Genomic DNA, 104,495 nt, shown 5'->3' with positions numbered 1-104,495 from the left:
CCGTCAGTCACTTCCCCCTTGATACAAGCAGCGAGAGGGCTGCAGTCCTCAGACCAGAAATAGGATATAAGGAATTTTCAGGAAATGAAGTTCAGCTTTTTAATTCTTTTTTTTTAAAAATGTGCTTCAAAGAGAGAAAAGGAAAGAGGCACACACAGCCGGGCTATGAACCCTCTGGGGAGCTCAGCAACCCAACCACTTGCACCTTTAGAAAAACATTTTCTTTTGACGTGCTCTCCATGCATCTGCTCAAGCATTAGCAGAAGGATGAACTGCAGTAAGCAGAGACTGATGTTGACGACATTATGTTTATAGCCTGGATCCCAAAACTTCTTGCCCCATACAGGTTAAAGGACATTCTGGAGACTGGAAAAAATTAGTAACTGCTCTTCGGTTCAACAGTATTATGAAGAACTACCGTTTATTACAATGACAATTGTAATAAGTACATATGTTCTAATAAACACAAATACAACAAAAATGACAATTCCCCCATTTGTGGTGATTCTTGGAAATACTCATTTCGGAATATACATATTTTTATAAACCAGACCTTATTCGTAACCGATTTGAAACGGGAAAGTGTTGGCCCGCAGGTTGCGGTACTTTCACTTCATCACCAGGTAGGTCATGAGGTCAATGCTGGAGGCAGGGCTGGGAAACCTTCAGCCCGCAGGGTCCAGAAACTCTTCTGCTGAGCAGGGGGAGCAATCAAGGAAGTGGAAATACCTGTTCTAGTGCTTAACAGTATTTTATATATTGTCTGTGGTGCAACACAACAGCAGGGATCTCACATTTAACTAAGAGCCACTTAGCTGCAAAAGATTGATTAGGAACAGAAAACTGCGCATGCTGGGTGTTGATTAATTGAAAATGTTTCTATGGAAGCATAAGCTGGGAACTTATGCTTTATGAGCCCACAAAGGTCTAAGATGATTTAGCTGTTCAGTAGGCTTTGGAGTTTTTCAGTAACTGCTGATTGGGGTGGGACTTCCATGTACCTGTTAAATCAGCATAACAATTTAGAATTAAGAAAATCAAGTGAGAGACCAAGAATACCAACCAAGCATTAAATATTCAGAGAGACTACAATGCGCAGTTTTATGAGGAAAATAAGGAATGCTTTATATACTTCAAGATACCTCTGTTTATAAAACACTATCATTTAGAACAGGGTGATAGGACCGCACTGGAAGGGAACGCTCTCACTGCAGACATCTCCGGGGCAGACATGGTTCTGCGCCGTGCCAGCCTCACCAGAGGAAGGTCAACCAAGCACAGAACTGGCTCTGTGCCCCTCGGTCAGCTGGTCTCCCTCTGATGTGTGCTCTCTCTCCAAAAGGACTCCTCACTGCCTCTCTGTGCTTCGGAAGCAGCCTCAACACCCATGAGGTGTCCACCACCCACTCAAAGGGAGTTTGGTGGGGGTTCAAGGCTAGTGCTGTTGCTGGTTTTCTCCTCATGCCTTGCACTAGTGAGGAAATGTCTGTCTTCCATACTTGTACAGCTGGGGCAGCAGAAGGGGGAAGGATAGTGAAAAAAAATGGCTGGCCTACATTGTCCTCTTCTAAGGGGTGGAAAGACAAGTATGATGGCAGAGATCATGTTCTGCAGCTACACTTGTGTCAAGATTTCTCTCCTCCATCAGCACTGAGCTCTGCGGAGGCAGAGCTGCAGCTGGAGGCTGGGACTGGATTCCTCAGGAAGGAAGAAAAGCTGGGAAATGTCTATTGACTAGTCAGGAATCTGGGAGGGTTTTCAAAAAAACTTAAGTGGATGTCTGTTCCTCCAGAAATGAGCCAAAAAACATACCATGCAGCTTTCTAACAAGTTTTCTAACACAGGGGTTAAAATCTCTCCTAGTGAAACAGATGCTCTGCCCTCCATTTTGTGAAGGCAGGAAAGGAATAAACGTGAGCAACACGAGCATTTTCCTCCACAACACACCTCATCATTATGGCTTGAGTATGACTTCCACTGTATCCCTTTATTCCAATTGTTCAATCAAATTTATGCCCCAAGGCAGATGTACTAGAAAACGCGAAAGCACCACAAAGTGAGAGACACAGCTAGTGGTACGGTACTTCTTGCCACACAAAATGCCAATATAAATATGTTAGAACAAGTTACAAGTGTATCATACTTAAGACAAAAAAGAAAAAAATAAATATATATATTTTTTTAAAGAGCAGAACAAATCTCAAGCAGCCAAGTGGTGAAGTTGCAGTGATGTACAGTAGGTGATGTAGCCCTACAACCTCTTGGGAAGATACACTGAAAGAAGACGTCTGCAAATGCATCTTGGCAAAGTATGGGTACAGAATGCAGTGGTTGGCTGGCACTCACTATGGTACATAAATGTTAATGGCAGACTGGGAGTGAACTGATTTCAAGTTTGAGGCCGCACATGTTCCATTCTCCAGAATAAAGTTCTCACACAAAACGAAAATTGTCAGAGACGCTGGGTGAGTCAGTACTCCTCCTGCTGCTGGGGCTGTTCATGGACTTGCTCTTCACCTTCATGCTCTTCTGTGTGGCTCTCCTGCAGGGAGAAAAATACCCCAAAACATTCTTCAGCAGAAAGCATTCCTCATGTACTCCTGCCCCATGGTGCTCGCCACAGCCTAAAGCTTAACTTCTAATTTTCATGCATGTAAGTACAAAATGAGCTGTTACCTGAGAAAAGCAGCATCCTGTAATACTACAATAAAATGTATTTACTTTGCTTTTAATCAACGCATACGCAGTACTGATACTTCCCCAGAAAAGGTGTCAGTTTTCAACATCACTGAGTGTTAACTGCTCCAGTAAGTGAGCATTTTGAACAGCTAGACAGTGAGATGCTCAACAGTGAGATGCTGTATCACAGCATCCTGATGTCCTCCCATTTTCAGTTTGTCCAAGGATTTCTGAACCTGTGTGCTGTAGTTTTCACACAATCTTCACTCTAGATTTATATCAGTAAATGGACAAGACACTTTTGATATCACCTGCTTTAAAAATTAGACTCAGCCTCCTTTTTGAGGTCAGATATACTACCTTCCCCAAATAATAAATCCATGCTAACATAGACCAGAGTTCAAAGGTTATCAAAACAGTGATTTTTTAGCAGTATCCAGAAAATAGAACCAAAGACTTGCAAACACATTTTATTTGAAAAAAACCTGAGTCCAGTATTCACTGATTTATAGAGCTACTGTTAAAAGCACTAATGACTAATGAACACTTCCCTTTTGCAAACAGTTATTATGCACAGTATTTTCCAGAGCTGTCTCTCTGAATATATATTCTCGTTGGGAGAAGAATCTCTGACCGAAGGGAAGGCTGGATCCTCACTGCAGATGATATCAATTTCAAACTATTTCCAATTTAGAGACAACAGACCTGGTATCTTGAGTTGGCCTGGATGTATCAGAGCTCAAAAAGTCTGGCTGACTCTTAGAGCACTACTTCTGTATTCCCATTAGGTACAGCTGCATTTACAGCTTTCCTCTCAAGTGGCTTCCATCTTTCCAGAGCACGGTTCACTGAAAAGATTCCCCACATCTACTCTCTGCCCTGCATTAGCAGAGCTCCGCTGTAGGCAGCTCCAAAGGAAAACACTTTTCCAAGACACTGAGCTGCCATTCAAAACACAGCATTGCTGATGCAGTACCTCGGCAGAACTAGCCTGGCTCCCGGCAATTTTCATTAGAAATGAACGGTTTGAACAACAAACTTTAGCCATTTGATACTGCTAAGTTTTAAAATTTGAGGCCAAAATTAAAAGAAAAGCGAGGGCCATGATTTGAGTTTTCCCAGAATAGTTCAGAGAAGCTTATGCAATGAGAAAATTCCCTTCTGGCAATAAAATATTCGTATTTCTAAAGGTCAAGAACAGGAGAATAAGGTTCCTAATGTTTGCTGATACAATGGAAATATTCAGCTGTTTACCACATACAGAAACAGTCAAATTTCAATTGAAAACAAGCTTTCTATCACTCAGGTAGTATTTTCAGGTAGAAGCCACACATGTCAGTCAGGACAACTGCAGTTTAGCACCTTATGGCCCCTTGGAGGGAATGATGCCCTTACTACACACGGTAGGTACCTCATGTCAAAACAGCTTTTTGCATAGTACCTAAAAAATCACAACTTCCATGATGGGCTGCAAGGATGCAAGACTTGAAGAGAACAGGAGTTTCACAGAGGGAAAGCTGGCAGCTGTGAGAACATGACCCTGCCTGACGGGGTAAGAAAACTGAAGCTTGTTTGGCTGCAGTGAGCTACCTTCCCTTAACCCCATCTATCCTGGCATTATGTGTTTGAGGTGACCTGCTCTGGAATGCACCTGTTCCAGACGCTCTGTGTATGCAGGATTTTGAGATACACGTATTAGAAAGCCCACTCACGCAGACTTTATAGGTCACATACATACTATCTTTTAATGCATATAATAGGAAAAGCCTCTAACCACAGGGAGTTGCTTGGGAACCTACTCTGCAGCTCTGAACAAAAGTGGTGGCTTCTCTCTTGCCAGGCTTACCTTTGATGGAAATGGTAAATCTTACATGACTACCTCAGAAGTTCCGAGACTTGGACACGTGCTTCTCAGAACATACAGCTTGTATAAACACATGAAATGGGAAAGACAAGAGTCACTATGCCCAATTACCTTGGAACTGTGGAATCTCCTTGAATAGCATCCCCTAATAAGGAAAGCAATGGAAGATCTATTTAGAGCATTTATTTCTGGCTTGGATCACACGACCATAGTCATCTCTGTCTCCCACAACGAGAGGTGCTCTCTTTTGACCCTTTGATCCACCTGCCTCAAACTACTCAGGTGTGCCTGTAGACTGAAGAGCTAGACTTTATGAAAACCAGCTACTGGTGGGGTGGGTTCCTTTCACAAAAGCAGCAGCAGATGCGGTAGCTGCCACAGCAGAAAGATACAAAACCAACTACATTTCAAGCAATTGCTTTGGAACACTGATGGATCAAATGTCAGCAATTCACCCACCTTCTACATGAGCTGAACCAGAACAGCCTATATAGGAAAGCAAAAGCTTTCCTGCATTTTTGCTTTACGCCAAGACCTACATGGCTCCCAGTTTCATGATGAGACATATAGCCTCTTCCAGTTCATCCATCTGAAGCTCTCCTGCTGTAAGGCCATACGACCAAATGCTTTACATACTATCCAAGGTCTCAATGCTGTCATAGCATGACTGGTAGGGGCCACATCTCCCCACCACCCAAATATATCCTTTTTTAACCACCATTCTCTGTCAACTTTGATGGTTTTGATGAAGAAGCAGGATTACAAATGATCAATTTGTAATTAAAAGTTACAAAGGATTAGAGACTGATCAGCCAAACGTTAAATGACACTAGCAGATACAATATCCCTCTTCCATAAACACACATAATGAAGTTTAAAACAGAACTATAACAGGGGAAAAAAAAGGAAGCCTCTGAAGACAAGGAAACCAAATTGATTGATCTTTGTTCTTGTAGGAGGATTAAATTAAGCTTAACAGAAAATTAAGTATAAAGAGAGACTTGTCCCTTCTGAATAAGAACAGTTGGTATGAAAAAGAGGACACGATCTCTGTGTCGTGTCGAATGCGGTAGAAGCCTTTCAAATTACAGCTAGGAAGGAAGAGTTTGAGATTGCTATCAAGCAGTTATTGGAAGGATGAACTGAAAACAAATTTAAGTTAGTCACAATATTCAAGCACATGGCTTTGGTCAGGGATCACTTGTGCAGTATGTGTAAGCTACATTTCTGTGCATTCCCTTCCTGAAGAAAAGCCTCTTGGCCACAGTATCATTTATAAATGTCACAAATCCTGAAAATTAATGTAATCCTTTTTTTCCACTTTGCCTCTGTATACTTGAGACACTCTGAAACAGAGATTAAAAAAAAAATCTAAGCTGGATTTACGATGAACTCATTAGCAAGAAACTAGGAATTCTGGAGTTTGACTGTGGTTTGGGAACTGGGGCTATTTCCCATCTGGGGACTGGGAAAGCCAAACTGCTGTTACTGAGGGATTAACCTGCAAAATGCTGTGATATAGAATTTAACTTGTGAAAAATTTGTTACAAAGAGAGAAAAAAACAAAACTGACGGGCAAAGCAGCGCAATGAGACAGCAAAGTCTGAAAACAAAAAGTAGGCAGGATCTGTACCAGCAAGAGAACCACAGTCTTTGGTTTAGTGCTAACGCATTGGGGTCTTTCCTCAGCAAATTACAGTCCATCTACTAAGCTGAGGAGGAAATGCACTCCAGAAGATGAGAAGATCAAGTCTCACACTAAAAGGTACCAGAAAATTGCGTGGGGAGTGGCCTCTGTATTCTTCTCTGGGGGAGTAGCACTCTCCTGCTGAAGTGACATCCCAGGCCTACAACTGCAAAGACATTATAGATAAAGGTGCGGTCATTGTATGTAGTTCTTGCTCAGGCACAGATGATGCTTTCAACAGAGAAAGGCTTGAAGGAAGGAAGCAGATAAAACACTGGGATGTGGACTGAAGCAGAATCTTTTGTAATGTGTTTTGTCAGTAAGGAAAACTGAAGGAAGAAAATCAACAAATGCATTCCTTGGCACGGAATCACTTGTTATTTAAGCCAACAAACAGACAGATGTGGTAGGGGTATGGGGAGAAGAGGGATTTTTCTGGCTTTGCTTTATAAATAAATCACTGTTCTTGAATCCAGAAGACATTTTCTCTGACCGCTCTATATATGTAACTCTTTTAGCTTGTTATCACTTGCCTGGCAAATTTGTCTTATTGTTTATTCCTGTGAAAATAATGGTTTCCTCCTCCTTTTCCTCTCTAGCACTTGCCCCACACCATTGAACAAATCCGCTTTTCCCTGTCACTTCTCATCTGAGCAGTGGCCCCTGTCAGCTGCAAGCTCCTGTCCCTCTTGCACATAACTTTCATTTATGCTCTACTAGTCTTTTTTAGAAGAGCATGTGAGTTTGTAGCTCCTTCAGCACTACTCTTGATATAAAATTTTAAGTCAGCTGCCTACTACTGCAACAGCTTTCTGGGAACAGATACAAGACAGCCTACAGTACCACAGTGCTGCCGAGAGATTAAGTTGATGCTTATACTCTCTGGAGCCAAAGCCATCATCCGCTAGAGACTGAAGGGTCAATTGTCAGTACAGTGCATACAGGGATTTAGTTAACATGAATGGGAGTAGTTCAGCTAAATCTTCACTGAATCATTATCCCTGAATGTATCTGAGGAATTTAACCAGCACCCTTTGCAGTTTCTTGCTTTGTTCAGTGTCTACAGTGCTAAGTCTAAGATGCAATGAGATTCTTGCTTAATCTTGCAGACAATACATTGCTGAAATTTTGGCAATAGAGGATTATTGGGTTTGCACAAGGAAGAATTTTGCCTATAGCAACAGGATAAAAAAATGTTGGAGAGCATTATCTCTGCAGATATAATTATGTATTTGGCAACCTGCACCGTACATATTGCAACACTGCCACATGGGCTAGAGAAGGTTCACAGCTGCAGACACTGAACAGCACCTCTGTCAGAATTTGTGATTTTTGACACATTGAAGAACATGAGTAAAAGACTTTATGCAGAAAGGCGGAAATCGAAAAAACAAAACTAAGGCTCAGAACCATATGAAATCAATTTAGAGTTGTGACACACACCCTCTCCTTTCAGATCAGCTTCAGCAAACCTACAATACAAAACCTACACTGAAGTAGTGAAAAGCAACCAGTCTCCTGAATATCTTCCCTGAGGTGAAAAGTCTGTTGTTTGCAAATGCAAACTTCCTTTTTCGGGGAGGAGGCGTCAAAATCCTAGCTGCTACAATTCTGCTGACCTAAATATAGGGAATGAACCGATACTGTGACAATAAATTTTTATGAAATTAAGCTGTTGTGTCTAAATAAAAGACATTAAGCTTGAACTTACGTGTTCTTCTGATGCGTAAAGGACTTCCATTAGCCGATTGACAAGGTCGTTATTCTCTCCCCCATGTTCTTGGCAGAGAAGTTCAATCTCCCTTAATTTGCCAAAGTAGAAATCCCTTTCCTTCTCTACGCCTTCAAGTGCAAGTTTTAATGAATGTACCTGCATATAAACCAAGACGATGCATGAGTTGAGGTGCACTACAGACAAAACAACTCAGTCTAAAATTATGCATGCTAAACAATCTTAAATACACATTCAATTTCATAGCTGAAAATGAATTCAACTTTTTTTTCTGAAGTGCTAGATTGAACCTTACACAAGAGAGAATAGTAAATCAGGCTCCTCCACTACACCTCTTGGATACATCTTAAACTTGATCCTTAAAGGTCAATTTTCTCAGTGCTGTTACACTGAAACCCAAAGCAGTTGTTCAGAAATCAGCGCTACTTAAGACTTGTCTTCTAACAAAGCTGCCAGAAGTGTCATGTAATGTTAACAAAAATTTCAGCTCAGTACTTGGACTATTTTGCCTGGATTAATGTACAGTTGTTGGGAAATCTACAATATCTCCTTGCCTAAAAATACACAGATCTAGCAGAAAAGCTCACAAAGGGAACTGGTCTAGTTAGGAAATTAAAAGGTCCTCTAGATGCAAATGTGAGTGTTGCTGTGTTGTTTTTTCACCTCTCCTTTTCTGCTTCCCCACTTACCACACTGTTATAGACCTGTGTTTCAGCACTCTGATGCCATGACCGGCTGCATCATGGACTTTCTACTCTGACTGATGTACTGTTTCTATCAACAAATTCTCTCAAATGCCAAGTATCTCTCTTTGCAACTTTGTTCACAAGAGTCTTCAAGCTATACTGTCAGCCAGTATTTCACCACTACTGTAAATCATTTATGGGTAACATAGCTGTTAATGATTAGGCTTTGTATAACTCATGACAGATGTTGCAATATATTTTTATATATACATATATATTCAAAAAGTAACAATTTAGTGGGAGCATAGCAGATAAACTACTGTCCAATGGAGTATACACAATCAGGATAACATGTGTAAGTGGCTCTCAAATTCGGAGGACAGCAGTGTAACAACTGACAAATAATCACAGATGAAGCTGTCTACAGTAAACACACTGACTTCAATCATAGCCAAATTAGCATCCACGTTTTAAGGCCTGCAATTATACAAATTATTTTCTAAATAAAGCATGCTAAATAAATTAAATCATATCAGACTACATTTCAGTGAACTGATACAATTTAATAGAATGTTCTGTGTTGCCAGTTCTACTGCAAGCTACTTCATTTCCTTCACTAGTAAAAATATCAGCAGAGTTCAAATAATGCTTAGACAGCCTAAATCCTCTCGGTTCATAACTGCTGAGCTAGTGATGCCTTCTTCTGACCTTCTTCTGATTGCACTCTCAAAGGTGTCAGACAGCAGAACTAACCTGTTACCAGTGCAGGATCTCAGCATCTCATTCACGTACTAACCCATCTCTGACCAACTGCCTGAGTGTGACACCCAAGTCTTCCCTTGACAGTTTTAATCTGTGATCGACACAATGACCAGTCACCTTAAAATTAACTATTTATTCATGAAAGTAGGAATAGCAAAATGGAACAAGAGTTTACAATATTTTGGTCCTTAGATGAAGACCTCGCATTTAAGATGTGTCTTTTGGATCTGCAGCAGCATATTCCTTGAGAGCAATGCCTGCATCCAGACAGAACAAGAACATAACTGCTTCCAGATCTCTTGCTCTGTGCTTGCTAGAGCTTGGGAAAACAATGAACTTCAGCTGAAACATTGGCAGCTAATGGCTCAGACCATCTCCCCTTCTGACCTGTTTTACTATGAAGGCATTCTCCTGTTTTCATTCTATCACATTCACTCCGTTTTAAGAAACAGAATCATTGAACTATGCATATATGCACATAGTTAATTAACTACAGTATACAGTAAACATTGATATAACCAAGCCAGATATGCTTTTCTTCAGTTACATATCAACTACCTGTCTGCGACACATTAATTTGTTTTTCTTCAGATACTTAGCACATTCACATCCTACTTTTTCCTTCTGTGAACATGCCAAAAAGCTGATCCTGCATGAGGAACAGTGCATGTTAACTCCCACGCTCTGTTTCTGGATGAGTTTCATCAATCCAGTTAATGGGTGCGAAGGCAGCAGTTCTTACTAACTGGTCTTTTCTCTGATGGCACTTATTTGCAGTATGAATACTCACAGGACTGCAGAACCACGTTGGAGATTAAGCACATACTGTAGACATGTAGCCAAGATGGTGCTGTTTTCAGAAACTATGCATGTACTAGCATACAGTTAACAGTTCCTGGGACCATTCTCCGTATGTAAAGGTCCCTTCTCCATATGTAATGGTCCCTGGTCTGTGTTGTTTCCTCAGCTGCTCTCAGAAACTCTTTGGGAGAGTGTTAGTTGGCACAGACCAAAACCAGAATCACAGAATCACCTAGGTTGGAAAAGACCTTGAAGATCATCCAGTCCAACCATTAACCTAACACTGACAGTTCCCAACTATACCATATCCCTCAGCGCTATGTCAACCTGACTCTTAAACACCTCCAGGGATGGGGACTCCACCACCTCCCTGGGCAGCCCATTCCAACGCCTAACAACCCGTTCTGGAAAGAAATGCTTCCTAATATCCAGTCTAAACCTTCCCTGGCGCAACTTGAGGCCATTACCTCTTGTCCTATCACTTGTTACTTGGTTAAAGAGACTCATCCCCAGTTGTCTGCAACCTCCTTTCAGGTAGTTGTAGAGGGCAATGAGGTCTCCCCTCATCCTCCTCTTCTCCAGACTAAACAACCCCAGTTCCCTCAGCCGCTCCTCGTACAACATGTGCTCCAGACCCTTCACCAGCTTCGTTGCCCTTCTTTGGACACGCTTGAGCAATTCAATGTCCTTTTTGTAGTGAGGGGCTCAAAACTGAACACAGTAATCAAGGTGTGGCCTCACCAGGGCCAAGTACAGGGGTAAGATCACTTCCCTGTCCATAGGGAACACAGCAGGGACCACTTTAGTATTTTAATGCTATGGGTAATCAAGTTCCAGTGCACAGTGACATTCCTTGGAAGTGTTCACTTTATTAGCACAGGCAAAGGCAATAGCGAAAACCATTTTAAGAGAAACTTTAAGATTGTTGGGAGCCATTAAACTAGCAAACGTTATGGATGGCTTACGATTATTGCAAATACCTCATTAAGCTACCCTATAGTAAAATATAGTGTATGGACAGCCCTGCTACTTAAAATATTCCACTACAAATTGTATGGAAGTTCAGATGTTTCAATCTCCCTTAGCTGCCATCCATGAAAGGGCTGAAAAAAAAGTCTGTTATGGTCATATAGGAATTTGATATCCAGACACCATTCAACATTTCTTACTCATAATCAAGACAGTAACTGCATAAAAGTGGCTGCTGCCCTCGTGTCCCTGGTTGCTGGAGAGTGGTAAAAAACGGTCAGTTTGGCTCTTCCAGCATGTTCAGGCTGAGGGTCAGAAAAACCTGGCTCAGAGCTGTTTGCAGCATAGCTTTTTTGGCTCGTATTATATGCCCAGTGTGCACAAGTAACCATTAGTGGGAAATGAGATACCAAATGCTGCCAGCCTTAAAAAAAAAAAACTTTCCAGACCATTCTAGCTAGAAGAGGTCTCTTATAAACTAGCTATTAAAACACCAGCTTTCCAAATCCTCAAAATTTCTTCTCTTTGGTGATGGGGGAAATCATCAGTTTTCCCTCAGGCTTATTTGTATATAAAGCTTAAGGTTTTCACACATGGAAAGTGCTAGGAATACATTAGCAGTGGATGTGATAGCGACTGCCTATTTTAGTAGAGATCAAATATTTTTATGTTGCTCAGATCCCAACCAACTCTTCCTCCTGAAGCAAACACATTCTGACTTCCGAGTACAACTGTCATGGTTGCATTAAGCCAATGTTTGAACTCCACTCTTACACTGATTTAAAAAAAAAAAAAAAGATTACATGACAAATATATACACCCACTTCTTGTGCAACATTTTAAAACTTTTCTGTTACAGCAACAATCAGAAGCCCATTTGGAAGGCTGGTGGACCCTGCTGTGCACTCTGCTGCTCAGAATTGTACCTTGAATCTGCAGTACAGCGTGTTTGGGATGTGGCTGTCCATCCACCACCTTTTAAGTGCATAACAGTAATCAAGAGTTTGCAAAAGTGCCCCAAACTGAAATATTTGTTGTTCAAGTCAATGAAAGTCTGAAACTGAAATGCCCTTAATTGTGGAAAATTTAACTTGATCCAGAATAATGACTTCTTCCTGAATGCAGCTGCCAGGGAAACTCAGGCTCTAAAATATGAGGTTTTTCCTTTCCATTTTCTCTCATCCAGGACAAATACAAGGATTAGGCCTCACTTATACTAGTGGCATTTACACCATTCTGACAGGACAGTCTTGAGCCAGATGCAGCTATTTATTCATGTTCAGTGCAGACACTCTTGCATGTCCAGGAATGACAAAGTGGTATAAAGCTCCATAGCATCAATGAAAATTAAGCCCTTTCCTTCCCTAACATTAAAGAAATTCTGAAACTTTATTAATTATATTGCAGAACATTATCTGTAATATAATTAAGTATTCTGAAAAAGGTAGATCACATTTTTACATGAAAAATTCATATTACCTTCTTAATGCCTTTCTTCCAGAAGGCAGAGTGCAATGAGCTAGTCTCAGTTCAGTTGCAAATCTCTAACACCTTGGTATTACAGACAGGCTTGCTTTCTCCACAACACCACATTAAAATTTATTTAAAATTTGTAATACACAAGAGCAAAAACACTATTGGGATTTTTCCTATCCGAGTGAAATAAAAGATACGTTTAAAAATCTGATAAAATTATCATACTTAGCAAGACTTATCTGTCATTCTTAAGATCACCTTTTAAAAATACTGGCAAACACCAGTCATCTCTGTCAGATGTTATTTTTAACAATAAATCACTTTCTTCTTCCCAGTTGAGCTATTGCAGTCTTTTGTCCCTTCATAATTCTGGACAGCATCATTCAACAGAGGGCAATATTAGATTTCATGCCCTCCTGTGACAATGAATGCATCTAATTTTATGCCTAAAGCAAATTTACCTGTTCACTGAGCTGTATGACTTGAGTTTCCAAATCTTTATCTGATTTGGATGCTGAGCTGCTTGGTGCGGCTTTTTTTGCTGAAGATGGGCGAGAAGGCGTTGATCCTGGTTTAGAAGCTGGACTGGATTTAGCAGCACCTGAAAAGTACAATAAATAATAATTGAGATTCATCCCCATGATAAATACATTCCTATTAACTTGGTACTGAAACAAAAGTATTTGTTTTACAGAGAGTCATTTTCTCTTGTCACTTCAAGGTGACAGTGGAGGAAGTTCCAGTGCTGCTATACCTTGGGAAAGGAAAAACCACATTTCCTAGCAGTTTGAGTTTGCTACTGAGAGTGAGGTCACTCCAAAACTAAAATAAACTAACATCAAAATAAGAATATAAAGTTCCCTTAGCTGTCAGCAGCTTTCAGCTTTGAAAAATATGCCATTAACAGACCATTCCCCCAGTCCAGTATTTAGTGTACAGATCTATCTTCAATTTCCCCGGAGAAAGACTGACTTGAAATAAACTCAGCTAAACTGCCTCTGTGCTTTCCTCATTTTCAAATATAAACCATCCTCAAGACAAGGGCATTGAAATTCAGACAGAGCATGCAGAATTAAAATCCACTGGTGAACTCACAGTTACCATAGTGACCAAGAGATAAATTTTGATCTGCTTAGGTTTTGCTATTTGTTTTTAATTACTTGCACTGCAAATCTTCCAGAATACAGAGCAAGACCAGCAAAGCCAGCAAGTAACAAGCATGCACAGGCACCACACCTGTGGCACACAAATGCCCAAGCAGAGGAGCATTTCCGTGAACGGGTTCACAGTACTTTCATATGAACCTCACAGCCAGCTCATCACACCTTGCCCTGCCTCTCCATTTTTCCTCTCCTTGTTGCTGGTTGTCTGATTTAGTCACTCAGCCCCGGTACACAAGTGCCTGGCTCACAGCTGTCCACCTTGCCTGGGCTCCCACCGGCACTGTACTCTGACTCGTATAGCCTCTTCCTTATTCCTGCCAACTAGAAATAAATTTCAGATGCAATGGACATACATCTGCTACAAGAATCACTTTAGTTAAGAAGACAGAACAGAAACTCAGCTCTCTGACCTATTTATTTGATTTATCAAGCAGGCATGTGAATCAGAAGTCCTGCTTTGCAGCACCCACGTTTACCACTGTTTCTTACAAAGAGCAAAACAGCTGTCCAGACACGCTGATGGGCTCCACGGCCATCCTCCTCCATCAAATGCTGTTGGCTCTGAAGTCTAGGCCACACAGGGTGAGGGAGAGAGCCTGAATCCAGCAAGCACCCAGCTCGAGCTCTGAGCTTGTGGTCACCACTTCTGGAGGAATATGCCCCAGCTTTCTCAGCAACCACCTCCCACCCCACACCTCACCAGCTGCTCCTCCATTAGATTATTTGAGTTATGGCACACTAGAAATTGCTTTAAGTTGTCATTTCCACAATGTATCCCCAATGTCAAACAACACTTTAATAAAGCAGTTAATTGTAAAATCAATGTTTTACAAAGGCATTACTAGGAAGAAATCACAAGAAGGAAGGGAATGGCAGGAGGGGGAGAAAGATGACTTGTGAGGCTGCCCATATGACCAAACCCTGGAGCTCACATGGTCTCATGACCCAGAAACTGTGTACAGTGGTCCCTTGGAGGAGCTGAAAAGTGATGGGAAAGGAGAGCAGCAATGGGTTATTTAATCAAGCTTGCTTAATCTTTCCTTTTTCTTTAGAAATTGGTGTCTCCAATAGCTTCCATGTCTAATTGCATACACAAACTCACCTCCAGCAGATTTCAGATACAGTACACAGACTTGCTCAAGTTGGGAAAATTCAATGTTGTGTACGTGCCTGAAATTAAACTTCTTTTCACATCATAGTTCAATCAGCAAAGAATAAATAATTTGTGGAAAAACATTAAAAATGCCAAGATCTTTTGCTGCTATTTCTTTCTTTAGGCAATTTTATAAACTTTAGCATCCTGCCTTCAAGACTTTCAAGGTTCAGTCCATATTTTGACTAACTAAAAATCAGCTACTTCAGAGGAGGATTGTTAAGATGGTCTCAAAACCAGGAAAATCATTTTCAGATGGATTAGTAGGTAAACAGAAGAAAACTGGTGTCAAAACATGCAAGATAACACACACATGAAATAATGACTTTGCCTATAGCATTCTAGTTGGGTCTCAAGTTATTTAATGAATACTTGTATCACATGCAACTGCAATAGTTACCTACACAACATTAAAAAGAATATACATGTATACTAAACCAAGGTATCAACATTTATTTCTTTTTGTATTCTACACCTGCAAGACACAGTTCAGGATATCAACTGAAAATTAAATGCTATAAAACAAGCCATGGACCTTCAGATGTGAAGCCCTTGGCTGGTCAATGCAGCTCCCTCCTCTACCAACTACCCTTCTTCCTACTCGAAGGCAGCACTGGAATTTCCCTAGGCAGCAAACACCTGCATACAAGCATAGGAGAAGCTCTTCAGCTTTTCTAGGGCAGCATCCCCCAGCCCATCAGCTCTTCTTCACCATTTCTCCTGTGGGTCATGGTGCAAGACCTAAGCAAGGCACGCTGTGCAGCCACGGCACATTGCTCCCTTTCACGCTCAATAGCCCTGCAAAGCCAGCTAGTTCTTTGTAGACAGGGGTACTGACCACAGAAAGCCAAATCATTAAGTATACACCTCTCTTTAACCTGCAGAGAGAGTTAAAGATGGAGCAGGCACAAACATTTAATCCCCAGGTATTCCCTCTAATTTGCAGCTGAGGCGCCCTCCCAGAGCGTGCTGAGCGAGCCCACATCACCACTCTCTGAGGACAGAGAGGGCTGGATAGAACCAATACACCACATTATATTCTGCCCTCCTTTGAAAACAACAGAGTCTTTTGAATTTCTACAGCAAAGTGTTACTAAGCTTTATAAAGTTCAAACAAATCAGAAGAAATCGACTTTTGCTCTGCAGCTCAGGATCAGCTCTTAAATGAACACGATATTCCAATGTCAGAAACATAGATAAAAAACAGCAAAATAACCTGAGCATTTCAAACAGTACCAGCGACAGCTGGGTAGAACTTAATTGCAACAGAGAATGCCTAGAGATTTCTAATTTAAAGTTTCCTGGAAAAAAAAAGCTTTACTTCACATTTATTCTGAAACATCAGTTTTAGAATCAGCTCAGAGGTAAGCCTCCCATTCTAACAGCAGCTTAATTTCATAAAAGAATTAAAGGATGCTGGTTGGTAGAGTAGTGCAAAGTACTTGAGACAGCCAGATATCTAAATAGTGATGAAAGATCTTGATAGACTTAATGACTTTGCTATTAAGCACCACAGTGGCTTTGATGCCATTAGTGCAATTGGGGAATAATTGCTCAGAGGGGCTATATAAGCCAAGCATCTTAAATTCTGTCCAACATCATACCTTCTATGAAAATATTTATATATAACCCACTTACATACTCTGAGAAAGCGTAAAATTTTATACAAATTTTTTCTATAAAAAATATCTGATAACCAGCTCTTTTCACAGACCACTGAGAGAACTGCCTTGTAATCAGCACCATATATGTTACCCATTATCAATTCCTTTTCAAGCTGATGCTCAAGTTAATGTTCAAAAAGAAGTGCAGAGACCTGCCCCTGGAGAGGAACAGTCCCATGCCCCAGAACATGCTGGCAGCCAACAGTCTGGAAAGCAGAGTGGCTGAAAAGGACTTGGGGGTCCTGGTGGACACCAAGTGGAGCACGAGCCAGCAACACACCCTCGCAGCACCTAAGGCCAACAGCCTCCTGAGCTGCTCTGGGAAGAGCATTGCCAGCAGGTTGAGGGAGGTGATTCTCCCCCTCTATTCAGCACTGATGAGGCACATCTGGAGTGCTGGGTCCAGTTCAGGGCTCCCCAGTACAAGAGAGATGTGGGTATACTGGAAAGAGTCCAGCAAAGGGCCACAAAGACGACTAAGAAACCGGAGCACCTCACATAAGAGGAAAGGCTGAAAGAGCTAGGACTGTTTAGGCTGGAGAAGAGAAGCTTCAGGGGGATCTTACCCATACCTGAACACAGGGTGCAAGGAAGATGGAGACAGGCTCTTTTCAGTGGTCCCCAGTCAATGGGCACGAATTGAAATACAAGAAATTCCATTTAAACATAAGAAAAAACTTCTTCACTCTGAGGGTGATCAAATACCGGAACAAGCTGTCCAGAGAGGTTGGGGCGGGGGGTGGTGTCTCCATCCTTGGAGATATGTAAAACTCAACTGGATATGGTCGTGGGCAACCAGCTCTACATGACCCTGCTTCGAGCAGAGGGGTTGGACTGGATGATCTCAGAGGTGGCTTCCCACCTCCACTGTTCTGTGAGAACTTCTGTTACAGCATACTCTGATTTTAGCTCAATGCAGGGTCCAATTAGAATTTTTTGTAAACAGTATCACAGCTGCTTCAGTTAGCACCTTGATAACTTTTTGTACCTGCCCATATAACACTAGCAGAGATGGGAAAAATAAATTCACAGTTGAAAGAAATTATTTTGCTTTTGTACTGAAATAAGTTAGAGGAACCAGCTTTGAAATGTGTTACAGGGTTCTATCTGTGGTGCTCCAGAAACAATTACTAGTCACTCCATCACAATATATCCCCTGCAGTTTCAGCTTCACTACTCTTTTTGCTAAACACGTAAGTTTTACAAACAGATGTACATTTCTGTAATTTAAACCAGTGGATGTTGGCACTGTGCAGGTTTTGGGTACAACAAAACTCGGCTGCGAATTCTAGGTCACTTTACATCACAAGCACAGTCTGCAGACAAGAGACCTATTCAATGTTTAGAGAGGAAACCTTCCTTGAAGCTATATGAGTAGTTAGTATGCCATTAAATATTTATGTAAAATTCCAAGAAACCGTGTACATGAATATAGCATGGACGCAGGAAGGTGTGGAGAGCAATGGAAGCCCTGAGCAAGCACGAGACTTGGCTGAGCCCGCACAACCACTGCTTCAATGGAATTTGGGAACAACTCACAGTATATCTTCAAATTAAAGGACTTCATAAAGTGAATATTCTGGAATCATGCCACAGAAGAAAAAACAAACCCACTAAGAGGCCACAGAGCTAGCAATTTCTTCATGAGCTAAACAAAAACTCTCCACCCACTTAAAACAAATGAGTGAGAAGAGTAAATGAATTAATATTCACACATGCTTATTGTTGCGGCTACACTGGGGTGCAAGAAACTGCTCAATTTAGGGATGCTTAATGGCATAAGTGATGACAAATGATGCTTAATGGGAATGAAATGACCTCTGAAAAAAATCTGACTCAATTTTCAGCATCCCAACGTGCTGTGGCACAGTTGCCTGACTATTTTGTGGTACTAACTTCCCCTGGGTGGCAGCACCCCTCTGTCCCCTCAGCTCTCCATACCTCCACTGCTGCTGGCTCCAGTTCAGCCTGATGAGCTCTACCTTGATCATCACTGCCAGACAGCTGTGTGTACGAATAATTGAAACTGAAGCACCTTTTACAAATTTCAGACCAACCCAAGCAAGAACATACAATCGAGTCTACTTGTCAGATGAAAAAGTTTTGCTGATGGCATGACTCCCTCAGTTCATCTTTAATAGAAGGAGCTTTGTTAGATGGGAAGTAACCACAGCCTTTTCTCCATTGTAAATGAAGACTTTTCTTTAGATTTAAAATAACCAACACTTTAATGGCAACTATTAATTGTTCTCAACTGAGACCCCTATTTTCTCTTGAAACATCTCCAAGCATGCATCTTCAATGGATGAAACCATTCCACATAGGCTTAACAGAAGAATACAATCAAAATTTGAAATACTCTTAAAAACCTGTATTTTCTAAAATTCAACCATCTGCTTAGCTATAAGGAGAAAGTCTCAAAAGGAAAACCTGTAAGAAAATATGTGAAGAAAAGCATACTGAAATACAAAAGATCATGCAAAAATTTGAGCAACACAGACATTCAAACCACACCCATAGTACACTGAAAATTAAGACAGCAATTTTTTAAGACAGCAATTTTCACCACTGTTTTTCAAACACAAACTTCTTTCCAGGAAAAAGGCCCTGGCTCCTGCACTGCAAGCGGCGTTGCTTCATGGTCTAAATTCTTGTGCTCAGTAGGTTTAAAAATTAAACTCTCCTCATGTTGGCAGAGGAAGGTGTGTCTGTATTAAGGCTGAGCTACTTTCCTCTCTACCTCCCAGGCCAGCACTGTCACTGCACACGCTGTTCCCATCAGCTAGTACAACTCCTTGGCCTCGTATGAACTAGGCACAAAAGCATTTCCAGCTTGTCACCCGGTGGCTCTTCTCATCTCCAGCTCTGCCACGCTGTCCTGGAGCACTGCACCACCGCGAACAGAGGTTGCCATCGCCCATACCAACTGCCTGCCACGTGAGGAAAAAAGTAGCATGTTTCAGTGGAAAGCAAAGAGGAAAAAAAACATTAGAAGGAGTTCTCTAGTCTCCCAGGAGTCCTGATTGTATCACTAGCCACTAAAATAAAGACTGGTTTTGTTGGCTATTTTTATTCCCCCAAAATTAATTTACAGCACATCTGCCACAGTAGGATATACCATTTCCCTAAAGAAAATCAGTGTTTTTCCTGCATAATTGGCTCTTCAATGGCATGCACATTATATATAAGGCATTCATGCACAAACAGTTCATTCTGCCCTGGTTATTCTCCCTGTCATAGCATGAGTATTTTTAGCCCTCATGTGATCCTCCAGTATTTTCCAGCTCTGCTTTAGTCATCCTGCTGTCACTGAATATTTCAAACTCAAATGTCTAACAGCCTTCAGATCTCAGAACCTCTCACATTTTTAGATTACATGTAAATAATTAATTTTATTAAGCTGTCTTTTACCCATGTATTTTTGACACACCACACCCATACACAAAGCAGTGCTCCATGGATTTGCTCTGACATACAGCAATAGTTACATAAGACACTAAGCTGAAATCCTGCCAACTTGATCACCATTTTCAATTTGATCAGATGAAGATTCTTCTGCTATTTTCCACAGGGAGCATTAGAACTGGCACAAACAACAATGCCCTAATATTTTAATCCCTTACCATGATTTTGACTCTACATCTGTAGGCTGTTTACCACTGCATTAGAGAAGAGCGGAGGCTGTAGGAGATCAAAAGGCGGCTCAGGGCTGGCAGATGGCGTTATATCTAAAAGCAGCTGTGGTGCTGTTGGCAGAGAGCCTGCAGCGGTGGTCTGTGCTGCTGGCTCCACTCCTCGAAGGATGAAAACATACTCATTCCCCCAGCAGGGAGCTGCATTTACCTGGCAAACCGTTGCTGCTCCTACTATTTCTAGAAGCAGCCTTTTACGTGTGTTACCAAAGCCATCCACCCACCATACCGCCATCAGCTCAGCAACAAATCCTCTCTGTCTCTCAAGGAAGGGATGAGACAATGCGAGGGTGGGACAGCAGATTAGTTGTAGGGACCTATTTACGCTTCCATTTCCGAGCGGCATTATCCTTGACCTGTGGTGACTCCTCAGTCAGACTGCCTTTGGGAGGGGTAGGGCCATGGCTGCTGGCCTGCTCCCCCATTAACACAAAAAACGGTGCATTTTCAGATTTCTCCAGTTTTGGGTTGTTTTAAATGCATTTTAAAAAAATAAAATAAAGACCACACTCTGCATTTGAAGACATATAGGTAAATACCCATGTATAGGTACAGAAAACAGCTATCTGATACCATGGGTCTTGTCAAGCTTTAGTGCCAGATTAAAATACCAAAACCAATTCTAACTCATGACAGTATCTTTTTGGGTAAGCTTTCAGAGCAGTCCTTAGGGATTTGACCACTTTCTTGTTAATTGGAAGACATATCTTAGTCTACCTCTGAAAACATAGTGTTAGAACAGTGTTATAAAGCAATTATGAATAAAGAGATCAGCATCTCCTAAATCACTTGAAAACAAAACTCTGGCAAAGGGCACTGGAAGAGTTATTCTGTGGAACAACAGGAATCATCTGAAATGCATATGAAAGTACTAGTAACTAAATAAATTATTCCTTTAGAAACGTGTATCAATTTAGAATAGGCTTATTTAAAAGTCTGTCAAAACCAAAAATATAGCATGAATGAGTACCCATATGTCTTCTTGCTTCTGATACTAAACAATAGATGCATACATTTAGGTATGTCCACTGCACACTATTTAAAAAATTTTTGTATTATGCTGAAAGATCTTCTGGGTTCTTTATTTTCTCTCGCTATTGCTTCTTTTTGTTTTGTTAATGAACTGAAACAAGGCAGTACTAAGATTTCAAAGCTTCAGTGTTAATGTAGAGCAAATCACACAAATTTAAAATGACATAAAAAAAAGAAAATGTACAAAAAAAGAGGCAAGCTACTGTGGCAAACTGCTACAGATGCTGGCAAATGCTTGCTGCACTGGTGTGTGAAGTTATTGCATCAAGCAGCCCACAATGTTTACTGCTCCCACATCAAAGTCAGTGGAAGGACAGCCGTGCCCAAAACCTCAGCCATTTCACTGAAGACCCAGGAAAGTAGAACAACAAAATAATCAACACAGAAGTCATACAGAAGTTTTAACTATGCCACCTGACATTGCACTTACTCATGGGCATGTATTCCCTCTTTGAGCTTGTATCATCAAGGAAAACAAAGCTCCAGATGGGGTGGGGAATTCTTAAACTGCTGCAGGAAAACTCATGAAACCTTTTGCGCCCTTTCTGTATAAACGGCTAAAACTTGTTTTGCTCACAAGGGCATATTATGGTTCCTATAACAACTGTAATGAATACTCCTTCATTTCCAGCTAAGTGTGCATGTGCACAAGACAGAGGTACAGAAGCACATCTTTCAAGGCAACTTCCCAACCACCCAGGACCTGCTTTCACTTCACCCCAACTTACTCCCAAACAGCACACAAGCTTGCAGATGCATATGGCACTCCTCCCAGTGTCCTCTATCAACAGGCACCTGGTAAGTACTCCTATCATTTCAAGCAACTAGGCTGCCTGACATGGTGAGGTGAGAGGCACAAAGGCACAATACATCAGTGAAACAAAACTGTGCTCACCCAGAAATTGAATAAACCTATGAATGACACCTAACTGAAATAGTCCTGTTCTAAAACGCAAGCAGCAATGAAAGCCAGAACTTCCATTTCACCTAGCATCATGTAATGTCTATACCCTGCCTCCTCAGCCCAACAGAAGTTAAACTATAGCATCCTGCCTGTCATACTTTTGGACAATACTTAAGTTAATAATGAAGGAAGCTTTCCATGAAAAAGCTAACTCTCACAGCCACAGGATCTTACTAAAACTCATCACACTATCTCAGCTGCCCTATTCCATACAAGGGCTGGGAAGACACAGGACATGCTCTTCATACAACCAGCAACATGACATGAGATCTCTGCATTATCCTCTGTATCAGCTGGCTGGTTCCACTTCAGTAGCTATTCTATTTCTCTAGGATCGACACCTCCGTAGCTTTAATTTGGATGACACATTTGTGACTTTGATAAAAACAAAACCATCTGCAAGAAGAATTACCATGCATGGTAAAGTCTGTATTTAATAAAAGTGTCTTTTCCAATTTCTCAGTTGGACAACATCATGACATTAGCACTTGGGTTTTTTTGTTTTCAAAGGGAATGCAAGACATCACATTGGAAATTATAGCATACCAGGCCCTGAAATTCAAAAGTTCAGACACAAGATGGTGCAAAACAAAGATGTAAACAAGCTGTAGAAGCCCAGAGCAGCACTGGCTTGCTATTAGGTGCTCAATTTCCTGGAAGCACTAATGAGCTGAAGGCAGCTGGCCAAGTAGGCCCTGCTTTGACGTCAGAAGTGATCAGAGCAGAACGCTGAAATCTGGGTATGATTTCAGAGTGTAAACCAGCCTAAAACTAAGGGTGCCTCATACCTGCCCCTTCCCTTTGCCAGCACTGGTGCATATCTGAGCCCATGAGAAGACAGGTCACAGATTTAAGCCAACTGAAAATTAATCCTTATTTGAGGAATAGGTTAGCGTGAATAAGGTAAACCCAGGACAAACCGATAAAGGAATTAAGTGTGTGTGCATGGGTGTTTCTGTATGCACACACCTATAGGCGTACAGGCAATCAAACCCAGTAATACTTTAGTGATTACTTTTTTAAAAAAGTGTTAGCTGCTCTCCTCAAAAAATAGCATCTGCTTAGTGACCAGTCATGCCCATATTACAGAAACACCAAAGATCAGGCTTAGTCCTTTTTTGGCCTGTTCCAGAAACACTGTTGTGGTTTAACCCCAGTAGGCAGCTGAGCCCCCCACAGCTGCTCGCTCAACTGTCCCCTGGCAGGATGGGGGAGAGAATCAGAAGGGCAAAAGTGAGAAAATTCACAGGTTGATATAAAGACAGTTTAATAGGTAAAGCAAAAGCTGTGCACACAAGCAAAGCAAGGTAAGGAATTCATTCACCACTTCCCTTCGGCAGGCAGGTGTTCAGCCATCTCCAGGAAAGCAGGGCTCCATCATGCATAACGCTTACTTGGGAAGACAGGCACCATAACTCCGAAAATCTGACCCCCTTTCTCCTCCTTCCCCCAGCTTTTATTGCTAAGCATGACATCATACGGTCTGGAATATCCCTTTGGTCAGTTGGTGTCAGCTGTCCCAGCTGTGTCCTCTCCCAGGTTTTTGTGCACTCCCAGCCTGCTCACTTTCAAGGCAATATGAGAAATAGAAAAGGCCTTGACACTGTGTAAGCACTGATCAGCAATAACTAAAACATCCAGCTCTTATCAACATTGTTTTGGTCACAAATCCAAAACACAGCACCATACAGTCTCCCATGAAGAAAGTTAACTCTAACCTAGAAACCCCAATACGATGCAAAATAAAAAGTTAGAAGACTGAGGTATCTTTGAGAAAGAACAATAGTTGTATGTTGTTCACGTAAGAGGACTAGCGTGCCTAAACAATAAACACATATAAAAACACAAATCAATTCATTTTTTCTTTTGGTCAGCCCATAAGATTTGGAAGCATTTCACTCACCATAAAAAATAAATCAGAAAGCAGCCTATGCTAGCAGTTTCCTGTAAAGGTGGAGGTGTGAGAGAGGAACACACTCCATTTAATGTTCTTGAATACACTCACATATACCACATTCAGCAACAAGAAGGTTATATGCCTTTGTCTCCACCATCAGACATCATTAGAATACACATCATTCACATCAAGGGTTCAGTGGAAGAGACCCCTAAGCTTGATAGGACTGGGCCAAACTATGGCGCACCACAAGAAGTTGACTTCTGCCATCTCAGACGCTAAGCCTATGACAAGGCAAAAAGAATGGCCCACCCACACAAGGAAATAATTTTTAACTAGTATTTATATAAAATGGATCACAGCTTATAATTGTCTTCAGAGACAGAAATGGATTTTTTTAAGATGCAAAATACCTGCAGTTGGAGAGTTTGCATGGTGAGACTTTTTGGGCAGGTTGAAGATCTGTTCACCAGGATCTGGTGGAGGAAGAGCGTCTTGGCCTTGTCGAGCTTCCACAGGATCATACTCCTTCCCATCATAGTTAGCATCAAAGAACTTCTTAAACCATTGAATGAAATCTAAGTTGTCTTGGAAGCGCCCTTTGACCAGTTTTTCCACGGGAATTACCTGAAAGGTAGAATGAAGGTTCCAATAATGTATCACTGCCATTTTTAAATATAAAAAAATACATATACACACTTATTTGAAAAATAATCTACTAACTATATCAGCATATATTCCTCTTCCATTGTTTCCTTCCTGAAAGGGAACTATGAATGATTTGCAAGTGCTCTTAATAAGAAATAAAACCAAAATAAAACAAAGACCCAGCCTTTGAAGTGGTTACACAGTGGGCGTATGTAAGCCTTTATAACTGCCTTCCAAAGAGTTACTCCTTTCATATTGCAGTGACAGCCATGATGAATGAAGCTGTTCTGGGAGTAACACTATATTCAGCTAACTAAGGATTTCTGTTTTTAATGGACATGCTACATTTGGGCATACTAAAAGAACAATTCTTCAAAAGGTCCAGACGGGAGTTTCTTGCTCTCTGTCCTACTGCCTGAACTACAAAAAACCCAGCAGCTTTTCCAAGACATTCTGAAGTTCAAACCAACCTACATTTTGGTAGTACATGTTCATCATAAGAACTAAGCCTGAGGTTTTAACCTTATAATTTTTTTCCATTCCATATATAGCTATACATAGAACAGTTTGTGGACATGCAGAAGTTGACTAAAATGCCAATAAAGTTTTAGGAAAACAAAAGGAAGGCTATAACGATATCTCCATATCCACATCCTGCAAATTTTTCACAGAAATGAAACCTCCAAAGAGCATCTTGGGCCAATACTACAATGCTCAAGCTTCCCAGACACCGTGGGCAGACAGGGACTACAACTGCAGAAGGAGGGTTGCCCTGCCTTGCTTAATTCATACATCTGATTAAAGAGCCAAGTTAAATTGGATCTTAATGCCTCCTGAATGCATTTAAAATTTTCAGCTGGAAAAAGGGTATCTAAAACCATAGCAATTTTCATTTCTTCTTCAAGGTTAAGCCAACTGTACGGCATTTTAAGTCTATAATACTCCTGCAAGTATTAACATAGCATTTTGCATATCCTTTCAGATTGTTCCATTTGTATCTTAATTCTACATTGAGAAGGTACAGTAAGTTCGCTCACTACACAGAAATTGACAATGTCAACTTTAGCAGGTTTTCCAATGTTTCACTAGCAAATCACACTGTAAATAGAAGCATCCACAACATTTCAGGAAACTGTGAGCATTTTCCAGTGCTTTATAAAAGTCTTATGGGACTAAGACTGTTTAAATTTCAGAATAAGGCAACACTAAAAGCCAGAGCAGAACCTTAAAAGGGTATACAGGTTGTGCGTCTGTGTAAAACTAAAAGTATAACAACATAACTTTCATTATTTATTTTTATCGCGACAGTAATTTATATTAATCAAACTCTCACATTCAAGCATAAACCAATAGCTCATGGTTGAACAAGCCATTTTTTAAGAGACTTCCATTCTTAACTTTACAAGATCACATGTGCTGTCCAACCTATCAAATCGCTGGGTAAATTATTCCAGTTCTTGAATCATTTAAATTCCTTAAACTCTGTTTTGGACAAGAAACATGGAATACTTATACGAACAGCATATTTTCGAGTTATTTTGTCGAAAATTCAGGTCACCAGTAATTTTACTGTATCTAAAATTAAGGTTCACTGATGGTAAGGAATTTCCAACACATGGTATTTTATCAAAAGGGTCTCTGATATTAAGATATAATGAGTTAGGCTGCACAATTCCTCAGCAGACACATGGACTCAATTTTCAGTTTGTACCTAAATGGAGCATGCCAAATTTCTTCCTTCATGCCTAAATACCCTTTTCAGATGATGAAAGGTCAAGAACAACATCTTCACATACAACTTGTAGCTCCAGTTCTCAGTCCAAAAGTTGAAAAAGCAGACTTTAAGTATTTTGAAGTTTGTTTCCCCTGTTTATTGATTTTACCCAGTTTATACAACTTTTGAAACTTGTAGTGATTGAAATACAAATACAGAATTCCTACCTTATCCACATTCATTCTTTTAAATGATGCCTGCAGAAGTTTGAAGTTGTGAATGTATTCATGCTCCAGCTTTGCTTGAAACTTTACTTTCTTCAGGCTAATGCACCCTGGGAACAACATGTCCATGAACTGGCAGTAAGCTGCTCCTATAACAAGAGAATGCATTGATGTTAATCCAGATGCACCCAGATAAGACCAAATGGCGTTTAAGGTTAAGGTCATTAGCAGAAAGTAACGATGTGCCGAATACGTCCCTGCTGTAATTCAACCTCACACTATGCACCCAAGATCTGCTTGTCTAATGTACATTGAGCCGTGTGACATATTAATATGAGGTCTTCATTCAATCCGGATGCACGACGCACTGTTGTGTAGCATCTGACGAACCACCATGACTAACGCAAAGTATATCTTTCTTCCATTTAAAATGGATGTTCGCGGAGTCTCTATACACAGTACGACTGTCCATACAGTGAGAAGATCACAGTCAAAATGGAAATCTCTTAATAAGCTCCCTCAATCCTCACAGCCTCCTGAATTCAACCAAGCCAAGATCATCTTTCTTTTGGCACTTGTAGCCGAATGCCAGTCAAGTCCAAGGCAATCATTTAAGGTTGTATCAAACCACACTTTAAAAAAAATTAATTGTAAAGCTCCAGCTTGTTAAAACATACTAGCCAGTTCCCACCCCTCTAAAACAACTACCCTTACTGATTTTCATCTCCTGATAAAAACATTTAAATAAGCAGACTTTAACGTAGTCCACCCATAGATTTCAGAAGCTGGGCTGGCCAGCTTTAGTTCTCACTCAAAGTAATAAGGTTTAAGTTCAACTTTGAGGGCTATCTGAACTTACACAGTAGTAGGTAGGGGGGTGTGTGCCTCTGTGTGTGTATAACTAATCCAGCACAGTATATGGAAATATTTCTAAGCAGCGTACTAGTACAGCTAATAGAGCAAGCCTTTTCTTCTGTGCAGGGAGCTTCCTCCTACAACATCATCATGTCACTGTCATTTGCAAAATAAATCTCTACTGTTGACACACTCAAGTGTTTGGAAATTAAGGACGCAAATGTTTGAGGAAATCAGAGGAAAACCAATTTCAGTTCTTCAGAAGAGAGTTTTCTACAAAATGCTTTATACTCAGCAAAGGTTCAGTGAAGCCCATTTCTGGAGCAGAGGGCTGTAGAGCGTGCAGCCCCTGTGCTTGAGAATACAGGGCAGGGAAGTGATTACTCCTGACAAGTTCAATTTCACTTCCACAAAAAGGCCTTTTGTGAATTTAATGCAGATCAGTTTTGACAAGTGTCCAGATCTCACGTAACAGTTCAGCCCAGTATCAATGACAACAATTTTTATCAAAAAATTAATTCTGCTGAGTGCTCATACAGAAACCAGATTAACAAAGCGGACACCTGGCTTGCCCAGTTTTGCAGGAGAGGCAACAATAACTTAAACTTAAGACATTTTTCTCTGTGGGTATGCATGTGTTTTGACAGGATCAACTTCATGCATGAGATAGCTCTCATTCTCTGTATCCACTCAACCATCATATGAAGGGTTACAGAGCTCATAACTTCCCAAAAAGAGAAGCAGAGTTTAAGAGTTGAGTCCAAAAAAGTTTCCCAAAACACTGACACAAGTTTTGCTAAGAGACTTATCAAGATCAAGTTTTAGTGCTGAAAAATCACTGCCATTTTTAAAAAAAAATTTCTTCACATTGCCTAGTTTTATGGGGGAAAACTGTTATAAAAAAAATAATCTGTTTTTCCAAGGACACCTTGTGCTTAGCTATTTGCAATGGTTTTGATATGATTAGGAATCAAAGTAAAATATTCCCTAAAGGAAAAGGAGCCTTCTGGCAAGTTACAAACATCAGATGACAAATTTGCATCTTCTTACAGAAAGCTATATAAACACAGTTAGTTGTTCAAAACTCATCCTTAGCAAGAGAACTGGTAAATATGTGGCAACAGAAAAATGACATTACAATCAAAAGCATGGATAATCCATGGCTTGACTACATTTATTACTATTTAATTTCATGCAAGAGGATTATTATGCAGTCATTTCATGTTATAAATTGAATTTGTTCCTAACTCTGTCCTTTCATCCTCCCCATACCTCAATTATAAGCTTTATTCTGATATCTAATTGCCTGGAGGCCTTGAAAATGCACTGCGCAACCTTTCATCTAGATCCTTTTAGAAAACTAGAAACCCAAAGTGTTCACATGAGATTTTCTCCTTCTGCTGGTAATGCAAATTCCTGCTGCATGCCTTTAGATAGAGTCTTACTAGGTTTAAGACTCTAGTTATGGTATTTCCTTGTGTTTTCCTCCCATCATGCTGGCAGTTGTTTCTGTGCATTTGCCAGCCAGGAGGTGGTCCTGGGTCTGCACAACACTCGAGGGCAGAAAACACTGGACTACATCTCCATGACAGCACAAACCTGGTCTCTGATACAACATCGAAGCCGGCTGTTGGGCTGTTTGCCCAACAGGAGGGTTTTATTACATCGGCAAACACAATTCATTAAAACGCTCCCTTCCTGAAGTACAGAGGCAACATACAAACACAGACTGAACTAAACACTACAAACTACAAAGAGAGGAAACTCTTCCCAACTCCCAAAAGGCACAGGCCTGCCTACCACAGCAACAGAAGAAAGTAAAAATATCATTACAGTCAACTGGGACTAGCTGATTTCAGACATGGAGGTTATGTACATATTCAATATTATATAGGTATTTATCTATAATTTTAAATTTTACTCCCTAAAACTTGTAGCTGTCACATTGCATTTGAATGTCAACGCAGCAGAATGAGGATGCTACTTTCTACACTGCCCACGGCTGAGAATTCCTCGAGGCAGCAGAAAGAGCAGCCCTACTTAAGTGATGTAAGATAGCAACGCCTTTACCTCGAAGCAACAGCATATAGACATGTGGTCCTCTGCATCCTGGACAACACTTCAGGCCTATTCAATTTACTATACAACAGATGCTTCAATGCCCATGCATGGGAGAGGAATATTTTTAACAGACTATAAAGAAAATGGCAGTAGAGATAATGACATTATGGCATGTGACACCTCTTGCGTAATTTACATGAACAAAAGGATTTTTATGCCATTATATGTTATTCAAGATTTTTAAAACTTTCCTACATTTTCTGAAAAAAACCCAACACCCTGAATAAAACACCCCAAAACCTTAACAAATCTATACAGAGGAGTTGAAAACATACTACCTGTCCAGAATGGCTCTCAATAAATCTGTCTCTATAACCAAAAAACTTTTATATGCATAACATGCACATACACAACCAGAAATAATTTGAAATCTACTCAAATGAAAGGTGAAAACTACATCTGATAGCACTGCAGAGGGGGGAACAATGTTAAAAACCTCTGATCCTGTATTAGCTAACAAGCAATTTAGAATCATTGGCTAAAAGTCCTTCTGTGTTTGGATCTAGAATATTAGATGCAGCCATTAGTTAAAGAAGACATTCACAGGTCAGACTCCAGAACCAACCTGCAAATACAGCTGTGCTGATTACACCCCCGTGCTGATTACACCTCCAGCTGCTGCTACTTTTGGCCCAATTAGTGGGCAGGAAGAGCCCAGCAGCATTACAGAGTTTGGAGGTGTTTGCTGGACTTCCCACACCAGGCTCTGGGCAGAGCAGGCACCAAATGCCCCTCAGGGGACTGCACCCACGGGGCTGGGCAGGCAGGCAGCTGCCAGAGGAGGGGAAGGGATGCTGGGGCAGAATTAAGGTACAAACGAGCAAACTGAGATTTGAAAAGGTAGTTGTTTAAACCTATTACAATTGAAGAGTTTTGCCACCTGCAGTGGTAAAGCTGAAAATTTCTACTAAATCTATAAAAATAAGAATATTTTTACAGTATTTTCAGAGTTGTCGATAATCTTTTACTAGTCCCCCTTGCAGTAAACAATGCTGAACTCATTCTAGCTTTTGTCCTATACTTTTCTTTCCCTGCTTCTGTGTTTCCTTCCCAGAGTGTCCATACTGACTTAGTTTGCACTCTGCATCATTACAGATTTTCACTTTTGCTCCTTTCTCCTCTTCCATCTGGAGGTTGATGAACCCACAAATGCAAACAAATATTTTCTCGATAATCAAAAATACTTCTGCTTCTGACTATTTAAAGCACAAGGAAATTAAAGGTGGTAACAATGAAGACGAGAATCCTGGTTGCTGCAAGTTTTTACTGCTCAGTAAACCTAGATTTCAGTTGGAGAGCAAGATTAGATCATTGGGCGTTTTTTAGCATTTATGTTTATATATTTATAAAGGAAAAGGAAAATAGTATTTGCAAACTAACTTCTTTAAATATACTATGGTTAGCACTTCATACTAATAAAGTATTTAGTAGAAGTACTATCACGTAAGCTCAGATGCTGCCAAGTAAATATTTGTCCCCTATAGAAGTCAGGTCAATCTTTCACATCAAATGTCAGAAGACTCTGTCCCTCCCCACTCATCCCTGCAGTGTGTGGGAGCAAGAGCTCAGGAAGTCACATAAAACCACACCAGCAAACATGGGAACACAAAACGCACATGAAAAGACAGGACCTGTCTGTGTGTGGGGGGGCTGCTTTACTTTAATTGTGATGTCTGAACTACAACAAAAGGAGACAAGTGCTACATTAAAAATTTGCTATAAATGCTTACTAAGAATTTTGTTCTAAAATGGTATACAATGCAAGTTTAAACCTTTTAACCAGGCCTCAATGTGATTTTCACATACGCAATTTTTGAAAAATGCCATTTGGGAAAAAGGCTGACCGTACCTTTTTCTGTAAGTTTTTTTGTTTGTTTGCTTTAAGGATATATTTTTCAGATAATCTAAAAACATATATCCAGTCACATTAGATACAAATTCCTTCACATTATTCACTCCCTCCAAAGCTGCAACAACCTGACCACACATTTGGAAAATACCGGATGATTTGTATGCATATTTGTCATCAGTATTATTTCAATTCACTACAGCAATGGTTGCTAACACTGATGGGAAATAGCACACAACCGGTATTTCTGTTGCTGGGACGACAACCACCACCAAAAAAAGGCAGTGACTTGCAAGGAGCATGCATGACCTAATAGTTTTGATAAGAAAGAGGAAAAAACCACAAATGCCAGCAATCACAGTTTACAGTACAGCAGCACTTGGGGCTTGCCTTTTACCTCAGGCTTCCTAGAATTGCCCTTGGGAATGCCCTTGGTTAAGGCAGGTACACAGTAGTAGATTTTTGACTTAGATATAGATTTTCATTTAGATTTCAAATATGGGTGTTCTGTTATGCCACTCAAGGGTTTTTTTAAAAAAACTGGGCATGCCTGTGAGCATAAAGTTGTGTTACTCATGGACACGTGTTTAAGGAATAGCTCAATTCATGCTAAGCACTCCATTGGAGACCACAGTCTTCAAATTCCTATTTGCATTTGCAGCAACACCTATATGACCTAGGATATAGGCCAATATAATTCTATTTCTCCAATTAAAACAACCCCACAACTATTTAAAAGTTTCAGCCCATTTCCTGGTCAATGTTCAAGCCTTACTGCCTGCTTAGTTGTAGAGAAGCAAGCATTCATGGGGCTGTGCATCAATGAAGCCAGTCTGGTCTGAGCTTCACCCTTCCTTCCCAGCAACAGTCTTGGGAGGGCACTTAAATGCCATCGATGCAGATTAGAGTGCAGCCCTGCACTCCAGCACACAGTTGCATGAGCACAGCTGCCTCAGTGAGGGCAGAATGAATGCCTGCATAGATGGGAGCTTCTGAAAGCAATGCTGCTGCCACAGAAACCAGCCTACAAGAACTAGGTAACTCCTACCAAATTTATCAATGGTCGCTGAGATACATGTGTCTAAATGACATCTGCTTCAGAAAGTCCTGTTCCACATAGGTGGGGCATTTGTGTGATATAATCCAGAATATCCACTTGATCATTTCAAATAATGAATATTGGAGGGAGGTTTAGGCTGCGTTAACTTGTATTCTCTTTTTCTTAAATACGTAAATTGTTAAGCTGCTCATAAATTATACACAGTAGAGTTTTTAATACTTAATTTTTAGCAATTTATTTTGGAATTAATTTTTAAATGGGAAGTTCAGAACCATTTCAGAAAACACAGTTCCCATTTAACTTAAAAATAGCTGTATAACTCATCATGCCTAGAAAAAAAGTAGCATGCAAAATCTAAAAAGCTCTTTCAAAGGGCGGGGAGATCAAGTGACTGACTACAAGTGAGTGCTATGAGTAATTAAATAATAATTTTAAAAAGTAAAAACCTTGTTTAAGTTCTATTCCTCCTGAATTTTTAATGAATGACATTTAAAAATATATTATTGGCTGAAAAACTCATGATACTGCTTTGCAAGCCTCCTCAGAAAGTTTTGGAAATTATCTTAAATCCAGTCATTTACATCCATTATATCCCTCTAATCCTAAACATCATATGGAAGACATTAGAGAGTCATTGACACTATGCATCCTCTGTGTTGCATGACCTCAGGACAACATGCCAATTCCTTGAAACATGGCTTGGTTACAGAGTGCAAATGGGATCAAGCCATGTTTTAATCATGTTTCCAAGTTGCTCTAGAGACCTAGACTTTGCAAGGCTGCAAACTGGAAAAAAAACCCAAAACCACCAATGCTGAAACATGCTTCAGCTTCAGAGGCACTAATACACTGGGTTGTACAGAAAACCACACTGACACCCAACGCTCCAACAGGGCCCCATAACGCAGATTTTAGTAGGACGTTATGGGTTATAGACACTGAGCAAAATACACCTTCTGAGACATGAAAAAACCAAATCCTATGCAGCTAAGCCACAGAACACACTCCATTTGCATGTATATATACACAAATGGCATGCAGAAGAAAAAGCCCTTCTCACCATCTCTCTGGCCAGTACCTTTCTTCTCCAATCACCTTGGCCTTGCTCAGAAAGATCAAGGCTGGGTTGGATGGGACTTTGAGGAACTTGATCTAGTAGATGTCCCTGTGCATGGCAGGCGGTTGGAACTAGGTGATCTTTAAGGTCCCTTCCAACCCAAACCGTTCTATGAGTCTATGATCCTTGCTGTGCACAGGAGAGAAGAGCTGGCCCTCTCAGAGTGCTGCTGGGGAGGCAGCATGTCTGGCATGCCATGCCCTGCTGCTGCCAAGGGTCCTGAAGCTGGGTGGTGCCGGAGGCATGGCGGGACAGCCGCCTCGCAACCAAACACTGCCAGGCCTAGGGGCTGGTAACCAGCCCCATGGCACAGAGCCCCAACGCACAGTCCCTAGAAGCAGAATGCCTCGGACATCCTCCAAAAGCCAGGAACAACCCTCCTCCCCAACACAGCACTGGTAGCAAGGGACAACAGCCTCAAGAGGTTGTGATGGAGCTCTCCCCCAAATCCTGAGCTGGAGAGGCAACACAAAGTCAAACAAAGAATGACATCTGCTCTATTGTCACACTGCCTGCCTTCCTTGGAGATTGGGGCAGTGCAGTACCAACAAAACGTATGTATAAAGGGTCTATATATTTTCACGGGAGGAATGCCAACTGAGATACGGTACAGCAGTTGCCACATGAAAAATTCCCTGTGGCAACACCCAGGGCATCTGCAGAGAAAGCATCATAGTCTAAAATTTGAAAATGCCAAACCACATGCTCTCTTTATAATACAGTCATTTATTAAAAGCAAAGGGAAAAAAAAACACCCCGCATTTAATTCTTGATCTTTGCATACAAATCCTGAAAGACAGAAGGCCTGTATGCACCGGAGGCCAGACGGTTTGCAAGTTTATAATTCTACCGAGAATTTTCAAATGCAGGAGAGGGTGGAAAAAGATTCTGTACCTCCTTAACCTCAAAGGATCACACAAGTATACCTAAGCCAGAAATTATACCTCACTTCAGGCTGCATGTTCCTTTCTATACACATTTACTATTTCCAGCTTCCCTGCTCATAATTTACATAGCTTGTACACTTTGTGTTTTTTTTTAAATTCATAAGCAAGGCCTCTACAGTCTCCTGCCTGACTCTTATTTTGAATATACTCTCATGCAGCAGCCAAACGCTCATGAAAAGCCCTGTAACATGTTCACTCGGTATTCCCTATAGATGAAAAACAGCCTTAGTAAAGAAAATTCAGTTATAAGCTGTTTAGTAAGAATTCTTTTTAAGAAACCACTGTGTATTCATTACAAAAATAGCATGACTTAAGAAAAACTAGTGTCAATTCATTTGAAACTCCTGTTCCCCAAGTCTGTGGGTGTGGCACATGGGATCCTACTACATTAAATCCATGCAGTTGTTCTCTGTTATTTTTCATTCATGTATCAAATTAAACGCTCTTAAGTCTAATGCCCATCTAAAGGCAATGTGCTATACCTTCAATTAAAACCATGGATAATACATTTCATTTTCATGTTAACCACCTTGCAGGAAAGTCAAACCCAGAGACCAAAAACTGCAAGATGATACTCACCTACAGTGAAAAGAATTGCATTGCTTTGAGATGCTCAGAGAGATTTTCTCTCTTGAGTTGTCAAAACTAAATTACCAGAGGAGCTGCAGACTAAATTTAGACTCTCCAGGGCTGCATCCATCCATAACCTGGCTTTTTTGGCACATCACTACTACAGCAGGCATTCAGAACGCTCAGGGGACACTGCACGTTGCTCGGCCTACTTAGCAGAGACGAAAACACATCTAAGACTCCCAAAGAATACAAATACTTTATGAGTAAGCCAGCCTCTTCCTTTTCTACTCCTCATCGTAGCAGCTCTGTTCCTGTAAGTGGCACTTTGTGAATAGGCTGGTATTGCTACAGCACGTGTATTATCAAAGCTACTTCACAACAATGAGAAAAAGAAGGTCTGATTGCTTTTTCTGTCTTTATTACAAATTGTTACATTAAGCTTTAGGTATGCTCTGAATAAAGCCTTTAGTAGAGGCAGAATGTCACATTATTCCTTCTTGCTTAAGTTCAGAACGTCCAAAATTATTGCTAGGTTGGCTGCAAAATGTGGGCAACCATGAGGTCTCACAGCCAGCTACTGAACACGAGCGTAAGCCACATCCAGGTAGCTCATGCCTCCTAAAAGTAACGCCTTCAGGCTTTTCATTCAGACTTAACATCCCCTCTCTTCCCTACTCCACTTTTTTTGGCCTTGCATTTAGCTTTTTCTGGTCTCTCGATTTCTCCTTATTAACAAAAATGAACAAGAACTGAATAGTAACAGCAGGACAAATCTTAATGCTTTTTTCTAAAAAAGAATAAAATGTCCATACAATTTTACAGTAGGTTATAAAAATTCCATTATAGCGGCTCTGCAGCTTCCTGTTAATGCTGTGAAATGTTTCATAGTTGTAAAGAGTTTCCCACATACTCCTGCTCTTTGAAGTCCTGGAGAAATGCTCATATTTTATGGAAACTAACATTAAGCTGCATGAAAGCTGCCAATGCTTCAAGGAACATCAGCCAAAGGAATGCCAGAATGAATAAGTTAGATTGTCCTCAAACTACGGTCCATACCATGCTTGTTGGCGCTCTGCCTGTTAGTTGGCTGGTCATTTGTGCTACTGTTTCCCTAGTTTCCATCCTGTAAACTACACTATAAGTACACTAAATAAACTATACATACATTACATAAACTACTTTGAGGTTACATGGTAAATGACATTAAATACAGAAGGATTCCCAAATCTTCTTGTCCATCTATCTTCAATACCTACACATGCATGTCTTGCACGTGAGAAACAGACTGTGCAGTCTCAAACAGAAAGGACTTAGTCTGTAAGACTACTGTGCTCTAGTGTCTGCAATAATCTAGCAAAGTTTAGATTCATTAGTTCAGAGAGTAAAGTCCTCCAGATCACAGGAAGGACTGCACTAGAATGCTTCTTCAGATAAGGAGCTAGTAAAGTACCTTCTGGGATTGTAATGAACATTAACACAAAAATAAGAACGTGTAGGTATCAAGCTTGACTACCAAACCAAATGGGGAAATACAAGTTTACATCTTTGACCTGTTAAGATATGAATGCAAAAGCATCAGGTAACAATAGCAACCAATATAATCCAGGAAGTTCTAAAGGAAGAAAAGATTTAATTTTATACAGGATGGAGTAAGAGCTCTAATGAGACGACCCTTTTTCAGTTTTTCCCTTGTGGTATGTCCCAAAATCCTCACTGGAGGTCACAGAAAAAGTTGTATAAGAAGCTGTGTAATGAAATGGGACTGTGGATTTGTGATAATTTCTATGTTTTTCTCCTGCCTGCCCCACCCAGCTGAAGTCTCTCAATCTGATCTTGAATACCTTTAACTCACTGTATTCTGCATAATCGAAGTTTTCTCAGATAACCTCTCCCCTATTTTAGGAAAAGGTTTTGGGTTTGGGTTGTTTTTGTCCTTTTTTTTCTGTAAGCCTACACACATTTAACTTGATGGAGAATTCACTTCAAAAGCTTCCTTTCAGCTATTTATGAGCATACAAATAGCTACGCAGGAACAAGTCAATAACTTGTCTAGTATGCTTCCTGTGTCAAACAATGGCAAACACTGGGTATTTTGGGATGAAAATGCCCATTTTCTTGTATCTTTCTATCTCCTTATAAGTGTGCATGCATGTGTATATCTATATATATACACCTATCTATATATAGCTACACCCATATTTACACACATCCCCATGTGAATATTTGCTTTATGTATAATTCACCAAAAGAAAACACTTAGACTAACTTCCAAACATGTAAATATAACAACAGCTAAATATAGCACTTTAATTTCAAGTCTAATAACTATTAAAAAGGTTATTTCCCATGTTCTATGTCTTTAGTTATTTAGTTTATATCAGTTACTTACATGCACTTTATCCTGAACTTTTTCAACCTCAATTTTATAGTCATTGTGCCAGCCTGTGAGCATGCAAGCCTGTTTCTGCAGCTGAGATTCATTTTTTAAATTTTGAAGAGTAGACTATGAGGCTATCATCCTCAAAGGATTTCCTGTACCTTTCAGGGAACATCTCCGAGACAGGAAGTTTACCCACAACGGTAGGTAAATTCAAATATATGAATGTAAGACCCCACTTATGCATTTCGGCTGGACCAGTAAATAGCTGAAATGTGGTAATGTGGTTTCAGTTCTATGTACTTAGAGCATTGTTCTTCATAAGTAAGATATTCCCAGCATGTCAGTTGTCTGGAAGTGGCGATCTAAGTTAGATCCCCTCCAACACAAACATCTTCAAATTTAAAAGTCACAGTAGGAAATCGGAAAGAATCACTCCCCAGGGGCATCTGTATTCCCAGCAAAACATCAGCCTTTGTCTGTGTCATTCTAGTCATCATCTAGTTACGGACCCTGTTGTTTAACATGTATCTTGTAGTTGCCTCTCTGATTAACCAAAATGTCCAAAGTATTCAAAACCATTACCCTTTCTTTCAGGGCTCATTAACAAATTAACTTAAGAGTTCAGTTACATTTAAAAAGGCAGATTTTCTTGACAAACTTCTAAAGCCCTCACAGCAGCTAAAGGTTCATTTCCTCAAATCCATGTTTTTCTTCACAACCATACTTGTGCTCTTTTCCTGCACGCATCAGCAGAGATTTGAGGACCCTTACCAGGAAGGAAAAGGTGCTGGAGAATTTTGTTCATCCAGGGTGTCAGTTCTGGATTTGCCTCCTTCAGCTATGTTTACTCTCCATTTGAAAAGATACCACCACCCCAGTGGCTTTAAAACACAAAAGCTTATCACTGTATTCTTCTCTTGCTTAGTCAACCTTTTTATTACCTCTATGTATCTTCTGCTACATCTGTCCCATTCACTTCTGCATCCTCTATGCTTTCTCAAGGCACCTTATCTTTCCATGATTAACATGAACACAAAAATGTTTCCTTTGCACATACATTAGCCTATTTTCTCAGAGTAACTGTTTTATGTCAAAGTTAAGAGTCATCTATTTTCAACACATCAGAATTTAAGTGGTTTTAAAATAAACATTTGTGGAGCATACCGCGCTTTCTTACCTGAACAGAGTTGTTCGACTTTTGTGTAGTTTAAAGCTAATATATCATTAACCCATGCAATGATGTCATGTCTGCTCATAGTCTCTTGGGTTATAGAGGTAGAGTACACGTTGACCGCCATTCCCCAACTAGGAAAAAAAGGACAAAAAAATATTTTTGACATTTTGATAATTGTTTTCTAGATACAGTGAATTCACATTTCTTGTTCAAAAAAAAGAAGAAAAAGCTGCATCACTGCACAACCTTCTCTTATTTATTGAGAAAGGAGGCTTAATTTTTTATTCTTTGATGATACAGAATCTCCTCAATGTTCTCTTGGAATCTATGACCATATTTCTCTGGCTGTCACTGTGAACTTAAAGAACATACAAACCTACAATATTCTGCTTAATGCTAATAAGGTAGGAAAAAAAAGAATTGGACAGAGCCTAAAGATACACAGACAGGACAAGAGACCTGGAATTTCATCACACAGTGCTGCACAAATACAGTGATCTGACATCTATCTGTCAGTCTTTTGCCACTTCAGGATGATCACTGACTAAGCCAGTATTTAATTTTCAAATAACTCTAGAAGATGTAGCTGTTCTGCTTACTCAAATACTGTTTTCTTACTGAACAAGAGCCTGTTGCATCATTAATTCAGTTCCTAACAGTCACAGAGTGAATACCAGATAGTATTTTTTACCAGCTTACCAACCTCTATCCTGAAAGTAACTGAGACTTGTGCCCCAAACCATCTGGTTGGAAAGCTGCTGTGGACCCCGATTCTAAATAGTTAGGAACATTTCCTCTCAGTTTAAACACATTTGTTCTTCTGCAAACATTATCCTCCAGCTCTAATGGCTTTTTCTTCCCCAGAGCTGATTTCATAATGCATTAGGGACAGCATTCAGAGTCTGTCCCAATGCCCAGGTAGTCTAGATTAAACAAATCAATCCTCTAACTCTCTTATCAAGTTAGACCTTCACTTACTGGTCATGCCAGAAGTTTCAGACTGTGTTCAGATAATGTTTCACCAAGATCTTGAAAAATGGCCCTGGGTGCTGAAAATTCATAGCCACATCATCTTAAATAGATTCTTCTAGTTAGCTGAGGTCCTCCCCTGCAAGTATGTAATTCCTAGTAGCTGTCATCGTCAGTCCCCAAGTGCACAGATTGGAAACGCATACTACTGGATTTTATTCCCTGTTATTCTATACTAGTCACATCATTCAGTTGCAAGAGATTGCTAAGAGAAAAGATGAGCACATTCAAGTTTAACTCATCAATAGTTCCAAAGAGCAGAGCCAAGAACATTCATGGAAAGAGTAAATAATATTCCCAAGACTAGTGGACTTCAGGATGTCCACTATTAACAATCCCAGTACAAGGTCTCAGAAAGGACCAAATAGTCAACAAAGTTGCAGTATTATTCTTGAAAAGAAAGTGTTTGGTGTGGACTGCAGAACTTTGAATCTAGTGAGACCTGTAGCTAACACTTAACTGGCTAGCTCTGGTGCCAGTCTTGCCACCTCAGCCTTGGACCTCAACCTTCTCCCTCAGTGAAAGAGAACAGGATCCCTTGTGTGGGATCCAAGGTCTGCATGGACTATTTCCATTGACAATTTACAAAGATGTAACTGTTTGAAGCTGAATAGACAATTCTGCAGAGAATACAAAGACTGCAGGTTAGCTCCATCCATTTTTTAGGTGTGCTGGAGGAACTCAGATAAGTGTAAAAACCTACGAGCACGAAAATTGACACAGTAACATATAGGTGTGTAAAAGTACATACAGGAGGAAACGTATTTAAAATACAAGATGACGAAGTTCATAATCATAGAATGGCTTGAGTTGGAAGGGACTTTAAAGAACATCTAGTTCCAACGCCCCTGCCATGGGCAGGGACATCTTCAACTAGACCAGGTTGCTCAAAGCCCCATCCAGCCTGGCCTTGAACACTTCCAGGGAGGGGGCAACCACAGCCTCTCTGGGCAACCTGTGGCAGTGTCTCACCACCCTCACAGTGAAGAATTTATTCCTTATAGCTAATTTAAATCTACCCTCTTTCAGTTTAAAATTGTTACCCCTTGTCCTATCACTACAATTCGTGATAAAGAGTCCCTCCCCATCTTTCCTGTAGGCCCCCTTTAAGTACTGGAAGGGCACTATAAGGTCTCCCCAGAGCCTTCTCTTCTCTAGGCTGAACCACCCCAACTCTCAGCCTGTCCTCATAAGGGAGGTGCTCCAGCCCACTCATCATATTCGTGACCCTCCTCTGGACCACACTTGAGCATCTCCATGTCCTTCTTACACTGGGAACCCCAGAGCTGAACACAGTACTGCACATGGGGTCTCATGAGAGCGGAGTAGAGGGGGAGAATCACCTCCCTCAACCTGCTGGCCACACTTGTCTTGATGCAGCCCAGGATATGGTTGGCTTTCTGGGCTGTGAGTGCACATTGCTGGGTCATAGTCAGTTTTCCATCCACCAATACCCCCAAGACTTTCTCCACAGGGCTGCTCTCAATCCACTCATCACCCAGCCTGTGTTCGTGCTTGGGATTGGCCCAACCCATGTGCAGGACCTTGCACTTGGCCTTGTTGAACTTCATGAGGTTTGCACAGGCCCACCTCTCAAGGTCCATCTGGATGGCATCCCTTCCCTCCAGCATATCGACCACACCACACAGCTTGGTGTCATCGGCAAACTTGCTGAGGGTGCACTTAATCCCACTGTCTACATTGCCAACAAAGATGTTAAACAGTGCTGGTCCCAGTACCAACCCCCCCCCCCCCCCCCCCCCCGAGGGATGCCACTCATCACTGCTCTCCACTTGGACACGGACCCATTGACCGCAACTCTTTGGGTGCGACCATCCAGTCAATTCCTTATACAGTGAGTGGTCCATCTGTCAAATTCATGTTTCTCCAATTTAGAGACAAGGATGTTGTGCAGGACAGTGTCAAATGCTTTGTACAAGTCCAGGTAGATGACTTCAGTTGCTCTTTCCTTGTCCACCAGCTCTGGAACCCCATTGTAGGAGGCCCCAGATTTATCAGGCACAATTTGCCCTTAGTGAAGCCATGTTGGCTGTCACCAATCACCTCCTTATTTTCCATGTGCCCTAGCACAGTTTCCAGGAGGATCTGCTCCATGATCTTGCCAGGCACAGAGGTAAGACTGACTGGCCTGTAGTTCCCCAGGTCTTATTTCCCCTTTTAAAAATGGGTGTCACGTTTCCTCTTTTCCGGTCAGCAGGAACTTTACTGGACTGCCATGACTTCTCAAATATGACAGACAGTGGGTTAGCCACTTCATCCACCAGTCCCCTCAGGACCTGCGGATGCATCTCATCACATCCCATGGGCTAGTGCACCTTCAGGTTCCTTAGATGGTCTTGACCCTGATCTTCTCCTACAATGGGTGGTTCTTCATTCTCCCAGTCCCTGCCTTTGCCAGTGTAGCTGGAGCCCTTGCTTGTAAAGACCGAGACAAAAAAGTCATTGAGTACCTCTGCCTTCTCCATATCCCGGGTGACCATATCTCCCTTTTCCTTCCAGAGAGGACCCACATTTTCCCTAGCCTTCCTTTTATCACCAACATACCTATAAGAGCTTTTTTTGTTGCCCTCGATGACCCTGGCCATATTTAATTCTAGGTCACTTTCTATGAAACAAGTTTCACAAGCACAGATCATTCAAATTGTCCCCATCTACTGACATTAAAATCCAAAATATAAAATCTCAAAATTTGCCTGATGAGAAAGAAAAAAATTACAAATGAAGAAGAAAGGACAGGGCAGTAAGGGAAAGTAGGCTCAAAAAATTCATACTCCAATAGTCAGGCTACTACTGCCAACAATTCATTCAGAACCAGGCTGCCCCTCTACCCGCTTCTGTACGGGCACCTCCAAAGTACGGAAGAAATCGGCTTGTCCTCAGTCTGTTCAGTTCGTCCTGCAGGTTCCCAGACAGCACAGCTAATTGTATGAACATAGTACTGTATTCACTGTAACAGTTAGCAAAGGTCATTTTCTTGGCACACATTAAGTGCTTGGATTGAACCCAGCATTAGCAACAAAGTTTTAGAAATAGGGAGTGCCCTTTTACTCTTAAAACCACACCGTAATGGCTACCCATAAAAGCTTAGCTTCAACATAAGGATGGAAGGGACTGAGCAGGCAAATAGCACCTTTGTTACTACCAGCATCTGAAGTTTAAAACATGTCACTGTTAGCATGATTTTTTACTTCAGTACTCTTAGCCATTTTACATAGATAAGAAACTAACAGAAACATACTATCAGTACTAAACTAAAATGTTCAGAATTGTTTGTAAGATTAGTTCAAGTAAACAGCTTAATAGTGACTTTAGCATTCACTTAAGATTCAGAATAATAAGTTTAATATTAAACCAAGAGATCAATATGGAACAGTCCACTCACTTCTAGAGAAGCTAAAGATATTTAAATTCCAGCATTTGAAATAAAGCTACTCTGATTTGTAATTGCCACTACTTCACCCAGACTTCAATTGTCCTCTCGAGGCCAGGCAGAACTCAGAACAACCATCAGCTACCAGCAGTGAAAGCAGCAACTCTACTCTGTTAAAAAGATCAATAAAATCCACATGCAGGAAGGAAGAAGAAATTTCCTCATCATCCTTTTCCAAAAGCAACTGCAAAGAGAAATACCTATCCTGCAAGCAACAAGAAAGCAAACAACTTCCTTTCCTGCAGTGCATGGGACGGAGAACTCTACTTCAGGAAACAGTGAGTAAATGAATAACCTTGAGTTTTACAGTGATACCTTGTAAGGCATTCTGTAATATAACTTATGCTGTGTCTTCAAAGGAATTATTATGGTCTATGGGTCAAATGAAAGTTCAGGCTATTTGTTACAGACAGTAGCTTCACATTCATACAAACAGGTATGCACAAGGGTGTATCAATACAATTTTAATCAAACTTATGCTAAACAAATCAGAATTTCTGTTAAAAAATTCAATAACATGCCAGTGCCATTTATCTTCAGTGACTTCTTAACATTTGTCTGAATCTTCCATGGTCTCTTCTCCTGAAAGAGTTCACCATGTCTTTGCTGCTTCTGTCCCCCACCCTCCTAATGGTTGTGTTTTAAATAAACTCAGCTTCGAAAGGTTTCCTTTACAGTAAGCATGTTCTAATTTGGTGTTCAGATACACACATATCCTGTTTGCCACACAGACTGATCTTTAAAAAAAAAAAAAAAAAGAGAGAGAAGAAAAAAAGAACAAGAAGGCATAGGTAGCAGAGCCGCCATACTCAGCAATAGACAAGAACCCCCGTGCTCGACATCCACAGCTGGGCCTGGGTTTTCTCCAGGACTCAGTTCCCCATGTGCTAAACTGCTTTGAAAAATGTGATCCAGTTTCAAAACACATTAATAAACATTTGTAAAGCAATGCAAGAGAACAGCTGGACAGGTGCAGATGCACCAGCCATTCTCTGTGAATGGCCAAGTAGCTAACAACTTGATTGTATGTCCTAATATACTACTTCTTCCCAATAACACTATTTACATTTTCATCTTGCTAGGCTTTCCCTTGTTTAGACTGAAGGCTCTCAAGCATAAGATTGCAATGAGGCTTATACAAGCCTTCAAACCAGCATCTACCTGAGACCTTCCACCTTTCATAGAGATGCCTGTAAATTCTACAGTAACTAAAAGCAGATTGAAGATATCACATTATATCCCCCACTTCAGAGCTCACAGGTGGAGATTAAAAACCTCTGGCTGTTACAATACTGCCTAACCGCAAAGGACTCTCCCTTGTTTTACTTTTAAGAAACTGAAATTAAAATCACCAATAAATACAAACAAGCCACAAACAAAACACTTCACACACACACGAGCACCACAAACTTGAGTTCAGATGATTAGTTAGGTGGTGAAAATCATGTATATGCTTAAGAAGCTTCCCCAACCAGAAATGTACTGACTCAGCATGTCTGATGGTAAACAGTACACCCAAACGAGTATTAATTTTTTAAGGCATTACATGCAGCACTGAATGTTCAGCTATTAGGCATTTTCCACTGCCCTTGCTACAGATAACTGCAGCTGTTACAAAGTACTATCCAGCTGTGTTTAAGGACAGTTTTGTAAGAGGCATATTTACTTTATTTTTCCAGGGAGAAACTAACAGTTGTTGACAGAAGAAGCTGTATTACGACAAACCAGTAATAACAGCAAGACTGGAAGGATTACAGCAATGAATCTATCTGTAGCAAAAAAACCTCATCACTCATGCCATCACCTCTGAACCTGCAAGGCCTTCGTGTTTTGTACAGTTAGGCACCGTATGATGTTTTTAAATGCAGTAGAAAGCCTGTGTGACAATACAAAGAGGAGCCTTCTGGAAGCTGGCACCTGATAGCATCAGGATAGATACTGCCAGTAAAACAAAGGATCTCGCACCAAAAATTACTGAAGCGGAAGATACAGCAGAAAGGCTAAGATATAGCCGGGAGACTGATGTAGTTCCTGTTGGAAAGATTTTCTAGATTAAAGCTACTCCAAAACAAAAATCCCTGAAGAAAGAAACCTGCCAGCCTCAGTAGCTGCATCCCCGTAGAAGGAAAATTAATCCTTTCATATCATTCTGAAATGGCAGCTGATTTGCAGCTGGACCTTGCCTGCTTCTTTAACATTCACTGCATAAAGCCTTAGCCAGTCATGCTACTGAAAGGAGTCCCGAGGACAGAAAAACAACACAAAAAGCTCCTGCACAATGCTGACAACGCTGTTCTTGCTCTCCCTTTTGACTTATGCTGTACTCCTGCAGCAATTTCCGTGGCCATGGCCACGGCCCTCACATCAGAGCACTGCAACTGAAGCGATATTTGTAGCAAGCAGTATAAAGGCTCTATCTAGTCAGAAACTCAAACAGTTAAAGATCAATCACAATGAGGTATTGCCATGGAAAAAAGAAGAAAAGGAGAAAAGAATCCTGAGGTTGTAAAATTGGGAGAAATTCGCACCTTTTAACATTTGAATGTCAAATCTCTTGTGCATTGTTCCCATGTTACTAAATAGCCTTGAAACGTTAAAAATCTTTTATTATCCGTGTATCTCATTCACTTCTGAACACCATTTTACCTTTACAACCTGGATGTGACTTGAAGACCTAAAATGATTTGTGAAGCATGCTACAGAGTCCAGACAAGACTGAGGCAATCCATGTACATTTTGATTGCTTGAATGCTGCAGGATTACCATTTAACAGAGCAAACAGCATATTTTCTATTGTTCTCATTGCAGTTCCCTGTTCAAATGCAAGTGAGGTTAGAGTAATAGAGATTTACTTTGATTGGATTAGGTTTTATTCTTTTAAATTAGAGGCTGCCTGCCAACACTGGGATGTTCTGACCTACATAAATGTTTATGATGGGTCTCAAGGACTGGTCTAGACCCAATCTGAGTAACTCTCATAAAGAGTGGTCGTAATTCTGTTTTGTGGTACATATGGCTTTAGAAAAAGTAAAAAACTCCAAAAACATATTATCTGAGAGGCAGAAAAAAAACTGGTTCTTTTCCAGACATTCAGTTCCCCCAAATCTGAAAAACACAATCAAAAGTATTCAAACAATATACACACTTTGAGCCAAAACCTCTGTGATGGCCCAATAACTAGCAATGCATTACACTGTCTACTACATAGTTTTTACAAAATAGTTTTAAGTTTATTCACTAACCAGTTATGAAATTGGGGCAGTTCACCAAAATGAGAAGAACAGTTACAAATTCCAAGAAAATGATTTAGTGCTTGGAAGATATTAGGGCACCTGAGGAGGACAAGCCACATTCACTGACTCCCTTGAAGTTGATTTTTTTGATCTGCCAGTCATATTTGCATAGCATAAGTAAGATTTTTTTATTTCTCCAACTACCTTCTCACTCCTGCTGCCACTGAAACTGTACGGCAATATAATACATAACGTCATGTCTCCACAGCAATACTAACACTTTTTTTTCAGGGTTCACCTTTGCCTCCAAAAGTACAACACAATATTAACACTTAAATACATGATATCTAAATTGTGACTGAAAGTATTTGCATACTCTGAAAGATTCCTTATCAATTTTTATGAGTAAACAAATCTTAACTAAAAAATACATTCTTGACAAAACACAGGTTCAGGAAAGGCAGACATCAATAGCTTACACAAAATGGAAGCAATTCAGAGCCTTTGGCCACCACATTTCCACACAGGTATACTCACTCTGCGTGGAAATGAACCACAGCAGTGCACAGCACCCCCAAACTGCACCACAGCCGAATAAAGCTATAGCAGTGCTCAGCACTGAACAGACAAAGCACTCATTAACGTGGGGAAAGGATGCACAAATTTCAGTATAAAATGAATGTTACTACAAATTAAGAAGACATTTTATTAATGAAGAATGACAAAAAACTTTGAAGTGGGCTGAATGAGAGAAACATAAGTGTGGCAAGACTGCAATGCTAAAAAAAAAAAAATAAACAAACTGCTTTTACTTGCAGTTATTACACCCCACCCCACCCCCCGCCCAAGGCTTTCAAACTCCAGGATCTTAAACTTGAATTGCTGGTCTGATGCCCTGAAGGAAGACATTCAACCTGTAAAATTTTCACAACAGACAAGGGGATTGGGAGCGGGGGGGAAGAGGAAAGGTTGATTTAGAGAAAAATAATTCTCAGACTTATGTGGTAAACCCAAGTCATTTAGAAACACCTACATTTTAGAAAACAGATGAGGATCTGTGACCATTTTGTAACTAGAAAACCTTGAAAAAGCTGAGGAAAAAAACAACATTTAATCTTCTGTGAAACAAAATCTCAATTCACCAAGACACTCCTGGGAGCTTTAATTCTCCTTTTATTCTTTTTTCTTTCTTTAATGGAAAGTAACAGATTACTAAGCATACACACAGACTTTGCTAAAGGATTTCTGAGAGGTTAAAAACATGCCATAAAGCAAGGTAACAGCAGTGCTGAGTACACTCATCGTGGTGAAGAAAGGATGCCTTGAGAGGTAGCACCTGTTAGCAAGCCTCAGTTCCTAGCCTGGGTTCTGCAAATAACAGGGGAGCCTCCTATCTTTTTGCTCCCACTAGATGATGGATGAGTAGTTGTATTTTCAGAAAGTAGACTCCCAAGCGCTTTAGCAAATACAGATTTACTGGAAAATGAAGGCAGCAGCAGAGGTGAGCTTGTCTCCAAACTCACTGCCTCACAAGTGCAACGTGTGAACTCCCAGGCAAAATGACAGCTACACACCCGAGCGGTCACCTGCATCTGCACCAGGGAAACATCTGCCCCCAATTAGGAAGGGATAAAAATAATCAGAAACCCTGATTAAGAAAAACCAACACTGCCAGGCACCCAGGTTTGCTGGGCACCCAAGACACTATGTTGGAAGCACAACCCACCAGCACAGCAGCCACGCTGCAGGCCAGCAGCAGCTCTGGCAGGGCAGGCAGCCCGCTGCTCCTGACTCCTGCCATTTCCGCCTTTTAAGTCCAGAAAACACTGTAGGCAGGCTTGGGAGTTCCAGCAGGGATGACATCCAACTAGAGTCAGATGAAGTCACCAAATGAATTTAGTTTTGACCTATCCAGGGTTTTGCCGGCCCCCTCCTCCTCCTCCCTGACATGTATATATTCGGAGGTGAAAGGCTAAAGTAACGCATTGATTTACTCCAAGCATAACGTATTGGCAAATGAGACTTTGTAATACTATACAGCCCTCCTGACGGGGGGCCTGAGCAGCCTCCAAGCGCCTCCCATCCCTGCGCAGAGCCCAGCGAGAGAGCTGCCTCTGACTCAGCAGGAGACGGACACTGAGCATCCACAGGTTTCAGAGAAGGACAAGTCTGGGGTGAAGGGAAAACAGGATTAAACAAGGGGAAATGCAATGCCTTTCTCCTAACACATAGCTGCTGTTTCCTAACAGGAGACTGCAGTACACTTAATAAAGCCTGGTTGTCCGAGGCATGCAAAGTTAACCCGGAGAGCAGTCTCATGGGAAAGGTCTTGAACTAGCTAAAGAGGGACGACAATACACCTTTTCTACTCACAAATGATGTAATGTGACACAGAGAACAAGGACTTTCTCATGCATCAACTTTTCTCTCTTTTACATTAAAAACAAATGTAAATACACACCAATTTATGCATTGCAAAATGTATTCGAACCTTAACACATATGTGTTAGAATCAGAGAATACCCTGACTTGGAAGACACCGACCAAGGATCATTCAGTCCAACTCCCTGTTACCACAGGAAACAATACTCTTTGAAAGTGGCCTCTTGGAGGTGCCTGGAGCAACACCCAGGAAAGTATAAGAAACAGCACAGCAACCGCCTGTGCAACTGCCCCAGGAGCTGTGGGCAGAGGTGTCAGAGCACAACCTGCAAAACAGAGCCACAGAGCTGCCAGGCAGGCAGCCACGCTCCATCCCTGAACGAGTCATCGTGGCAGGAAGGTGATGACACCAAGTGGGGGTATAAGACAACATTTATTTTAAGGCACCTTTACCCTGCAGTTGTAAACAAGCATGTGACAACAGATGAAGCAACAGGCAACCATGCTGTCTGCCTTCACTGGTGTATCACTCTCTAAAACGTGGCTGTGTATTTCTGTAACGTAAAATATTAAGCTCTAGTACTGTTTTCCAGGGTTCCCACTGCTACCACAGCTCTGTTGCCATTTGGGGTTCAAAGCAGAAGTGCCAGGTTTTCTGCTGGGTATGCAGGGCACTCAGCAGGCAGGTTTCTAGGACCAAAGTCCAGCAGACGTCTGTGACCTGAACCGTATGTAAATCCCCTGCATCACTGCCTCTGCAGATCACTGGGCCAACACACTATGTAGGTTTTTACTAGGCTCTGCGTTCAACCTCTCTCCCACTTCTCTCTACACCGCTGGTGAAAGCTAAACCAAAAATAACAATAATAAAAAAAAATCTCAGTGTTCTGACATCTCCGATGTTGTTGAAATAGGCCCAAATGAATAACCCTGTCTTTGGCTTATACAAACTCCCTACAAATTGTTATTAATACTATACAGCTTTCAAGTGTTAACACTACAAGCCATGACACTTAATTTTGGGTTTGGATACCAAAGTAACTTGTCCTCTTCCCTCATTCTGATGAGTTAATTCTATACAGACAAGGAAACATTCTGAAATTGTTCTGGTGCTCAAGATATTACCAGTAAAAGACTTGCACTTAAGAATTAATCCTACCAAGGACTCTATAAAACAGGGCTGAACTTCTAAGTACAATTGCTTAACTGCTAAATTAATTTTGAAACAACTAAAACTAGAACTCACTAATCCTTCACAGAGTAAATTGCCCTTTAGGAACACACTAGCTCAACCATCTGTGATTTATGTAATGTATTATTCTTGCTGTGTGCCAGTAACCACAAACTTATTTTACCATTGTTCACTACCAACGCAATTGCTGAGACTACCAGCATCAAGTAAAGCTTCCCCAAAACCCATTTTTTCAACCATGTTGGTCTTTAAAGGTCTGTGAAGTCAGCATTTTCTTTTAAGATTTTAACTTTTAACGTCTCCTGCCTATCTAAAGGGGGAAATCCCCACAGCTTTGTTTTCCCAAATAATGTTCTTTAGACGGTGCTTACTGTGTTGACGCAACTGTGATTGTAAGAACAGAATTACTGGCAGTTACAACAGTCTTTATCTACGAGCCCCAGTAAAGCCTTGTACCTTAAGCTAAGAGAAGCATAGATGTACTGTTTAATAGGATTTGGCCTCCTTTCGTGGAATATCTTGAGGTCAATTCCTGAAGTGTATTGCTTCCAGCTGGCAAACGGTGACACTACCAAGTTCAACTCCAACAATAAACATGGCCAAAAAAAAAGTTTATTGCTTGAGTTACCTTTGACTACATATAAGTGCAGTTAAGAATCTAATAACCTGTGTTGCAATGTGAATATTTAGTTTCTTCAATCTTCTCAGTGTTGCTGTAGGACATGCGACAAGACAGTTCTGCACCACTCTCGGTAAAAGCACATCAAACTAAGCACACATCTGACACAGTTTAAGAGTCGTGCTCACAGTTAAAACATTTTCTGTAGATTGAACATCAATAATGTTAATATTTTCTGCATGAAAAAATACACAATTCCTTAAAAGCAGAGGGAGTAATTTATCAGCTTTTAACTTCAAGACATAATCTTTAATTGCAATGTACATAATTAATTTCATGACATAGCACAACTATCCTTTTGCTCTACTGTGTGTCTACGAACTTTTGGTCATCCCTGGGCACTAAATTGCAGAAGTTGCTCCCAATGACTTAGAGAATGCAATACGAAGTAATTAATACACTGCAGCAGCAGCAGAAGTACAGGTTTTGCAAGAATTAAGCTAGAAAACAGTTGAAATTGATGCAGTTGAACTGAGGCTGCATACACACATTTTTCTTTTCCATTTGAAACCTTTGATGATAGGATGATTTCACCTTGGTGGCAGTACTAAATTTGTTGCCATATGATATTCCTTCTACTTTTAAAGCTCCTGATTTCATGACTTTGTTTTGTGGGCTGTGTTTTGAACTCAAGAGCTGTTTATGCCTACTAGAGTTACAGAATAGGATCATGAAGTGACTCGGGTAGGCAGGGACTCCAGAGATACCCACTCCAACCTCCCATTCACAGCAGACCCAGCAAGAGAAGGCTGCCAATGGTCCCATCTAGCTGAGTTTTAAGTCTCTCCAAGGACAGATATTCCACAGCCTCTCCGGGTAACCTCTTCCAGTGTTTGACTGTCCCCACTGTGAACATTTTTCTCATAGTACCTAAAGCTATTTCTACTGTTGCAGCTGCTGACTGCCACTGCCTCTCATCCCCCACCCCGTGCACCTCAGAGAAGAATCTGGATCCACCTTCTTTACTTCCCCCTCCATTAGACAGCCAAAGACTGCAATAAGATCGTTCCCTCTCCTGAGCACTCTCTCTTCTCCAGGCTGACCAAACCCAGCTCACATGGCTCCAGCCCCTGACCATCCTGGCGGCCCTCCGCCTCACTCACTTCTGTATGTCACTGTCTGTCTCAAATTGGAGAGGCCAAATTCAGATGCAGTATGTGAGATGTGGTCTCAGAAGCACCAGAGGGGAACAATCACTTCCCTGGAGCTGCTGGCTACATGCCTGCTAATGCAGCCCAGCATGGGCTTGGCCTCCTTCCCTGTAAGAGTGCGCTGCTGACTCATGTTCATCTTGTTCACCAGCACCACCAGGTCCATATTGTATAGAGCTTCAGGAACAATTAGAGGGGGGAGCTTAAGGTGGTAGTGGAAAAAAAACCCCTCACCATATTAAAAATAGAGCTGCTTAAGAGACAAGGCAGTTGTTAATCTACAGCATCCCCATTGCTGTGAAACTCATTACACACTTGAGGACCACAGATTAAAAATGTACATTGGAAAGCCAAACGTCTGCAGGCAGAAATATTTATTAAAGGAAAAAAAAGAAAATACTCCTTATGCCTCCTTGAGTCTGACAATTGGCACATGAACATGTTGACTGAAAACGGTGTTTTCAGATCCTGATTCAGAATCTACATCTTGCATAACTTTGAAACATTATTATGGGCAAGGAGTGATAGGGACCCCAAACAATAATGCTGTAAAATGTAATTAACACCATTCTGCACAACAAGGTTTCCAACAGAATGGCTATTTACATATGAATGCTGTCCTTCTAGGAAAATATATCCCTTCTATTCAACCAATTATCATTTCAGTGCCTCCATGTTCTCAGCACTCCTACACACCATAGTCTTTCTGTGTATACGAAAGCTCCCATGGGACTTTTGTATTACTGGGTTATGTACTCCACTTCCATACAAACAATTACTCACAGATTCTGTAGTTATTTTAATAAGCTATGATTTGTATAACACTGAATCCATAAGCAAAGCAAATGCATATTCTACTTCAAATATTTCAGTGCTTCCTATTCATGATATTACTGGACTAGCTCTACAGAGATTAACCTTAAGAAGTGAAGCATAACAACCATGTAAAATTTGCCTAAAATGAATTTTCATTCCCCCCAAATTGTTTAATACATATTGCCAGCAAGCCCTTCCGAGCATCAACACTGCATTCCAGAGTGACAGGCAAGAATTTGCATTCATGTGTATCTCTGAATAATTACAGCTGCTTGGGTAGGAAATCTGTACGGTACTAAGCAACCCTGCTGTAGGGGGGATATCCACTTGAGTTACTCCCAACAGGTAAAACTGAAGCCCCATGGATCTCGCTAACTAGCTCTCAGGATTCCAAATTGCCAAGAAACATAATACTGAAAATTAAACTTCTGAAACAATACACAGAACCACATGGAAAAATGGGACACACAGCATTGCTTTACACTCTACCATTAGAGCAAAACTATTCTTTTACTCTGTCAACTGCCACACTGGAGAAGGGCCCATTTTACACAGAAGAAATCCCAAAATCTAAACTGAGAATTTTTCAGTTTGCACAGCTTGTTTAAATATTGTTCCAGGCCACTAACTTTCTGTTTAAATTCACACAAGCTCACACCAGTATTTCTGTCCTTGCCCCCTCCACCCATACAGGACCCAGATTCACAGGCTCCATCTTCCATCACCTCACCCATATTTCACACCCCTTCCCTCCCCCAGTCAACACGAGCAAGCAATGGAGGCAGTCGTACACAAGGCCAGAAGATCAAGACCACAACCTGCATGGCATATTCCTCTCCAGGCAGAACGATTTGACACAGTTATAGGATTTCCTACAGAAGCTACATCCCTAAGTCTTGACTCACTGATGAATGTTTACATTTTCCTGTTTGGATGGTATAGCAAAAAAACCCAGATTTAACACAAAAGCACCCTTCACTAAACATGGGGCTCTATGGTAAACAAGAAATCATTTCAGAGTGGTTGAGCTGAGCCATTTAATGGTTGTGCTTTAAGTATAGAGAACCTTCTCTATCAAATATTTAATAACTTAGTATACCACCAGAAAACTAGAAAAACTTCTGTCAAAATGTCACAAGCAAGATTTTAATTTTGAATTAAATATGCAATAGCATGAAGACAGCACAATTGTGTTAAAGATAAAAAAACCACCGCTTTTTAAAACCCCAACAGTTAAATGCATGTTCAGTAAACTTTTATAGCTGATATTCCCTTTCCCCTCCTACCTAATTATAATGAAACAATATGAAGAAGATGCTTTATCGGTGAGTCAGGCAGCAGAGATCTGAGCAAGATCCAAACAGCTACAGAGTGCTCAGCTAACACCATCCACAGAAGAAACACGGATGTTTTCCATTTACGTTCCCTAGGACCGATACTGGAAGCAAGCAATCGGTGCCGCTAGCTGGAGGTCAGGATTCAGGGAGGAAGGAGGATGCAAGTATCGAACGCTGTCCTGGTGCAGCGCGAGTCTCGCTGCCGCCGCCACCACACTTACTCCGCGCTACAGCCTTCGTGCCATCCCGCTCAGTGGTTTGTGTGATTGAGAACAGATGTGGCAAGACCACTCGTTTTCAATTATCAAACAAAGGCTGAAAGTTGCATCTCCAAAATGAAAAGCTGGCACACAATTTATCTTCTTCCTTACCAAGCCTTTGCTATAATTAGCTTTGGGCATAAGGAAGAAGAAAAGACTGTCAAATTAAACGAACCTCCCCCCCAGACCCCAAAACCTCTGAAGATATTTTTAAAAGTCACTCGTTCAAATGCCAAGGCTTGCAAAGTAGACCCACTACACTTATTTTTTCTTACTGCCTCCCAAAACAAGTTTTATATGTCAAAAGGTTAGTCCAGGTATGTCACTTGGGAGAACATTCTTGTGGTCCAGTCTGCTTGTCATGAGGAAGCTACATCTCCCTCAAACTAGCCATTTGTGCAGCAAAGGAAAAATGCAAAGAAATAGCTTTAATCACTCTCTTGGTCCACCGCCCCACCTCTAAAGCACCTTTCTTCCACAATGCAGCATATTTTTCAGTGCCTGTGTTTCAGGGACGCTAGATGAAAGAAATTAGACGGAAGCCAAAATGTTTGTTTCTAAAAGTGACAGCATCAGGTTCAGTTCTTGCATATCCTAAACTTGCTCCTTTTTTTGTTAGTAAGCCAGAAACATACTGCTGTTGCTATGCAGCTCAACAAGGTAGTTTAAAAAAACCACACCATGCAACAAAAACCAGAATGCAGCCTCCCACCTACAGGATGTTTCTGAAACCTACGGAGGCTGGGTGCAAATGAGGTGCATTCAGACCTTTTCGGTGAGAGCGCCTGGGTGGAAGCTGAGAGGATGGTGCTGTCTGAAAGTTACTTTCATTTCCTTACACAAACTGGGTTGTCTGTGGAGTGTTGTTTTCTTCTCCCCCGCCCAAACTACCTCTCTCAGCCCCTGATTTTAACAAATACCCTCAACTCCCAAAACACTGTGAAGATATTTCTGTCAAGGAAGATCTAAATCCAGGTCAAGAGAGGTAGCCCAATAATGCAGGCACGGACTATCTAGGCTTCAAACTACCAATGCAGTGTTGAGCAGACTCATCCTCATAACCCTCGGAGACATGTACATGCACTCACATGTGATTCCCAGTTATCTTCAGACAGTTTCATTCTGTACTTTTTGAGAGCTGAACCTGCCCAGGAGAAGACACTCACCAAAACAGTTCTCCCTAGGCAGAGTACTCCCTAGCTGGAAAACAAGATTAAAGAGCAGCAGCACCTGGAAGCCAGCTTTATGAAAGTGAAAGAAGAAAAAATAGAGGATGCCTAAGCTTACAGGAACCAAGGAAAGATTTCTGCATGATACCTCTTACAGCCAGCAGCTACTAGCCAGAGTAAGTCATCAGGATGGTCTTCTCTTGGATAGCTAGTATCTATCCTGTGGCAATCCAAATGCTTGACAGACAAGGGGGTTATCACAAAAACCGCTTTTAGAAAAGCTCAAGCCAAATTTATGGGCTGTGATTTATGTTTTTTGTTTTTAAAAAACAGACATTTATTATTGCCTTTCTCCTGCTTCCAGTGAAATCTAGGGCAAAATTCTTATACCCAGCAATAGGAGCAGGTAGGCCAAGAGGAAACACCTCTGAAAATAACGTTTCAGTTACTAATATATTTAGTAGCATTTGCCTTGACTAGTAGTTACAGTTTCAGAGAATGAAAACAGTCATCCCCATCTGTACTACCAAGTGAGAAGACAACTCACTGCTTTTACTCTGTATTGTCTTCCCAGTCCTCCGCAAGTTTGGGCCTTAATATATTAATTTTATCAACACAAATGGTGTTTTTTACTTCAGTGGAATTACCTGCTTGGTTTTCAACGGAAAATTTCAATGGAAACCCAATTTTAGAGCAAGAAATGCCTTCTGCCCAAAGTAAGGCAAAGCAGTAAGTCTCCCTTTGTACCCTGAGGAAAGCTGCACACACGTGGAAGGCGCCCAGAGACAGTGGCACATCCTGCAGAGGGAAGGATGCTCTCTGTCGCTCGGGGCCAGCCTGCGTCCGGCAATTCATCGGGAGTTGGGAAGGCAAAGACCAAAACAGATTTTGCTATAACATAAATCCCAACTTTCATCGTGGAAGACATCAGCTCATACTGCAGTAAGAGATGGCCAGATAAACTGTGTTGCAGAGTGTATTTCAGCTGTGGGTGAGGAAATCGTCGCTTCCGTCCAGCTTTTATTATTATACACAGCACCATCATGCATCAGTGGCGTAAACAATGATTTCTAAAAGGAAGACGACGCTTAGGAACACCAAATATTTAAATAAGATACCATTAGAAAGGTACACTCATAGGAAAGAGGTTTTTTTGTTTGATCTTCTTTTAGCTTAGCGATTTGAAGAAAAATAATCAGGAAGTTAGCCACCTGTCCCCACTTTGTAAAAGTTCTGGGTACAAAACTATATATAGCCAGTGCATGAAGGACCAGAAAATCATTTTTCTAGCAGCACGTAGATAAACCAAAAGTTAGGCGTGGTATCCTGCAAAGGAGGGCACAACAGTTTGTCCCTTTAGAGTGGAGTGGTTTAGGCTAGGTATGCCATTCAAACCTGGAAATATTCAAACTCTTTGTACAGCTAGCTTTTAAAAATATAATGAGCTGATTAACCACATAAGATGCCTGGAGTCTGGCAAAAAAGCACTGCAGACATGCCCCGTTTAAAAAAAATTCTCCACACAGCTGTTGATTTGGTTTCTCATTGAATTTTTTCAGTCTTCTTTGAACATACAAGTAAAACTATAATTAAATGCAATGCCGTTCTCAGAAATAAGCCCAAATCTATTTTGGGCCAACAAAAGGACACCTCGGTTCCAATCAAATTTTAAAGTCAGTCTCCTGATCTGGAGCACCTCAAACAGAAATTCACTAGAGAAATACAGATTGATTACAGTTATTTACTCTGAAAGGTAACATCTCCCTGTGACTAAATTTTATGCCAAAGTGCCTGGTTTCCATTTACCAGCTAAGTAAGGCTGGATGAGAAACTTAACACCTCGGGCCTGTATGTCCCAGTCTGCAAAATATAATATGTCCTTTGGAAGACTTGGGAAAACTATTTGTGGCTTTGCATACTGAGCACATGGTTGGGACTCATGTGGTATAGGTTCAATTCCCTGCTGCATCCTTAACTCAGTGGATAACTTAGGGCAACGCCTTCCATGTCAGCTTCTTAGTCTGTAAAACAGTATAAACTTCAGCTCTTTTTAAATCTACTTAAGGAGTTGGATATCAAATCTTTGCTAGGAGCTGGTATTTGAAACAGCAAAGCTTTTTCTTTTTTAGGTCTGAGTATTTAAACTGGTAAACATGAATTTATTTTGATCAAACACCACTTCTGTTTTAAAATATTTATGAAGCAGAGCATGTTAAAAGAAATAAAATGAGAAAGCATTTCTGATATTACAGGAGAGAGAAGTGAAAGGCAAATACTGAACCTCTACACATACGGTAGATGCAGTTTAACTTAAGAGCAAAGCTGCAGTATGCAGAAGTGTACTGCGAGCAAAGCATGTACTTCTAGACCTGTACACCTGCTGATGTAATGTCATGCTCCAGGCTGTGTTTAATGACATATTTATTCCATATTTCTAGATACAGATGGAACAAACGAGCCCGACAATTAGAATCATAGCGACTTGATGTGTCATACGGTGAAGTTGTACAGGCTGCTCTGTAAGTCTGCTTCAAAGTCAGCATGGCACCAACAGTCCAGCGTGGTAGTAGGCACAATACTGATGGTAGTAATCTGTTATATTTAGTGATCTTCTGCTGCAACTCAAACTTAGGAAGGACCAAACTAGTCTAGCTACTAAAGGTTTTCATGCCTGTTCTTTTCTAGTATCAAGGAGAAGTTTCACCACAGCCTTCACATATTTTCTTTAAAGTTCCCTTTCTGTTACGATTGATATTTGCTTCCTAAATTAGAGCTACAAATGAAAACAAATTAAGTAGCATTCTCCCACCCCAGTGAAAAGGGGAAATCAACAGATATGGGTGCCATGACTCTGTAGATCAAAGTAGGTTTCCACATGGCAGTGAGAACCTAAATAGGATTCCCCAGTGGAAATTTTTATTTCTACGTTAAAGGTTTATTTCTGAAATATACTGAGCTGGATTATTTATTTACTGCCTCAAAAAAATGTGCAACGTTAGCATTTGTAGTTCTGCATCCGTTTATATTGCTCTAGATATGGATACAAATCTTTACAAGACTAAGGAATACTCCTCTGGATGAAAGGCTATTCAGATGCAGAATAACTTCACAGCTTCTGGAAAACTGGGCGATATAATTATTTCTGTCATTGTGCTAACACAGCAGCCTCACAAAATGTCTTTTCAAGACATAGTTCAATGTATGACATGACAGGCAGAAGGACGAGAAAACTGACTTGTTGATGGCTGCAGAAAATTACATACAAACCAAAAGGATAATGGAGAACCCCATTCAACAGTTCCAAAGAACCCTTCTGAAGGCAAGCAACGAGATAGCAATCAGTAGCACCCATGACACGTCAGAATAACTAAAGATAGAGGAATGATAATTTCAAATCTATCTCATATTTCTGCTTAGGTGCATGATGGAAATAGAGCTTTCCTCTAAAACAGAATCTTGTACTGCTCAGCTGAAATTTAGATATAGGAAGTGAGAGCTCCAATCTTTCTGCAAGTAGAAATAGGTCTTTACAAAAGCAATTTAGCTATTTTGTGTTAAACGTATGCATCGGGGCTTCATTACAGTAAGTGTCAATAGATTCAGAGACAGGGACAGACTAAATTTTGGGGTATTCAAACAAACCACACACTTGGATCTCCGATGCATTTCACGATCACCCATCAGTGTGTGATCAAGAATGAGATTCACTGTTAAGGTTATTAATGGTCAGCTATGCTGGTAGCAGCTCTGTTATTCCTCAGCAGAAGAAAAAATACTGTCATTTTCTTCCGACAAACAAGCCAAGTCGTCCACATTTGTTTTCATCTAATCAAGCATACAACTCGCCACTTTAGTCAGATATTTGAAAGCAGCATCATTTCCTGCTGTTTGAAAATGAGCTTTAAGGGGCGTGTTCTCTGCAGAGGCATTGCTTGCTGTCATCCAGGCAGTATTTAAAATAACTGTATATTAACATAAGGGGAGCTACCGGCCGTATTATTACCCTTCGAGTCGGCAGCAAGGAGCACATAAAACCAGTTGCGTTCCGGGCTGCGCCGCGACCCTTATCAAACAATGCAAACAATTTTAATGAGCTTATCTGCCGGAACATATTGTCGGAGATGTTAATGCAGAAGCGCTGCCAGCAACGCATGCCAAGCGATTCATCGAAAATGCCTATAACTGCGACAAAGGACGTCCCCCCCGCCCCCCCCCCCCCCCATGAAAACCGATAAATACAAAATGGGGCTGGCTCCTGCCGCCACGGGGGAGGATGAAGCCGTCCGTACCCCCCCCCCCGCCGCAAGCGCCGGGGGGGTGGGCTGTCACCCCCGCCCCGGTGAGGGGGGAGTCGCTGCCACCCCCGGACCGGGTGTGCTGGGGGGTGGGGGGGTGGCTGTCGCCCCATCCCCGGCGGCTCCGCAGGGCAGTGCCCGATGCCCGGTGCGGTGCCCGCGCCCCGCCATCGCCGGCCGCCGCCTCCCGCACGGCGCCGCCTCCGAGATCCGCAGCGAGGTGCTGCGGCTCTTTCGAGGGGGAGCTGGCTGCCTGCGCGGGGCTCGTTCTTTCCTTCCCTTTTTTTTTTTCCTCTCCCCTTTTTTTCCTTATATTTTTTCATTATTATTATTTTTAACCGCCTTTCTTCCGCCCGGGAGCGGCGAGCCCCGCCGACATCGCCCCTATTCACCAAACGCCGGACAATGCGCCCGCCGCCGCCCGCCGCAGCCCCCGTGCGCCCGCCAAAGCCGGACGGGGCGGGGGGCTGCAGCCCGCCCGCCTTATGCAACCGCCCCCCGCGCTGCAGCCCCCCCCAACCCCGCCCGCCGCCGCAGTACCTGTAGGAGCGCTCCCCCCGCACCGTGTGCTTCCTGAAGGGGATGATGGTCCCGTTGTCCTGGATGATGTCGTTATTGTTCTCGCCATTTGGGGACAGGGCTTGGGTCGGTCCGGGCATTGGCGCTCCCGCCGCTCCGCAGAGCCCCGCGCGCTGCTGGTGTGCGGAAGGTGGCGGCAGCCGGACTCGCGCCGCCCGCCCGCCCGCGCCGCCGCGCCACGCCACGCCCCGCGCCGCCGCGCCACGCCCCGCCGCGCACGTCAGCCCCGCCGCCGCCGCCCCACGTGACCGCCCCTCGCCATGGCAACCGGCCGACTCCGCTGCCGCGCCTCCCTCCGCGCCGCGGCCGCCCCGCTGCGCCCGGGGAGGGGACCGGGGGGGGGGGCGGGCCCGCTCCGCCCCGCGCCCCCACACAAAGAGCCGCTCGCCCCCGCCGTGTGTGGGGGTGCGGGGGGATCCGCCGCCCCGAGTGGCGAGGCGGCCCCTTCCCGGTGCAGGCAGACAAAGCGCGAGGGGCAGCCCCACGCAACACCCACCCCCCCTCCGCCACCGGCGGCCACACCGTTACCCCGCCGCCCCCACGCGTGTCGGCACAGAACCATGTTCTTCTCCCTCCGGGAAGGGGGAGGGGAACGGCGCCGTCCCTCTGCCCACCTCTCCCTATGGCAACGACAGCCACGATTTCGCCCTGGTTTTATAGCAACAGCCGAGACCTCAAAGCCCGGCGCCTCAGCATCAACCGCCCCCGCGCCCCCCTCCTCCTCCCCGATACCTCACATCACCCGCCTCTCCCTGACACGAGGGAGCTATTTGGGGCTCGAGCTTTTTGCCATGAGCACGAAACGAGCCCCCACAAGACTGTGACAATGCCCGGATGGCAGCAGTGGAATTCAAAGAGGGAAACGCCGCCCAGCTCTCCTTGACATCTTCCCTCTGTTTTGGTGGGCCTGGGGTGATGGCCATCTCCACGGCACAAAGCCCGCGGCTGCCAGCTCCCCTGGCCGCAGCTCACAAGAACAGGTTTTGTGGTTAATACGGTATACGCTTTATTAACAAAAATGTGCATAAATATCAAATGGTACAAGAACACAAGGGTGTCAGAAATCATGGACTCGTAATCATAAAAAAGCATAAGAAGGCCTAAGTTCATTGATGCTATTTTTTTTCCTGTTCCTGCGTCTGCTACTCCGCCTGGATTTCCACCCACCCTCCCCTCCCACCCCCAAGCACCAGGATGTCCAAGTTACCAAGCTCTATCTCCCTGCTTACAGCTTCCCTTCAGAGCACAGTAAAACGCCTCTCAAGCTGCATTGCACGTTTCCAGCTTTCTGCTGCTCTCAGGCTTACACAGAGAAACCATTCGATGGCACGTCCTCTAAAATCCTCCTTGGGTCAAAAACAAGAGGGGAAAAAACCTGCCAAGGCAGCAGCACTGAACTGCTGGCACTGCTAGCTCTGTTAGCACCACCATTCACAGGACCCCTCATCTCTTCCTCCCCTTCATTTAAATGTGTTTCTTATGCCCCCCCAGTCCTTTTCCCTCCACATATCTCTCTGATTTTTGCATATCTCCCCTTGCCTAAATAGCAACATCCTTCAAAGTTTGACATTAAGCACAGAGCAGTGCTGGCCATCCTCAGAAGCAGATCTGAACTTCACCACAGTCAAACCTATCCTCGTGCCCCAACTGTGGATCTGAACTCACACATTTACCACATAAGAAAAACAAACTATCCAACTGTTTACAGATTGTTTTCTCTAAACGGAAACCAGCAAGAATGACCATGGCACAGTCTCTAAACAGCTCTGCATAACCTCAAGACTATTAGATGCAAAAAAGCAAGAAATATTTGGGCAGGTCTACAAACCTAAAAGAAAAGCACCCCCAAATCCAACTCTCTTAGAATGAGTTTTAAGGCGGCAAGTCAAATGGAAGCAATATGAGTATTTCTAATATGTTCTCAGAGTCACATGCTGATATTTTAATAAAACTCAAACGTGTGAGCGTGATCAGGTTTATAACTCAGATTTTTTTCTGCATGAAGAAAGTGATTCTACAAAGTTTTAATTAATCTTTATCTAACCTTTCAGACTGAAATGACAGTTTGCTGAAAGCTTAGTTTACATGATTATGCTCATGATATAGACTCTGGATTCACAGTGAGCTTGTAAGGTGAATACAATCAATAACTAAACACCAACTGCACTTGGACTGCTGAGAAACTACTTGGATTTAAATCAGATGAATACATTAACACACACACACAGATCAATCTCTAACAAAACTCAAATTAGTCTGCCAATTAGCCACGGTCCTCTGAACACCAAGACAGGAAGTTTTATATATTCTTTCTGCCAGGTTTTCAAATACACTCAAATTTCACTTTCAGTAACCAACCTATGGACATTTGCAGTTGGTATACTTTATTGAAAAATGTTCCATTCATCTGGCAACAGTAAACGCACTGGAGAAAGTTGCCTTTGAGTCTTTTTCAAAACAAGCAACAAAATACATTCTGCTAGAAAGGCCAGTAAGTGTCTTAGTAACACTCAAGAGCATGGAGAAGCCAGAAATGCTACATGGTGACAGAATATAAAAATAATCTATAGCAGGTCTTTAGCTGCCAGACATAACCCTACCTGCTCTGCTAGGCAGTGAGCAATAAAACACTCGGCTACCCTAACTTGTAAAAATATTTTTATTTCTTCACCAGTGGCAAAGAACAGAAGCTTCTTTATTGAAGTCTCCCAAAATGTTTAAAACATGTACTGGCAAAGCTACAGGAGAGAAGTGCAGGTGAGGACAGCACGGCCCCGCTTCAGACCCCTTCTCCCTCAGCATTAGAATTCAGGGTCAGAAAACACATGCTGCCTCCATACAGTACCTTACCTTCACAGAGGCTGAGCCAGGCCTTGGCAAAAGCAGCTTGGCGCTGCTTTTCAGAAAGCACATGCTCCTTCGCTTGATCTAGCACAGCCTGGGGGGCACAGAGCGCAATATGGATTCCATATGCAAGGTACTCCCTCCACTTACAACTCTGTTTCTGCTCACTGCGTGGCCCACAAACACAACTTATCTTTATGTGCAGGAAGCCACCAGCGTCTTCTTCCCAATTTCATCATTCTGAGCACAGAGGTTTCGGATGTGGATCCAATGACACAGAACATGAAAGAGGAACCTGTTGCTGTTATTAGGTGCCTGTGCATTTGTGCTGCCTTTATAGGGTTTACATGCATTAGACATACAAATGGAAAAGCAGCTTGAAGAATAAAAGGTCAGCATGGTGTTGATAAAAACCCCCCACCTACGATATGTTGAAAGTACTGCAGTCTAGTACTCACAAGTGATTCACAGACTAAGCAAAGCAAAGAGCCAGGAAAGGTGGAATCACAAAACTCAAATGTAATAGATCTTCAAGCACTGAGAACCACAGAAGCGATGGCTGGAGGGGACCTATGGAGGTTGTCCATCTCCCACTCAGAGCAGGATCATCACCAACAGGAGATCAGGTCATGTTTGGTGACACATTCATAGTCTAGCCAAATCTTGAAAATCTCCAAGGATGGAGATGTCACATCCTCTCAGGGGAACCCACTCTCGTGCCACGTTAGCCTGCTGTTCCCCATTTCCCACCCGACTTTGGCTACAAGGTGATTCCCATTTTCCCCCAGAGAATACAGCAAGTCCCAGGTACGCTGAAGATGAAAAAGGCACCACCCTACCCCAGCACATGCATTCCAGTACTTTGATTTCTGCAGCGGTGAACCAGGTAGAGCAAACGCTAGCAAGCACAACAACAGGCCTAAACATCATTCTCCAAAATCTGGTTGTTCTTACCCCCTCAGAGCTTTCGTTTTCAGTTCCTCTCTCCTTACTTGCTCTGCAGGCCTCACTTCCTGCAGTAAAAAGGCCATGCAGCGTAATTTATAACGCCTGAGAGCAAAATCCCCTAAAAGCCCAAAATGCAGTATTAGAAAGACCTCAGGCATGCTTGAGCCAGAATTTTATACTAGGCAGCTAATGTGGAAATAAATTATGAGTATTTTAACGCTGATAAGAAGTGACCCGTGCACAGCCTCTGAAAACAGAGGTGATGGCCATGCTAGAGCTTTCTGCTGATATATTTGTCAGAAGATTAAAACAACAAACACAGTTTTAGCGAGCTTTGTATATGACACAGCCAAAGTACAAATAGAATTAACGACTGCAGAAATTCCCCATTGCTTGGATAACTTCAGTGAGGGAGGGGATAGAGGGTGAGATCAAGAAAAATGCATTTAACCCTAGGGTGGCCAATGAGCATCCCTCATCTCCAAACATCTCTGTTCGTATTCAAGTTTGTAAAGGAATCAGTGTGATATTCCTTGCACTGCTCTCAGAATACACCTCAGCTACAACTTCAAACTGTAGCAGACACCATGCAAGTATAATTATTTTGGCCCACACAGTTCACTTTTCAGAGGAGTTTCATGAACTCTCCTGTCACAAATGCATTTTTTCCACTGGGAAAGAGAATGAGAAAACCAGATTTCAGGCAAACAGTTAGAAGGTAGTAACAGCTTTTGTAAAGCAGCAGTCCTGATCAAGATAGCCTGCTAATTTAACTATTCTCATAGTCTTCCTTTATCAGGATGAAGATTAACAGAATTCTGAAAAGCAACAGATTTACACACTGTAGAACAAAATCAAAGTTATTTCTAGCACTCAAGTGTGTGTGTTTACCAGAAACCTGTGCAGAAACAGGCTCTCCTTGAAGGAGTTGGCCAACAGTGTTTGAATTTGAAAATAAGTGAATAAAGCAAATTGGGAAGAAAGTTTGGGAAGAGCTAAAAGAAGTTACTCTGCTAAGTCTTGAGCACATCTTGCTTGTTCAAGGAAACCCCAATTCATTCAGGTACACAGACATACTTTATTCCCAGCATGAGTAGATTCAGTAAGACGGATATTACCATGAGCATACTTAATTAGGCTGCATAAGAATCAGCCTAATTTCTGATAGTATACACCTTGAATACAAGTTTCACTTAGTAAATAAAGAACAGAAGACCTAGGAGATCCAGATTTACATGTTAACTATGGGAAGTACAAATGAGGTATCTGCAACTGCATGTCTGTTAGAGAGCACTGGCTTGTGCCAGCCTAAATTAGTGCACAGTTCTAACCTGTAATAACAATGTATTACACAGAAATGACCATAAAGGAATTAGCAACATCAGTGTTACTAACACAGTGAACGTATATCAGATATGATGTGGTGTATGATAAGTTTCAAGCTGACCTGGGTTATGCAGAACTCCTCACATTTCCCATTTCACTGACATACTGTCAACTGCACCAATCTGCCCAAAGGAAAGCTCCCACTGTGGCATAAGGTCCCTTCAAGTGACAATTCAAAACTTCATAGACTTTCTTTGTTTACACAGCACTGAATAAATTCTCCCACCTCCATCCGTTACTTCATTCTATGCCTTAAATTTCAGAGTATGTTGCAGTTAAACTCACCATACCAAACAGCAAATGATAATTTTGTCAGGACAAAGAAGCACTGCATGAGTTTTAATAAAACAGCTACTTATCACTCCAGACATCCTGTAGATAAAGAATGAGCTTCCCACCCTTGGGGATTATAGTGTTGCCACTTTAAGCAAAGTCTTGATTATTTGCCTTCCCTGGAGAGAGACAGATAAAGAGAAAGAAAGAGAGGGCTGTCCCAATTACACAATGTGCATGGACCACATCCCTATGAGGTAATTCAAGTCTATTTTTAAATATATGGACATATTTATATTTCAGAGGTCACATTTAATATTTTAAGAAGTGTTCTGTGCCTGCAAGGAAGAGTAAAACAAAACTTGGGGTCTTCGTCAGCTAAGCATTCTTGAAAATTTAGCCTATTAAGCTGCAAATCCAATCTGACCATTAGTGTATGAATTCCTTGCTAAAGAGAGAGGTCTTGAAGAGCCACAGCCTGGGGGTATTTTTCTTTAAAAAGGCAGCCGTTACCTTTTATAGTTACTGCAGAAATCAAATAGAAATCAGAGGATTATTTCAAGATTCAAACACTGTCGACAAAACCAGGATGTTCTTGTTCACAGAAACAGGATTTCAGAAACCCTTGAATAGAAGAGATATTTTAAGACTTGTTACATACTTTTAATTTTAATTTTTAGATTAAAACTAATAAATAGGTTTTGTGGACGTTTATTAAATCCAACCTTTTCAGGGTTTAGCTAAATTCAGCAGCTTTAAAGAAAAAACCCAAATTCCTATTTAGAAAGAAGCACTCTTCAGTGTACATCAAAGGATTCCATACTTAAAACATAAAAAGTTCACACCGAATACCCAAAACATTTTTATCCAACACTTCCTACACAACAAAAAGCTCCAGTGAGAGCAGGAAGCACTCAGTGAAGGACGGTTCCAGAGAAAACAAATTTTTACTTCCATTAACTCCAGACCAAACCAAAAGTTTGAACTCTTTAAGTGTCTGTTACATTTGTGTTCAGTGATATCCACCGGGCTATAGCAGAGTTTCATGCACACCTTGGGGAGCTGCTTTCATCTGCAAACCTGTAAATGGAGGCTGTGATCAATAAATGCTTGGAGTAACGACTCCCCTGTCTCACTCTGCCTTTAATACCGATTAAAAGGCATTGAAGCAGGAGGCTGACTCATGGCTCATTCACATGCATTTACATGGAATTAACTGGCTGGAGCTGTTCTAGATTCACCATTGCCACTTCCATTTGCACTGAGGTGTTAAGTAGTTTTCTAGGCTTGTTTTTTCAGAGTTCAGATGTAAAGACTATGAAAAGCCAAAATAAAAACATGTTCAGGTAATCTGGATTCCTAGACTTTGTCAGAGAATGACAAAAACTTTAATGAAAGTGAGATTAGTATTCTAGAAGAGAGGGATCTGGGATTTTCAAGTTTCCATACAGTATAGCTTATGACTATTACTACTGGAAAAAGTCAGAGCTTCAGACATTCATATCCTGAACAAAACCAATGAAACAAATCATAAATTGTAAAAGCCTAGAAAGGTTTGGAAATGTGCGAGAGCAGAAGAAAAGCCTAGCATTTCTTTATGTATTTTCAGCTCTTGAGGAATCTTTGGCTTTCTTGGGGCTACAAAGGGGTGTCTGGAAAAATGCAGAAAGATGACAAAATCGGGTAGGAGTGGACAATCTACCTCTCTGATGTTCCTTCTTACTATTCTACACCGAAAACATCAGCAATATACTTTGAAAGCATTTCAGTCTAATGACATATTTCATAAAAGCAACACAGGCATGGGGGAGGACAAAGGGGAATCTTTGCAACACCAATTGTCAAGGGCAGAAATGTCCAACATGAAAATGTGGTATGGCCATATCCCACACTAAAGTGATACCTTTATTGGTAGATGATGACTTCCTGTTACATAACTTGTTACGTTACTCTGCTGAAAACTTGACTTCATATTGATATTACATACTAAGAATTCAAGAATCGTTAATAAAGGCTCTTTGGATCAATGATTCTCTGTTCCTTTTGTACAATAAGCGTTGTGAAGCTGATAGCCATTTGATTTGCACATGTTATCCCAGTAATTTAATGCTCCACATGAATATCTGATGCCTGCATATAACACAAGGAAAAGATTAAATGCTTTGGAATGATTATTAACTGATAAGATCTGTTCAGTGTACAGTGTTGCACCTTGCCCAATATCAGCATTACAGATACTGAACACGTGAAGCTTGCACAGGGTTTATAACCCATCACAAGGGACACTACATTTGTCAACATCTATCAACCTGTCCAAGATGCTCACCACTGCTAAAGAGGAAAGGAGAAGGCTGGCACAAAAAAGTAATGGTTTCAGCAGATGGTCAATTAAGTTTTTGGATACCTATTACTGGATCAAAAATGCTTCAACCAGCTGACAAAGGGCTGGATCATTACAAACCAAGACTTGAAGGGGTTACACTTTGACCCAGGAAACTGTTAATTAAGTGTCCGTCCTCCCACACCCAGCAAAAAGCCAACATAAACATTGTTATATACTCTAGCTAATGTGAACAGAGCATATTCATGCCTAACCAGGATCAAAATTGTACTGGCAAGTCATTCAGTAGTGTGCGAGTGTTCCTGTGATTGCAAACCCTGGCCCAAGAATCCAGTGCCTTGCTGTAAAATACTCTACGCAGTTTCCTCTTGTCCTTATAGTGTGCTACAAACCATTCTCTTACAAAAAGAATGTGTCTCGTGCCCATCAAAGTAGTGAATGCCAAGAAGTTACACAGAAAGTGGTGTGCTTTTGTTTGTATGCCACCTGCCCCTTCTCTCGATAACTGCTTTTTATCTGTGTCATTCATAGCATTTTTAAAAAATTAATTTGTCATCTTTCCTCACTTTACAAGAACAGGAACAGGCCCTGCAGTTATGACCAGTCTCCTCAAAACACTTACTGTCACAAGTCTGTGCAAGCTTCACTCAGCACCACTGTGGTGGGTCCCCATCTTTCTTCCAGTTTGCTTTCTGATCCATGCAGTACTTCCAGCTCTACAGCGAAGCAAATCCTATCCCTTTTCTCCATTGCTACAACTAGATGAGCACCTCCTCCCTTTTATCTCAGGATTTCTTCCACACCTGAGATTTCCCTATTGTTCTTTCTCCCATTCTTTTCCACCCTTCCTTTGTCAGGCACAATCCCTTGTAGGCTTGGGCAATTTCCACTTTCCTTCATCAGCCACCTGCAGAGAACCTGGGTCAAATTTGTTTCCTTCCTTCAGACAAAGTCCCCAGCATACCTATTGTTTGGCTAACATACTGTCATTAGCTAATTATGTCTCATTTCATCCAGGCTGAGAGGAATGTGCTCCAGTACTTGACTGCTAAGGTGCATGCACATCCACACGCAGCCATCCCAAGAAGTGACACCGGTATTTAAGGGCTACACAACACCCAGGATTCACACACCTTGTGTGACACATTGCCACCATGAACAAACACACTAAAGAGCTGAAGTCCCTGAGGCACCTCAGCACCTCTGAAAAACTAGGTTGCAAGGATTTGCCTGTGATCACTAGCTTACAGAGAAACCAAGAAGTGCTTCCCCTTCGGGCTAGAACAAATATATGTATTACATACATGCAATTTTTTAACAGAAAGATGTCTTAGCATTCAGATGGACTTGCTCTTAGTTATTTCAGGCTCCTTACAGGCCAAATGCAAGCATCTGAGGCACTCTGTTCTTTATTTCTTGCACACATTTTTTAACTTGCTGTTAAGTATTTAGACCTGCAACACACTTGTAATAGTTACTACTTGCAAACGCTACAGCATTTGGGAGCAAGAAATTGGGGTTTGGGTTTTTTTTGGTTTTTTGTTTTTGTTTTTTTTTTTTTTTTAGTACAGTCTAATTGTTACATTACACAATACTCTTAATAATCTTAAAGTTTTAGTTTCCTCATTTATTGATGGAAAACAGGCTTTTTCCAATGGCAAGTCAATGTTCATTATCATCTTAGTGTTTATCCTAAATCTTTATTAATAAAATAGCCTTCAGAAGAAGAGGACAAATAATTTTCACAGACAGCTTTAACCATGTTACATTTATATTAGGACTCTGAACTTTAAAAAAAAGATTTGCAAACTGTGTCAAGAAACTTCTCTCACTTCTCTCACTCCCTAAGAGGACTTTTGGAACTTGACATATTAGACCAAGTTTCCATGAATACTTTGAGCCCTTTATTAACCTAGTGCTGCAAGTTCTTTATTTAGATACTAGCACCCTACAGAAAGCTTACCAAGCACTTTCCGAAATCCTGAAATTTCAAATTAGCCAAAAAATGTCCTTGCCTGGTTGTTAAGAGGCAAAACTAACTGGGAGAAAGCTACTGCTGGCCTGCTTTAGTGAAAGGTGCATCTACTAATGGCAACACACAAATACTGAGGCTTGGGGAAGAAAAATGAGGAAGCAAGAAAACTTGCAGTGTACAACACTAAATTCTTATTATAAAGTCAAATTAACAACTTTTTTAAAATAACACCTAGTAATTAAATTAATAGTACCACACCTGATGCCATAAATTTCTGGATCAAATGTGATACCAGCTGAAGCACTACTGCAATTTTATTTAAATGTAGGGAACAGATAAAATGTAATATAAAGCTCACACCCCTACTCTCAAATAGAGGGAGGGCCATTAAAAATGTACACATCTCCATTTTGAGCAGACAAGAGCATACAGAAAGTGCATGATCTTACTGAAAAGATAAACAGCTGGATTTACGTGCTTCCATTAACCAATGACCCACTTGTCAAACATAAGCTGTAGATTTAAAAGAGTGATTACACGAAGCCTCTTATATTAGACAGAAAAGATCCTAGCTATGAAATCAGACCAAGTCTGAAAATACTTGAGTACAGTCAATATTGTTCTTTTATACAGACACAAGATGAGAACTAGTTATTCTTTTTAAAACCTACAATCTAATGAAATGGAAGGGTGCTTCCTATAGTGCTGTTCAGAAGGCGTTTATCCCATGCAGCCCACTGAGGTCATTAGTTGCAAGCCAAATCCAGGCCCTGTGTAAGAGGATGAAGCTCTAATAGAAACCACTGCATAAACCTTAACGTGGGGGCACTGCCAGCTTCCTTCTATGCGGAGCGGATATTCATAGAGAAGCACTACTGGCCATTCTCACAGTCAATGGTAACCATGACATGTACCTGGCTTGTCTAATCACTCAGAGAGGATTTTTAACTGGGGCTGCAGCTGTGCACACTTTGATGGCAGATCTCCAGCTGAGGCTTTTAAGGCTCAAGCCAGATGCCATCGACTTTGCCATGTATAAGCGCCTCCCACCACATGCCTGTTTCTGTGCCTGCTCCAGACTCAGGTAGGAACAAACATGCAAGACTATACAGATGATTAAAACATTTGGGCTTAAGTGCAAGCCCTGAATTAACAACAGAGGAAATATATCAAGGACAACAAATTACTAGGTCCCAATACACTGAAAACCTCTAATTTTGCTACCTTGTATTGCAAGGCAAGACCAGTGCACAAAACAGTGGCCTTCCCACACAGTACCTAAGGCTAAACAAGTCTCTTAAGAAGGCTGAAGAAGCCATTATTATAAGCAACATTTTTACCATAAGGACAACTTGTAAAATCAAATGCGTGCTACTTCCACCTGACCTCACTAGTGTGCTGTGTGTTGCCAGCAACTCACGCTTTACTGTGATTCACCATATAGCGTGATTTTCTGGAAGCTGCAGATCATGGAGCAATATAATTATATAAGAATCCCAGCAGTCAGCTAATGAAAACCAAAGTTACCAGCCCCAGTGATTGCAGAGAAATGTTGGAAAATGCTGATACTTTGATTAAGAAAAAATCTGAAAGAATAAAACCAGAAAAGCCAGCAACAACCAAAAAACCCACAAACTCCCCTCCCCAAAGTGCAATATTTGAATGAACTCTTTCAAGTCTTTCTTTACTCTTGGGCTCATAGCAGGCATGGTGGGTTCTGGGAGCCTGTCTGCCCCATGGATTTTACTCTGATGCTGGAGGACCCGAGCATCGCAGCTCAGCATCCCAGCACCTGATGTGCAGGTACAGGCTTTAGCAGCAGCATGGGAGAGGAGGCCAGGTAAGCTATGCAGCACCTACCACACCACTGGACAGGACAGGGTACTTCACAAAAAAGAAGGTACAGATGGGAACACGGCCATGGCACTTTGAGCTCCACATGCCTCCCACCTCATCTGCAACAGCGTTTTGGTTTCAGCTCAGTTCTTTGTCATATTCCTCAGCAGCACTTGGGGTCACCACTGTGTCAGCCCAATTTTGTCTTCCCATCTTCCTTTTACACTCCTCCATCTCCCTTCCTTTCTCCATCTCTCCTGCCTTTGCCTTTCCTTCCCTGGATGAAATCTAGGGCTACTTACCACTTTGCTGTTAGCACCTTCCAGACATTAAAGTGATCAGCAAATGGTCACACTCGAAGTCAGTATTGCAAACAGACTAGCAGAACAGACTACTAGAAAAAGAACCTCCGTTTTCCTAACAGATCCAGCTTGACAGCAGAGTCAGGATGACCGCACAGAATCAAGGTAGGTCCTGTGCACATTTACAAGATTGTATTTATAAAGTCTAGAAACTGCCTTGAAAAATGACACAGTTATTTTTATAGCATTTGGATGCACTACAAATACTTGACATATCTGACAGGGATTAATATTTTTAAGGTGGACCGCCCCAAGAAAAAAAGTTGTTTGTTTTTTTTTTTTTACTGCTGGAACAAAACTGAAATCATTACTTGAATTATTCATTAATAAACATTCTTCAACTTTTAAATGAAGCACCATTGATAGGCAAAATGCAGAAGGCAACAAAAGACAACTAGAAACAAAGGTATCATTCTTCTTTTATGTTATTGTATATTGTCATGGCTTCAACAGTCATGGCATAAAGTAGCAACATTTTGTAACCTCTAAACAGTCATATTGTGTTTAAAAATAAAAAAATGCTTCTGTAACCGAGCACAAAAGGTACTAGTGGCATGAAAACGGCGTCTTTTCCTCATTACAGTAGAAAATGAGGTTTCTATTTAATAAAAACCCCAACCACAAGGCTATGTGTTTTTGTAACTGTGAATGTATGTCAGTGCTGTTGACAGCTTCTGCGTTGGAAAGGATCTCATTATTAAGTCTGAACAAAACCACACGTTATCTTTTTGAAAAGCAAAGTTACGTTCCTGATGAGTAAGCTGCTTTGCTGAGGTCCTGTGGGATAATTTTTGGTATTGGGCACTGAAAAAATAAATATCACCCCAAAGTTCAGAATATTTTCAGACAGCACCATAAAAGGCTATCCAAGCTACCCGATTCCTAAGTTAAGAAGGGAACGGGGCTGGTGAGCGCACAGCCATAAACAAACATTCCACTTCGGTTAACTTTGCTCTCTTAGGTTCAGGATTTAGGTCTCCAGTTTTCTCACGTTGGATTAAAACCAACTATAAAGCAGCTGTATCCTGTGCAGGACTGACTCCTAAACAGATGTCCTCCACTACATTTTGGGGGACCTTGTGTTATGTCTATGGGATGAAAATTTTTTTGAAGCAGTCCACTCAGCCCAGAAGTTTACCTATTTCATATTTAAATCATTTGGCTGAAGGTACAAAGCAGCCCTTAGTGAAGTCGGGTCTCTGGTGGACATTAAGGGGACCAGTTTGGGGAAACAAGCAATGGAGAACCAAGTAGGAAACAAAGTGCAGTTATCTAGAAGTAGTATTTTATTCTGCACCAGTGCTGGTGCTGGCAGATAGGGAGAAAGTAGGGAGAGGAAATGCTTCTTTAGTCTGCCCAGCTGAAGTATTCACCTTTAGCATGAATGGCCAGAGGACATTTGTTTCTGTGCAGGAAAGAGAAAGCTCATACAGGCCTTTTTGTTCAGATTTCTCCTGAACACTTCATGAATTAACAGTTCATCATACAAACATATATTAAAAATATGTATATACACATATATAAAATATTTGCTTTCTCTTCCCCTATCTCAAAATTACCAAGATATAACAGGTAATTCCTGAGCTAATGTTCAGTAGAAACCAGACTTGCTTTCTAATGTTAGGGTGTATTGTAATTGTTTTAGTGATAATACATCCAGCAAGGAACTGTAACTGCCAAAAGCCCCCTTATCTGCATCTCACACACAAGAGCACCTGATGTGAGAACTGTAAAATTCCTTGGATGTTCCAACATCCATCCCTCATGTTGTTGTCCATATAACTTAACTCCATGAAAAAATACACCCATTTCTCAGGCTCAAAGGCACTGAAACCCGACTGGAAGGTTTCCCAAGTGAAGACTAGTATATAATAGCATGTTACATGGGTTTGTCTTTTGCAATTGTAATAGCTTAGCTAATTCTCTAGCAATATAATGAATTTCTGGTATTAGAAGGCTGATAGTTAGATCTTTATTTTGACATATAATAGGCCATAAAGACTAAGGGATTTGGAAAGGAAAGGTTACACAGTAAGCAGCAATCTGCAGGGAATATGCTAGAAAACTGCCTGTTGCTCCCCAGAGACAGTTACTCATTGCAGGAAATCTGCACGTGTCAGATAAGTTTCTATTAGACAGGTAGGATGCAGTTTGCTTTTATAAATGTCCATTTGGTGGCTGCGCACTATCTCAATGCTCACAGTTTTCTTTAGATTTCCTGTTGTTTCCAAGTACTCGTGACCACGCTAGTATAACCACAGTGACAAAGCTTGACTTTAAGCAGTGGCACCTACTCTGTGCAAGAGGAGAAAGCGATAGATGAAACCCACTGGGGCTCAGCACAGGACACTGTCCCGCTGCACTTTCATATGCAACACTCCCATGGGAAGCAGTGTGTCCACAGGGGGAGGATGTTACATTTTCCTAGTTCTCATTCTCAGATGCCTCCTGTAGTCTAGAACTTCATCCTTGAAGAATACAGGTCTCTTTCAGCTCTAAATTATAGATGGTTCTTCTACTGAGAATCTCCAGGTACTCTTGAGCCCTGCATATCTTCTAATTGCTGTGAAAGTAACTCTTCTCTCACAACCTGATGAATCTGAACTCTGTGGCTTCTCATTTAACTCTCTCTCTCCCAGTGTCAGTCTCTTCTCCGTACCCACGTCTGTGCCCATGAAGACAGGCAACTCTTGTATTTCCCATAGAATTTACTCTTAATTTCTCATGTCTATCATGTATCTGGAGAAATCTTTCTGCAAACTTGATTCAAGTTTTTTAAATAGCTTGGAGCAAATCCCTAGTTTCACTATGAAACAAAGTCTTTAAAATAGCTCAGATAAACCTTTTTACTTCTAAGTACAAAGTATCACCACAAACTAAGACGCCTCCTACATCCAAAGTGAGCATTTATATACTGTACAGCTTTACAAGCATCAGCAGAAATGCAGTAGTATGTTTTAAAATGAAAGTTCTTAATTACACAGCCTTAGCCTCATTTCAGTGTTGCACGTATTTTCAGCGCCAGCTATGAATAAAACAACCCCACGCTGTATTGCAAACCACTAATGCTGCAGTACTTTCCTTGCCAAGGGAAAAAGGCACGTATGGTGTCCAGCACAGTACGGTGAGCATCGTCAATAGCGAATCTGTTCAAATAGGAGGCTTATCAACGGGTATCCCATGCCCCATTTTGGCAACTGTGAAGATTTCTTGTTTAATAGCACAGATGCAGCAGCAATGATACAAGGGCAGGGAGCGATGGCAACCCCAGGAAGTCCAGATCTGCTGCAGGAGCATCATTTCCAAGGCTTTCCAAACATTGCCACCTTGTGGGCCTCCTATCTCCTGCTGTCATCGATCCCTCCCCTCTCTGCAGGTGACTCCCTGCGCAGATTTCACAAGACGCCAAGCTGGAGGCTGGACAGTTTAAGTTAACATCCAACTCGGTGGGATGCGATTTAAACTCCTATAGTTGGGGATTAAAAAAGGGACAGCGCCTTACAAATTCTATCTGACATTTATTATTAACCTGGTACAGTGGCGTTTTGTGTAGTTTGCTTTGTCCACTTAACATTAGGAAGGCAGCACTAATAATGCGAAGAGCCAACATTTAACAAAACAAAAGCAAGAATACAATTTCTCAAAGCTCCCAAACAGAAAGGGGGAATCATTGTTCACCTTTAGGTTTCTTTTTTTTTTTTTTTTTTTAAATTCCTTTCTACCAGTATTCCCTTCTTACTCCAGTCAAAAAGCCAAATTATTTCCAAAAGGTCTGTGGCATCTAGTTTAGCTTTCACCAGTTCTGTTTAATGAATGAATAATTCCAGATGATTTGAATCTATTAATTACACAAAGATGTGTAATAAAACATTGCAAAGGAATATCACTTATTATTGATACCAAAAGTATCAAGCTACTGCCTTACAGACCTCAAACACAAGTTCTTGGGTACTTCCTCAGTTGCTAGTACTGTAACAAACACATACAAACACACAAATGTACTTACTTTGAGCATCCAAACCCTTGCCCTGGTTGCCGGCTTGAACTATTCCTTGCAGCAATTTTGTACTGAAAAGAAAACATGAAAACCTTTAGTTCAACAAGCAAACGGGGGAAAAAAAAAAAAAAGGCTCACTGAATGGTCTTTGTCAGTATCAGTTGGCCAGTGATGCAATAGCTGTATGCTAAAAATGAAACAAGAGGAGAAGTCCTTCATTACAAAACCCTAATTCAGCTGCGTTCACAATGGTTCAGTGTCTTACACATCTGCACAACAATCAGATGTCCCTCTGATATAGTAGCAAATCTATGAGCTCCCTTATGCAGTGCTACATTCAGAGTTTATTCATAATTGCCAGGCACATTGCTGTTTCTTCATCTGACCAGGCTTCTTCTGAGCACAGGCAATCAGTTATGACCATTGTGTCATGCAACTGGGGCCTTGCTGCACTTGCCTGAACAGCTTTTCTGAGGGGGGAAAAAAAAAAAATCTACCATTGACAAAGACATGTAGTGATACCCAGCAACTATGTTTTTGCCAATACAACACAAAACCACTGGTAATCCTTTGAAGTGTCTCACTTCACAATGAAGTCATGATGCTGCCCACTTCACAGAATCATCTAGGTTGGAAAAGACCTTGAAGATCATCCAGTCCAACCGTTAACCTAACACTGACAGTTCCCAACTACACCATATCCCTAAGTGCTATGTCGACTCTACTCTTAAACACTTCCAGGGATGGGGACTCCACTTGTAGAAGCCACATTAAGGCCTGGTCCCTTCTGTGTTCCTAGGTGCAATTGCCTACAATTGCTAGATTTGTCGTCACATCCATTCTCTCAAGTACTATATTACAGGCTGCAGAAACATAAGCAGGATCAACCATATATGGGGTTTCAATTTGTGCCATGAATGACATACTAGGGTTACGTGGCTAAGTTTCTTAATTTGCCTTCTCAGTCAGCAGGAAATATCATTCCTAGCAGGTAAATAATGGTTTACAGTCAGACCAGGGCTCTGGTTATTGCTTGTTTTGCATTCCTAGTCAACTAGTTGAGACAGCCCAGCAGGGAGGGGTATTCCAAAGGCATCTATCTCTGCATAACAGCACGAAACTACACCAAACAGGATCCCAGGGGTGCTCGGATTGAATCAGGACTGAAGGATGCAAGAAGCTCACACAGGTGAATTTATATTCATCATAAACCCTGCTTTAAGAGGAAGAAAACAAAGCAATTCTCACTCCAATTCATTATCATCTGGGAAAGGTAAACAGACCTTTAAAGATGACTTGTCTAAAGGACTGGATCCCAGCTCCAGGAGCTGTGACTCATCCTGGCAGAGAGTTTAGCAAGGCTGCTAGCAGACTGGAAGGCTGAAGCTACCTTAAAGCCAAACCAGAATGGGAATTAGCTATTAAACATGTTATTGTTTCATTTCTTTGAATCTCTCCAAGCCTCTTAAGCTGTGCTTTTCAATGTACTTTTTTTTTCCCCTCCATTTGTTTAACGTGGAAAGTGATTCCAGCACAGCTGACAAACCTCAGGCATCCTGTTGGCAAAGGAACAGCAAATCCATCATGGTGTGTTGGCTTTTGCTCAAGTAGGCCCCCCGAACTTAAGCTGGGATCTAAGGGCACTGCTCCAATAATTTGTAAGGATGGGACACTCTTAAGACAATGGTTAGAAGTAATCTTGCATCAGAAGGTGTTGACCAGAACTTCTAACAGGCAACAGCAGTGGAGAGACATGGGAATCCCCTTCGAAATGCTAGATTTAATTTGCTCATGGAACATTTTCCACACTACACTTTCTGAAGAGGGTGATATTTATGGCATATTGAAGAGAGAGATAACTACTGAATTGTCTTCAGTGAGTAAACCTTGGTTTGAGAGTGATTTGAATAACACTACCACACTGAACTTCATTCATATAGTCTTAAAAAAGAAAAAAACAAAAGTCCTCATAGCAGAGGTTCCTAAAACTTGAAAACTGATGATGTACCTCTTTGGTTTGACCTGTATATATACCAGCAACAGCTCCTGACTTTTTGCTTGCCCACAGGTACTTATCTGAGGTAGAGGGAGCAGTGCAATGGCTATGGCCAGATGAGATAATTGGCACTCGCTTGCTGCTGTGTGCAGTAGCACTGCCAGGTCTCCACCTGCTCCATAATCCATGCCAACACCTCGACCTGTACTTCTGGCTTGAGATGCCAGAGCAGCACCCAGGCAAGGGAGTGGTAGGAAACACCAGATCATTAAGGTGGAATTTAATTTAGGTGGACAAAGGAATGCAGTAGAGGTCCTAGTTAGTGAGTGTGAGGAAGGTAACGATAGGGAGCTGGAGTCTTCTTTGGAAGGGTGAAGGGATAAAAGTGTGCAAGGAAAACACAAGGGAGGAAAGGATGCCATGTTTCTACATGCCAGGCCATGCACAGCTCTCAGGTGTAGACACTGGCATCATATCACTGCTCTACATAAACCAGCAAGCGCAATTCAATTCCTCAGAATTCCCCAACACACAGAGGCTGCACTGATTTTAGAATAGGTTCCCATCTCCTAAAGAGTCTCCTACAAAGACATCTAAAGAACTTACTCCTTCCACACTGGTTAACATAGGAAAAGGTCAAGGGGTAGAAAAGCAAGAGGATAAAGATCTAGAGGGTCTGGAAAATGGAAAAGACTTTCAAACAGGAAAAAAAAAAATTAACAACAATTTAAAGAGGAATCTCAGAAAATCCCACATGGTGAAACAGGTAAGAAAAAAGGATTATACATTTTTCAAGACAGGAAATTATGATTTGTTCAATGTTTTAAAGTTACACATAGCTGCAAGTTCCCTGTATTATACTATCTGTTCCCCTGATGGGGGGATTGCTTTGGGGGAAAACAGCTCAATATTTAGTGGAAAGTGTTATTAACAGAACTGGGCAGATTTTACTAATAGCCAATGACTATTCACATGGTGCATTCAGTTATCCCCCTCCTACACTCCACTCCTGCAACAACTTGTGTCACTCTGCTGGAGCATCAGTCAGGAGGCCAAGCCCAGCCAGCAAGGTCAGATCGGTGGGTGACTGGGTTCCAGTTAGGTGTTCAGAAAGTCCCTCAGGGGGTCCCTTGCTTTTACCAGGCTACAGCCCTGGAGCCTATGCTTGCCACTTTCTCAGATGCAGTCAAGTTACACAACCTGCCATTGATGCTAGTGTGTGCACTGGTGGTGGCCTTGGACAGATTTGGCAGACTCTTGCTGTTCGGAGTTTATGGGATCTTGGGATGTTCAGTGGACCACTGCTTTTTAGGGTTTATTTGGTCTTGGAAAGCTTTCACCTGCTCCCTCTCAGCGCATACTTTTCCTCCCTGTGAACTTGTTTTCTGGTAGCTATTGCTACATCCACAAACTTAAGTACCTGTTCAACCCATTCACGCAAACTGACACAGAAGGGGCTTCTATGATCATATCCCTTGAAATGCTGTAAAACATTGATTTAATTCTGAATTAATATTGACTAAAAAAAAAAGAAAAAACCCAAAAACCCAAGGATTGGGCAAGAAGAATATGAGAAAGGAAGCCGAAAGCCAAGTAACTACGTGAAAAAAAGACAGTAAAAGCAAAGGAAATCTGCACACACACACACAAAAAAGATACAACAGCTTCTAGAAGCACATCATATAGTTATACTATGAAAAGTAGTATCTATAGCTGTTTGTTTGAAGGACCAAGGGTGAAAAGTTAGGACAGAATGTTATTAAGGTGATTTAAATCAAATGCCTTCTAGTACATTTGACGACATATTTTCCAAACTATCTCAGGGAGCTGTATGTCCCATGTGGGCGCAGAGCCTTGTCTTCTGCTACTGTGTCTCAGTGGACTGGATACTTTCTACCATACTGCACAGATCTTTCCTCCCCCCCTGCCAAGGGCTGGGAATGTGGTGTAGCATGAAAACAATTTATAATATAGGCTGACAGTCACCTATTATTGCTTCAAATATCCTCAGTGGTTATAAAAAACAACTCCAAGACCAACTTATTTTTAGCAACTGAAAGAATTCAAGCAAACCCGTTGTGGCTGCTATCCAGGCATTCACTGAGTGGAGAATAGCTTGACAAATTACAGAAATGGACAAACTTGGAGCGTAAATCAGAAAACACTGTATATCACTATTTACGTATGCTTTCCTGTTGAAAAGATGAACCAAAAGATTAAGGCTTCCAGTGTCAGAGGAAAGAACTGCTGGTTTTATGAGCTGTGCATGAATCACAAAAACCAAAACAAAAACCCCCATACATTTAACAGTTGGGCAGATTTCTCAACTTACTGTTAACTAACAGCCCAACCCTATGCTGTCTCACTGTTCCTACTCTGCACCTACTCAGGACCGGGCTCTGCAGCAGTATATGGAAGCCACAAAGACAAGGACAAAGCAAAGAAACCAAGTAACAGAACTGAGTTTAGTACTAATCTCCAACTCCAAATCCATGAGAAATGCCCTAGTTTGACCTGGAGTGCTTCACAAGGAAGGCAGTCCCAGAAGATGTGAGATGCTGCTACTGAGTGCATGACAGAGCTTCCCACCTCTTTTGCTCTTGTCATTTCAAACACAGTTTTGTCCCAGTGGCTCTGCTCTTCTGCCAGTGCTCTCATTTCAAGTCATCTATTGGCATGAAAAAAGTGCTAGAGACTTCTCACAAAACTTTGTTCCCTCCTTCTCATTTACAAAGCAACCAATCTTTTTTTGGTCATTTACACATAAAGTAAATCCAAGCATGTTCTACTTAACAACTTAGTAGGAAAGTACATGCATCCCTTCTCAGGAAGACTTCTAACTCTGCTTGGGAAGCCACTAGATTTTTCTCCACATAGAGCAGTAAGCCAACTTCTGTAAATTCTGTTGTTCTCTCCCATCCCTCCTCAACCTTTTGTAAATTGGAGTTTCCAAGATGCAAATGCCATGGAGACAATGCTGGGTTCAAAGCTTTAGCCAACGGCAGTGTGATACCTACTTTTTGCAGCAGCCTACCTGCCCTCCTCCTATTAAGGAATACCTTTCCCCACCTTCCTGCCCAATAACTTTGAGATGCAGTAATTATCTTCCAACTCCAAAAGGGTGTAACAGAGCTCAGCTCATGTGATTTTAGTTAGTGTGACAGATTTGGCAAACTTTTTTTGGTTTTTGGCATAATAAATGCCAAGCCAGTATATCAAGCAGTAGGTGGCAGACCTAACAGGACAAACAGATGAGAATGTGTATTTATCATCTATTTGGCAGCAGGCTGCTACATTACACTTAGCTCCTTTTCAACCAAGAAGTTTTTCCTCTTTGCTCCTTTTTGAGAAAACAACCTTCCTTCAATTATTTGAGCTATCCCTTTCTTTAAAGCTTAGTTCAGAGTCATTGATGTCTGCATTTCAATTTCTATCACACTAACCAAAAATCTGTTCTACTTGCACTGTCAGTGCCTATGTCTATTGGCTTCCACATCCAACACAATCACCAATTTTGTTAGGCACCTGTCAGTGGTTTGCACATTGGACTGCAGTTTGCTATTGATGCACTTCTGTATGTACCAATGTATTATACGTTTTGATGTGTTTTTCTGGTAGGCATTATACCATCTTACAGAATGGACTTGGTTTAAGAATAACTAGGGTTGATCAGGTTTCTGCTTTGTTTCATACACTAGAATCACTTAACACATTTCTCTAATATCTTCCTCTTTATAAACAAGAAGTTATGTTGCAGTGATGCATATGTTTTATAGCGAGGCAAGAAAAGCCAGCACTGACTAAGGTTTCACATTATGAAGAATTTGGCAATAATATTGCCTTAAGGCATTCCAGCCTTAACTGTTCACTCCTTATTTATGTCTCTGGGCTGCCCCTCAGTTTTGCTGGAATAACTCTGAATCCAATCCACGCTGAAGTAGACGCAGAAAGGGATCCAATTTCAAAGTTATCTTTTTTTTTTTCAGAGTTAAAAAAATAGATCTGGTGCAGTTCTCTGTTTCAGTACACAGCATGGCCCCATCAACAGTTGGGTTGGCACATGTGGAAGGGCAGGATCTCACTGGCTGGTATTGCTGGTCAGAAACAGGTACAGGGAACAACTCCATTGAGTGGGCTGGAATATTAAGTTTTAAAAGTAGACATGAACTCCTCTTCAAGTATTGCCTGGAGACTGGTGGGTACACAGAGCTATGGGGGAACGTCTATCAGCTTTTTCCTCTTCAATATGAAAGGAATAAAAGACACATGGAGGCCAGCTAGCAGCAACTGCTCCTGTCCAGGTCAACCCACCACAAGTTTCCAGTACATTTATCATTTCCTGTGCCCAGCTTTAGGCTTTTTTTGTGGCTGAATTTTTATAGGCTAATCAGCAACTGATAATTAAAAGAGGACTCAAGGAAAAAACATTAAGGTATACATTCAGATGTTAAGACCCAAAAACCTGCGTTATGTGTTTTGACTTGAGACATTTTCTGAAGTTCTTCTAAGACAGCCAAACCTGAAGTTTAATGTGAGGAGTCCTGATGGCATAATAATATGTTGAATTACCCAGGTGACATTCTTTCTTTGAAAACAAGCCTGCTGAACAAGCATGGTAGGAAGAGCCCAAAGATAAATTCCATAGAAGTGTTATACAGGCAGCTGCAGCAAACTGCAGGACTCTCAGAACCGCTTCAGGGATCTAAAACGTAACAGCTTCAGGACCAACAAAATATTTAGAATGAGTTGTTTTAAGAGCTTTAAAAGACAGATGTTTAAACTCAAGAAATAACTTACATTTAAATGGTATCCTTCACTGTAATCCTTATGCTTCTAGATATGCCTGAGAAAAATGCAGGTAGCTCAGTTAGTGTCCCTAAGATTAGATGGGCTAAACCCCCCTTTATTGGGGGATTAGTTTTTCAGATCTCTCTTTACAGTGAGTGAAGAAAATGAAGCATGTCAGAGAATATTCAGCCAAAGATAGGTAGGTGGCCACAGAGGGGGCTAAATGCTCCTACCAACCCTCTGTTCTAACACATTGCTCTGCTATGAGCACACAGCCATGCCTGGAAGTTGTCTAGCTTACTGACCTGTGATCTTTGCTAAATTACAGAATTCAGTAGCTTTCTTTAAAAAGTAAAAATAATCTCTAGAACAGTGCAACATCCACTACCTATACCTATTTCAGACCAGGAAAGAGCAAGGACAGGCCTGGAAAGCAAGTATGCAAATTCATGCCCCTGGGAGTGAATGACCATGCTGGATGCCAGGTGGCTGGAGACCAGCTTCAGAGAAAAAAGACCTGGTGGTCTTAGTGGACAACAAGTTGGAAAAAACTCAGCAGTATTCCCTTGCAGTAGAGAAGGACAACCCTTCACTGGGCTGGGTTTGCAGATCCAGGGCAGTAATTATTCCCCAGTATTCACAACTTGCGAAAGTGAGTACCTGTGTACTGGGGAGTCACAAACCAGTGATAGACATACTGGAACCTAGTCTACTATATCAAGATGGATAAGGAGCTGGAGTACATGATGCAGGAGAGGCTGAAAGGGTTGGATTTGTCCAGCCTGAAGAAGGCTTAGGGTGTGGGGGTTGTATCATTGCAGCCCACAGCTACCTAAGGGGAGGGTGTAGAGAAGATGGAGCCAGGATCTTCTCAAAGGCACACATTGACATTGCAAGAGGCAACAGGCAAGTTTCAACAGGGCAAATCCTGATTACATGTTAGGAAAAGTGTTTTCCTCACAAGGGGGTTGAACACTGGATCCAGTGAGGCTGGGCTCAACAAGTTCCTGAGCAACCTGATCTGTTTGGGATGGCTCTGAACAGAGGTTGGACAAGAAGCTCTCTTTCAACCTGTATCATCCAATGATTTTGTGTGAAAGTATCATAACTGCAGGATGCTAACTGCCTGCTTGCCTTACCCAGGAAAGAAAGCCCTAGTTAGGGTATTGGACTGCCATCTCAGCCCTTTTAACAGTTCTGGCATGTGTTTCTGTGCCTCAAGTTCCTGAACAGGAAAATGGGATTAACTCAAGGATGTAAATATAGATTCCGGTATCTGTGGCAATGGTAAAAACAGCTAAAATCTTCTATCTTGATATTTATTTCAGTCTTTAAGAATCTAAATATATAATATATAAATACATTTATAAGGCATAATATCCAATATATAAAACTAAAAAATAAAGTTTTGCTCTTTACAGCACTGGTGAAGCAGATAAAGAGTTCCTGGACTCTTCTCTTGTGTGAGAGGAATGGATTACTTGCAGTCAATTACAGATGTACAAGCCTACGAAGTCTGTAAGGCTATAGTTTGTGGACATGTCCTGCGAACCTCTGATCAGATAAGGTGCTTATGTGACTACTAAAGATACACTGAAGGGTGTAGCATCACCTCATTTTGTACTGCACAGATCACCACATGTACTGAGTCATAAACCAAAAGCCAAAAAAATTTGAGTGTTTTCTTCTCTCATTTTCACCTAATCAATCCCAACTACCCAGTTTTCCTAGGTGGTGTGTAAGAGTCACTTTTCCATAGATCCACAGTGCAGTAAGCATCCCTGGGTACCAATCTCTGCTGAAAGCTCTATGTTAAACTTTTACATTAATCAGTGCTCAGGTGGTCCCAGTGACATAACCACAGCCAGGTGGTCATGAAACTCTGAAGGAGCATGTTTTAGGCCTTCTCCAAGCTGCTGCTGAGGGGCAGATCTTTTTTAGTATCTCATGTTTTTGAGCCAGTCCTTCAACCACCCTCATCTACAAGGTGGAGGAATGGTACACCATCACTTCACACACTTCTACACGTGTTTTAACTGAAAGCAGTCAGCAATTGCTGTGTTTGGCACAGGTAACACAATCTGAGTATGTTGATAGGATTGGATCCCTTGGGGGAGTAGGCAGGGAAATGCTATTTGGTATTTATTTATGTTTCAAAACCGTGAATGCTGATTTGCTTACCCTACCCAGGTGGCAGTAGCTCTGGTCACTAAGAGCAGCAGAACTTCATTGACAAATGTAATAGCTACCTATATTCTCAGTAAGGACCAGAAGCTTGGACACTTGTAAAAGGTCTATCAGAAACTGGGGGCAAACTTGCATCCTGCCTGCAAAATGGAAAAGCTAAAGTGCACTGAAAGTTTGAGGACACTTGCATTGTGGTAATGACTCAACACAAATAATCAGAGCTAAAATTGCAAAACCTGTATATTTGACAAAGGGAGCACAGAACCAACTGAGCTTTTCAGATCTTGAGTGTTTATAGAGCTGGAAACTAGAAATGGGTCTCTACATTAAGGGAAATGAAGAGTGGCATTTAGGGGTTCTTCAGAGCAGGACTGTGTTTGAAAGCTGCATAAATACCTTTTACTCCTTCAGTTACAATAACATTGCCACCTGATCACAGCTTGTGAACTCCAAGTTGAAGGAAAACATTCCAGTCTGTGAGATAAGAGCGACAGCTTGTTATCTCATTTAGGTACTCCATGATACTATGCAATTAAAGCAAGTCATATGGGAGGGGGTTCAAAAGGTTGGCTGTCAAACTTTAACCCCTCAAGTTAATGTTGCTTTGTTCTGAAAGGATAGTTTGTATTTGAAGTCTACCAAATCAGAAGTTTCTGGGCTGCAGTATTTCCTCCAAGAGGCTGCAGTGCAAAGGTCACAGGAATTACTGTTTCTTTACATGGTTCTGCAGACAAGAGCCACAGAAAACAGTGGACCAGTCCACTAACTTGAAGGCACATGCATCACTCCTGCTCATCAGAAAAAAGCTAATTAGGAAGTTTCTAAGTTACTCTATAGTATCAGATTGAATTTAAACTTCCACAACACTCTGCTCTGGAAAGTTTTTCCTTCAGGACACTGCCTGTAAGTACTGATTTGGAAAAGCACTAAACTAATTTTAGTACTATACACAATTTAAGTGTAGATACTTCTCTCACTGCCTTTCCCAGACCCTTACCATGTTTTCTGTTTGCTGTCCAAACTAAGCAAAAAAAGTCACCACTTAATTACTTTGGATTGATTTGCCATTTACATGCACACTATTTCCCTTTTAGACTGAACTTCTACACCAGCCAATTTTTCACATCTAGAAGACAAAGCCTTTTAGCTTAGATTGGGAAGCAAAACTCTGGCAGTTTTGGTGTTTGGGATTTGTTTTGTTTTGTTTCCCTCTGCCAGTACAGCAAATCCTGTGCAGATGTCTTACTGTTTCTTCTCAGGCACATGAAATCTGTCCTAGAGAACCTAGCCCTTGTTAATGTTGCTAGAGAAGTATTCTTCAAACTGTGGCACTTTCTGTAGCGGCAGGATCCTACTAGCTGTTTTTCTTTGGAGTGACCCGAGTGTCCTTCAGCTGAGCCCGAAAGAGTGCTTGGCACATCTCCTGTCTTGCATAAACTCACTCTCTTTGCATCTAGGGCTCCCAAGATGGCAACTGTCAAGTATTTTCATGCACAACTGGTTTAATAAACAGTGCTAGATATAAAATACATGTGCAAAAGGTGAGCATGCATTTTGGGGCTCTAAATAAAACTTCTGCAAATGAAATCCTTATTTCCCAAGCATGCACTCATTTAACAAAGCCCTTCTCTTTTCAGCAAGATTAGTCAGCTATTGGAAGTCCCTGTAACAAGATATTACTGAACTGAACATGCCCAGGGTGAATCAAGGTAGTAACTTGTGGAACAAATGAGCAGCTGGATAGCATCCGCAGCTGAAGCATCCAGCATCAACTGGAAGCAGGTCTCTCTCCCAAGCCAATGAGCAGTTTATGTATGCTTGTGGTGTAAGTCCAATTTTTCTCCCTTTTTGGTAGTCAGCTTGCTTGTTAACTCACGTAGCAAAAATGCAAGATTCAACCTACGCTTTCCCATAAGATTGATTTCCCTGCAGGGCCTGTCTCAGACTCTGCTGCACTCTGCTGCGACTCTTACGCCCTTCCAATGCTGGTCAAAACACGCCACACCTTCCACATGAGTCAACAGAGCAGGGCAGCATCTCCCACAGCAAGCTGGGAAGCAGCTGGGAGGAGAGCCCTGCTATGCTTCTACAAACACAGTTCTTCACTTCAGCATTGGCTAGGATGCTCGGAGAAATACAGTCTTGGTCAAAAATATTATCAGCAGAGTGCAACAAGCTGCACTTGAGCTTGAATTTAACAGATCAGGCAAGGTCACTCCTGGTGAAATATTCACAAGGACAAATTCTAATTCACCCCGATATTTAGTTAGCATACGCAAGACAGCTGGAAGTCTTTGCAATGCTCTCAAATGACACTGCTTGGCACCTTATCAAACTAAATGCCTTTTGCTTGTCGAAAGCATGAGCACATAATTTTACTTCAGCGTTATTCTGTTCTCCCTTAGTATAACTTGTTGGTTTTGAGAAACTGCTGTATCCCGGAGAAGACTGTCAGGGTTCAGCTTTCCTACTCATTTTCAATGACAAATTGATGCTGAAGTTTAATTTCCAGAATATGAAAATGATTGAGATAATGTATTTTGACATACAAGATGTGCAAAGAATAATACAACCGAAGCTGTCTCAACTTTAACCAAGTGACATGATGTTACACTGGAAAGTGCACTGTTTTTAATCCCAGAAATACTCCTGCTTTCCTTAGTCAGTAGAGAGGCTTACAACTTTTCTTTTTTGAAGTGCTGTGTTCTTTCTCCTACTACTCCATGCAGGAAAACAGGACGGGCAAGCCAGCGTAATGATATTCTGTCACTAAGAATTCAACAAATTCAGGAACACAAGTTGCTGCTTCTTTTACAGTCGATTGGTTAATTTGGAATAAAGCCACATGTTTTGGCAGTCCACATCCCAGAAGAGGTGAGCCTGTCTCTGCTTGATACCAATGGAAAGGCATCCAGTAGTGCGGTGAGAGAATCCAACTCAGAGGTTTTTTTTATGTGTATACACATGCAGAGAGCTATTCGTTCGATTGTTGTGGGGTTTAGCTGTGGTTGCACACCATGGGGTGAGCTGGGAATGAAACCCCTCCGTGGTCAACATGATGCACAAGTGAACAACAGGAGATGCCCAAGCAAAGTACTGGGCTTGTGCCAAGGACTCGAACCAAAAGGCAAGCCCAACAAGACTTGAAAATAAAGTCTCCTGGGGACAGCGCAGAATTTCTTCAACTTCAGAAGCCAAAAATTTAGTGAACTAGAAAAGATAGGAGGGAAGGACCCTACTGTACAGGATACATCGGGCATGGAAGGTACGTATTATAAAAGAGCTTTAATCTCACCTTCCAGATCCCTCCTGTTGGTAAGTGTTTTTTCTTCTAACATGTATTTTTATGTTCTAATAAAATCAGCTTTGTGGGCTGGAAGCCTTTAACACTTCATTTATGTTCATGTAATAGAAAAGAGTGGGTGGTTCCCCCATAAAACTCAGGCCAGCTCCAGGCCCTGCTGCAGCACTCTGAAAGCACACAGACTGATACCCAGCTCCCATCAATAGCTTCTGAGTGGGCTCACCAGCACCTTCCAGGACCAGTCTGTATGCTTACGGGTATGAGAAAGGCAGAAATACCATTCAGTTTTACCTCAGACGTCATTCTGAGCAAAACTTTTCCTCCAGTTTCGAGTTTTAGAAGTGAGTTATCATATGTAAAGAGATCATCATGAAAAAAAATCCATAGATAAACACCATACTGCACAGCGGGACATATACAGGAAATAACTCTGAGGCCCTATACCCTGTACCACCAATCTTAGTGGATTTAAGTGGATGCATTTAGGCTACTGCATAACATACACATTTTATTTATGTCTTATTGTGTATCACTGAATTCACTAAAACCTGGAATAAGATCTTCATGGTCAAAGAGTGGAGGGCAGCACTTCAAATTTCTTGCAGTAGCACACAGTGAATGCTGAAATAGAGCAGCATCAATTCCTCTGTGCCACATTGTTTTAATGGACAGAACTGTACCAGTAGCTACGTGTTCCTTTCAAAGGAAGACAAGAGATATCACTGCCATCATCCACACAAACGTTTCTTGTTGGTCCGTTCCACAGCTACATAATAAGTTCCCTGTTATTTGACAAGCCCATCGTAGGATTTCTCTATCTGGTTTTCTAACATGATCACACGTTGTCTGTAGTCCCTGCATCCCAGTGAAGGATTATTGCTGCAGCAGAAATGATCCATCATCCTAATGTCATACACAGGATGCTAATCACATCCTTTACCTGATGTGCATCATGCATCTTACATGCCTTCATGCATCTTACAAACACACCTCACAGATGTTGTCTCAAGCCAAGTGACATCTGACTGGCAGTTATATTTCTTTCTCAGTTTGTTATTCAGATCTCAGTTATCTATGGAGAGTTTTCATTGTATACCGCATCCTCTGTGACTCCCCTTCCAGCTTGCACAAAGGAGATGAACTTCAGGCTTCTTCCTTATGATGGAAATTGTTGCCTATATGCATGATTGTCAGGTGGACAAAAACTGAAAAACCTCAAGTCTACAAGACTTACTGTTGAAACTCAGCAGCTTGGTTTGACTTGAACTAAACTAGGGCAGCAAAAGCCATCTGACTCTTTCCTCTGACAGCACTGCCCTGAGAAAAAAAATATTATTTAAGGAAATCCAGTCATATTAAAGAAACAGCAGTGATTTTAGGATCTGTAAAACCCTTCTGATTTCAGGATTCCACAGCCTACATAAACAACAGCTGAACAGGAGAATCCATAGTGGTGTTATGATTCATAAAGCAGTAAGGCACCCAGCTAAGCAGCATCAGCTTGGATCTTCTCAGTGGTGCAGGTAAAACTAACTTTGGCTGACCCAGGAATGAACAGAAAAATGTGTTTCTGTCCTCATCCAGGAGTCAATAAAACTCACTTTCTTGATGGTAGTGGAAGAGATGATGGGAAACAAAGAGACACTGAAGACTGTGCAGGGCCAGCAAGGTTTAGAGGCTAGGCCAAGACTCAGAAGCTGCCATTGTGAAGGGACCTCTCTCCTTCCACTCTGCCCTCCTGGGAACCTACCTCCTCCCCTTGGACCCTCTCAGTCCACCCACGCCAGACCCTTCACCACGACCACCCCTGCACCCATCCCAGCCGAACCTGCAAGCCGCCCCACATCCCTCCCCCAGCTCGGCTCTGAACACACTTGCGTTGCCATGCTTGAATTACGGAGGGAGACTCCAGAGCAAGATTTAATTTCAGCATCTACCCAAACATGCTCAAGTTTTGTGCCTGAATCTTCTGATAGTGGAAGTATTGAAATGTGAAGGGACTAACAGAACACCACATCAGAGTAATCCAGCTGTCAGTGTCAGTCTTCATATACCACCTCAAAGACATAAGTTACTAAGAAATTGTCATTGGCCATCTGCCTCTTAATTACTGAGCTTGCCGCCAAGAAGCCACCTCTATGGGCTTTCTGCATTTACTACATACATGGCTCCAAAAAATCAAACCAGGAGAGGAAGATGGCACCATAAGGCTTGTAGTTTGGCTACTCAAAAGTAGCCTTTTCAGGATTTATCTAAACTTTTCAAATAGAATAAGTAATCAGCCATAGGACAGTTGGTGTCCCTTGACTCACTTGTGTAGAATAGCAGGTTAGTGTGAGAATTATGCTGGATAAGTATTTTATGCCCTAAATATTGCTTTTGAAGTCACAAAATGACTGAAGTCATTTTAATCCCTGGCTTAGAGGGGTGACCAAATTTACAAACGCATGTTAAGCTATGCAGCAATGTCAAAAAGTAACTCACTCTACATTACCCACTTGAAAAAGCTCAAACTTTCTCCCTGATTCAGAAAACCCATCCAAAAGTATCCAAGAGCAGAGATATCTAAGATTCTCTGCCAGTACTGACAGTATTTTCCTCTTCCTTCATCTCTCCCATTTACTGAACTAATACAACAAAAGATAACAGCAAATATTTTTTAACAATTTGGTCTACATCAGGCACTCAGAATAAATGCAATGTGCTTAAAAATACCTATGAAAAATCTAACTGCAGCACGTCAACCTCCCGGAAGAATGGCAGCAGATAAAGCCAAGGGGACTCCCTTGTAGGAGATGGCTATGCTGTCAAAAAAGGCTCTTCTCACCACAGTCCAGCACAGCCACGGTTTGTTACATATCAGTAAAAACACACGGCAAAAAGCAGAAATGACCATGCTGCTCAAGTTAAGCATCCTACAAGTTTAATATTGACAGCAAAAGCTCCAGAGAAAAACCACAGCATTATCAACGTGGAAAATGTGTCTATTCAAACACAAGATGCATTTATTTTCTCATGTCTACTAATCACACAAAGACAAAATGCTCTGACAGCCTCCCCAACTTACGTCATACCATTTTGCCCAAGAGGCCATCAGTCAGCTTTTTGCCAGCTACATTAATTCAGAATTTTGCTTACCGCTTGAAAAAGAGAACCCATCAACACTGCCAGCTTTGTGGAAACCATTACTTTGGTTATTTTCATAGCACGCAGTAGTTATACTAATATACTCTGGAGAACAACTAGTAGACTAGTGACCCTCAAATACTTCCCATGTTTTGGGTGCAATGAATAACAAAAATATTAGTGACTTCTACTCCTTCTAAATTGAAGGCTCACAAGAAAAAAATTACTACTGTGATCTAGTTATGTACAGATAAAGTAACTGGAGGAAAAAGTTCACTATTAAGACACTTATCTCTGGTTGTTTATTAAGTTTTCAAAGTAGTCCAGACTTCCTTCCGTTTTCGCAGAGGCCTGAAAGGAGCCACCTAAAAAGTATTTTCAAGGTTCATTCCCCTCTCTCCAATTCCTTACAATTCTGCTTTATCATCAGACCAGCAATAAGCCCAGAGCTATGTAACCAGTGTAATGAGATAGGTATTTTTTGATGCTGACCAGCATTCTTGACACATCCATGCTACACACCCTACATGGTTGGGATCGCTTTTTGATACAAAGCATTTGATTTCAGTTGATGATTATGAAAGGTTTCACCCGTCATCCTGTAAAACTGATACAGACCCGTTTACAGAATTATTATACCAACATGAACACCTGCATTCAATAGCAAACAAACCTTTATAGCACATAATCTCATTGAGGGATATCTACGGTAACTCACAAGACCTCTGCTGAACATAATAACTTATAAGCAATTATTTGAATGTATACATAAGGTAGCTATGATACAGTATAAACCAAAAATTATGGCAGGATTTCTGGGTGTATCAAAAAGTCGTGACTAAGTCACAGCAATTGTGCAATAAAGCATAGCATATCTTTTATTTGTATGCTTAAGAAATTAATATTGGTGTGACTTATGAAGAGCAGCACAATTACAACAACAACATTAACCTTAGTGTTGTGGACAGGTCATGCAAATAAGCCCTCGAAGTCATCAATCTTTAAAGCCTGACCACCTTATGACAAATAGAAACCTCTCTAAAGTCTAATAAGTTTGTGGATGTTTTTTAAGGTTGTTTCTTCTCCATTTGAGTTAGCATTACAGGAATAGAAAACTACAAAGAACAAAACTCCAACTGCACATGGCAGAGAAAATACAGACCTTTGAAATTACAGTAATACTCAGCTCTCTGCCACAGAAATATTATGTGTAAAGATGAACTAGAGTAGTAAAGCAGACTCCATGACTTACCTTACTTTGCTGTTTCAAAGATTCATTCAGAGGACCATTCCCACTATGGGAACCTTTATGAGGCCTTGACATAGTAGGAGTATTGTTTGGTTTTTTTTTTAAGATAAAATCCTGTTAAATAAAACTACCAGTTGCTATAGACTGGCAGAAAAGAGCTTCTCCTAGACAACTTCCTTTTATAAACCTCACCATGGGTGTGGCTAAATGGCTAGCTCCACCCTTCATCCCATCTAGAAACCCAGAGAGCCTATAAAAACTCTGGAGCAAGATAATAATCTTGTCAACTTGTTATGTGCTCTGTTTTTTTTTTTTAAAAGTAAATAGTCAATAGTTTCACAAGCTAATGGGAAAAATGTAGATAAATAAAATTAAAGTTGTCTCTAATATTTGCAGTTCCTGCAACATGGTCTACAAACACTTAGTGAGTGAGTTTGCTCAGTTATTTGCTTTTTAAAAGCACTGCTGTAACAACCTGAGGGAAGTCTAACAGCTTTTAGTCTTTATTTGTATTAGAGATGCATTATATTGAAAACCAACACATCTATGGACTTGCAGCAATTGCCACTTGCATCACCTCTTGACGAGCCTCCACCACCAGCGAAGGCTCCTGTTTTCATCACTTACATCATGAAGATGATGCAAGATCAAAGCCCTTTGTGTGCCTCATTAAATCACACATGCCTTCATGGTGGAGGGACTACCACCAATGGCTCTACATCTTAAAAAAAAAAAAAAAAAAAAAAGTTAACTTTCTTTTCTCTTGCGGTCTAATTCAAGAGGATGGGGAGATGGACAAAGATGTTCCCACTAAGGCACTATTATTGCCTTCAGAGTTATATATTGCCTTGGTGTGTAACACAAACTCATCTACATGTCTGCATTCTTGTTTCTTACTCAAGTTTTTTTACTACTCCAGCTAATAGCTTTTGTATTTAAGAATACAAGTATAAGGAACTACAAGCATAGTGCTTAAGGTTTTTTTTTCACTGAATAGTTGAGGTTATCCTGGCACTCCTGCAGGAGCTTGGGTGTGAAATCGGAGTTCTTGAGGTGTTTGGCAGGAGCTCAACTATGCTTCTATCATCTGGGTTTGCTTTCAAGGGAGAGATTAGGAAATTATGTTCTTGTTAACAAGATCTGTGCAAGTAATGGCTATTATGCCCAACATTTCCTGTATTTAAGCTGAAGTGATTGTTCCATCTTGATATGAAGAGCTGAGGCATTTTCTTGAGAATTAGTGATTTAGGCCAAATCTTAACTTTAAAAGTATTACAAGAAGAACATTCATTCCGTTGCACAGTACCAGGCCATTTCTGTCTGAAAATGCTAACTGGTCTTTAAAATATATGTATCCATATGGAACTTTTACTATAAAATTAGAATATAAGCTTAATACTGCCTGTGCTCCTCTTCCCCCACCTCCCAGAGCATCAGATGGAGAAAAAATTCTGCCTTCATTGCAACAAAAGTTTTGCTTAATAAACCACAGCATTCACTTTTCCTTGCTTCTGTACCTCTGTGGGCAAGATAAAGCATCTTCTACTTTAAAATCCATATTTAAAGGACAGATACCCATGTCCCTTTCTGTGGCTGAAAGTCTGTAATCTCATGCTCTACAGTACATGAATGAAGAAATTCTGCAGCATTCTCCAAGGGCAATAAATCCATTTCATCCTTTAAAGAAAGCCTGATGATTCTGGGAAAAAGATAACATCTTGGCGAGTTCACAAATTAAACATAGCACGCAAGAGTAAAGAAGGCAGTTCTATTTAAATGCAGAGTTAGAAGAAATAGAGAGGAGCTCATTTTCTTTCCTACCACTGTGAGGTCCTCTACCAGAGGTGTGCACCACAGATGGGCAGGCTTCCTCTCTATCCGCTCCAGTGATGACTGACAAAACAGGTCAGCTCTGACATCCTTGGTTGATTTCTCACTTCTTTTGAATTGATGCTCCCCAGACATAGCGGGGGAATCCACAGGTATGGGTGAAAGGAGGAGGAATATCACAGGAGATGGGCAAGACCAGAAATCAGGATATGAGTACCAGTATGCTGTGCTCAGTGCGGCCAGCTCTGTACTGATGCACTTCCTAGGCTGGGGCTTGAAACCATGCTCTGTTTAGAAATACAGGACTGGAAAGATACCAGAGATGATGCTTTAACTTTTCAAAGATCTGCTGCTTTAGCTGGTAGTAACTATACCCCAATACTAAAACATGAAATGGTAAAACTGAGTATGGTCTCATCTGTAGCAGCTAGTAAATAAAATCAAGAGAGAAAATTCTCAGTGCCTGTGATTCATTCCTAATAAACCCCGCACATGGGGAAAAAAAAAAAAAAAAAGTCTTATTTTCTAAATATCACCAATACCTCTCACAGCTATGAGGGCACACCTGCACTGTCTGCCACAACTACTTTATTATTGCCCTAATGGCAAACACAGCATTACGCAGCTGTAAAGAGCAATCACACTTTGCCGTTATAACCAGAGGAAATTGCTAAAGCTTAGTTGACCAGATCACATTTTAGCAGCTGAAACTAGGAGAGGTGAGTACACAGCTGCAAGCAAGGGGCTAGCAGGTGAGTCCTTGCTGAGGAGCTGCTTCGGTCATACCCATCGCTATTGATGTCACCTTGCTTTTGCCAGCAAAGGCAAGCCTTCAAAAAACGTTTGCTTTCCTGAGCAAGGACGGTTGTAAGAGCTTCTCCAAATCTGCTCATACTTAGCAAGGCATCAATATTTAAAGTACAGAATTAACCTGTCTGCTGACGCTTCGGGTTCAGGGGAAAACTGAAGACTTTTAGTCCCGTTTTGTTCCACAGTCCCCTCCCTCTTCACAGCCGCCTGGATCAAAACCTCTTGGTTTGATAAAGCAGCGCGCTCAGTCCCTGAAGGCAGAGACCTCTCCTCGGTCCTCTTGGAAAGGCGCAGCACCGCCCGGCCGCGGTAAGGCTGACCTGGAAATCCCTGCCGTTGCCCCTCTCCCGGCGCCTCGCCTTTCCTGCTGAGCCCGCGGCCGGAGCGGTAAACGGGAGCTCCCGGCCAGAGCGGGGCCCTGCCCGCGGCCGGAGCGCTTGAGGAGCCGCCGCGGAGGCCCCGCGGGAGGGAGCAGCCCGGGGCGGCGAGGAGGGCGCAACGTTGGCGGGCAGTCTCTGTGGCGCAATCGGTTAGCGCGTTCGGCTGTTAACCGAAAGGTTGGTGGTTCGAGCCCACCCAGGGACGAGTTCTCCTTTCCTGCCTGTGGGGGTGGAAGTAGGTTGATCCTTAAGGTCCTTTCCAACCCTAACGTCATCCTCTGAAAAGAGGCTGTTATTCACACCCCCCGGGCAGAGGAAGGAAAAAGCAAACTATCTCACTGCTAATTTTGTGGTGAAGCCAAAAAAAAACCACATAAACTCCTGAGAGGGATTGTATGAGAAAGTAAAGGGGCATTCCAGAGGAGCCCCAGTGAGTGGGTGCAGGGTTCCCTCTCAGGCACAAAAACAAGCCCGAAGTGGCTGAAAGCTCAGACCTTTTGTTTTCTTAACAGAGGTTTTTTTTTTTTTTTGTCATCATCTGGAATTATTTAATCTGCACTTCAAAAGTCTTCCAAGAGACAGCCAACCTAGACCTGCTCTTCAAAACATCAGCAAATGCAGTTTTCCTCTGACATTCCCCAGACTGTTTTCAGCTGCACCTTGCAACCCTGGCTTCTCCTACAGAAATGTATATTCCTAACAGGTTTCCTGTGCCTTGCTAAGGAGGCATAAAGATGCCCACAACCAATTGTCAATGTCTAGTCTCTTGTATCTCTAAATTTCCTGCTTTTTTTGTAAATATTTCTCATTATTATGATTGACATCAAAGCTCGTGAAGGAGTTAAAGGGTTAATGGAGTCGAAAGAAGTAGATTCAAATTTACTATAAAATATTACTGCAATTAATAATGGCTGAGAACTGGAGCTGTAAAGTCAAACATGTAAAGGCTAGAAAAAAACCAAACAGCTTTAAGGCTTAGTCTGTATATGTTGCACACTTTTTTTATGTCAAGGTTTTTAAATATCTGATTGTTTGGTAATAACTAAATTATTCAGCTTTACAGTAGACCTGCAGACTAACCTGTTGAAGTGGAACAGAGCTGCATGAGTGGGGTGTCCTACCCTGGACACTAACCATGGCAGAGAAACCCCACGACACTGTATGGAGCATCAAATGCCAAGGCAAGTATTTACTCTGTTGGTGCAGTTTAGTAGCTGAAGTTTAAGCAGTAATCCTGGTAAGACAAGAACTCTCTGCTGCCCCTCTGATTAGCTTAATTACAAACAGAAGTCACCTGTTCTCCCTTTGTGTGTATAGGTCTATTAATACTAACAATTTGCTCATGCCATCTGCCAATGCGCTATTTCCAATTTTACAAAGCAAAGCAGACAATATTTGCAGGTGTTTGGAAATGTATTTATTTGGCCATTAAATCCCCAAGACCTAAACACTGCCAAACAATATTTGCATTTGCAGGTACTCCTGCCAGACAATGTCTTCTGAACTAATATCCAACATGAAGTCAAGACTCCGATGAAAATCAAGAGAGGTATTAATCTGTTGCTTCAGTTTTGCCTCTTAGCCTGGGTCTTTGCCTCTGGCTTGCAAATATTCTTGGATTCAGAATCGTAAGCTCATCAAGGGATGCCGCATTCCCCGCAGAGATGAGTCATGAGATCCAAGGTTAGTTTCAAGTGCCATATTGCAATGAAGCTTCAAGAATGAGTTTACTCACAGCGTTTCTACTTAGTATGAATATTGTAAAGCCAAACAAAACATATTGTTTTCCTTTGATAAAACCTGACATGCTTCACTCGCAGTGTGATTCAAACTGTCTGAAGAGATTGTTACTACTACATATTCAACCCAGTATTAATTGAAACATAAAATGGTTACCAGATCAAAGCCTATTTTAATAAAATTCCTCTGGAAGGAGTAGCCTGAGAAGATATTTGGCCATTTCACATTAGACATTGCACAACCAAACGATGCGGTGAAATGAGAGACAGATTTTTCCCTGCCAACTTTAACAATTCTATCAAGATTTACTAGATTAAAACAATTTAGGTGTCTGAAGCTTATAGCAGATAGACCTGCATCTTACATCCTTCTTACCTTCTCACCTGTCAAATCTATGCAGGATTTGTATTTTCTGGCAACTTGTTATTTTTTTGTGGTTTGGCATTGGTAATTAGATCAACCTGAAAGCCTGTCATTTATGTCTGTGGTAGATTATCCAGTATTAGGACCCTACTAATTTTATCCCTTAAGGAAAAAAGAGGAAACTTGAGTAAACATTTTACTCAGTATCTGAAATTGCCTTGCTGAAGAAATACTACTGGCTTCTTCCTAGAAGGTAGAAAAGTAATATGGTGAGCCATTCTCAGAAGATACCAGGTTAAAGATTAGGCTCCTGTAAAGCATTAGAACCATTCCTAAACTTTAAATAGGAGAAATTTGAAATCTGGGGTCATTCAAGGTTCAGTGGAACGAAGCTGGATGAATGCAAAACTCTTCAGCACAAGATGCAGAAGTTTCTGGGACTGAGGAGGTGTTCAGCCAGGATCATCAAGGCTTTCCCCACAAAATTTGTCATGTTTTCATCTTCTCTACCACCCCTCCTCCTCCTCTTCTTCGCCGCCATCAGGCATGTTTACCAGGCACTGTGGAGAATTGTCCCCTCTTTAGGGCAGCAGTTGCCTATCAGATTTGAGCATACTTACCCCTCCTGAAGCCCTGCTCTTCCTACCAGGACTCTGTTAGACAGCAGGGTTGCTATCCTTCAGCCTTTTTAAAACACTTTTTGGACACAGACGTAATAAAAATAGAGCAGGGCAGCCCTGCTGCTGGCTGCTGACGCTGGGCAGTGCTCCCAGAACAGGCCGGTGCCTTAATCCTGCCTGTCCTGCAACTGCGCGCCAGGGCTACGCTTCAGTTCATCGGGGACGAATGCAATATGAAACTGCTCTGAAATCCAATTAGATAATAATATGATAAACGCTTACCCTGACAGCTTTCCTAGAGCATTCTTGTTCTTGGGATCCTTTCCTTGCAGTTCAGGTTTTGCATTCTCCTCTTCCCTCTCGAGTCCTGCTGCCAGTACCCTTTTCCCTCACCTGACTTTCCCAAATGCAGATGAGTCACTGCTTCTTCCTTACAGTCCATGAAGTGGCTTTTCAAACCCCTTGAAAAAAACACCTTGTTTGAGTTTCTTTCTCCACCCACCTTTCCTGCAGTTTCCTGGGGGTTTACCCCATAGTTCCTCTTGCTGCCCTCAGAGAACCCACTGCTCTGTCAGAGTTCAGTCTTTAAGTTCACTGCTCCTAGAGATGGGCATCGTGGAGACTGTCAGCAGGGAGGATCTGCAGCCACCCCATCACAAAAAGGACGCAAAAGCCGTACGTGGATTTCCCCAAATCACCTCACCTTTTCATTAGTAAGAAATCAAGCCCCACTGAAGCTGCAAGGATTTCATATTGGCAGTTGTACCTATCCACAAAGGAGCTAAGCCAAAACACTGACTTTTATAGATACACACATACGTATACACGCATAAAAATAAATAAATAAAATATATAAATGTGCTGAAAGGCTCGGGATCTCACTTAAACCTCACCCAACAACAACACGTGTGCCATCATGCACCGGTTGGTCTTTGGGCCCCCAGTGACTCAGAGAAATGCTGCCGACACGCTCCCCACAGGGACTTTCTGCACCAGCGGCAGTTCTCCCTCCCGTGTCTCATGCAAACACTGGCCCAGCCCAGCTCTTTCTGTGACAACAGCTTACAGTTCTTAACATGATATAGTATCACTCTCCAGAGGTGCCTGAGGGAAAAATGCATTCCACTCACCTAATTGTGTTAGTTTAATGTTTCTCCGTCTTCTGGAATTAAGCTATTTTTAAAAAACTGGACTGCATTGAGGTTTCCATGTTGCAAGGCTTAAGAGAAGAAGGGCCAGGATAAAAGCTATTTTAAGGTAAATTTGAATGATATGTTTTAGCAAAAGTTTTAATAATTTTGAAGGCCCCCAAATTTTTTTTCAAAGATTAACTGAGGATGAATTCTTGTGATTATCCATTTGGGAGTGTGTGTGTGGGGGGTGGGGGGTGTGAAGGGGGCGTCACTTGTTTTTTAACTCCTCCAAATATTTCACTGACATTTGGAGGAACCATCAAAAATAACTCAGAAAAATGCCAATTAGCCAGAAGAGACAATGATAAACAGTTGAGAACACTTGAACTTGTGCAAGCTGAAAGAAACCTGATTTGAGAGTTTGTTGTCAGAGAGAGGCCTTTGATTTAGAATATCAGACTAAAACTAAATCAGGCCATATCAAAAGAAATCATAGGTCTGAAATAACTACTCCAGCTGCAGCCAGCATCATCAATGCCTAGGTTATTTTCAACACACTTTCGACAGACTCTGTGTCCTCCTGAGTAAGCTGTCCCTTGCTGCCCTTGCGGGCAGGAAGCTTCTGCTGCCCGAGGAGCAAAACTGATGGCACAAGAGTCCCTGCTGCTTCTCAGAGAAAGAAGCATGCTACAGGAAGACTTAACCTTGAAGAACAGGTACCTGGTAAGTGGACAACTGTCAAAAGTTTTAAATAAGCAGAAGACACCCCAAATGACCAAACCATATTCTGCACCAGGTGTTCTGATACAGTCTAATAGGGCAGTTGGCCAAGTTATACCAACCTGCCATGGCTCACCTCACAAAGTGAGGTCATAGAAAAATATCCATATTTCCCTGTATCTGAAACTTCTCCAAAAGGTGTAGGTATCTCACAGACACCAAGCCCACATGACGTTAAATGGGGACAGTATGCTGCTGACCCTGACTCCTTCCCTCTCTTACTAAGGTGACCCTTTTCTCCTTATGAAGCTGACATAGCTCATGGATTCTGTAGGCTGAATTTGAGGCAGACTGGGGGAAACCACACTTGCCCTTAGGAAAAGTCAAATTTATCAATGGTTAGTAATTCCTGAAGCCTTTGGTTGTATTTAAGTAGATTATATAGCATCTCAGTCAGCTTTGTCTGCTAGGGACAGTATGAAACTTCACTACTGCAGCAGCAGTACCATAAATCTTGAGTTTTTTAGGATAATAGTCTCCTATAACTCAAACACTGCGCCCACAGCAGTAGGTGAGTTAAGGGGCCATAACCCTCCTGTCCTCCGCTTTGGGGATGATTTTCACTGCAAGGGCTTTACTAACAAGCAGCCATTGAATCTCAGCAGTGGTTGCAGACAACCCTTGTGAGACAAAGGCATTGTGTGCTCTTTGTATCTTCTGACTTGTGGGGTGAGGTACCTGTATCTCAGGGAAAAGAGACGGAGTGAGCATGTGTACACCAAGGATTTGGAGAGCATTTGGCACATCACCAGGGCACCCTGACGTGACAGTGTGTACAGTTGCTCATACAGCTGTTGAATAATAAATATCTCAACACGCCCTTGAGATGGTACTTCTAAATACTTAGCTCTTCATTGAAGCAATCAGAACTTGACTAAAAGATTTACCAACGACAGTGTTCCTGCAGAAATTTTTACACAGTTCATTTGACTTCAAAAGACAGTATCTTTTCAAAGAGCAAGTGCATCCTACAAAATAACCTTTAAGCTGTACCATGCTTTGTTTGAAGTACTGTTCTGCTATTCCACCTCTAAAATGTCATCTCTGTCTCAGGGTTTATCTTCTCTTAAAACATAGCAAAATTAATACAGTATTTCTTGTAAAAAGTTTTCACCTCCTTTACTGCTTTAGATTTCTTGCTATGTTAAGTTATGAGCTTATATTATTAGCCTCAATTCATTTGCTACACAGTTTGGAGCCACAGATAAAAAGCAAATATCCCTTTGGGAAGCAAGTAAAGTACAAAAAGGACTATAACACTCACCATAGAAAGCACCAGAGGGTTGGTTGTTAGTTATCAGAAGCCGTTTAAAATGAAAAGCTGGTGGTAATGTTCTTCCCCACCCCCACCCCCCCCCAACCTCACAGGTGCCACTACTGCATAGGAAGCTTGCAGCTTCAGGTAGCGTTAATATCTGGCCGTAGTGCATCCTTCCTCGTAGGAGCTGTCACGCTTGGTCAGTGAACGCAGCGTGCCGAATCATCAGGTTTTTAGGTGTATTCTCCAGAATGAGATTTATTCATCACGGAGCTTCCCCACCACGCAGCCCGCCAAAAGGAAAGCTGTTACCAGAAGCTGTTTTGGACGCTCGCAACTCAGACGTGCAGACGGGTTATATATTGAAGGATTTAAAATTCACGCGGTAGTAAGCGCCTTCCCGCTTTTGACACAACGCATTGCAGAGCCAGCCAACAACTCTCCTGTTTCTCAACTATTCACGCTGACAAACAAACACGTAAACATGCTTCTCAGCCCTCAGAGCCCCCTAAATACTAATTACTCTCTAGCGATGCTACTCGTGGTAATCCCCCTGAGATTTTCCCTGGTTTAATTGCCACAGGATAAGGGGCTCGGTTCGAGTTTTATAGCACCGTCACAGCGCTAAAATGTCACTTTTTTGACGAAAAGTGAGGGGTAAGCGCTTCGCTCCCTTCCCAAAGGGCTGTCGGACCCACGGGCAGGGGTAATGACGGAGCCGCCGGTCCCCGGCTGGCTGCAGCACCCCCGGGCTGCCCACGAGTGGACGGATCGCCCCACGGGGGAACGGGACGCCCCACGCAGCCCCCGTCCCGTTCCCCCGTGGCGCACAAAGCCGCCCCGCGCCCCGCAAGGCCGCTCACGCGTGGCACGGCCTCCCCCCGGGGTGCCATCGGGCCACTCCCGGTGCCAGCGTGGCACAACCCCCGCTGCTCGCCTCACCTGCTCCGCTCCCCGCTGCCGCCGCTTTTCCTTTCTCCCGCCCGTCCCGCTGACAGCCCGGCTTTGTCCGCCCGCCCCGCTCCGCTCCGCTCCGCCCCACGCGGGAGGCGCCACGTGAACCGCCCCGAGCACGGCACGACACGGCACGACACGACACCGGCGTCCCGAGAGTGTCCTTCCCTGCCCCGGGGAGAGCAAGGAGCCCGCCGGCCTTTCCACGCACAGAGCAGCGAGTGCACCAACCCACGCCCGGCTGCATCATTATTGTTTATTGTGACGTTATTTTTATTTTTGTTTGGTTTTAATGTATATAGTTTCCTTTTAATTTTAAATTTCCTTTCCTTTCCTTTCCTTTCCTTTCCTTTCCTTTCCTTTCCTTTCCTTTCCTTTCCTTTCCTTTCCTTTCCTTTCCTTTCCTTTCCTTTCCTTTCCTTTCCTTTCCTTTCCTTTCCTTTCCTTTCCTTTCCTTTCCTTTCCTTTCCTTTCCTTTCCTTTCCTTTCCTTTCCTTTCCTTTCCTTTCCTTTCCTTTCCTTTCCTTTCCTTTCCTTTCCTTTCCTTTCCTTTCCTTTCCTTTCCTTTTTTCGCTCTCTTTTACTTTTTCTTTTTTATTTTCTTTTTATTTTTTTCTTTTCTTTGATTATTTTTTATTTTTTTCTTTTTCTTTTTCTTTCCTTTTCTTGTCATTTTTTCTTTTTAGTTTTCTTTTTAAAATTTCTTTTTCTTTTCTTTTCTTTTCTTTTCTTTTCTTTTCTTTTCTTTTCTTTTCTTTTCTTTTCTTTTCTTTTCTTTTCTTTTCTTTCTTATTTTTATTTTTTCTTTTATTTTTCTTTTATTTTCTCTTTTATTTTCTTTGATTTTTTAATCTTTTCTCCTTTTTCTTTTTATTTTCTTTTTTATATTTGCTTTGCTTTGCTTTTCCTCTTCTCTCTTCATCTTTGTCATAAAGTTAAGCTCCACGCCCACCTCCCCCCCCCCCCTCCCCCCCCCCGAGGCCCCGGCAGCTCCTAAGGGGGCGCAGGGTACCCCGGTCGCGGCGAGGCCCCTGCCGAGTGCGCGGCCCCCGCCGAGTGCTCAGCCCTCGCGGCTTCCCCCGAGCCGCCCGTCCCCGGGTGCCCAGGGGGGTGGGACGGCGCTGGGGCTGGGAAGCGGCTGCAGCATCGCTCCCTTGGCCGGATTCCTCCCTGAAACCCCACGCCTCGGCTCACAGCCCTGTTGGACCTGCCCGAGGAGCTCGGCACCAGAGCCCGCTCTGCAGAAGGAGTTGCTGATTTCCACAGGCTCTCGGAAATTGCGCCCTGCATCAAAATCATCCCACCTGCTCTCGAAAACTGAGCTAGCCAAGGAAGCTGTCAGAGCCCTATCTTTAGTTCTTTGCTCTGCAGATGGACTGTTAGTCAAGTCCTGCCCACGTGGAGTCTAGTGGTTTATGTTTTTAAGCTCTGTGTCAGGTAGCCATAAATGCTGGGGGGAGGTGATCTCTGTGTAGGATGTTTTTTCCTATTTTTGTAATGGTAACTGTCAACTAGGGCTTGGAGAAAAAGAGAAATGGTGCAGAGCCTTCCCTCCCTTT

General features: G+C 41.8%; 1 protein-coding gene and 1 non-coding gene across 6 annotated transcripts; one reads left to right on the top strand and one right to left on the bottom strand.

Annotated features, from left to right (window-relative positions):
• Positions 1-404: 404 nt before the first annotated feature.
• MAPRE2 (microtubule associated protein RP/EB family member 2) lies at positions 405-103,015 on the bottom strand. Of its 5 annotated transcripts, none has more exons than XM_074880618.1 (8): positions 102,925-103,015; positions 76,428-76,489; positions 38,887-39,014; positions 26,811-26,956; positions 24,635-24,848; positions 13,118-13,257; positions 7,942-8,100; positions 405-2,542 (listed from the first exon to the last, which is right to left on the bottom strand). In XM_074880618.1, exons 3-8 carry the CDS (start codon positions 39,005-39,007, stop codon positions 2,471-2,473), a joined length of 852 nt encoding a protein of 283 aa, XP_074736719.1. In that variant the 5' UTR covers positions 39,008-39,014; positions 76,428-76,489; positions 102,925-103,015; the 3' UTR covers positions 405-2,470. The 5 variants fall into 5 exon arrangements, with proteins under 5 accessions (XP_074736719.1, XP_074736725.1, XP_074736703.1 ...); XM_074880624.1 differs by lacking the exon at positions 102,925-103,015 and adding an exon at positions 96,029-96,045; XM_074880602.1 differs by lacking the exon at positions 102,925-103,015 and adding an exon at positions 93,072-93,195.
• Positions 96,220-96,293, top strand: TRNAN-GUU (transfer RNA asparagine (anticodon GUU)). Its single transcript has one exon. It is a non-coding gene; the product is annotated as a tRNA-Asn (tRNA).
• Positions 103,016-104,495: the final 1,480 nt, after the last annotated feature.

Source organism: Strix uralensis, chromosome 1, assembly GCF_047716275.1.
Source record: "Strix uralensis isolate ZFMK-TIS-50842 chromosome 1, bStrUra1, whole genome shotgun sequence".
Classification (NCBI taxonomy): domain Eukaryota; kingdom Metazoa; phylum Chordata; class Aves; order Strigiformes; family Strigidae; genus Strix; species Strix uralensis.
This window is presented reverse-complemented; position numbering and strand designations above follow the sequence as displayed.

Coding starts and splice junctions, on each gene's coding strand:
- MAPRE2 (XM_074880602.1), bottom strand. CDS start 93,143: ATGTCAAGGCCTCATAAAGGTTCCCATAGTGGGAATGGTCCTCTGAAT. Junction 76,490..93,071: donor CTTTGAAACAGCAAAGTAAG/GTAAGTCATGGA, acceptor TTTTCTTTTCAG/TACAAAATTGCTGCAAGGAA. Junction 26,957..38,886: donor AGTCGAACAACTCTGTTCAG/GTAAGAAAGCGC, acceptor CTCTTGTTATAG/GAGCAGCTTACTGCCAGTTC.